This window comes from Martes martes (assembly GCF_963455335.1).
Source record: "Martes martes genome assembly, chromosome: 2".
NCBI classification, from domain to species: Eukaryota; Metazoa; Chordata; class Mammalia; order Carnivora; family Mustelidae; genus Martes; species Martes martes.
Window position 1 is genome coordinate 145,240,730 of NC_137889.1, and position 141,778 is coordinate 145,382,507.

At 48.1% G+C, this 141,778-nt stretch overlaps 5 protein-coding genes across 7 annotated transcripts; 4 read left to right on the top strand and 1 right to left on the bottom strand.

Annotated features, from left to right (window-relative positions):
- Window positions 1-15,719: 15,719 nt before the first annotated feature.
- On the bottom strand, window positions 15,720-42,331 carry ZBTB49 (zinc finger and BTB domain containing 49). The gene is made up of 8 exons (XM_080830828.1): window positions 42,244-42,331; window positions 34,099-34,269; window positions 30,788-31,890; window positions 28,260-28,306; window positions 22,098-22,171; window positions 20,736-20,818; window positions 20,484-20,645; window positions 15,720-16,852 (listed from the first exon to the last, which is right to left on the bottom strand). The coding sequence occupies exons 2-8, from the start codon at window positions 34,248-34,250 to the stop codon at window positions 16,179-16,181; spliced, it is 2,295 nt and encodes a 764-aa protein (XP_080686954.1). The 5' UTR covers window positions 34,251-34,269; window positions 42,244-42,331; the 3' UTR covers window positions 15,720-16,178.
- A 44-nt stretch (window positions 42,332-42,375) lies between these two features.
- Window positions 42,376-62,990, top strand: LYAR (Ly1 antibody reactive). 2 transcript variants are annotated; one of them, XM_080796243.1, is made up of 10 exons: window positions 42,379-42,519; window positions 45,245-45,288; window positions 47,942-48,116; window positions 49,341-49,455; window positions 52,626-52,733; window positions 52,842-52,925; window positions 56,099-56,525; window positions 56,838-56,924; window positions 59,378-59,463; window positions 59,944-62,990. In XM_080796243.1, the coding sequence occupies exons 3-10, from the start codon at window positions 47,995-47,997 to the stop codon at window positions 60,076-60,078; spliced, it is 1,164 nt and encodes a 387-aa protein (XP_080652369.1). In that variant the 5' UTR covers window positions 42,379-42,519; window positions 45,245-45,288; window positions 47,942-47,994; the 3' UTR covers window positions 60,079-62,990. The 2 variants fall into 2 exon arrangements, with proteins under 2 accessions (XP_080652368.1, XP_080652369.1); XM_080796242.1 differs by lacking the exon at window positions 45,245-45,288 and having other exon boundaries at window positions 42,376-42,519.
- An 8,793-nt stretch (window positions 62,991-71,783) lies between these two features.
- On the top strand, window positions 71,784-89,550 carry TMEM128 (transmembrane protein 128). Of its 2 annotated transcripts, XR_013966391.1 has the most exons (6): window positions 71,953-72,067; window positions 73,604-73,745; window positions 77,329-77,487; window positions 79,696-79,804; window positions 86,362-86,419; window positions 88,727-89,550. XR_013966391.1 is itself a non-coding variant. In XM_080796244.1 (5 exons), exons 1-4 carry the CDS (start codon window positions 71,971-71,973, stop codon window positions 79,793-79,795), a joined length of 498 nt encoding a protein of 165 aa, XP_080652370.1. In that variant the 5' UTR covers window positions 71,784-71,970; the 3' UTR covers window positions 79,796-79,804; window positions 82,253-82,870. The 2 variants fall into 2 exon arrangements, 1 of the variants encoding a protein (XP_080652370.1); XM_080796244.1 differs by lacking the exons at window positions 86,362-86,419; window positions 88,727-89,550 and adding an exon at window positions 82,253-82,870 and having other exon boundaries at window positions 71,784-72,067.
- A 5,211-nt stretch (window positions 89,551-94,761) lies between these two features.
- OTOP1 (otopetrin 1) lies at window positions 94,762-124,374 on the top strand (the record flags this gene model as incomplete). Its single annotated transcript, XM_080796352.1, has 6 exons — window positions 94,762-95,185; window positions 109,475-109,611; window positions 113,533-113,591; window positions 117,486-117,616; window positions 120,776-121,704; window positions 124,204-124,374. The coding sequence occupies 6 exons, from the start codon at window positions 94,762-94,764 to the stop codon at window positions 124,372-124,374; spliced, it is 1,851 nt and encodes a 616-aa protein (XP_080652478.1).
- A 13,108-nt stretch (window positions 124,375-137,482) lies between these two features.
- DRD5 (dopamine receptor D5) lies at window positions 137,483-138,916 on the top strand (the record flags this gene model as incomplete). The annotated part of the gene is made up of 1 exon (XM_080797089.1): window positions 137,483-138,916. The coding sequence occupies one exon, from the start codon at window positions 137,483-137,485 to the stop codon at window positions 138,914-138,916; it is 1,434 nt and encodes a 477-aa protein (XP_080653215.1).
- Between the last annotated feature and the right edge of the window lie 2,862 nt (window positions 138,917-141,778).

The window sequence follows — 141,778 nt, forward strand, 5'->3', positions numbered from 1 at the left end:
AGGCCCGAGCACAGGGGCCATGCGGAGCACACCACTGGGGCTGGAGATATCACTGCAGCTTCGGGAATGAATGGGATATGGAAGCCTGAGGCTGGGGTCAGCATGGAGGGACAGAGGAAAGCGAGTGTGCAGGGAGATGTGGTTCCACCTTCCAGCAACTCACAGTGGGGCTGCCTGGGATTTAGAATCTGGACCCCAGGAGCTCAGGGTGGAGGGGCTGGGAGAGGGGGTCCCAGTGAACTCGGTGCTCTTGGAAAAAGCCACAGGAACTCTCACACTCTGAGGGATGGGCAGGGAGATCTGTATGCGTTCACCCTTCATCATCTCATCGGACTGTCTTTCCGGATCACAATGGCTCTGGTGGGGGCCGGCACGTGGAGAGAGCAGGAAGAACGGAGAAAGCCTTTCAACTAGCTCATGTGCTAACGTGCTAACGGAGGCCAGTGGGAGCAGGTGTGGAGCACCGCTGCGGGCTGGGTGGCCCTTTTCCTTCATTGTAAAGAGAGCCCGGTGTCATAGCCCCGGGGTGGTCCCAAGGACACCATCAGGCAGCCACAGCCCAAGGGCTTCTGTTAGGACGAGAGAAAGGGAAGCCGGCCTACAGACACTGGGTCCTGGGGAGCCTGTGCTGGGTGAGGGTGGGGAGGGCCGAGGGCTCTCTGAGACCCTGGGGGTACTCGGTCCACTTCACAGAGCCCAGCTGCCAGCACCCCGGGGGGCCCTCCGTGACAGAGGCATCGGCCGCCTCCTCGAGCAGCTTGCACTGGAGGCTGGCCGGACTCCGCCAGGACCCGCCACCCAGGGCCTTCACGACATTGCGCCAGGGACTTTCTGGTCCCTTGGCTCTTCCTCCTCAGCCACCCGACGGGGCTCAAGAGTCACCTTTTCCGGCAATCCCACCCCTGTTGCAGGCCCACAGCTGCCCGCTCCTGCAAGCTCCCCTCGTCAGAGTGGGGACCCTTTCTGGGGAAGGGCCCACATGGCTCATGTCTGGAACTCGGTCAGGCCTGGTCCGTGGCAGGTGTCTAATCAACACTGATGGAACTGAATTGGGTTCAAACGAAATCTACTCCATAGAAACGAGACGAATTCCATCAGAAATTTGGGAGCTAGAGGTATATGTCACGAGTTGAAAGTTGACTCCCCAAAAGAGCCGTCCACACCCTAACCTCTGTGGACACGGAAATGTGACCTTATTCGGAAAAAGGAGCTTTGCCGCCACAATTACCTGGATGGGCTCTAAGTTCAGGGGCAGAGTCCTTATAAGACACTCGCAGGAAGGACAGATGAGGCTGTGCGAAGTGGAGGTGGAGATGGGAGTGACGTGGCCACGAGGCAAGGAACACCGGGAGGCACCAGGCGCTGGAGGAGACCAAGAAGGACTGTCACCTAGGGCCTTTGGAGAAAGCTCGGCCCTGCAGGACACCTGGTTTTCAGGCCTGTGGCTCTGGGACTGTGAGACACATTTCTGTTGGTTTGAGTCCCCCGGTTTGTGACACTTTGTTCCGGCAGCCCCAGGAAGCAGATCCGGGTGTCGGACAAAGAACATGAGCTATTTGGATTCAGACAACACCAGCTCTGCCTCTTGCTGTCTTCGTCGGAGTCTTAAACAGGTTACAGAAGCAGGGGAGGGAAACTCCAAGTCCCTTGGGGATAGTCAGAGACAGGTTCACAGAGGAGACAGGAACCAATCTGGGTTTTGAAGGATGCATAGGAGTTTTCTAGGCGTAAATAAACAAGCAGTGGATTTGGGACAGAGGGAAGAGCATGCAAAGGTGCAGAGCAATGGAAGAGCATGGCCTGTGGCTGGCAGGGAAGGGCGAGGTTGGGAAGACAGGGAAGCTCACTACAAAGCACCTGGACTTCCCATCCAGGTTTGGATTTACCCTGTGAGTTGCTACAGAAGGGTTTGGAGGCATGGCAGAGCGATGACTAGATTGCGTTTTGGAAGGATGACTCTGCCTACAGTGTGGAGGATGGAGGAAAGGAGGGGGACAGAACCCGAGGGGAGTAGGCATGGGGACCGGGGTGGCTGTGATCCCCAGTGCTCCAGAACCACCCATCCTTGAGTGCCCCTGGTCCTTGGGGACAATGGCTAGGCTGCCACTGCCCACCCTGCTGGGGTCCACCTCTGTCCCAGAGATGGTCCCCCTGTTCTACAGAGAGATGGGGATGCCTGACAAGGCTCATTATCGCCAGCTCCCCAAGTCCTCGATTTGCACCCAGTCTTACACACCACCGCAGTCCTGCTGATGTGCGCTCGGGTCCCATGTTTCACCAAACATGGCATTCTTCTCCATTAGTCCAGGCTCTCTGGAAACACCTTCCATCAGGCTGATAGGCCATTGTTTACTTGGTCAGTCCCTTCTGATTAGACACTGAAACTCCTTCCAATTTGTTTTTTACCATGAGCTTTTAAACGGCTGTAATAACATCTTTGTATGGAAAATGTGACCACATCTCTGATATGTCCCAAGGAGAGATTTAAAAGTGGAGTCACTGAAGGGAATGGTAGGACTCCTCCGGCAGTTCTTGGGAAACATTATCAAATTACTTTCTAAAAGAGGCCACGAGCATTGCGTGAACATCACGGTTTCAACACATCCCTGCTGGCATTGGCGATTACGGTAAGAAAAAAACCAAAAACATCCACTAATTAGAAAGACAAGAAATGGTATCTAGGATCAAATTGTATTTGTTCGGCCAACAGGGTGAAGGACAGATTTCCAGCCTTGGTAACTCACAACATCTCCCTGAGCCACCCTTTGCTCCCTTCCTAGGAGCACAGCAACAGCCCGGGAGCTCCCAACCACAGATGACGGGCAGGTAGCACAGGGCTGGCTCGTGGCTGGGCAGGGGTGAGGGAGCAGGTGGAGGAGCAGGTCGCCGAGGGGCCCCAGCCCGGGCTCTGCTCAGGGGCTGTGCACGTGTGGAGGCCAGAGACCCCATGATGACGCGGACCCCAGCCCTGGCTTCTCAGGGCCCACTGATGACTTGGGGCCAGTTTGTGAGCTCCTGTGCCTCAGTTTCCTCTAGCAAATGCACCATGGCACTGCTCTGAGGACAGCAGGACAGGACATCCCTCTGGCACACGGCCATCGCCCAGAAAATCTCAGTCCTTTCCTGTTCTGTTCTGAGTGCAGTCTACCCCTTGGTGAGTCCCTAACTTCCCCATGCCTCAGTGTCCCCATTTGTAAAAGGCGCCTATTACTCATCAACAAGACACTGTGCACAAAGCCCTTAGGATGTTCCACTCCCAGGAAGGGCTCAGCAGGAAGCAGTTGCTGGGGGGCAAAGGGAGTGTCAGAGATGGTGAGGGAGGATGGTCCTTGGGCATGCCCCGATCCCTGCCCTGGGAAGCTGGCTGGGAGTGCAGACTCTGCACCGCCCCCCCCCCCCCCACAGGCTGCTTCATTCCACTCTGCATCTAACCCGCCCCAGGTAGTTGTGTGCACACATGGAAATGCGGTGTCTCCTAAACTCAGAATCCCCAGGGACAGGCTGGGACCACATGCTCCCAGGCCCCCCACCTGGACCAGAGGGTTCCACCACAAGGGGTGCGGGGCCTGCCAACTCCCAGGTGCTCCTTCTCCTCTGGGGCGGCTGGGAAACACCTCTGGAGGAGCATTCTCTCCTCCAGGTGAGAAGCAGCCAGGGCTGCCCTGCAGCGGGGAGTCCTGCCATTCGCTGGGCATCATGGTCTGGGGGAGGGTTACAGAGCTCAAAGGAGGGGATGACGGCAAACCAAGGTAAGGAGAGTTGCAGAGATGTTTGTTGACTGACCGACTGAGGGAATAAATGAATGAAGGGCAACAGTGCCGTGTGGAAGGAGGGAAAACCCCCGGATGCTGGCAAGAGTGTTCTGGGCCCTTGTGGGAAGAGTATCCGGGCAGCCAAAGCCTGCATGTGATCCCACCTGTGTGTCATGCCTGAATTTAGCTAATGCGTACGTGAATACCTTACACACGTGTGTACGCACACAGGCTTGCGTGCAGGACTCAGGACCCGGCACCCTGCCCTCCTACCTCAGCCCCACACCGGCTTTCTGATGCCGACCATGTGCCTCCCACCCCAGCCTTAGTCATTCTCTGAAAATACGTTGCTCGTTCTTTGCTGCTTGGCTCCTCCCACTGAACAGAGCCTCCCTAGGATCAGAGTCTCTCTGCTCCCCACATCGCACAGCCTTTGTCCCCTGCCCCCTCTTGTAAAGACCCCTGTGATAACACAGAGGGCCCAGCCACATAATCCTGGAGAGCCACACCACCCCAAGATCCTTCCTGTCATGACACCTGCAGAGTGCCTTCCGCTCTCTCTGGTGGCGGTGGGGGTTGGGGGAGGATCTGGACCATGCGGCTGGCCGAGGGGCTCGCAGGCAGCGTCTGGGTGGGCTGGCCCGCTGGGGGCCCAAACAGGTATTGCCCGCAGCCGTGGGCTCTGGTTTGGACGGGGTGGGGAGCGGTGGGGATGAGGCCAGGGCCTGGAGGGACAGCAGGTGGGACATGGGGCATTTCTCAGCTGAGAGTGAACGTGAGCTCTGGCAGACTGTCCTGCTGTTGCCCCATGCTGGGGGAGCACGGCCTGCCCGGGGCTTGGGAGACCCATGCCAGACGAGACGGGGCAGTGGAGACTCGGGGCACACCCTCCACCCCCGAGAGCCAGGCCGGAGAGCTCTGATCCCAGGATAATGGTGAGAGAAGTTACAGACCCATCCGGAGTGCACCGGGCAGATGGAAGGAAGCAGGCACTTGGTTCCACTGTCCCTCACTGTGGGACTGTGCTGTGTGCCCGTGGGGCTTGCACCCCCTCCTGGGGGGCTGGGGAGGCCTCACTTTATGAGCACCTGGTACCAGTCCCCCGGTCCCCCTGGGGGAGAGGAAGCTGGCCGAGGCGTCTTCCTTGACAGGGGATCCTCCCTGGGCTCCTACCATGAGCAAGCCGGACCCTGAAGATTAGGTTTAATGAACAACGGCAGCGAGTCCACTTTATCCTGATGAATCTTTTATACAAGAGCATCTGCCTGTCCCACCGGCCGTGAACCTGTTTCCCAACATGCAGGAGCTCACTTCCAGCCCCCCTGCCCCACCCCTGCTGTCCTTCTCACTCTGCTTCAACAACTCACTCGAGTGTTCAACACGGATGTGGATGTTGGTGAAGCCGAGACTGGCTCCCTTGGGAACCTCTGGGCACCACGGCCTGACTGGTTCCCCAGCCTTTTGTTCCAGCACATTCATATCAGGACCAACAGGCGCCACGCAGAAACCAGGGAGTGCGGGGGCCCTGGCCGGGGAGGCAGGTGGTGCAGGGAGGGGTGAGGGATGACAGCACCCAGCAGGTGTCCCAGACCAGGTCCTAGGGTGACTGTCCCAGATGCCTCGCCCATCACCTTGGCCAAGTGAGAGGCCCTGGTGCCGTTCTGAGGCCGTCCCAGGCTCCAGGAAGGGTGGGCATCTGTCGCCATGCCCCAGGTCTCCTCCTGCTCCTCTACCCGAGCCCAAGAGGAGCCAGGCTGGTGAGTAGAGCCAGTCTCCCATCAGAGCAGCTGGATGGGAGCCCAGCCTCCCTGGATCTGGTCTGCACGGGTGGGAAATCTGTTTGAAAAGCTTGGATGCCATCCTCACGGCCTGTGGGGGATCTCCAGGAAATGCCAGACGGCTTGCTGGGGTGCAAGCCTGCGGCTGTGGGAAGCTGGCACTGGTGGGAAGGTGGGGAACAAAGCTGCAGGGGTCTCAGGAAAGGGGACACTGGGCCCAACATCCAATCTTCCCCACCTTTCAACAGCTTTGAGATGAGTTAGGTCCTGCTTGGAGTAACTAGAGAACACTCCGTCTTCCCTATGGATCTGTCTAGCATGTGCACCTGGCAAACACTGGTTCTCTTGCCCTCCCATCCCTCGTAAATGTTTTGCTGGGAGGTGTGAGAGGACCAGCTGCTCCCTGGGGCCCCGCACAACGCTTGGGTTGCCACCTCCTCAGACCTCTCCAGGGCTCGGTGGTTGCTCCCTGCCATGGACTCACACATGCACCAGTCCCCTGAGTGTTACTTAGGGTCTACTCTGTGCCAGGAAAAACCACATAGGACAACACATCTGGAGTCCAGCCTATTCAAGTTGACGATGCTGAATTTTACCTGAGCCCCGCGCTCCTGGAAAACAGCAAGGATTTAGAAATCCTCCCACCCTTTGGTGTTCTGGAAAAAAACAGCTTACTGCAAAGCACCAGACTTCCCATGTGACTTCGATCTGACTCACAGATGTCCCCTTGTTTACCTGTGACAAGGCCAGAGACAAACCATCCAATTCCCATTCTCTGCGCATGAAAGGTTAGCTGACCTGTTTGTCCCTACTGTCCAGTCTGTCCCTTAAGGTCCAAACGTGCCCCACCCCCTCACCCCGTGAAGCTTCTCTCCTCCCAGCAGCCTGGCTCCCAGCCTGGCCCAGCGTGCGGTGCCCCGTGGTCTCCCGAGAACGCCTAGTTGATGACAGGCACCAGGAATGATGCCTTCCGAGATACTGTCCCCTCCCCCATCAATATGACCCTCTCGCCACCCCCCCCCCCCGGTTCTTTCCAGCCAGGACAAGAAAGTCCTTCTCTGCTTGGCCTCAGGGTGTTTGCCAGGCTGGGGGTCTGAGCCCTCTCCCCAAATCAATCACCCCATTCCACAAAGTCCTTGTCTTAAGTCCAGAACTGGTCATTTTTCATATGTGTTTATCTGTTCTTTTAGAGTGGGAGGGGCAGAGGGAGAGAGAGAGAGAGAGAGAGAGAGAGAATCCCAGCACACTCCATGCTGAATACAGAATCTGACCGGGGTGCGATCCTACGACCCTGAGACCATGACCCGAGTTAAAATCAAGAGTCAGGTGCTCAACTGCCTGAGCCTCAAGGTTCATCTATGTGGCAGCACGTGATGAGATTTCCTTCCTTTCTGGGGCCCAACAGCATTGCAGGGAAGGTGCACACCAAGGTTCCTTCCGTCGGTGGACAGAAACCTGACCTGTCTCCACCTCGGGGCCCACAGGACCAACGCTCCTCTGGACATGGGTGTGCAAACCTCTCTTTGAGCCCAGCCTTCTGTTCTTTTGGATATATGCCCGGGAGTGGGTTTGCTGGACCCCTCTGGTCCATCCACCCATGCCGTGTGCGCCCATTGGGGCTGGTGGTGTGCTAAGATCCCAGAAATATACATGGCTGTTTCCTCATGAGCACAAACCATCTGAGTCTGGGGGCCATGGCTCCTGAGCGAGCTGCAGGGGTGTGAAGGAAGGTGGCAGGGGCTGTGAGGCGCCCCCACATGTGTCCACTGGGGGGAGGCACAACCTAGCGAGAGATGGTCAGACCCCCAAACACAAAGACTGCCTCAAAGGCCCACCAGACTGTGAGAACAAAAACACATGATAAGAAAAGCCATGGTCGGGGCCCCATCCCAGAAATGAACATGCACTCCTGATGGGGCTTTACGGATCATGTCCTCTGGGGGCATCAAAGACCTTCCCCTTTGGTACAACCGGTCTGGCTGGCAGTGTTTGGAGCACGGTGTTGAGAAGGATCCCAAAACCCACGTGAACTCAGGGGTCAATCGACCAGCAGGTCTGCCCGACACATGGGGCTGGGTGAGCCCAACACGTGCTGGAAACTCCTGATGGTCTACCCCAATCACTTCACCAAGGAAGAAACAAGGCCCAGAGAGAGTGCATGCTTGTCCCAGTGCAGCACAGCAGGAAGAAGCAGAATTCAAATTGTCTGAGGACACTTCCCTCAGCCACGTGGGAAGACGACCAAAAGCACATATGTGATTCCGATGCTCTCCCCATCGCTGACCTCGGGCCACAACCTCAGACACCGGGACATTCACCTCACACACGCCTGGGGGACAGGACCCCTCTCTCTGCACCGGAGCCTGGCTGTGTCCAGCCCCGTGGCTTGGCCCGAGCTCACAGCTCACACGGATCCCTTATCAGTGACTTCTCTGGACTGAAAACCAACATTAGCCACTAGAAGAGGATTATAAAATCTAAAACTGCAGAGCTAGAGGGAAATTTAGGCAGCTTCTAGTCTACTGTTTTCCAAAGGGATGATATTTGGGGGGAAAAAATTCATTGACTAGAAAATTAAAAATAAGAAAAACTTAGAAAAATAAAAACTCCAGGTAACACTTATTTTTCAGCACTACCTGGGTGCTAGACGCTGCTCAGAGCACCCTGGACCTAGCAGTTCTCTTAAATGGCTAGCTTAGCACACAAGAGCTATTCCAATTCCAGTAAGAGAGTTCTTCTTTTCTTTGGCCACCAGGAAGCTCCTGGCTAAAGGTGAAGCTCATGGTTGATTGGCAGGACCGCATGTACATTCCTCAGCCTGCCAGAATAAAGTCCCACAAACTGAGAGGCTTAAATAATGGAAATTTATGGTCTCACAGTTTGGGAGGCCAGACACCAGAAGACCTAGATCAAGATGATGGCAGGGCCGTACCCTCTCTGAAGGTGTAGAGAAGGGTGTGTTCCAGGCTTCTCTTCCACCTTCTGGTATTTCCTTGGTTTGGGGCAGCAGAACTCCCGTTTCCACATGGAATCCTCTCCGTGCGTGTCTGTGTCCAAATTTCTCCATTTCATAAGGATACCCGGCATCCCGGGTTGGGCCCACTCTACTCCAGTATGGCCTCATCAAAATGACTTGACTTGGCTCATTATATCTGAACAGCCCTATTTCCAAAGAAGATCAGAGTCTGAGGCTCTGAGCCTTAGGACTTCAGCATAACTTCGTGTGGGACAAGCCTCCTTCCTGCTCGCCATGTCCTCACGCAGACTTTCACGGTGTGTGTGGGGGCAGGGAGGGGGCTCTCTGGAGTTTCAGGGCCCCCCCCCAAGAACTTTTTAATCTTAATCATGTCATTAGAGGTCCCATCTCCAATACAGCCACAGTGGGTGGCAGGGCTTGACCAGGTGACTTAGGGTGGGGGGTTGGACAGAAATACAGAATGCATCACCACCCATCACCATATGTTAAACATTCCCATGTAACAACCACGCTCCTGGATTCCCCTGATCCCCTGCCTCCATTTCTCCTCGTATACTTTAGAAATACAAACATTTATTTGTATTTCTAGGTTTTTTGGGGGGCAAAGCAGGTCTTGACCACAAATGACGAAATAATGGAACTATTGTGTGTTGATGTACGGGAGCCCAAATGGCAGGAAATGCAGTGTCATGCTGGTCTGGTAGTTCCCAGCTGTCCCTTCGGTCCCTGAGGCCAGCGGTCTTCCCCTGTTCTCTTTGGAGTCCCCAAGGGTCTCGGCAAGCCCCCTCAGGGTCTGTGGCAGTGAGGACAGGGATGAGGGGTCTAGCACACAGGGCTCGGGGCCCCCCTGCTCCCTAAGTCAGAGCGTCTCGATTCTTCTCTGTGCACTGGGCTCCCATGTAGCCTGTTACGCCTGAGCCCATGGCCTAGACTGCTGGGAAAACCCTGAGGCCAGAGCAGCACTGGCAGGTCAGCCAGCAGGAGGAAATGTCTCTCCTCAGAGCCTGCGGTCCATTCTCTCTGCCCGCCTGCCTATGCCCGAAGGGTCGGGCAGACCAAAGCAAACGCACTGAGAACATCTGGTCGTCTGAGACTCTGAGAGACCAAAAGTAAAAGGACCAGGTCTTTTAGCAATTGGACTTGTGTGTCCGCAGCCTTGCTGCTGATTCCCTCTCAGGTCTGGGAGACACAGGCGGACTGATGAACTGGGTCACCCGGCGTGGTATCCAGGCCAGGCCCTTCGGGGTGTTCCAGTGGCCACCTCTCTGTGTCATGGACTGGAGCCCACCCTGTCTCTTGCACTATGTCACGGGCTGACTTGTGTCCCCGCTGAATTCAGACCTGAGTCCAAATCCCCAGTGCCTCTGAACGTGACCGTAGGTGAAGACAAGGCCTTGAAAGAGATGATTCGGGAAAAACGAGGTCATCTGATCCAATATAACCCATGTCCTTATTAAAGAGGAGGTCAGGACATGGACACAGGGAGAAGACGTCTGTCTTCAAGGCAAGGCCAGAATGATCCATCCCTGTCCACACCTTGATCTCCGACTTCTGGCCTCCAGAATGCTGGAAGAGTCAATGTCTGTTGTGTAAACCCCTAGCCTGTGGTATTTTGGGATGGCAGCCCTAGCAAGCGAGTACTTTCCGTGCTTGGAAACCTACCAAATTCAGGCATCGACAGTAAACAAGAGAAAATTTTTGTCTACATCCGGACCCTTCTGGAAGTCTGTTAAAAATAATTTTCAGAGAAAGGTAAAATCCTGCTTCTCATACAGATATGACGATGCATATGTATTGAAGGTTTTATTTAACTCCTTAATCAGGGAGAGAACTGGGCAGATATTCTAACTGGTTCAAAAGAGAATCCAAAGAACAGACACATCTTCAGATGGGGAACATTGACGTGAATATGAAGTGGAGAGAGGACTGGCTCCTCGCTGCGGAGAGCGGCCCATCGAGACTCGGCTGGACAGGACGGAGTCTGCCTGTCCGCAGACAAGAATTATTTTGTACTCCTGCGGCCCCAGGCTGAGTCAGGTTTATGCTTTAACTGGAAAGGTGCTCTTTTGAAAATTATTAACTTTATTCTCTTTCACTTCCGAGAACACGACAGTCCTCCTTGATAGCCAGAAGCATCCATCTGCCTTGGGTGGGGATGGGACTGAGGTTAGGAATATTATGGAAGAAGCAAAGAGAAAGACCAAGGGATTGAAGAAGATCTGTTCTAAGAGGCAGGGTTTGGGTAGAGAGACAGGATTTTCAGAACTCCTGTCTCTTGTCCGTTGGCTCGTCACAGGCCAGGCCCAGCTGGAATGTTCTCAGGAGGTAGTGAGGCCAGCAGGATGTTTTTGTCCCAAAGGTAGAGGAAGGAGAGAAGGCGGTTTGATGTAGGGAGATCAGACAGGTGCCCCATTCTCCTTCTCCGGGAAGCAGAGGGGAGCCCCACTTCCTGATTAGCTCTGGCATCTCTTCGTCTTCTCCAAAGTTCCGTGGGATAGGACCCCAGCCTTATGACCTCATTTTGGGGGAAGGGGAGTAGACACAATTCAGTCCACAACAAGCACTTTCTTTCATCCCAGAATGTCTTTACCCCAGGTGGAAACCCCAAGCTCGTATTTACCCCAGGTGGAAACCCCAAGCTCGTGAGCAATCACTTCCAATTACCCCTCCCCCAGCCCCTGGCATCTGCTTTCTTTCTCCATGGCTTTGCCTGTTCTAGACATTCCATGTGAATGGAATCACACCACGCAGGCCCTTCGGGTCTGGCCTCCTTCACTTCGCATCATGTTTGCGAGGATTACCCATGTGTTAGATCTATCATGTAAGCTCATTTGTACAGAGACACGGAGAAGCCAGGGAACTGGGCTGAGCTCACAAGGCTGTTGAGTGGGGGCTCCTCTTAGAGCTTCTGGGCGGTGGGGAGGGCCCAGGCTGTGGGGCTCCCGGGGCGTCTCCTGCGTGAAAACTGGAGTCTGGGACACGGAAGGACACTCAACAAGGACAAGTGATCCATGACCAGGCAACTTCCCTTCTTAGGACGCATCCCTCCAGACTGGGTCTCCAGCAGGTCGCTTGGGGGGCTTGAGGGGGTTCAGGAGGGTGAATGCACTTCCTGCAGGGCGATGTGGGAATGCCCAGCAAGGAGTCTCCCAGCCGGAAAGCTGAGGACTGCACCCCCCACTCCCACCCCGCCCTCCTCCGGCGCATTGTGAGGAGCTATGGCGCCATCTGGTGGCTGGAAGAAAAGCCGCCACGAAGCCGCCCAGGGCGCCCAGCAGATCAACTTGCAAATTCAAGGGCAGGGAGCTTGTTTGTGGAGCACCAGCTACCTGCCCAAGAGCCCAGGACCCTGCAGGGCCCTTCGCAAACATCCTCAAGCTGAGGGCAAGCGCGATGGGAATATCAGACGCGAGTTCAGGGTGCGCACGGCAATGCACATTTCTGGGACAAGGGAAGAGGTTTCTCACAATGTGCGGCAGGAAAAGGCAGAGGATTAGGCATGGTACGAGCTGATGAAAAACAGGTCTAAGTGGCGAGATTGATTTGTACCTGAGCGCACAGGAAAACTGCTGCAGGGAAACAAGCCAGGGCATACACGCGGAACGTGGAAGGGGTACCGAGCCGGTGCGCGTGGAAGGGCCGAGGCCAGGCTTGGGCGGAGTCTCAGCAGGTGTTGGCCCCTGTTGTCAGGACAGGGTCAGTCTTCATCAGCCTCATCATCATCCCTGGCTGATGAAATCATTTCTCCCTTTTACTTGTATGTATTTTCTGATTTTTCTCTGTTGTCTAAGGACTCGGAAAAAAGAAGAAAATAAAACAGAGGACAGGTGCCATTCACCCCCACGGAGAGATGGGCTGTGAGTCTCATGAATATTGTGGCAGCAGGTGGTTCTGTCCACCGCCCATCAACACCAGGCAGGCAAGTCCTGCAGGCTGGGCTGGGTCTGGTGCTGGCTCTAGGCTCTGCCACCCAGATGTCCTGGGACACGGGGACCCCAGCCCTCAGGGGGGTCACCTTCCTCATCTGTAAATGGAGGGATCTCAGGACCAACCTCACAGGTTAGTGAGTTCGCATGTGCTGACTCCGGTAAAGCCAAGTTCCCTTGAGCCTGGCACACGGTAAACACGATGCGTCTTTGCTGCTGTAACGGGGCAAACTGCCTCCCATCTCAGAGCATCAGTCCAGTGAGGGATCTAGACAAGACCCAGGTTTCTGCGGGACCGGTCCTTGCACCTCACACCTAACACCTGCCTCAGAGTCATCTGGGAAACTCGTTGAAAGGCAGACTCCTCAGGCCTTGCCTAAAATGTCCAAATCTCTACTATTCGCAGAGTCCACAGGGGAAACCTTGCAGCTGAGCTCACAGGAAGTTGAGACCCATGGAAACAGGGTATCATTTCTAAGGTCCCTTCCAGCTCAGACATTCTAAGATGCTGGGTTCTTCTGGAGACCTGCCCAGTCTCTTGACCTCTGCACCCCAATTTTGTAATAGGAAAGGCAGTTCCTGGCCCCAGCAGGCTGTTTTCGGAGATTCAGAAAGAACTAAGGCTGGAGGGGCTCATGCCGTAACAGTTAGGACACTGACGTTGAGAGGGGAGGGCACGCTTGGCCCAGGCTCTGTGCATGCCACAAAATCCAGGCCTGTCCCTGTCAGATAATTTGCTGTCCTAGCTCATTCACACTCATTCCAAGCCTTTTCACCACTTGTAAGTTTTTCTTTATTACAGTTCAGGCTATGGGGCAGAGTGATAAGGGGAGAAAGGGAAGAGACTGGAAGTATGAATAAAAAGAGATTTGAAATTAATGGCTCCCTGGAATTTTATTCTACAGGAACAAACTCCTGTCTTCATGTAGCAGATTTATTCAAGGGAAGCCCCTCAGCTTGGGCAGGTCTTTCTCTTCGAGCCTCAGGCAAACCCAGCATCTGCAGAGGCCCCAGTGCCATACAGGAGGCGCTCCATAAGTGTTTATGAACGAGGGGCGACTCTGAGGGCTTTTAGCCTGAGCAGCAGGAAGAATGAAGCTGCTGTTTCACGAGGTCAGTTAGGAGGAGAGGGGAGAATGAGGGCCTAGGTTTGGAAAGTTTTCAGACTGGGGGGCCTACTGGACATTCAGATGAGGATGATGGGGAGATAGCCAGGTGTCAGATTCTAGAGGCCAGGGGAGGCCCTGGAGGACACAAGTTTGGGATTCGTGAGAAAACAGCCCTTAAGCACTCATTAGATGTGAGGAGATGGCCCAGGGCAGCAGCAAGGACAGGGAAGGGTCCAGGCCTGGGCTCAGAGACACCCCAGCTGTCAAGTGTGGACTGATGAGAATGGAGAAAGAGACTGAGACTGAGCAGCCGGTGAGTTGATGGGAATCTAGAGGAACAGACCACTCAGGATATCCTGAGGCTTGTCTCATGGAGGAAGGAGGCATCGACTCACTGCTGGACTGCCAGTACTGCCCAGGAGTCAGCTACAATGGGGACCCCTGGGCGAGCAGTGGGGACCTGGATACGACTTGGCTCAGTGGGAGTCGTGGGGACAAAAGGTGTCTGACTGAACAGGCTTCTAGAGAGAAAAGAAAATTAGAGGATCTATCCAGAAGGCCCAATATTTTGACGAAAAGGTATTCCAAGAACATTCTTTTGACAATTATTTGCTGAGCCTCACCAAGTGCCAGGCACTGTCCTGGGCTCAGGGGAGATAGCCATGAACAGGAGACAAAAGTCCAGGGAACTCACATCTGGATGAGGAAACCAATACAATCGAGAGTAGGTCAGGCAGTGGTTAAGTCCTGAGGATGGAAACAGAGCTGCCGGGGAAGACAGGGGTGTGTGTGGAGAGCTGTAGTTTTACTCGGGGAGCAACCTACAGGCACAAACCTGAAAGGCTAGTAGGGGTGGGGGAGGTTCCTCTTTGCTTCTACCTTCTCAGAGGAAAAGGAATCAAGATCATGAGCAAGACAATGGGGCAAGAGGGTGTGGAGGCTGGAGAGGACTATGAAGACGATGGAGCAGAGTCACCGAGGGCAGCATGGGGTCTCGACCAGCGAGGAAGGCTGTGAAGGGGCTGAGGTCACCGGAAGTGAGCTGGAAAGCAGAGAATGGCCACTTTGCACCGGCTGGGTTCAGACACCCACCTGTGGGAGGAGGGCAGGGTTGGAGGCTGTCCAGACAGCTTTGGGAAGGAGGCTGGGGGGTGGATCCTGGTGTGAGGGGCCTAGGTTTAGATTGGGAAGGAGGTGGAAGGGACATGAAGGGTGGGAGGGGCAGTGGATGGATTGAGTGGATCGCTGGACAAGAGGTCCTAAGGGATGAGGGCTGCTGGACCCAGGATACCAGAGGGAGATGTGGAGGACAAGCAGAGGAAGGAGGAAAACCCCGCTCACGGGTGGCTACCACGGTTCAAGCTGACTCCCAGGCATACCTGTGAGCCGGTTCTCAGCCTGACCAGCTGCGTGTCCCTGTGCAGGCTGTTGTGCCCACGTGAATCTCAGGTTCTCCCATCTGTTAAGGGGGGTAACTACATACTTGCTGCTCCAGACCTACAGGGCTGCAGGGCCGGTGATGGCTAGGAAAACCTGGAAGCGAACCCGAGCCTGACTTCAAAGCAGGCATTCCAGTCTGGAACCATGCTACTTTCCCCTGAAAACGCTTACCTACCTGCTTCTCTCCTTGGTGGTACTGTTTTGGGGACCCAGTGGACACAGACGCTATCCATGATCTTTTGTGCAAGCATTTCATGGGCAAGTGACTCGTTTTGTGCCCCATGGGGACCTGCATTTACATCACAGTGCTTGAGCTTACTTTGACAGTCTGGGGACAGCCCCACACACACCCCTCGTTCTGTTGCACGGAAGCCAGCTGGTCAGCGGGGTTAGGAGGTACACATTCAGGAAGTCCTGCCAAGCCACTGGACCTTGGGCAGGAATCTGCAAATGGGGGATGGGGTCACTTGCACCTGGTACGGGTGCTACAAGATTTCTATTGCAGAGTGTAGAAAAGAAAACCCAGAGAAGATTCTGAGACGTTGAGAAGCTTGCCCGGGACCTGATCAGTAAGTTAGCAGTCAGGACGCAGGCCCTGTTCCAGTGGTCTCTGAAGCCCACCGTCCTGGATCGTGGACCTGAAGCTGGGACTCAAGCTGGCTGGGTGAGCCCTTGCTGATAGTTATTTTTATACCACGACGTTCTTTAAATTAATGAAAATGCTGAAGGACACACATTATATAGAAAGTCAAGTTTCACTTATTCAAATTAAATTATAGCATGGGTTTCATATACAAATAAACTTTCTGTGCAAATAAAAATACAAAACAGTACAAATTTCAATCATGTAAAAATGCAAACATATTTGTGTTTCCACATATAGATTTTCCCCTTTAACATGACTAAGACGTACAGTAGTTGATCCCTTTGCACCGGTGGAGGTCAGTGGGATGGTTTCCCAGGCTGTCCACTCCTCCACTCCCAAGTCCACGTGCACAGGGAGCCACCAGGCCTTCTTCCCCAGTTGTGGGCTCTAGAAGCTTCCAGTTGTCAGTCACCATCAGCACGAAATGGTCCAACTATTCTTGGGCTGGTGAGAAAGGGCCACCACAGGGACAATGCTCTTTACCAAAGCACGGACACTGGTCCACTGGGCTCAGAAAAAGCTCCGAGGCTAGGAATGCTGCCTCTGGACATCACTGGTCTAGCTCATTTTCATTCTGCAGCGTCTTCATGGCCAACCCCCAGAGTGTCATGCTGGAGAAGAACTGCCCCTCAGAGTTCCTGTATGGTGTGGCGGCCCCACGGCTGCCCAGCGCATCACCGCAGTGGTTGTCCAGCGCGGCCAGGGACGAGCGGCCCAGGGACAGGCCGTCGGGCTGCAGTGAAGGCTCGTTGGCCGTGGCAGCCACATCCGGGTAGGCGTAGGCTGGAGGCTGTGTGGGCTGCCGCAGAGGCTTGGCGAGCTGGCCAGGGTCCAGCCCCAGCTTCTCCGGCTCTCCCGCTCCGGGTGGCTGCCCCACTGGCCGGAACTTGCAGAAGGAGCCGGCGGTGTGGCTGTCGTACTCTGTCACTGAATCCTCCGCTGGGTGCCCAGAGAGCTTGACCGCCACGGGCATCAGAGTCACAGACACGTCCTGGGAAAAGGAGTCCGAGCTCTGCGATCTGTCCAGGTCAGAGACCTCAACGGCGTGAGCGAGCCCATCGAGCGTGTCCTGGGCCCCATCGGGCCGGCAGTGCATCTTTTTGTGCCGCCGGAGTACTGCAGAGCGTGTGAAGCACTTGCCGCAGATGTCACACGCATATGGCTTCTCCCCGGTGTGCGTGCGCACGTGCCGGCGCAGGTCCCCGGAGCCCCCAAAACACTTGCCTGCAAAACGAGCAAGGGACCCTTTTAGAGAACGTTCTGGAAGGGCATTCCCACGCCCCTTGTCAAAACACAGAATGTCCCTGCTTTAGCATACACGAGCTCCAGCCCTCCTGTCACCTGCTCACCCTGGAAGGATCCTCTGTTCTCCAGTGGCAATCCTCTGACCTACAGCCTTTGGGTTGTGGGTACCTCAGGGCGTGCCTTCAAGAGCCCTCGTCTCCCCACATGGGAGCACCTGGCTGGTAAGCCCAGGTGCTTGCTCCCACTGGCCCGAGCCGGCAGACCTCGTCAGTTTTGCTTCAATTTCCTTAAGTCTACCACGGCCAATCTATAACTTAAAAACAGCTTTTTGCCTCTGATGTCATTTTACACACACTTCTCCCGGTTCTATCTCTTTTCTGTGCATGGGACAGAGGGAGGGGATCTACTTCCGTGAGTAGAGTAGGTAAGAAGGTCAGAAGAGAACCAGCACCAAATAACCTTACAGAAGATATCACCTGTTTATAGAGGACTGAGAACGCACCACACGGTTATGCAGACACACATTTAGAACTTCTTCCTTAACCGTGTGAGCGCTCAGCCGGCCTGCCCTTGTCAGGCAGCATGGGGGGCATTCAACACACCTCTGAACAATCAAACTAGGTGTCCACGCGCGGGCCTCACGTCTTGGCACTTCTTCCCCACACAGGCTACCGAGGCACACTGCGGTGACTGTGTCTTCGCGTCTATATCTCATCTGCAGCGCCAGGCTCTGTCGCCTTTGCGGATGCCCCAGCAACAGCCTTCTCACCGTTTGCTGTGCTGTCCACACAACACATGCTATCTCACACAGGCGCGATTTCTTGGACTTGAAGCGGCGGAACCATTCCTTCACCTGTTGCATGTTCGTGTTGTTTCCACCTGTTGCTACTCTACTCCATCTTCAATTAACATCTTTCTTTTCCCTGTTTCCTTAAGCTAAGTTTTCAATAACGGAATTACTGGGCAAACGGGAATGATCTTTTCTAGGGTCCTTAAGGCATGTGAATTTTAGCCACAGCAGAGTTCTCACCAGGAGAGGACCAGGGCCAGCATCTCTCTTTGATCCCATCAGTCAAGGCAGGGGAGCCAGACAGCCGAGCCATCCCCATGGAAGGTGTGGCACCTGCCTCCTGCCTGGGAAATCTGGTGAGGGACAACTGACCAGCTGCGCTGGTGGCAGACAGGAGGGTCCCTGTGCGCAGCTATGGCCTGAAGCCCCCGGCAGCACAGGACGCAGGGTTTCCAGGGACTGGACAAGGGTTGTGCTTGCAAGAGAGCTGCCTGGAGCCGTGCTCAATCCAGCCTAGGAGGACTGCCCAGAGGGGCGAGGAGACCCCAACAAAGTCTCCAGGAAAACCTGCTAGGACCCAGGGCTGGAAGAAAATGCACATCTCTACCTTGGAAAGTGCAGAGAAATGCTGGGAAAGGAAGAGAGGGGAGGGAAGGAGAGAGAGTCTTTGGAAGCAGCATGAGATGGGGGGGACAGGAGGAAGGATGGAAGGATGGAAGGATGGAGGGATGGAGGGATGGAGGGATGGAGGGAGGGGCCACGGAAGAGGCGGAGCTCTACTCCCCAAAAAGCCCAGGATGTGAAGCTACCTTAAAACTGAACCCGTCTTCTGAACTCAAGAAAATGAAAACACAACCACACAAACTATACATGAATGTCCACAGATTTGTTAAGTGAAAGAAGTCAGTTACAAAAGACCACATGTAGGATGCCGCTTACACAAAATGCCCAGAACATGCAAATCCGGAGGGAGAAGGCAGACTAATGGCTGCCTGGGCTGCAACAGGGAGTGACTGCTAGTGGGCATGGAGTTTCTTTCTCGGGCGGTGAAAATGTTCTAAAATAGACCATGGTGAGTGAGGGTTGCACAACTCTATGAACCAAAACCGCTGAATTGGTCACTTTAAATGGGTAAACTTTTTTTTTTTTTTTTTTTTAAAGATTTTATTTATTTATTTATTCGACAGAGACAGAGATCACAAGTAGGCAGAGAGGCAGACAGAGAGAGAGGAGGAAGCAGGCTCCCTGCTGAGCAGAGAGCCCGATGCGGGACTCGATCCCAGGACCCTGGGATCATGACCTGAGCCGAAGGCAGAGGCTTTAACCCACTGAGCCACCCAGGCGCCCCTAAATGGGTAAACTTTATGGAATGGGAAATTCACCTCAATAAAGCGGTTATAAAATTTTGACCCTGTGCTATAAGAATGAACACTCTTGCTCTCTTCTTCTCTTCCCCTGGCCCCAGGCTGTCCTCGACAGGGTCAGAAACCATGGTTAGTGAGGTGAAGGAAAGGCCCAGAAGCATAAGGTGAGGACGGCAGGGCCCCCTCTGCTCCCTCCTCTCCTGAGGTCATAACCAGCAACAAGTCCTAGCCAAGGAGGAGAGAGAATGTCTAACCTCAAATCAAGTTGACAGCTATAATAGTAATTTGGAACCGACATTTACAATAGTCACGACATTGCATTTGTGATTTAAAGTAATACTACTTTATTTTAGAGAGAGTGCGAGCGAGCAGGGAGGAGCAGCAGTGGGAGAGGGGAAGCAGATTCTGTGCTGCGCGCGGAGCCTGACACGGGGCTCGATCTCACCACCCCAAAATCATGACCTGAGCCGAAATCCAGAGTCATACGCTTAACCAACTGCATTACACGTGCCCCAACACAATTTTCTCTTAATCAAGAATAAGGACAATAGTCACGGAGTTGCCTAAATCAGTATCCAGGAGATCCTGTACACAATTTCAGCAGGAGAAAAATGAAGCTACCTTGTGGTTACACCCTGGAAGGCCCGCCTGAGATGCCAGCTCCCAGCAGAATGAGCTGCTGCTGGTGCTCGGCTCCGGCCCTCCCACAGCTGGGCCGGAACAGTCTCCCCATGTGCTCTAACTGGGAGACTGTACAGGCGGCCACTCATCCCTCCATGACTTGGTTCGTACTGTCAAGCACTTGTCACAGGCACACGGCACCTGCATGTGCACACACCCCCAGTGCTTCCGAGGCTCCAACACCGCAATCGCATGTGACAGAGGATGTTAACTCCAAGTCCTCATTCCTCACGTGTGCAGTGATGCACGCTGATGGTGAGGGCCCCCGCTTTCCCTCTGCTCCCCCCGAGACTCCATTGCTGCACTGGATGCCCACAGATGAGACCTTTGCTTCATAGCACCAGCTCCCGAGAAGCCCTCCCTCTTGGCCCCACTGTGTATTCTCAGGCTCCTGCGGGTCAGCCCAGTGCAGCCCCCACGCCCAGCTCTGCGGGCGGCACACCACGGTCTCCCTCACTTTCCCCACTGTCTACACCCTGCTGACCTGGGCTGGGAGCACATGGCACCAGGGACTCTGTCTCAGTCATCTCTGTCTGCGGAGCATCTCAGGACAGCTCTGGACGCCTCCCAGAGACTCACTGAATGTCTGATACGTGAACTCAGGACTAACCAAGAGAACACCAAGGGAGGCAGTAAGGAAATCACACTGCCTCCATTTTACCTACAAGAATAGGGATGATTTACCCACGACACCAAAACGACCAATGAGACTGGCACCCCGCCCCCACTGGGGACGGCAGGGTGTCCATGCGGCCTGGGCCCAGCGGAAACCCACCGCAGGCGGGACAGCTGTAGGGCCGCTCCCCTGTGTGCCGAATCCGGTGCTTTACCAGCTTCCTCTGCATGTTGAAGGACTTGCCGCACTCATCACAGGTGAAGACTTTATCGGCCGTGTGCGTCTTCTTGTGCTCCTTCAAGTTACTGAAGTTACTGAACCCTGGGGAGACCAGAACAGGTGCTCAGCGGAAGGCCAAACACTGCAATCGGCAGTCTTCAGGACAAAAAAGAGGAAAACATGCAGCAGTACCTCGCCCACAGATATCACACAAGTGTGGCTTCTCTCCCGAGTGGATAATGATGTGACGCTGGACATCACCAGACGCTGCAAACCTGTAATGTAATTTGTAAATTCAATTACAATTAAATTCAAGTCTTTGTGACTGCAAGTCACTGAGGGAGGAGATGAAGTGCTCCCTACGTTCCTTCAGAATGGAATGAGAAGTGGCCTGATTCGTTTGAATGTGCATTTTTAAGTATCTTTGCTTTTACTTTTTTTTATATTACTTTTTTTTTAAAGATTTACTTGAGATACAGAGACAGAGACAGCTACAGAGATAGCGAGAGAGAGGATGAGCAGGGAGGAGAGTGAGACGCAGGCTTCCCACTGAGCAGTGAGCCTGATGAGGGGCTCGATCCCAGGACCCTGGGATCACAACCCAAGCCAAAGGCAGACCCTTCACCAACTGAGCCACCCAGGTGCCCCATCTCTTTTTCAAAAGTAGAAGATGATGCAAGTGTTCTGTTTTTATTTTATTTCTCTACCTAGTTTCATCTTTCTCTTCAGAGAAGGCCAGCAGCTTGGCCCTGGGAACAACTCCAAGCCAGGCTCTCCAATACAGACATCTGCGCTTCCCTGTACCACACCTGATTGTAGAACTGGTTCCATGTGGGAGAAGATGTTGCCTACAGACATGATTTTAAGTATATGCCTTACTTTTCAATGGAGTTCAGAAGGTTCCCATTTAAGACATGGCGTATAACGAAGCCAATGGTGAAGTGACAGGACCCCTGAAACAGCTGGGGGTCCATGCTACAAGGCGCTGAGGTAAGTGGTTGGCACTACCCCGGCACACAACGGGGCTGTCAGTGCTCAGGTGGCCATGGCAGAAAGGGACACATGTCTGGCTAGGCAGCTCTTCTCTGCTTCCTCTCACCTGCAGACACAGCGGTTTTCCTGGACCTGACCAAGAGCTGCCGCTTGCTCTGGCGTCCCCACAGCACGTGCTGCACTGCAGCATAGGACTCGGACTCTTATTTGTCTGTCTCTGCCCACCATTCCTGAGGATGACCTTATCAGAGGCAGAACTTGTACTGTTTATTTCTCTGTGTTCCCCTCACAGCACTCAGCACACAGTAGGTGCCAAATAAATGCTGAATGGTGAAATATATGAACAACTGAATTGCTGTGACTGGGGGCTGCTGCCTGAGCATGCCCGCTTGATGAGAGCATCTCATCAATTTCTTTTTCTTATCATGTAACCCATGGAAAGCCAGAAGGTTTACCTGTGTTCCTCAGCAACAGAGGGAACCCACAGGTGGCTCCGAAAACACTGAGTTCAAAGACAGACTATGAGCTGTTCCTTACAAATGAACTAAGCCCAGCACTGACCTCTTTCCACAGATCTCGCAGATGTATGGTTTTTCACCAGAATGCCGACGTAAGTGAGTCTGCAAGTTACCTGCCTGCAAGAAAGCAGGGGGAGAAAAAGCATACCAGTCATGAAAAATTTTCTTACAGACTCTAATTTAAAAGGAAAATGGACAGCTTGAGCCAGGTCCTGATCCCACATTCTCAGTGAAGATTACATAAGCATGACTCAAAAGCAGCCATGTGCAAGGAGACCTGGGACCAGCCCGAGTCTAACTCTGGGGAGGGGATCTGCCCAGCAGCCTGCCGAACACGGACGTGTTTCCATTCTGTGTCTGCCCCACATGGGCCCCTGGCTTGTCCCATCTCAGGTGTGCACTGTGCTGCTTCCCTCAGAAATGGGCCCAGCACACCGTGGAGGCTGCTTTGGGGGCTGCCGAGCTTGTATTTTAAATAGACCTTGATGTGCTTTATTTGGGTTTTTAAACTTGGACCATCTATATTCAAGTGTCCCTTGAAAAGAAAAGGAGCCCCTGTACTTTGTTATTTCAGGATTTCTGATTTTTCAAAAACCTGCTTTTGCTTCTAGAGAAGGTGAGACATGTGCAAACAGGCCTTCCTATGGCAGCATGGCTGTTCTCCTGGCCAGGCTGTCGTTTTTTTTACCTTTGTGCAAAAATGCATATCTGGGGTTTCAGGGCAGCCAGCTCACTGCAGGGCCTTTAATGTTCCTAATTTTTGAAGCTAGCAGGGCTTCACAAAGAATAACTTATTTAAGTAGAGATCACAAAATTGATTTCCAAGTAATAATCAATAGGAAGTCCATAGGAAATTGCCTAAAGTACACTGAAATTAAAATTGTAATTGCCTCGTATTAAAAAAGCTCCTGGCTAATGTTTCAAATTAGGATTTGAAAACAAAATCCTCCATTGCTGGAACTTAACTTAATAGACTCAATCTGTCATGTCCCCTTCCTAATTTTTTATAGTGTTCTGTTACAAAAACACTGAAATGAATGAATACACCCAAGGGTAATATGTGCAGGCATTATGCACAAAATAAGCCAAAAAGGGAGAATGAGCAGTAACACCCCACTAACAAATCTGGCTTTGGAAATCTACAAACTTGATTTTAAACAAAATGCATAGACAGCTCACAGCTATGGGTCTGAAAATGGTCTGAAGTCCACATGTGCATGGAAACTTACAAGCAGAGAAAAGCGTGGTCTAGGGGTTTTACATCACAGAATGTGGAGATTCTCTCTGTCAAGCTCTGGGGAATCACCGAGTCAGATGTTATCTTTCAGAATATGATAAATATGGCTTAAGAAAAAACCCAGGTTTATTTCAGTTAACTAAAGGGAAAGAATTGGGCAAAACACTAGGAAATCCGCAGCTTTTAATAGAACAGCTACTAATCACAATAAAACAACAGCTGTCAACTGCCGTCTACATTTGGGCTGCCGGCCCTTACACACATCACAGAACCACGCTGAGCCACTGCTATATCATTTCTTTTCCAGACGAAAGACTCCGATTCAGATAACTAAAACAGCTGCTCCTGTTACGCGGTTGGGCCAAAAATGAGCACTGGTTCGTCTGAGTCTACACCCTCACGAGTCTCTGAGAATAAACTAGCTTGTGCTGACAATTCAGCACAACAGTCACTTGGCCGTGAGGGAAACAGCTCGCTGGAGGTAAGCTAAGGCACCACTGACTGTTTCAAGTCAGTCAATTCCAAATTCCAGAAAAGCTCATCAATTGTGTAACAATTTGAATTGCACCATCTGCTCATCTGTTAAATTCAGTCCTTCTTGTTTTAAGCTATTTCGTACATGATGCATTATGACTGAAGCATTCTCTGAGTCAATTCTGAGTAGTGCCGTATCCTTTCTTGGTAAGTAAAGCCTAACAATTACTTGTTTTCAAAGCAAGTAACGGTGGCCTTCCACTTAAAATAGTGTAATAAGCGACAGTAAAACAAACCCTTGAAAGTTTTTTGTAGCTATTTAATATCAGAAAAGTATAAGGAAAGTCTTCCAACAGCTAAAAGGAGCACATATTGATCTGACCACTGGTATAAAAGTAGATTAAATACTTAAAGATTCAGGCAAAAAAGTCCAATAATGCTGTCAATGATTTATGCCAAATTACACAGCAAACGGGGAGCCAGATTATTTGGTCTTTGGTCAAGTATCTGTATTTTTGGTAAACTGACTTCCTCTAGTACTAACTACACGCTAAGTACCTAGTCCACATCTTGGAGATTATCTACAGCTGGGTATGTGGCTGCTCTCGCCCAGTCATGACAGGAACTGCTATTCATTAGTAAGAGATCACCAGGAATGAAGCATTCTGCTCGGCAGCTGCAGATACCCGTCTCCATGTCGCCACAATTCCCTTACAAAGTCGTAGTGTCACAGTCTACGGAAAAGTGAACAGATGCTCTGGGAAGGAAGTAATCAGCTTTGGCTCCTACGGGAGGGATCAAATATCCCGACCCAGGCCGGACTGTGGTCTTGAAGGCTGGCGGCGCTGCCGTGCTGTCTAGCTGTGTTCCAGAATATTAGCACAGAAGGGGGCTCTGCTCCTTCTAAGCAAATATTTTAAATTAGGAGGGAACTGTCAGGGTTTTTCAGAGAAAAACTTTGCTGTAGAAAAGAACTAACATCTGAGTTGTTGAATAATTAAAAAAATAACTTCTAATAGGTACGTGAGCATCTGTATTTAAACACGGACAAACCAAGCATATATTCTCTATCAGAGCATTCTTCTAAAGGCAACAGATTATTTACAGGAAAAACAGCCAAGGAATCACACCATTTTAGACACAAAAGGGATCTCAGATCCTAAAAGTCATCTAGAGTTTGGGGGCTTCAGGATTTCACAAAATAAAATTAACAGGGGAGAAGAAATCTGGAGATGAACACAGAGCTGTCACCTAAATGGCAGTGATCATTCTCCTGACAGTAGGGCCTTCAATACTGGGAATGCACGGATACCAGCTCAGGGCCGGAAGTCTCATGACTCACGAGAAGCTCCCTGAAACCCTCTTACTTCTGCATGTTGCCTGTGGCACCAGGCCGTGCCAGTGCCCTAGGGGGCACATCGGTCTCCAGGCAGGGCTCCTCCATACAGCTATGTCCTTCCCACTGTGCCCTGGACCTGGGGCACCCGTCTCCAGACAGCACTGCCAGAAGGCACTGCACCAGCTGCTCAAAGCGTCCATTTCTGCTTCTTTGGAGAGACCAAACCGCTCTCCTCTCCCAAAGCCAGCTCAGCGCACCCAGGTTTCCTCCTCCTGTTGCTCACATCACAGATACGCAGACCTGCCCCTCCCTACCATCTCCTCTGGGGGTACCCACCGGTCCAGGTTCTACTCCACATAGGGGCCCTGGCACTGTGGACGGAGCCTGACCCACACTTAAAGTATGCAGGGCTCCCAAGGGCTGAGATTCACGCGAAGACCGTATCCAGAATGATGTTAACAGACGAACAGTCTATTGTCACTATCTTGGATTACGGTAGCTTCTCAAAGCTCATGTACAATACTGCTTACAACTCATCATCAAGGTTGTGGTAAACTTTTTTTTTCTTCCAAGACTGATCCTACTAAATATAAATTGAGTAAACAGCATAAAAAATTGATTCTCGCTGGTAAATCTGTTTTCTCACTTTCGAGTCTTCCAAAAGGGAAAATATTCACAAGCTCCCTTCTACCGAAGCAAATACGCCAGCGACAGCATGGGAGCATTCCAATCCAGCGTAACCACAAACATTGACTCCAGTTCATTCTAAGAAAGGAACACTTGGCTTAAGCTGAAGAACAGTTAGTGGGCACTACTCGCAAAGTATCCCTGTATAGAGCAGCCAACAAGCTCTCTTGGCCCAGAATGCCAGAGACCCCGAGGCTTATCACATGCCTTCTCATCCTTGGGGCTGTGTCCTCTTAACACGTTTCACGCCCTCACACACCCCAAACACCAATTCTTCCAGGCAGAAATGACCACTCTTTTCTCTGCCCATCTTGCTCCTACATAGATTTCTCCAGCTCACGACAGAGCTCCTTGGACACGGGAAGCTCGCAACAAACGCTTGCTGCATGAAGTTTTTTCAAAGAAGTCCTTGTCCATAAAAAATTTTAGAACTTGGCTTTGAAATAAAACAGCAATATATATCTGAAAACTGCAACTATACATAATCCTGCATTCATAAAAATGGGACAGAAATACAGACGCCAGTGCAGAGGAGATTTCGGTGGCATCTGTTAGCTGGACTGCCCCTGACAAGACCCAAGAGGGCAAGTGCAGGACAAGAGCTGAGCCGTGGTCCCCCACCTCAGCGGCACACTTTGGAATCGCTGTAATACAACTCGCCAACACACGAGTCCCACCCCAGAGCATTGGAATCGGAGTCTCGGAAGGGGGGTCCTGGCCTGGCCTTGGGGCCGGGAGGAGGCTGAAGGCTGACTCCAGATGCCTGAATGGCCGGCTTCCTCTGATTAGCCATGAAGAGTCACAGAGGGCTCTCAAGCAAGGAGGACAGAACCTACACTGTCACCACATTTTAGAGGATGAAGGGCTTTTGTGTCTATTGTCCCAGTCACCGTTCCTAACACTCCCATGGGGCAGTATATCCCTGTTTTAAGAATTAGAAAAATAAGGCCTAGAGAGTTATGGTTGCTAATTATGAACAGTCATTAGTCCAGGCCTTCATCTCTCTCCCCACCCCCCACCCAAGAGCTGTAAGGTCAGGATGGTGGCAGAAGACTGGTCTGCAAGAACAGAGGGGCCAGCACCGGGACAGGAAAGTGATGTCCCCTGAGCACTATTTACGTGCCAGGCAGCAGTTCGTACTCCCCACCAACTCAGGTACTCTCCCCCTCCACATACACACCTGATGGGCTCAGCCATCTCATTTCCCTGGCTTTACACACAAGGAAGCTGAGGTACCAAAAGGGGAGGTTGCTTGCCTGAGCTGACTTGAGCAGTAAGCCAGGGGCAGGATCCAAATGCAGACTGCCCGGCCCCACAGCCCCAGCTCGGAAGCCCCGGGCGTGGCTGCAATGAAGACACAAGGCCTCTAGTGCCCGGTGGCTGGAGGGGTGAGGACTCCCCTCGGCTCTGCAAAAACTCACTTCACGTTTAGCGGGTGCCTGGCGTTCTCCTGGATGGCAAGTGCAGACTAAAGACGCAAAGGCAGAGCTTCGGACTTGGTCACTGCACACGGGGAGCCACAGGCGTGAGAAGTCACTGAGAGCACAGGTCTGCGTGCGTGGGAGGATGAAGGGGACCCTAGGAGAGCTGGCTCTGTGGGGAATGTGTCAGAACACAGCGCTGCCACTGAGTTTCTGGGCTCTAGGGAGGGTCTGCCGCCCAGCCCTCACCAGCCTCCAGGGCTCTGCTCTTGGATCAAGGCCCGGCCCGGAGTCCATGGCCGGGGAACAGCATCTGCAGCAGCTGCTACTGCAGGATCCACCAAGCCCGCGGCCAGCCGGGTGTACGAACAGCTGTGCGGTGGCAGCTTCTCATGCACCTCTGGAATGCCCTGGAATGCCAGGGCCTGGCGCGGGGCAGAGCAGGTCGCTTCCTCCTACTTCAGAAGTAGGTTCCCTCAACATTTTCTCCAAAACATGAAATCTCTAGATTCCTTTCTGTCCAGTGCCAGATCAGCATATGGCCCAAAGAAGGGTGCGGCACACGTGGGCCGGACGACAGAACTGACATGTGTCGAGATGAGCTGTTAGAAGTCAGCTAAAAGGCAGTCCGAGCAGGAATGAGAAGTGCTCGCTCTGTTCCCCACCTCCTACAAACTTGGGCCTCCAAAGACTGAGATGCCACGCGTCCCGGATCTAGCCCAGCTGCATGCAGCCCCCAGCTGTGTGCTCACTGTGGTTCACTGGAAACATCACTCATGAAAGAAAAGAGGATACTAGGACTGGACCCATCCTTAAGGAGGGCTGGGGGGGAGTTCACACACTTACCAAAAAAATGCTACTTTTCCCCTAATGAATTAAAAATTTGCTTTCTTTATTTTTTCCTGATTTAGTGTGAAATCGAAGTTACAGATACCATCAGAGGCTTCTCTCGTAAGTCCAAACGTAGGTCTTATTTGTAATAATAATAGTAAGAAAACACTAGGTTTCAGGTTTCCAATTATTAACAATAAATAAGAGTATTCCCACCTGAGAGAAATGTTTCCCACAAATGTTACATTCAAAAGGTTTCTCACCTAAAACAAAACAAAATAACAACTTGTAAAATCATTAGTCATATTTGCACAGTAATTTACAATGTTTAAAACTATTGCCCATGTCCTTTCAAAAGGGAGCGTCCTGTTCTTTATCAAAGTATGAAAATGGGTGGTCGGTACATCCTTAGAATTCTCTCTGGCCCTGAGATGGCGAGCAGAGACCATCTGCCCGACAGCAACAACGTGTCCCCCGCCCTACAGCCTGACTCCTCCATCAGCAATTGCTGATGCCACAAAGGTGACTCGTTCATACCACGTAAGGCATACACACAGAGGAGTCCAAGACAGAGAGTGCCGGGGAGACGTCCCTCTCCACCGCCCTTCGGCTTCGGCTAACACATGCTGATGGGGAAAACAAGATTTCAGCATGGGAGATGAGCCTCCCTGCCCACTTCTCACCTCTGATTCTAGGAACTCTGCATAACTGTATTCTGGAATACAACAGATGCAGAGCGGACTCCACTACAAAGAGGCCACAGCAGTTCTGAAGAGTCTCTAGAATGTGATCTTTAAAAGTATACTTCAAGGTATCACCTTTCACCTGTAAAAACCCTCTTAGGTCTTGAAGATCAAGAACCTTCCTTTTACCCCATTCCCCTCAAATCAAGTGGTTTAATTAAGATTCTTTTTAAAAATTAGCGTTTCCTTTCTTACTGTGTTGCTCAGGTTTGCTACCCCACTAGCTTTCTGAGCTCCTGCCAGGACATTATCGTGTTGATCTTTTCTAAAACTGTTTAATGGCTTCCTCGAGGCCAAGGTGGAGGTTTTGACCCTGAGTAATTATAATCACATGAATCCTGTATTTGGTGACGATATTTAGGTCTGAAATTATGGGGAGGTTAAAGTGAAAGCCCCCAGTATGAGTTAACAGTTTGAAAAAAAAAAAAAAAAGAGGCCACCGGTCACTGAGACTCACAAGTGACCAAAGGTCGGTAACCCTACTGTTGTGGTTCTCAACCTTTTTATTCTGAGGATCCTTCACACCCATAAGGAGCTATTGTTTACATAGGCTGTATCTGTTGGTATAGCCCATATCAGAAACAAAAGCAGTGATTTTTAAAACACACGACCAAACATTTCATTGGCCACCAGAGTGGCTGTGGCCTTTAGCTGACTCCCCTGCACACTCATGGGAGAAGGAAAAGAAAGCGAGTAATGTCACAAACTATGATGGAAATGGTCTGGGCCTCACAGGGCCCCTGAAGGGGCTCTCCAGACCATAACCTGGGAAGTGCTGCCCTCCTCAGTTTTTGCCCCAGGAAACATCTGTGCCAGGACTGTATGATTACGGGCATCCAAAGATGTTCCTTCAGAACAAACAATATCATTTCTGTTTCCTTTAAAGCTAACCAGTATGCTTCTCAAATACAAACCCAAATGATCACTAGGCTCTAGGAAATTTATGCAAACAGAATGACCTAAATCAAGTTCTTCTAGGGCAAGACGGAGTCAATAAAAATATTGCCTTCTTATAAACTAATTCTGAACTCCTCCTCCTCCTCCTTATGTTCAAGCACCTTATGTTCAAATACATTAAAACTTGTGAAGAGCTTCCAGCTGTTATTAATTCTCTCAATAATACAACGAGGGAGCAAACACCTGCGCAAACGGGGAATCCAAAGTGGTAACAGAATGTCAGATCAGCAATCACAATTAAATAAGCACCTTAAAGCGGTTACACTAGCGGCATCCCTTAGTATATTATTTCTCATGCTTTTGTCATTAATTTATAACAGTGTATTAGAGTCATCAAGTTTAACTACAGGAAGGAAAGTAAAACGTAATTGCATCATGTGATGTATATGTAATATGTCACACCTCAAATGAGCACCTGGAAAAAATAAACTTTTTGGAAAGGGGACAAGGTATGAATTAAGGTAGTAGGACTTTGAAAATTCAGTGCTCCAAGTGGAATAATCGACATTTGAAAATATCAAATAGTTAGAGCGGACCCTTATTAAAAAGTTTACCTCTTCTTTCCAAACCACAATTTTAAAAAATCTGATATGAAAATTACTTCCCAGAGAAGTCTTACTATTACTCTAAGTTAGTTCAGTCTGAATGAACATCATGCTTTCAAAAAGATAAACCTACTCTAATCTAAAGGGCAAATACAGTTTATCTGCTTTAGAATATATTTGAAATTTTCAGTGCATCAAAACAATTCACTACACTTCTTTAGAAATGGAAACTTTATCATATAAAACCATAACTAAAAACGAAAAGGGCACCATCTTTTCAAACCGGTTCTATGAAAGCATCTATAGATCTTGGAGATTATTCTATAAAAGTAACCACCAAAAACATAAAAAGCAGCTAAGGCTCCTTGACTGTGGGGGGCATTATCAATGAGGTCATCAAGCAACAGCAAAACTTCTTACAAAAGCAGGAGCAGGCAGTGGTGTCTGATCGTCTGCATCATTTCCTTTCCTTTTGCCTGTGGGTACTGAATCAGTGTACCTGTATGTGACCGTTTGTGAAGCTCCAAATTGCTTGGGTGTTTAAAAGGTTTCCCACATAATTCACACGTGTACTGTCTCTGTGACGGAAGCATCTGGGCCTGGTCCTCCAGCGCGGCAGCCTCTTCGGGCCTCTCCGTTTCGTTAATGCAGTTAAAATGCTCAGCATGGACGAGGTCTTCGCCTTCGTTTTCTTCAGTACCGTGGCTGCTGGCTTTCTCTGTAGTATCTGTACCAGCACATTCTACCCTCTTCGTTAAGCTGTCGTCCGGCTTGGCTTCGGAGGGCCGCTCTGCCGATTTCTGGGACTTAAGGAAATTTAGCTTCTTAAGGTGAATGGCCTTTTTGAGCCTCAGCTGTCTGGTGGGTGGCTGGCACGGGCTGTCCGACTCGGGGTCTGGGGCCGAGTCGCTCAAGGGTGGGGCCAAGAAGTGGGGAGGCAAGTGCTCTGAAGACTCCAGGACGCATTCGGGGTGACTGCCAGGGCAAGGCTGGCTGTCGCTGGCCCCGAGGTCTGCGGCTGTGCGGAAAGCGCGGGGCTGCTCAGCCGTCCTGTCATGGCCAGGACCCACAGCCTGTTTGTAGTAGTGCTTGCTGTAGAAGTTTCTGAGCTTGTAGTAGTAACTCGGCTGTCTGAAAGGCAACTCAGGGCAGGGGCCATCTAGCGCGTCAGGCGCTTGTTTGGACGCCTCGCCTGCACAGTGAGGGAGAGTCACGGATGGCGGAGGGGGTGCATGGGAGTCGGCCAGAACCTGACTCTGCTGGACGTCGGCGGGACACTCCTGCAGCAAATGAGGAGGGTAGCTTTCGCTCCCAGCACAGTGCGCTTCTGCAGGCAGAGCACCCTGCAGGGAGAACGTGCTGTCACAAGCCATGCCTGGGAGCTGCTCCACAGTGGCTGATTTTAAAAATGTGTGACACAGATTCAGAACATTCTGAACTTGCAAACACTGAGCTGTGTCCAACATTACTTGTATATTGTCCTGGTTAAGATCTAGGTGAGAGGTGTACATGAAGTCCAGGATCTGCCCAATGCCACTCACATTTTTAATATCCAAGTGAAAAACATCACTTTTTTGGCCTGAAGAGTTCTGAAAGAGGCTCCTGATAAAAGAAAGGATATCTGTTTACAGTATGATAATTTTTCTCCTATAAATAATGCTAGGAATACTCTTAAAAAATACCTTCATTCCATAAATGCCAAGATTTTAAAATTAAGTATATTTTAATCCTTTAAAAAGTTTTGATAAGCCATTCAACACAGCAACTCAGATGATTTAAATTACTGTGCTGGATATCCAACCTTCCAAACAGATCTCAAAGTAAAATTCTGAAATACACTCATTGTTCCTTTCAAAATGTAGTTATCCATATGTATTATTAATTGCATTTAGATAGAGTATAGTAAACTAAAGGACACATATTTTTCATTATTTCATGTCTAGCCTGACAAATTATATTTCAGGCCACAAAACACGTAACAAAAATATTTCCATATCTAAGTGCCTTAAAAACGTCTAAAGAAAGAAATAGCGGGTGCCTGGGTGGCACAGTTGGTTAAGTGTCTGCCTTCAGCTCAGGTCATGATCCTGGGGTCCTGGGATCAAGCCCTGCATCAGGCTCCCTGCTCAGTGGGAAGCCTGCTTCTCCCTCTCCCACTTCCCCTGCTTTGTGCTCCCTCTCTTGCTGTGTCCCTATCAAATAAACATTATCTTTTAAAAAAAATAGTGTAATAAACCAATATTTGATATTCACTTTTCTATTTTATTTTTTTGATTGTGACAAAACATACATATTTACCACTTGATCCATTTTTTTTTTTTTTTTTAAAAAGTGGAGCCCAATGCGGGGCTTAGACTCACAACCCTCAAATCAAGACCTGAGCTGAGATCAAGAGTCGGGATGCTTAACCAACTCAGCCACCCAGGCACCCTACATTTGATCCACTCTGAAGTGTTGAGAAACTTTATACTTAAATAGAGTTCAAACTGTAAATTCAGTGGCATTAAGTACATTCACATTGTTGTGTAACAATGACCACCAGCCATTTCCAGAATCTTTCATCTTCCCTAAAAGAAACTCTGTACCCATTAAACAATCAATCCCATTCCCCACCCCCATCCCCTTGCAACCACCATTCTTTTTGTCTCTATGAATCTGACAGCTCTAGGGACTTACATATACTCATTTTGTAATCAGATCAGTTAGAAGCTTCTCAGCAACCCAATGGTGCACAAACAAGCAGTGAGAAAAAGAAAAGGCCTGTGAGTTAATGAGGGAAAAGGGGGAACATAAAGCCCAGGCATTTTATTCTGGCTACACATCGAGTTCCAGGTGAACAAATCTATACTGCATATAAACCAGCAAGCTGACTTAGGTAACTGGTCTTGCAAGTTTGCTGAAGACATTTTATCTAATCGGATCACCTGCTTCCCTCAAACAGCCTTACCTAAAGGGAAGAACAAATTAAAAAGGGGTAGGGAAAGCCAAGTCTGGGACTAGGCTGCATGGGGACAAATAGCGCTGCCCACCTCAGTGAGCTGACCTATCCTACCATCTGTACTTAGAGCATATATGAGAGCTGAGGTTTAACTGGATGATTCAAGATTATCAAGGAGAGATGGAATCACGTTCCATATATTGTTTACTAGAGCAGTAAAATGGTATGCAGTTTAAGGAAAAGAAAGGTATTTAAAAAAGAAGCTTTAGTGCTTAGGCAAATCTCAGTTGATCAGAAAATGTATATAAAATATACATAACTCTAATAATAATAATAATATATAATTATATAATATATAATAAATAATAATAATAATATATTTTATAATAATAATAATAATATAAATAACTCTAATAATTGAAAAATGATTATATTAATAAGTAAACTAAATTCAAACTTATTTTCTTCAAATATTCAAATGCAAAATGAACATTAAAATATTTTAATAAAAAAATAGAATATAGGATGTTTCCCCTCTCTAATTTCTTATCACAAGGAAGTTCCTACCAGGAATTCTACTCCTCAATCTTTTTAACCTGGAAGAATAAGAAATATATAGAGAAGACTGACATTAGTTTGAACTATTAAAATCAAAGACAGAGTGCCAAAATACGTTCAATCAGCCCAAATGTATTTTAGTTAAAAGGTTCTTTGCCTCACAGGTTATTCTAAATACAAAAAGCAAAAAATCCACAATGTGCTACAAAGATAGGGACAGTGAAACCCAAGGAGAAGATAAAATTTAGTCAAAATATATCCATGGTAGAAGAGCTTTTCCTCTGTGCAGTTAGAAGAAGAGTCTAAATACATACCTAAAATACTGACTGAACGCTGCTAGAACATTCTTATGTGCTTTAAAGCACACTCCTTTCACGACCAACATACAGTCACAAAGCAGGCCTTGAATGCGCTGCTCATGCAGCTGCTGGAGGAGATGGCAGCTGTGAGTAGCCACTGAGTCCATGCTCAACCACCCGGGAGACCTGCAACAAAGAACGTGAATGAGATTGAGATTCAGCGATACGACTAGGAACTGACCGCCCCGGAACCCACTGACTGACGGGCAGCTCATGGTCATGATTCCCGGTTGGTCACACTTCCAATGAACCAATAAAGAACCACAAAGCTTGTGTCTTAGGCATTAGGCCAGTGCAGCTCAACAGAAATCTCTGCACTGATGAAAATGCTCCGCATCTGCACTGCTCACTACAGTAGCCACTGGCCACGTGTGGCCACCGAGCACTTGATATGTGGCTAGAGTGACTGAGGAACAGAACCTTTAATTTATCTAAACAGCCACCATACTTGACAGGGTCCATGTAGAATATGACCCCGATAACGTTATGTGCACTTCTGTCCTTTCTACTTAGGAACAGTTCAGTGAGAACATACAGACACTCGTAAGTTAGGCAAAAGTCAACTGGATGAGATCAGTCAATATTTACTAAGCATCCATACAAGGGGCACTGAATTGAAAGGTGGGAAAATCAGAAGCTTATTTGGGGAGATACAGAAGAAGTTAAAATAAACTAGCACCACTAGACAATAATAAAAGATGTATCACAAAGTGGCATGTCTGCCCATTTGTTCCTTTTTCCCAAGGATTTTATTTATTTGAGAGAGAGAGAGAATGTGCGGGTGCATGCACATGAGCAGGAGGGGGAGAGGGAGAGAGAATCTCAAGCAGACTCCCCCTTGAGCGTGGAGCCTGACATGGGGCTCAACATGGGGCTCAATCTCACGACCCTAAGATCATGACCTGAGTTGAAATCAAGAGTCAGACGCTTAACCAACTGAGCCCCCTGGGCGCCCCAGCCTCATCTGTTCCTTCCTGCATTTCTGCTAGGGCACCACTATAGCAGACACCTGTCTTGCAGGTAGCCCAGGGAGGGAATACTAGAATGCGTAAGGTGCCTGCTAATCAGCTTGAGAGTGCTGAAGCCGAGTCAGTAGTAGGACACGCTGTACGTGTGTCTGTGTGAGAGAGAGAGAGATGAGAGGGTCAATACAGAAGGTATCACATCTCTTCAACATCTATTTACTGACTACCAGGCACCAGGTACTAAAGGTACAACAACAAACAAGACAAAACATGCCAGGTACCCCACACACACAAGTACATGATACACAACTGAACAAATACAGCAGTGAGAGCTAGACACTTGAATGCACAGATAAGGCAGGCATGGGATCATGCCCAGGAGCACAATCCAGTGAGACATAATCATGGGAAGAAATGTAGTGGGGAGAAAGGAAGTCAGACTGGGACAAGCCTATGGAGGCTAACATGGCAGTTTGGTACAATAAAACCTGAAAAGCCGTTATTTGCTTTATTTGCTTTCATCCTCAGTGCATAAGCATTACTGAAAGTCACTAAACCATGAAGCCAAAACCCAAGCCTTTTAACACAGCTCCTTCTTCCATCACCATCACTATTATCACCACCATGACCATGACAATGAAAATGATCATCATCACCTTATCCCCATTGTACCCACTATGCGTCAGCCAAAATAAACTACCTGCGCCTCCCTAAATGAGCTGTGCTGGGGACAGTTTGAAGCCCTAGCCCACTGCTCATTACCTGCATGACTTTGGGCAATGACTTCTCCATGTCCACTTTGCTCATCTTATCTCATGGGTTACTGAGACAACCGTGAGAGCCCACGTGAACAGCTAGTATAGCAACTGACACGTTAAGTATTCAGTGAATGTCATCTATAAGGAACACTTGGAAAGCCTGTTAAAAATGCAGATTCCTGGATACCGTTGAGAGTTCTGCTCAGTCTAGGGTGGGACGTAGACATGTGCGCTGGAAGCATCCAGGTGATTCTGAAGCAGGCAGATTACAGATCTCTCTCTGCCTTGCTCTCTCCCCAAGAGCCTTTTGTTCCGATACTTTTTGTTCTGGGAATACTTTATTCACACTGGACTCTCCCACCTTTCAGATAAGGCCCACTCCCCTAAGAGGGCTCAGCTGAGCGGTCACCAACTCCTAGAAGCCTTTCTGCCATTTTAAAACTTGTTCCTTCCTCCCCATTGTTCCTTCCAGAAGTGTGACTCTGGGGTCCCTCCTCTGTGATCTCATCCATAAGATAACTTCTTATTATGCCCCACCATTTTTATCTCCAACTCTGCTGTGAGCTCTGAGGGTACCATCTTATCCATCCTTGCCTGGCACAGAGCAGATACTCAACTATTAAAATCCATGCTAGTTAGCATTTATTGCTAATTGGCAACAGTTAGTAATGTTTATTTATTTACGTCTTTTTGACTCCCTCTACACTCTCAAATCAGCTCTTCTGAGTCCTTTCTGTTCTCTTCAATCCCACCATGTCTGTGTCCCTCATCCATAAAGGTGACTGCGACCCTGACTTCACTTAGATGGTTGAGCCCACAGGTAAGCTGATGTAATGTGAGTGTCTTTAAATTCTTTTCTCAATTCCAAATTTCTCCCTTACCATTCACGCGATCCCTTTGGCTTTACAGGATGAAGCAGCAGTGCCTTCTCTTACAGAAAGTCAGCTTCCTGTCTTCCCTTGACCCCACCCAGCCTGCCTCCCCCCGGATCTGGCTGCATGTTCAGCTCTTCCGCTGCTTCTTTCTGTCCCCAGCTGACTGGCTCACCAGCTCCTGCAAACACCAAGACTGTCCCACGGGGAGAAAAAGCAAAACAAAACAGGACAACAAAACCCTCCTGCTAGGTACATCTACTCATCACAGGCCTCTCTTTTACACCTCTCAAAACAGCAACTTTTTTATACTTTAAATTCAGTTGGCCAGCATACAGTACATCATTAGTTTCAGATGTAGAACCCAGTAATTCATCAGTTGTGTATAACATCCAGGGCTCATCACATAAGGTGCCCTCCTTAAAGCCCATCACCCAGTGATCCTGTCCCCCCACCCCCCTTTTTACTTTCTTATGAGTCTTCTTCCCCCTTGCAGCCTTGCTGCCATTCTCACTGTGCTGAAACAGACTTGCCCACAGCGGCCTTTCCTCAGTCCATTCTCCCCAGCTGGTCTGCCCGTGTCCTTCTCAACATCCTCCCTTCCCCAGGACCCTTTGGGCCCTCTTACTGTGCCCCTGACCTATTCCATCTCTACGCTGTACTTCTTCCTCTATGAGCCCCCAAACGTTAATGTCCTTTCAGATTCAGCCCCTAAGCCTTTTCTTCCCCTTGACGATCACATAAACTCTTAGCCTTCGTCTGTTCTAAGCAGACAACTCCTAAATGTGAAACTTCAGCTTTGACCATCACTTTCGAATGCCCAACTTTCTGCTAAATGTCTCCAAATACATGACCCCTCAACTTTGAATCTCTAAAACTCACCCCTACCATCTCACCCCCAGCTCTATACCTTGTTCTGAGTCCCCTATTTCTTTGTGGAAAGTTTAGTTTCTGATGTGAGTTTGGCGCATTGGCTTGATATCCTGGTTTGAGATCAGGGCAGGATGCGATGAAAACTGGTGACGTCACCTATAAAGAGCAACACCACTGGCACTGGGAGAGCATGGTATCGCCTAACATAAGACTACGGACCAGGAGAAACGAGGTCAGCTGGTGGGGCACTGTCCTGTGCTGAATCCTCAGGGGACCTGAACAGACAAAAGATGGAGCGATCAGTCACCTACCCTCACCCCATTGGTGGCTTGAAAAGAAAAGGATAATATTGGCTTATTCTTATGACCTCTCATTTACGGACTATTTACCATGGGCCAGGAAGCGTGCTATGCACATTCTATACACTAACTCAAATAATACCACCATAACCCTATTATCATCATTTTATAAGGGAGGAAATTAAGAAATGAGGAGTTAAGTAACTAGCCCAAGATCATAAAACTGTTGTGTTCCAAAGCCAGGGTTAGTTCCTGACCCTGGAGCCCACGAGGCTATGCTATGGCTCATGAGAAAAAGGACATTAAAAATATAACACAAAACCTTCCTCTATAGACTTAAATGTTATACTGCAGCAAATATTCTGAATCTGCTTTAGACATTTTCCAGCTATAGAAATAACATGCACAGTTATAAACTCTCCCACAACTTACACTGACCGTAAAAATCGTAACTCTACCATACTAGTCAGTATAGTTCTCTAATGGCTTCATGACGTCAATCCTGTACTTCCCCAATAGGATTATAGAGAGCTGTGGAAAAACAATTTACTTAAATTCCTAGTGTGTCCTAGGAATAACAACTATAAATAACAACTTATCATAGACCTAAGGTCAGTAATAATAAATGGCACATACTTGTAAAATGCTTCTAACATGCCAGCTGCTATGCTAAGCCCTTTACCCATACCCTTTTAATTATCACATTCATTTCATACTTAATTCACACTCATTTAATTCTCATGATAAATGTAGGATAAGTGTGACTGTTATCCTCATTTTATACATGAGGGCAATGAAGTACCTGGAGGATTAAAGACAGCTACAACTTTGACCTTCCTCCCAAGGGGAGGTGGGATCTAGGTCTCTCCTGTCTTGAATCTAACCCTAACCTATTAATCAATGGAACAGGCAAAAGGAAGGATGTAAAGCTGTGCTCCTTTCTGAGCTGAGGCCCTATGAGCTGACCACTACCACTGTCTTTCTTCTGGAAAAGTGACTCTGGAGGCCCAAGTCGGCTGTAAGGCACCCAACTCGAGAGAGTATGTGGAGCCCAAGAACTCGGCTGAGCTCAGCCTTCCAGGCCCCCCTACCCAGGTACCAGATATGGGAACACAGCCCCCTCTAACTCCCCAGAGCAACCCCCGCCTCCAGCTGAATATCACGTGGAACTGAAGAACTGCCCAGTGGAGCCCTGCTGGAATTCCTGGCCCACGAAACTGTGAGATAAAAGTATTTGAGTCACTAAGTTTTGGGGTAGTTTGTTGCAATGCAAGTGATAACCTGACCAGGTACAGAAAAGACAGACACAGCTAATAAGTAACAGACAGTAGAGACAGAGTTAGGATTTAAAGCCAGGGAATGGCTCCAAAGCCCACATGCTTAACCACTACTCTGGGTTACACATGACAGACAAAAGGTGTTCCTTGGACCAAATCAGCTGCCCCTTCAGTCTACCACCCACACCTCACCGCCCAGGTACAGCATATGTGAGGATGAAAGTGCGCTTGGTGTGACGCGAAGAGCACAGACCTATCTCCACCTCCGCAGCTACTCACGCTGTGTCACAAGGAACAAAAATCTGTGGTAAAGACACTGACTACATCTGTCTTATTGATTAGTGTATCCCTGGATCGTGTATCCCTAGGAGAGCGCCCTGGACACAGCAGGTGCTCAATACTTCGCTTCTGGATGGGTGGAGACTCTGTTTTGTGGGCCTCAGTTTTGGGATATGTAAAAACGGAGGGGTCCCCCACTGGGTTAGATCATTTTCTAAAGTATCTTCCTGTTTCATTTTTTTTAAAGCATTTTTTTCATTTATTTTTAGAGAGAAAGAGACAACAAGCATGCGAGTGGGGCATGCAGGAACAGAGTGAGAGGGAGGGAATCTTAAGCAGGCTCCACACTTAGTGCGGAGCCTTACATGGGGCTTGATCTCCCCACCGTGGGATCATGACCCAAGCGGAAATCAATCGTGAGACACTCAGCCAATGGAGCCAGCGAGGGCTCCAGTATCTTCCTATTTTAAATGCTATAAATCTATACCAAAAATGTGATGGTGGAAAGAGGGACTGAATGGCATCAAAAGGAACGAAAATATGGGAAAAGAGAAAAACACAAGGAAAGGCTTAAATGTGAATGGAGAGGTGCTTCTAAATGGAAAAAGAGTCAGAACGGAATTTTATCCTGTAGAGAGGCTCCTAGAGCAAAGACCTTTCTGTTCTGTTTACCAACTGGTCAAAACAATAAGAATTTATAGAAGTTTGTTCTCTGGGGCCATTAATGGATTACTTCTTAAGGGTCCACAGTTCACACACAGCACCCAGCCTGCCTTAAAGTGGGCCTACCTTTGTCTTTGGCCATCCATGATGGTTTTCAAATGGCTTATTCCTAATCCACCTCCCACCCCGACCCCAAACCCCATGACAAAAGCAATGGCTTCAAGCAAGCAAGTCTGGTTCTTGTCCTAGCTCAACGCGGACCCTACAATGCTATGCAGGCCAACGAGGCTGAACTGCTAATGTGTGCCTGACACATGCGAGTCATTGTTGTAAGGCGGAAATGCTGATAAACTGAGACCTGTTCCCTGCCCTCCACAGACTGTTTCAGTTTTCACATCATTCACCTAACTTTATAGAGCGTCACTCCATGCCAGACACTGAGGGTATGAGAGTGAAAAACTCACACGTGGTCACCTACACCTTCAGGAAGCGTCAGTCCACCAGAGTGAACGAGCAATTCAACTCCCTCCATTCTAACCTCAGTCTGCACTTTCCGATTATGTTCTTCTTCCCGGTTCATCTCTTAATTCAGGCAAAAGACCCCATGGGCAATGCATCCCCTGACTGACCAAAACTACCCCCTCAAGCCATAAGCACTGCCCTGAACCAGGAAGACTCCATGTGACTGACTCCAAGACAACAATGGGCTTCCTTCACCGCCCACCTGCACTTATCCACCAACGTTTGTCCCAGATTTTCCTTAACATAAACCTGAAAGCACTTCCACGACTTTGGAGACGGTCTTTGCCTTCCCCATGTTGGCCTCCTTGAAATAAATCCTTTTCCTGTTTCACCACCACCCATTTCTCTGCCTGTGGATTTTGTCAGCAGTCTCTTTGGGACTCCCTGAGCCAGGTGCTCTTGTACCCCGATGCCCCAGACACAGGAAAAACAATAGCACTGTCCTGGAGATACTGAATGAGGGAAGTAGAAATTAATCTGAAGGAGGAGGGTCAGGGGAAAAAACCTCAAGGAAGAGATACGTGTGCTGAAAGCTGAAAAAATGGGTTACGGAGAGAGACTGAAGAGAGCCCCTCGCCCCAGGGGGAACAAATGAAAAAAAAAAAAAACAACAAACAAATGCAGGAGAGAGCAAGAATGAGGCATACAAAATACTCAAGCACCTGCTTTTTAAACGGGGAGGCCATGCTGTCACTTCTGTTGGAAAATGTTTTCTTCCTCGTCCATTCTGGTGAATGCCTTCTCTGATGGGCTGAATCCTTTCCCTCCAAGATCCCTATGTTGAAACCCTAACCCTCAGTACCTCAGAGTATTTCAGGGCTGGAGATTCGGTATTCAGAGAGGTAATTAAGTTAAAATGAGGCCGTTAGGGTGGACCCTAATCCCATCTGACTGATGTCCCCGTAAGATATCTGGACACAGAGACACCAGGGATGCACCTGCACAGAAGGAAGGCCATGTGAAAACGCGGCACAAACGTGGGTGTCTGGGAGCCCAGCACAGCAGCCTCAGGAGAAACCCGTCCGCTGCTACCTTCATCTTGGACTTCCAGCCTCCAGAGCGGCGAAAGGATACACTCCCTGCTCCAGGAGCCCTCTCGCCCCTGGGGTGAAACCTCCGCACCGCCCCCGCCGCCCCCGGTTCCTGCAGCTCCCAAGCCTCGGTCAGGCAGCTCAGGGACCACCCTCGAGTGCCAGCCTCGTCTGGGGGTCGCAGGAGCAGCTAAACCACCACGCGGCAGGCGCTGTGCCCAAGGCCCCACGTTCACCGCCTTCGGAACCGGACCTGGACGGCGTCCCTGCGCCCGCTGCACGCGCGCTCGGCTCGCACGGAAATGAGGCTGCGCGGGGCCAGGGACTCCCCGGTGCCCAGCACCGTCCCGACTACAGGGTGACGGGAGGGGACCGGGAGCGCGCCCGGGGGCCGCAGCCAAGTCCCGCGCGACCCTCTCGCGACCCGGGGGCGGCGGCGGCTCCGGGGCCTGCCCGCTCCCACTGCACCGCGCCAGCCCCCGCGCCCTCGGGAGGCAGGCCTCCGGCCCCGCGGCCACCTGCCCTCGGAGGCCGCTCCCTGCCCCGCCGCCGCCTCCTTACCTGCCGCCGCCGACACCCTCACCACCGCTCGCCGTGCCCCGGCGGCCGCTGAACCATCCCGACTACGCCCCCTCGCCAGGCCGGATCCGCCTCCGGCTTCCGGGGCCGTCACTTCCGCCGGGAGTTGGCCGCGGCGCGCAGGCGCGGGGGGCGGCCCCGAAGCGGGTTCTGCGCCCGGGAGCTCTAGAGGGAGGTGGCTGCGGCACTGCACGGGCGGCGGCGTTTCCACGTGCTCTTCGCGGCCGGTTGAAACCGTTGGCGGGCGCTGGCTGAGAGGTGAGGGGCGGCTGCCCAGAGGTCCGACCCAGGACGTTGGCCCTCCGGGGCGGGCGGTGTGGCCGCTGCCTACGTTTCCCCCATTAGAGCCCCTCCTCGGACTTCCCCACGGAAAGAGGAGGCAACGCATTCAGATCCCGCTAGTGCTCTGGGGCAGTGGAGGGACCCCTGGATTTAGGATGACTGATTCGTCCCGGTTTTCAGGCGGAAAGGCCCTCGTGTCGGGAACCCCTTCTGTCCAGGGCGACCGCGGGTCGGCGGCAAGGCTCTTGTCTCCCCTGAGGCCCGGGGAGCTCTGTCCCTAAGGAGGAGGCTTTAGGGCACAGTGCTGGAGACCACCGACTTAGGGCCGCTGTATATAACTTCCTGGAAGGCCAGGTTTGCCACTAACTAGCTGTGTGACTTTATGCTAGTTACTTACTCGTTTTTGTGCCTCTGTGCCTTGGTCTCTCAAAAGGGAATCCTATAGAACCTAACTCAGAGTAGTGCTGCAAGGAGTACATGAGCAGAAATGTATTAATCACCTAGGACAGGGCTTGTCACCTGGACCGGTGAAAGTCTGGATTTTCTGCAGCACCTACTTCTGGGGAGACGGGGTGTACTTGCAAGGCTGACCTCCCTGCAGAGAGCTCGCTTGGGACTCACACAGCAACCCCCAGGCCCTCAGTGCCTAGCATTGTGTCTGACACGTGGCAGACTTCCACAGCTGTTAACACCAGCGAAGGGTTGCTGGTGATGCAGTGCATGGGGAGGTGGAGAGACAAGGCTCAACTTTGCCCCGCCTTCCTGTGCTTATGTGTTAAGTGGAGTTAGAGGTGCCAGCCTCACAGGGTGAGCACACATGGAGAACATCCTCACCCCCACACAGGGGCTTAGGCAAGATGGTGGACAGTGTGTACTCTTCTGTCCTTCCTTTGTACCATGCTCTTGGTTTCTTGGAATTCTACCCCTGGAAGGGGCTCCTGACCCCTTGTTTCACAGATGGGAGAACCTGAGTTTCAGAGGGGACAGTGGCTTGTTGGAGGTCACAGGGCTCACTGGGGATTGTGCTGACGTTGCCAGCCTGGTCCCCGAGGTGAGCTGTTTTGGCAGTGGTCGTGGGGTCTGGGTCTCTGCATACATGTCTGTGAGAGAATGTTTTAAGAGTAGTGACTGTAGTTTTTTGTAAAAATAAACAATATAAAAATGTAGAGGCAGGAAGGTTTAAAGAGAACTTGAAATCCCAATTCTAGAACTAAATGTGAAGTCTTTGTATCAGGGAACAGGAGGGCAGAGTAGGTCCCCATGGGACAGGGACCCAGAGGAGATGAGTGATTTTATGAAGCTAGTCATGTTTAAAGAGACATGGGTTTAGCAGGGAATCAAGTGCAATAGCATTGATAGAGAAATTAATAGGTCATAAGAAATTCTTTCTATCATTGGGTAAGGATGAATCTTTCCTATCTCTTATTTTCCACACAGTGCTCTAAGATAGGTATTAGACCCATTTTATAGGTGAACAGAATCAGGAAAGTTAAGGTAGCTTGAGGTCATTTTTCATTGGCAGATGCAGGCTCCCTCTCAGATCTCTGGCCCTGAGTCGCCAGAACATTCAACAGAACTGGGCCACCACCCTGATAAGAGGAGCCTGAGGTGCCCCACGTCCCTCACAAGTTCCCAGCCCCTGTTGTTGCCATCTGCTCCCCTCAACTCAGCCTCATTTTCCATCACCCGATATCTTCAGCTATGACATGGGTGGTATCCTTGCTCAGTGTGTGGGGACCTTCAGAATCCTTACAGTGTAAAATGGAAGGTCACTGTAGAGCCTTGTTGTTGTTGTTGTTCTTATTCTTGTTTTTCTTTTGGGGTGAGGGTCTCAGGGTCCCACATGCTGAATAATGGCCAAGCAAATGGCCACAAACATGACAAGTCAAGATGGCAGGGCAGAAGCTTGGGCTTGTCACAGGCCACCTGTGCCATTCTCTGTGTCTCCAGCCTAATCACTTAACCTCTCTGAGCCTCCGTTTTTTCTTACAGATGCCGGGGTGGTGGCATGATCACACCTGTTCTGGAGGTGTTGGGTGCAGTTGTGATTGTTAGTGTGAAATGGCTTTATGGAGAGCTGATGATTGTATTCTGTAATTCATCTTCTTTTTCTTGGGTTATGGCCTCTGCTGAGAGCTCAGTAAGTTGACCAAACAGATGACTGGAAACCCGGAAGCTCACACAGTGACTGGTCCTTTGGGGAAGGCTCCCAGGTGTATCTGGATCCCATTGCACCCTGGGCATTGACCAAAGGTCTGCCGAAATGAATTACAGTGACTTACTGGGGGTGAGAACCCGAGTATGCTCTTGACCGGTCCACAAACACTTGCTCTCTCTTTTCATGTGTCCACATCTCTAGAAGGAAGAGCACATAGAATCTCTTTGGCTCTATTAGGACCTGGCTCTGTGCTCAGAGAGTTGGGGAGCCAGGGAAGGAAAATGGGGATCCTTATTCAGGCTCAACCCCATAAAAAATGCCATTGTGTCTTTACACTTGGGGCTACAGGTTGAAATACATAATATCTGAGCCCTATGGAGAGAGTGTCCTCGAAGTCTTAATGCAGCTTGTTTCCAGCTTTCCAAACGTCTGAAGTGTAAATGTCACAAATTTACCAAAAATATCCATTTGAAAGTTTATTTGAAGTTCTTTCACATTTACTTATTTTTGTGAAATCTGAGTAAGCTTCTTTTTTTGTTCTAGGCAGTGCTTGCTATCTTCCATTAGAGGGACTGACTTTTCAGAAGGTGCCTTTTTGTAAGCTTGTAGCATTTATGCTTCTGCCTTTGTTAAGCCTGCTTGAAAACTTGGGCCACTTGGCCCACTGCATGGTTGGGATGGTTTGGAGCTTGCTGTCCTCGCCACCCCCCAACCCCCACCCCCACCGCACAGGTGTTTACTGTATACAGGCAATGTGTTCAGTCAGATCTGAGGCTTGATCAAGGTGACTCTCGTCTAGTGCTGGGGTGTCCTCAGAGCTCTAAAAGGGAGGGGTAAGCTCCTTACAAACCTTATCTCATTAACAAGTGGGTGGCCACACTGTCCCCGTGTGAGAGCAAGTGTAAAAATGCAGCGGTGGCTCTGGAGATCTGAGGTGCTGAGAGACTGAGCTGTGCCTTTCCCTGCAAGCTACCCATTCTGTTTGACAAACCCCGCCCCCCCAAATTTCTAGATGTGAACATTTGCCACAAAAGACCAAATGAAAAGGGTCGAAGGAGTAGTTTTTCAATGGGACACGTGACCAAATTCTAATCCTCCTCTGAACCGATGTTTACTCGGTGTGTGGCTAATCCCCAGAGAAATAACGTGTTTTGCACAGATATTCCGAGCATCTTTTTTGTCAACATCATTGGCTTCTTTCAGTTGATATGTTTTGTTTCCAGCTGACCTCCCCGGGCCTTTAATTCCTGACCTTCAGTGACAGGCTGAGTCTCCCAGTTGGATCTCAAAGTTTGCTGAAACTTTTCCCCTCCCCTCGTCCCCTCTATTGAGAAACAGAACAGACCTCTGCAATGAAAGTCAGAAAGCTCTAGGCCATAGCTTAAGTTTGAGGGGGTATTTTTCATTGTTGGATTTCATAGCGAAAGTATTTTTTACATTTTCAGCAGATAATTTGGCTGGACGCAGCTGCTTGTACCATGTGGTCACAAAGGCCATCCATTTCTTGGTGACTAACGATTTGCACTGGTCCTTACATGAAAGTGCCTCCATGGACTATTGAATAACGTGTTGGTTCTTGTTCTGGCCTTTGTTTTCCCCTTGTGAGGCCAGGCGGCCGATGATCTCATTGCCTGCCATTGAGCATCCATCTGCTACCTACAGAATGCCAGGGTTGGGGGGAGCAGGGTCCCAGTCCACTTGATGGCAGCTCCCTAGGACATGTGACTGGTTGGCGGGTCTTTACGATAACCAGATGAGAAGATGGTCATGGTTGCCTCACATCCGAGAACAATCAGGTTTGCTTCTGTCTGGATTGGGTGCAAGGCTGTGGCTGACCACAGGCCCTCCCTTGCCAGGCCACACTGATGGCAAGCTGCTCAGGGGAACCCAGAGCCGGGGACCTGCCTTTGCGTGTAGCGTATTAGGCAAGCTGATGTCCAATGGGCAAGAGGCTTCCATGGGCATCGGCTGGGCCTTCGTAAACCCTGGGGTTGCAGCCAGGATGTACATTTCCATTCAAGGCTGAATGGAAAGGAACAGCCCTGAAACTTCCTTATATGTGACCTGACAGTGACCGAGAACATGGGAGTGGAAGAGAGGGTGATTTCGTGCATGGAAATTCTCTTGTGAACCCCGCTGCTCATCTGTGAAGGATTTCTGTGTGACTCAGAGTACACCAGTTTACTTGACCCTTACCGTTGCCTTTACAAAGAGAAGGAATATGCTGGGTCAAACAGTTGTCAGTATTTTTGCTGTGAAATTTATAATGCAAAATAACAATATTCTTGAAGGATGTAGTGATTAAAAAACTATGTAGCCATGGAAAGTTACTGTGACTCCTATAACACTTTTGGATGAATTTGTTTTGTTGAGCATGGTAGTGTCTGCGTGAAACCTGTAAATGGTAGTTATATATTTGCAACAGACATACTAAATCTTGGGGCAGTGCTTGGGACCCCTGGGTCTGTGAATGCCCTCCAGTAATTCAGTGCCCAGCAGCTGGGACACCTTGATACATGGTTCCACTTCTTTATTGATCCAGTAAGAAGCCACATGAAGGAGGCCCCTCCCTCACCTACTCCCTGTGCACTAAAACTGAGGGCACATCCTCAGAGCTAACACCTATGGATATGTAGTCATGCCTATATGAATATTTTCTGTGTTTTAAGAAATGTTTACACCTCTTCATTTTATAATCCCTCCTGAATTCCCCCCTCACTATGTTCTGAAATAATTTGGCAATTCACATCTAAAGGCATGGGGGGGGGGGGGCAAGCGAGCTTTCCATTAGAAAATGTAAGACATTTTGCTTAATGTCCCTAAAACTTCTTACCTGGAGCCAGCCTACCAAAATTAAATCCTGGGTCTGCTACTTTGTGACCTTGGAGAAGTAACTTAATCTCTGTTTCCATTTGCCATGTAAATTGTACACAGTAACAGTCCTTCCCTCTAGGGCTGCTGTGAGGATTAAATAGGTTAATACGCATAAAACTCTTAGAACAGGCCCTCACTTGGTGATTGGGTGCTTAACAAATGTCAGCCACTGTTACTGTTAGTTGTAACTTTACTTACATGCTGGTAGAGTTTTATGTAGTTCGCTAATCAACTTCGATTCTGTTCTTTGTAGCTATTTTCATGTGAAAGTATGGTTGAAAAGTGAGTTGTATGATTCTTTATTGGGAACAGAAGTTTCAGATTACAGTGATATTTATTTTTTCGTTTCTTTTAATTTTCTTTTAGGACTAGACTTCAAACCTAGCTTGTATAGAGAATACATAACCATTTAGCTAAAAATGGTATTTTTTACGTGCAATGCATGTGGTGAATCAGTGAAGAAAGTACAAGTAGAAAAGCATGTGGCTATTTGCAGAAACTGTGAATGCCTGTCTTGCATTGACTGCGGTAAAGATTTCTGGTAAGTTCTACACAATTCTTGAAGATCATATTAAAGGTCCAGACCAGTTTTAGAAGCCCTGGCCCCATGAAGCCTTAAGAAAAAAAAATAGAGGTCAGTTTGAGGAAAGAAATTAAGGAAAAAAAAGTGCTTTATGGCTTGTTTTCTAAGGACAGTCCAAAGAGAAGACGGGGGGGGAGGGGAGATGAGGATGTTTGGAGCATTTGGTCCGTCGGTGGCACTCAGCGACACCTCCTTGCCACTGTTAGGAGACCCTGAGAGGTGAAGAGTAAGGCTTCAGGAGCACAGTGCGCTGGTCATGCTGAGGAGTGGGACTTATAAACCAGAAAAAGTTGAGTCATTCACAGTGCGGGCCGGGGGAAGACTGGGTTCCCCCAGAAGTTCACGGGTGATGGTAGAGGTGAGCTCTTGGCCCCCTAATGTGTCAGGTACTTCCACTGTGAGGGGTCTTGGGAAAGGTGAGGACTGGGGGTGGGCACAGGACAGATCTCTGACTTGCTTACCTACTCTTTCCTGAGGTGGGTCATTATTTGCAGACGGCTCAACTCAGTCTTCTGCTGAGTCCCCTTCAGCTTCACACAGTTTAAGTGCAAAGGCGGCTTTTGGTACGTCGGCCTCAGTGTCCTCTGTGGCGTTTGGAAGCCATTTGCTAAAAATCCATTTTAATTTCATTTTAGAGCAGTGATTTTTTTAAAAGTAGTTTTTTGGAAACTGCTAAAGACTTTGTTCATAACTAATGCTGGGAGGAAGCCTGATCTATAAAGCAGGTGAAAATTGGGTTGTTTCTCATTGGCGGACCTTGACCCCAACCTGGTCCCAGACATTTCCCCAAGGATCCCTCAGAGCTTCAAAATGATTGTAGGAGACAGAATCAAGTCTCTTTGTTTGCCAAGACTCGCAGATCTAGAACTTTTTAGTGACAAGATTCCACTATTTTACGCCCAACTTTTAACTTAATCTATAATGAATTAGTGCTGACCTACTATATACATACTTATGACCAAAAACAAAACAAAACAAAAAAAACCTCCCTGTCAGTGGGGGGCATCTGTATAAAAATGGGTAGGAAGTTTGGGGGTGGGCTTTATACTGAACAATCTGGAGGAAGGAGGTGATAAGCATAGGAGAACTGTGGAGTGCAGGAGGTCTGAGCAGCTGCGAGCATCAGTTAGAGCCTCCAGTTGGAGAATCAATCTGAAGGCAGAACTTTCTATCACTTTGAAGGGGCGATGACTACAAAAACCATGTGAAGTGCATCAGTGAAGAACAGAAGTATGGTGGCAAAGGTTATGAAGGTAAAACCCATAAAGGCGATATTAAACAGCAGGCATGGATTCAGGTAAGGTCTTTCTAATTCATCAGGTAGCTTCTTCTGACATCTTCCATTTTCTCTGGAAGCCTAAGAACAAGTGCATCATATATGCAGGCAAGACGCAGAAACACTGCTTGGGACAGATTGAGGTTGAACAACTAAATCATGACAAGGAGTTCTTATTTCTCTGATAATACAGCTGCAATGTAATTTGTCTTTAATCCCATGTTTTGCAGACTTCTTGCAAAAAAGGGTTTTAGAATTCTATTTTTCCCTTGGCTATGAGACTGAATGGATGCTTTCTAATCTTTATCTGCTTCTGGTGATAATTCAGCTCTTATCACTCAAACCATGTTGTAATCTGCCATATCTATCAGTCACCAGAATTGAGCAAAATAAAGATATTTTCATAAATACAAGGAATTTTCCATTTAAATAAAATGGAAACATGCACAGTAAAAATGGCAAATGCAGCAAAATCCCAATTCACGGAGAGGTACAGCTTCCAGAATGGTACCCCCTGTTTACAGAATGGATAGCAGGAAGGATTCAGAATAGAAGGTAGGAGAAAGAAAAGATAAATGCCGTCCTTATGGAAATTCTCTGTTCTCCTAGAAACCAAACAAATAATAGTTAACTCCCTTTGGTGTTAGAGTTTAAATGTGAGTTTTCAGACTTCTGGGAGGGAAAATCATCCATTCACAAAGGACTAACTCGGTGCCCAGTACAGACTGAGAAGCCAGTGAAACTCCTTTTTTTTAACAAAGATATTTAGGCCAGAGACCATCAGGCTCACTTTTGGGCTCATACTGAATCTTGATTCCCCCTCAAGAAACAAAAAAGACATTCTAGGCCCCGAGCTTGTGGTACCTGGGTGGAGGAGTTCCTTTGTGTCTTGAAGGAAATCTTCTGAAGGCAGGGTCTGCAGACTGCAGCCCGCTGGTTTACATGTTGTCTGTTGTTACCTAGAGCTACCAGGGCAGCACTGAGTAGTTGGGACAGAAACCGGGTCGTCCGCAAAGCCTAAAATCTTGACTACCTGGCCCTTCACAGAAAAGGTTTGCTGGGCCTGCTGTAAACTGTCAGACTTTAGTAGCACTGTCACTGGATTCTAGATCAAGAGTTGTCCTCCAACTTCCGTCCTGGTCCACCTGCCCACCAGTCATTGGATTCCTCCCTGAGCCCCTAGCTGGCTGTGCGAACAGATGGATGAGTGTACTGGGAGAATGAATGAGCTGGCTGTGACCTCTCTGACAGCTGGACTCGGGGCTGGGGGGTTGGGGAGGTTGTACTTTAAAAAAATCCTTAAACCCTTCAGTTTTAAAGACAGAATTTTGGAATCCTGTCAGTATTAACGTTCTTGGAGCATCCTTCTAGAGGTCTCTGTGCTCACACACACAGTGGATAGATGGCTCAGGGAGAGAGCACCTGCTTGCTGGGGTCACAGTGTTTTCCTCTGAGCTTTGTAAACCCAGTGCCCTGTTCTCTTGTGACACTACGTGGCCAGTGCCCAGCCAGCTTGCCTTCTTCCTATTCCACCTTGTGTCATTGTCTTGATTGGTTTTCCTGCCTGAGGGCTTAGAAAATCTTTGTCTCATCCTCCTCTTAGTCTCCTGTACCCATTTTTTCTGGTGTGTTTATATGTAGCTTTCTTTCCTAATGCAAGGACATTATCCTGCGTTATGCTGTGTTGATTTGTCCTGTTGGCTCATGAGTGACCATCTTTCTTGTGTGCTATCATTGCTCCCATTTGAATAGCTATCTTTTTCCTCTGCCTTCACTGAGATTGCTATAAGCATTTTCCTAGGTCACTAATTTAATTTTCATCCCTGTTCTTTTCTTGCCATTTCAGGTGTATTTATTAGATCTAGACAATCGCTTGTTGTCTTGGTCCTCAGGTAATTTCCTAGTCTGTAATAGCCATTTTTGTCTCAATCTTTGGATCACTTTTGGCTTTTTTTTTTCAAGTTTCTAAAAAATTATAAGTTACATAAGACCTAGCATTGACCACTTTAGCCATTTTTAAGTACACAATTAAGTACATTTCACACTGCTGTGCAACCAGCACCACCGTCCATCTCTCGAATGTTTTCATCTTCCCAAACTGAAACTCTGCTCCTGTCAAACACTAACTCTTCATGTTCCCTCCTCCCCCAGCCCCTGACACCTACCATTCTGCTTTCTCTCTCTCTGAATCTGACTACTCTAGGGACTTTGTACACTATTTGCCCTTTGGCTCTTGTTGACGTGTCCATCCTTATGCCAGTGCCATGCATTTGTGATTACTCCAGCTTTATGATGGGCTTTGAAATCAGAAAGCATGAGACCTCCAGCTTTTTCTTTCTCAAGACTATTATAGCTATTTGGTGTCCCTTCAGATTCCATGTGAATTTTAGGATGGAGTTTTCTATTTCCGCAAAAAAAACCCCCACAAATGTCAATTGGATTTTCATAGGCTTGCATCTGAACCTATACCTCACTTTGGTTGGTAATGCCATTTTCATATTAAGTCTTTCAACCCGCAACACAATATCTTTCCATTTATTTGTGACTTTTTTTTCTTTTTTAAATCATTTTTTAAAGTTTCATTTTTTAAGAAATCTGTACATCCAGCATGGGGCTTGAACTCACAACCCTGAGATCAAGAGTCACACGTTCCTCCTACTGAGCCAGCCAGGAACTCCTGTTTGTGTCTTGTTTAGATTCTTTCAATGATGTTCATAGTTTTCAGCATATAAGTCTTCCCCCTTCTTAATGATTAAGTTTATTTCATTCTTTTTGTTGCTGTTGTAAATGGACTTAATTTCTTGATTTCATTCTCAGAGTGTCTGTTAGTATATAGAAATCTAGAACTTAATTTTCAAGTGTAGATGTTGCATCCTGTGACTGCTGAATTTATTGGTTCTAATGGGATTCTTTTTTTATAGAATCTTTAGGGTATTCTGCATGTAAGACAAATAATATATGAAGAATTGATTTTACTTCTTTCTAATTTGGATGCTTTTATTTCTTTTTCTTGCCTAATTGCTCTGGTTAGAACTTTTAGTACTGTGGTGAATTTATAAGCATAGACATGAATATAAAATCTAGCCTTGGGATGAGAAACCTCTAGCCATGGGAAAGGATACTTAATTTGGCTTCCATGAAACTCCTGAGCCAGTTGTGTATTACTTTTGCTTTATCTTCCTTTTTTGTAGAAAATTAATGAATTAATAAAAAGACCCAATGTCAGCCCCAAAGTGAGAGAACTTTTAGAGCAAATTAGTGGTTTTGACAACGTTCCCAGGAAAAAGACAAAATTTCAGGTATGGATTTGCTGTGTCTTCCCTGAGTGGAGGGGATGTGTGGCCCACTGGTAACTGAGCATGCATGTACCTGTCTTTTCTTCTTCTTCTTCTTTTTGTTCCTTATAGAATTGGATGAAGAACAGTTTAAAAGTTCATAATGAATCTATTCTGGAACAGGTGTGGAATATCTTTTCTGAAGCTTCCAGCAATGTAAGTCAGATCTAATTTTAGATTTGCAGTGTGGCAAAAGTGATTAGTAATAATGAAATGGGAATGTCTTATTTTTGGAGGTCAAGACAGCCTTCTTTTTCAGAGAGCCTCTTTGTGCCTTCATTTATGGGAAAGAATAAACTGAATGCACTGCAGAGAAGATTTCCCTATTGTGCAGAGAAAGGTATTTAATCCCGATGTTCGATAATGGTAGCAGCTAACATTTCCTTAGAAATCAGGCAGTGGGATGTACTAGAAAGAGCAGGAGCTTTGGGTGTCTGACAGACCTGGTTTGAATCCCTGCCGTGCTGTTGGCCAAATGTTTGATCTTGGGCACTTTATTTAACCTCTCTAAACCTCAGTTTCCTTGTCTTAAAGAAAAGTGGATAGTTCTGTTCATGTCTTTATTCAGTACTTGGTGAGCGCCTAATCTGTGGCAGGCCCTGAACAAAAATGTGTAATATGTCAGGTGGCAACAGTGCCATGAAGAGAATAAACAGTGAGGACATGGGCGTGACCAGGGGTTCTTGTAGGGGAGGGGTTCCCAGAAGGCCCCGTACATGGATTAAAGCAGCTGAGGCCATGGAAGCACCCCTTTCTGCAGGTACTGGTGTGGAGTGGGCATCTGCTGAGCCTCTGTCTACTTTCCCTGTGGAGTGGGCACCCGCCTGCAGTAACTCAGTTAGCCTCCTAGCAGGTTCGATCTGAGAGACCCCTAGATGTGGACTCCATGCAGAGTCTTGTTTTGATATCATGTGGCCATCTTACTGGTGACATTGTTCATTTAAAATTTTTTCCCCATTAATTCACCTGCACTTTGTTCCGACTTGGAGCTTATATCCCATTTGGAGACTTACATCATTAGTAGTTTGAAAAACAGCAGTGAGCTTTTCTGACCGTGTTTTATTCTATTCATGTTGCCAGGAGTTGATGGACTTATGTAGAGTAGTTTGGGCAGTACCTTGGGATATCGATGAAACTGTCCTGGCATTTGACTCTTTCAGAACATACAAATTGGGGCTTTGGAATCTTAGAACCAGTCACATGCGTGCCATCCTTGCACGGGGCTGTGCTAATCTCTGCATTATCCCGGTTGTGGTATGTGTGCTGCTGAAGTGGGCACTGTCACCAGTCATTTAATTGGCCTTTCTGAGGCACCTTCTTTGTAAAGGTTATTTCCATGATTTTTAAGTAAGAATCAAAGATTTGGAATTACTTAGGTCACTGCAAAATTTAGGAAAAATGTCTTTTCTGATTGCCCTTTTGAAACTGAACATATTAAGAAGTAAATGAATAATCAGTACGCAGCTCATGGAAACTGAGCTCTGTAAGACATGGCTTGTTGCTGCTTTGCCTGTGCTTTGCCATCAGAGGCCCTATGTCCTCGTCTGCTGGGATGCTTCCTCTGCCCTAGCAGAGTGGGCCTGGTCCCTGTGCAAGCAGCTGTAATCAGGACAATGTCCTGCCCTCAGAGAGCTGTGTTCCAGTGTGGGACAGATAACTATGTACAGGGGTCTAGGCCAGAACACCACGACGGGGCATGGGAAGTACAAGGAAGAAATGGAAGGCAGGAGGAGGGGTGCAGAGTGGGAGGAGCTCTGTTCGGAAAAAGGGTCAACGAAGGTGTCACTGAAGAAACCGCATTTAGAGAGAGTCTGGAATGAAGTAGAAAGAAGATGGGGAATGACTTTGTCCACCCATTACCAAGTGGCTGCAAGGTGGGGTGACTGTCTCCCCCTCTGGGTGCAGAGGGGAGGCAGCAGCTGGAGACATGGTCTGCACTGGGCAGAAGGCAGGCTCAGGTTTGTGGCTTTCAGTGGTCATACAGTGCCTGACTAAGATAGAAAATGAAACTGTAGGCCAGGAGTGAAGCGACTTTGTCCCCTTCTTCCTCCTGAGTCTGCTTCTGAGCTCATTTCCTGCCCTTCTGCCATGTGCCTGGTCTGGCTGATTTCCCTGAGCTGCTGGGGAAATGGCAGCTGGTCAGTTTACCATTCCTCTCCCAGGGGCTGTGCTCTCAGCCAGGGCTGAGCACTGGATAAGGCGCGAGGCAAAGCCAGTCCTTTTTTTTTTTCGGCTCATTTTGGGGGGTAGGAGCTCCCTCCTTGAGACCCAGGCTCCCAAAGGAGGAAGACTGGAGGTGACTTGGCCTGTCACCTGGCTGGTACCTAATGAAGATGGGGCCCCTGTTGGGTGAGGAGTCCAGGGTTCCCAGAGCAGTTCAGGACGTTTCTGGGGCCATCTCCTGCGAAGGGGGCTATCGTGGAGACCAGCAGATGTTCAGGGGTGGGGCAGCCGACAGTGGGACTCGTTCCGCTGGAGTCTGTTCTCAGTTGGATCTGCGTGCTGGCTTGAATGAGGCAGTGCAGCAGCCGGACGTTTATCATCCTCCAAGGCGTGTAACTCCTTAGCTTCCTCTGCTTCCCTGCTCCCCGGGCTTCACCCTCCAGCCATGTGTCCCGGAGGCCCGTCCTCCATGGGTTGTCCTCTGATCTGAATAACAAGTACATGAGACGTGTCTAGTACTGCAGAGCTCACAGAGCCTGTCCTGTATGCTCAGTGGCTCCTTTGAGCATCCTCAGTCTGCTCCTCCTTACTGAGTGCCGTGAGCTCTAAGCCCAGGACATCACTTCCCATTTATTCGTACATTAGCTGTACAAGGTACATCTTACTCCCTTTCATTCTGTCAGTGAGGAAATCGGTTTGGAGCAGATAAATAACTTGCCGAGTCACCCGGCTAGTAATTAACTGAGCTGGTGCTTGAACCCAGGTCTGCAGATGCGTAAATCCTGTGGTTTCTGCCATACCCAAGTGCTCACCTTTTATCAGAAAGAAAGGTGAAGAGTGCACTAAAATTAAAGGTCTAGCTTATGTGACATAAGGATTCATCAGTTTTCCAGTGGAACGAAAATGTTTGTTAAATTCAGGGTGGAGTGTGGGCTGAGGGAAGTTTTTTTTTTTTCCCCATTGGATAATATTTAGTTATTTCCCCATTGGATAATATTTAGCTAAAATTATGCTATATTTTAGCTCTTGGTTGGTGGGGGTTCAGAGTTATAAAATGGTAAGTAGTAGACATTTTTCCTGGAACAGTTTGCTTAGTAGCCATGTGCAGTGACGTGAATGGTCTGGAATGAGTATTTATGCGTCTCTTGGTTTTGCCTCGTAATAAGGAAGCAGTCGGTAAGGGTCAAGACCGGCAGCCCCTCACCCAGGCAGTCAGCCCACCCCGTGCAGAGCTCTCTGCTAAGGTGCCAGCCTCTGGAACAAGTGACAGCACAGAAAAGCAAGCAGAGGTGAAGAAGAATAAGAGAGAAAGGAAGGAAGAAAGGCAGAAGAATAGGAAAAAAGAGAAGAAAGAACTAAAATTAGAAAACCACCAAGAGAACTCGAAGAATCAAAAGCCTAAGAAGCACAAAACAGCCCAGGCGGCTGGAGGGGAAGCCCTGAGGTCCGCAGGGAAGAAAAGCCAGAGAAAGGCGAGCGAGGCGGAGGAGGCTGCTGACAGGGCAGAGGATGGAGCTGGGGCCTGTGCAGGAGACGCCGAGGAGGAGCCCACAAAAGCTCGGCCTGGGAAGAGAAAGCAGAAGAACTTGGAAGGTGTGTGGCAAGTGTATGCTCTGGGCTTTGTGAAGTGGATTGTAAAGCAGTGAATTGGGGCTGGGTCAACTCTGTTAGACCTCACATTTGAACCAAGTAAGGCCAAGTGCTTAAGCTTTGGGCTCTGGCCAGGCAAGTGAGCACCTCTCAACTTGCCATGTGCTCCTATGATGCGGAGGAAAAGCCCACAGGTGCTGGGTTGCTTGGGCAGTGGGCAAGATGACGGATGTAAGCAGCCTGGCCTTTCGTTAAATGGTAGCTGCTATTATAAATGCAAACCTTTTTTTTTTTTTTCCCAATCTTGCTACTTAGATGACACAGATTATAAGAAGAAAAAGAGAAAGTTCTCAGGACCTCCTGAGGACGGAGATCCAGAAAACCATGAGGCTTCTACAAAAGGTATGACTGCCATCATTTGGAGAGGTCTGCCCTCCAGGGTGGGGAAGGACCTGGGACCTTCAGGCAGGTCATCCTCTCCAGAGGCACATGGAAGACTGAAAGCAGATTCAGGTAGGGTGTGAGAGCTCTGTGGATCACTGTCCAGTGTCTTTCTAGCTTTAAGGGTAAAACTGTCTGGACTTGAAATACATGATCTTTGGAACTGAAGGTAAAGCCAGCGTGGCCTTCTGAGGCAGTGTTTCCTTTCCCTTCTCCCTGCTTCCCTTGACCCTGCCCCTCTCACTCTCCTGGTCATGCCCACCAGCCTCCCATCTCTGGCTGCTCCCCACGTCTCCTTGCTTGGAACTCCCTTAGCCAGAATGTATACTTGTCAGAACCCAGTCCCTGGCCTTCACTGTTCCTCTAAAACGCTGCCTCCTCCAGTGAGATCCAAGGCTTTATTAGTGGAGGTTCAATAACTGCCTAAGCTGGGTTAGACCTCTTAGTTTGGAACCCACCTGCACCTGACTTGGAACCTGTAAGGCTTTTTTAAATTCCTTTTTTGTTTTGTTTTAAGACGATAGTAGATTCACATGCAGTTGTAAGAAGTAAAAGAGACCTAGGTATCCTTTTCCCAGTTTCCTCCAAGGGTCACAACTGAGTGTCTCCATCGATGCTGACATCGGTACAGTCAAGAGAGGAAGGTTTCCAGCGCCCCAGGGAGCCCCACTGTGGGCCCATGTCACGTCTGTTTCTCCCCTGCCCCACTTGCCCCCAGCAATCACCGATCTGTTCACTGTTTTTGTAAGTTCATACTTTCAGAACATTACCCAAATGACATGATTTAGTATGTGAATTTTTGAGATTAACTCTTTTTGCTCGGCCTTATTATCTGGAGATATATCCAGGTTGCACAAATTGGTACCTTTGATTAAGTCCCAGTCCATGGCATGGGTGGACAAGTTTGCTTGACTGTTCATCTCCTGAAGGACACGTGGGTTGTTTCTAGGCTTTGGTTGCTTTGAGTGACTTCTCGGAGGTTAACAAAGCTGTGTCAGCATTTATGCACTGGTTTGTGTGGAGCACACATCACTTTTTCCGGAAGAAATGTCCAGGAGTGCAGTTGCTGTGTGGTGTGGGGCCTGCGTATTGTTTTTAAAGAAACTGCCTGCATTTTTAGGGTGGCCGCACTGCTCTGTATTACCCAGCAACGTGAGACTCTCCCAGGTCTCCCAGGTCCCAGCCAGAGTTTGATGGCGATACTAGTTCTTTTTCCATTCTGATTAGTGTGTAGTAAGAGCTCGGGGTGATTTCAACTTGTTCATCCCTCATGATGTTGAACGTCTTTTTGTGTACTTGTTTGCCATCTGTTATCTCTTCATTATAACATCTGGTCCTGTCTTCTGCCCCTTGTGAAGTTGGTTTTCTTTCTTACTATTAAGAGTTGAGAGTTCTTTACATATTCAGTCCCAAATAATAATTCTTGTTGGCTATGTGGTTTGTAAGGGTTATTTTTTTCCTTCAGTTTGTAGTTTATCTTTATTCTCTTAAGAGAATTTTTTCTAAACTTTTTTTCCTTTTTTTTTTTTTAAAAAAGAGAGCAAGAACACGAGTGGAGGGGGAGGGGCAAAGGGCAAGGAAGAGAGAGAATCCCAAGCAGGCTCCACAGTCCATGCAGAGCCCAGCAATGGGTTCGATCTCACAACCCGGAGCCAAAATCAAGAGTCAGACATTCAACTGACAGAGCCACCCAAGCGCCCCATTAACGGAATCTTTTATAGAGCAAACTTTTTAGTTTTGATGAAGCCTAATTTGTAATTTCCCCTTTAACAGGTCATGTTTTGGTCCCATGGCTGAGAACTCTTTGCTTATTAACCCGGGATCCCAAAGGTTTTCTCCCACGTTTTTCCTAAATGTTATAGTTTTATATTTTATTCTTCAGCCCACGATCCAGCTGGAGTTGATTTTCAAGAAAAAGATGAGACTGAGTGCAAGGTTCATTTTTTTTGCGGGTCCCTGTGTAATCGCTCCAGCGATTTGTTAAGAAGGCTCCTGTCACCTCACTGAATTACTTTTGTACCTTCTCAAAAGTCAGTTTGGCGTATTGGTGTAGTTCTCTTCTGGTTCTTAATTCTGTTTCATTGATCTGTGTGTCTGCCCTCTCCAAATACTACACAGTCTTGGTGTCTTTAAGTGTATCAGAGGTCTCAAAACCGGGGACCACTCGTCCTGCTTCATCCTCGCAGTGACGATGGCACTCAGGGTGCCCACATGACCTGTTCACTCTGGGTGCGTGCTGGGAGGTAAGTCGGGCTTGTCGGCCCCTGTGCTCAGACAGGTCAGGCACCTCCTACTTGGTACTGTCAGGTGCGTTAGTTTCCTGGGTGGCAAACAGATGTCACACAGATAGTTTCTTTATCTCTCTGGTAGTACACCAAAACAAAATGTTTTATGTATTATTCTTTATATTGTAGGTAAATTCAACTGGAAGGGAACCATTAAAGCAGTTCTGAAACAGGCCCCAGACAATGAAGTAGCCATCAAAAAGCTAAGGAAAAAGGTATGGCTCCTGAACCCAGGCATACAAGTTGGGGAGAGTCCCTTCTTAAAGCTGTACAGGTTTTGTGTTTTTCCCCCATCTAAAATACTACACATTTGTTTGTATCTCGGTGATTTTCAAGCTGCTCACTAGCTCCTCAGGGCTGATGGGAGGGAATTGGGCCAAATCCCATCGTACTTTGTTAGCCAGAACAGTGCCCACATTAAACTTGAAAATGACAGTTTTTGGTGTTTTGCTCTCTTTTGCTTATTCCAGAGCAGTCGTTCCTTCTGTTTTTGCATCTAATTCTGCATTTCTGTGTGATACCCATCCAGCTCCTGTGTGTACAGGTGTCTGAATTTCCACAGAACACACCTGTGCTACCAATGCCTGTTCCTTTTGTTTTTTACTGTTGTCCTACTTCTGGGTTAAAGAAAGAACATTCTAGGCAAATTTTCAGGAAAAGGATCACCAATTTGATAATTGTTTTTCCTTGTGAAGGTTTTAGCTCAGTATTACGCAGTGACGAATGAGCATCACAAGTCTGAAGAGGAGCTCCTGACCATCTTTAACAAGAAAATCAGCAAGAACCCCACCTTTAAGTTACTAAAGGACAAAGTCAAGCTTTTGAAATGAACATTTTTATATTTAAAAATGGAATCTGTTCTGTTGATGTCTTTCACTGCTGTTTATAAAACGTAATGAATTATAACAACTCCTAATTTTGCTTTCCAAAGCTGTATTTTTAAGTTAAGGATAAAGTCTATTTTTGGTAGAACTTTTATGAGAAAATATATTCTTATCCAAGATTCTAAATCTGGTGGTGAAAATTGTTGTATTTGACAGAATACTTTTATGGTGAAAAACTTTTTAAATTTTACAAGTAAAAAAAAAATTCCTCCTTTGGAGCAGACAAAAAAAGTGTTTTAACTGCATCACTTCTATACAGTTTTGATTAGAGGTTTTGGTGGGTTTGTTGTATTGTCAGAACATGTGAAATGGTCACGAGAGTTCTCAGTCTGTGGCAGTCCGTGACTCTCTGGAAGGCCCCCTCTTCAGACGTGGTTTGTTTGTAACAGTCTCGCCTGTCCGCACTGTGGTCCTGCTTCGGCCTAAGACAGACTGTGACCACCTAGTGGAAATCACTTGACTGAAACAGAGCCCATCACTTAGCTGTGTTGATGTCCCAGGGTTCTGAGTGGATGGAAATGCTCTCAGACGAGGTATTCTGAGTCCCAGTGTGTGGTGCCGGAGGAGAGCTGTGTCTGGCCACTTGCTGAGATTGGAGTAGGCTCTGCCCATAAGTCCCTTACTTGCCCCCGAATTCAGCAGCAACGTGTCCCATTCCGATCTGGGGACGTGCCGCTGTGATGATGGGATTCAGGATGAAGACTTTGGAATCTGGCCCAGAGTCTGGTCCTGGCTTAGTCCTTTAATAGTTAACCTCTGTGAACATTCCCTTCTTCCATCTGAACAGTGGGGATGCCGAAGACTCCTCTTGGGCTGTGAGTGAATGGACTCGCATGTAAAGCACACAGCACTGTGCCTGAAGCCTAGCAGATGCTCACCCACTGCTATTAGCATTCTCAGTAATGAGTTTCCAGCCACGAGAAGGCTTAGACATTTTGGAGAGCAAAGGGGAAAGTGAGGCTTGACCCAGACCACATACTTTAGGGATCGAGCAGAGCCCAGCTATGACTCCTGAGTGCAGTCCAGTGCCTTCCTGCTCCCCTGTCCTCCCTGTGCACAGTGGGAGCTGAGAACCTACTTGCCACCCCTCCATTCTCATGTTCCAAGAGAAGCTCCACAGCATTTCAAGATCTATGCTGGTTTTTATTTTTTGTCAGTTTTACCAGGATGCATTTTTTAGAAATTTATTCTTTAGAGAGAGAGTGCGAGTGTGGGGTGGGGGTAGAGTGGTGGGAGGGGCAGAGGAGGATGGGGAGAGAATCTCCAGCAGACTCCCTGCTGAGCAGAGTCTGAGATGCCAGGCTCCATCTCACAACCCTGGGATCACGACCTGAGCAAAAACCAAGAGTTGGACGCTCAACCAACTGAGCCACCCCGGTACTCCTGTACTAGGATGCATTTAAGGCAGAGTTGGGCAAATGGGGCAGAATTAAGTACAACCTAGACTTAGACCCTGGCAGAGTCCTCAGTTCTGTCATCCTGTTAACCCAAGGTTCTTGAGCTAGAACTTGCTGGCAGCACCCAGCAGCCATGGGGCCGACAGCTGCTCGGGAACGCTAGCATAGTGCCTGGGCGCTGGGGCTGGAGGCGGCGGCCTCTCTGTTCCCTTGAGCCCCATGAGGATTAAGAAGCAAGCTCTGCAGGTTCTGATAGTCAGTGTCACGGATAGGGGTCTTCAGTGCTGCGGCTGGTGGTGGGAAGGGCTCCCTAGGTGTGTAGTCATGCCTCTGGGTCTGGCGACGAGCACGATCCACAAACCATTCCTGAGGGCCCTGCACACAGACCACCCTTTGGTTTTGGCAGCTGCCTGCCTGACTTAGACTCGAACACAATACTGGAGCCCCAGGGACTGTAGAAACCGATCTAATGGTATTTGTGACTGACTTTGTAGCTTCGTGTCTGAGTTGAGTGTAACATTGAATTCTGCCATATTCTGCCTATTCCCACACTGGTCTGCTGGGTCTGGCCCTCGCGTATCTCTGAACCTGCCAGTATGCATTTGGACACCGTGGTTTTTGTATGGGACACCTTACTTTCTGGTGCTGCCTGGATTTGTCAGCTGTGCCCACTGCTGTTTTCCATGACGCCACTGACAAGCTGGATTTGGGAGAAGATGGGCTCTATCTTCTGCTCCAAAACATGAAGATGTGGGACTGTCCTGGGCTGGGACCTCCTTAATGTCAGGCACACTAGGCATGTTGCAGTCCAATGAGGAAGCCACGGCTCAGCACAAAGAGGGAGGCCAAGCAGGACTGAACCCAGGGCTGCCTTTCCCTCTGCACTGACTAGTGAGCATAGCTGGACGTGGGCCGATGAAGAAGCCAAAGAATGCGGCAGCTGTGGGTACAGGGACATTTACGTGGATAAAGTTTGAAAACAGCAAAATTAATGTGGAGAACCCTGCGTGCTTTTGCAAGATTTTGCTTCAGGCAAGGACAAGCAGCTTGCTCCTGGGGTGCAGGAAGATGACCCCTCTGAGGAAAGTGTCTTTCAAGGACCCTGGTTCCCAGGGGTCCTTGTGAGAATAAGCTCATAGAAGTCAAGGTCAATAGCATTTTTATAGGCTTGCAGACTTCCATGAATATCTTTGAAAAGTTCTCATCTTTCTAAACATACCATTTCTCTTTCAGAGTTAAAACTTGAGCTGCCCAGGTCCTATTAAAACATTTACTTTGAGGGGCACCTGGGTGGCTCAGTCGGTTAAGCGTCTGCCTTCAGCTCAGGTTGTGATCCCAGGGTCCTGGGATCTGGTGGGCATCAGGCTCCCTGCTCAGTGGGAAGTCTGCCTCTCCCTCCATCTGCCTCTCTACCGCCCTGATCATGTTCTCTCTCTCAAATAAGTAAATAAAATCTTTTTTAAAAAATTTACTTTGAAAATCTCACTAGCCTGTAATTACCTCTTTTTTTCCAAAATAGATTTCTCAGAATTGGGGAGGGGAAAAAGCAACAGTTTTTGATATAGATTGTTTTTTAGATAATGCTTTTGCAGTTGGAGGAGGCAAGTTCGCAGATATCAGAGGTTTTATCCAACTCATTTCCATTAGTGAAAGCTACGGACAGCTTGTCTTACTTCGTTATTCCACCACTGAAAACGGATCCTCCTGGCTGATGTTACTCTTTTTTGTCTCAGTGATGAAGGTGGACTCCAGCACAAAGTAGATAACCAAACACTGTTGACTTATACCTAGATACAGAACCATCATCGCACTCTTAAAACGATTCTAACTCCCTGTGTTACGGAAGTAAACTGGGGATCAATTATTCATCCAAAGAAAAGGCATATTCTATATATTTCCCCATACTTTGTGGTTACTAGAGCTTAGTATATTTTCAGCTTTCAAGAAATGGCTAACATAGGCCTTCTAAGTTCCTTTTCTATTCAGTGAGTGGATGCTGTCTTTATGGATGCCCAACATTGATCCCTTCTTTTGCTGAGGACACGCTCGGCTAGCCCCAGTGTGACAGGATTGATTTCTAAGGACGTCGGTGTCCTCTGCGAGGCTCCTGGTGCAGGTACAGGGCTTCTCCCTTTCTGCTGGGTGTCTACTGAGGACCAGAATCACGGAGTCATCGCCTGCATTTCAGCTGTGAGAGATTAGGTCCAAAGGTTTTCCAGAGCCTTCTTACCAGTTTACAGGGCACCCCTCAGTGCATGAGGGCAGGTGAGTTTTTTTGCCCAGAAGTGCACTGAAATTTAGTGCTGCTCAAATTTCCATTTCTGGGTCTCTCTTCTCACGCTAGCTCTGCTAGTCAATGCTATCAAGTCACTGGGGGTTACCAGCAGCTTCATAGCTGCAGAAAACTACATCTACGTTTTCACAGATTTGAGTGATGTTGAATCAGCACAGCAAGACCTTCCCCTGCAAAGAATGACATACTAGTAGATAAATCTACCACTGTCTTTTCAGCATTTAAAGAAACTCAGGATCCTGCTCAGTTCACTTACTAGATTTCCAGACTCCTGCAATTTGGGCTCAGACCTCCCTTCTAATTCCCTGTCTTGGGTACAAAGCAGTCGTATGCACTGGGGGGAAAGAGAAGCCCTTTGTTTTGAGCATGAAGCCTCATCCAGATTTTCTTAGGGTGGGATCCAGGGATGCTCTAATTTAGTCCCTTTGATTTAAATGATTAAACTGTCCCTTTGGTAGTTTAAGCTATAATTGCTGAGTAAACACAGATGTCAGATTTGAAAGGTCAGACGTGGCTTGGAAGGTCAGGCCTTTGTTTGGCCACAGAGCAGTTATTGTGAGCTGCTGAAACATGACCTTTGCTGCTCTGCCTTCCCTGGTGACCTTAGGCTGACTTGTGCTGGAGGCCCGCGGTGGTCCGTATATTAGATTTCCCCCCCTGTAGATCAAAGGTGGGTACAGCTTCAGTTCTACTGGGTAGTTGCCAACAGCTCTGCTCTTGGGACCTGGCATCAGGTTTACATTGGGATGCTAATGGTAATGTTATAGGATTGCCCTGCTCTGACCAAGCTGATCCTGAACAGAGAGCTATTTTATAGTTAAAATTGAAATGGCAGTCCCTATTCCAGGTTTCAGGGGAAAAAAAAAAAGTCCAGGCAACAGAAGTTTCTCCTTGATAAGGAGTCCCTGCCTAAAAAAATCACCACATCTGTCACCATGCATGCGATTCTAGCTCAGGTACAATGGAAGTGGCTGTGAACTTTTATAGCACTGGGTCAGTTTTCACCTAATTTATCCATATTTCATGATATTCCACAAAAGTGCCTGGTACTCTACAGCCTGGGAGTGATTCTACTCAGTGGCTGAAGAGTTAAGTAGTATTTGAACGAGTTTGAGAACCATGGGTTAAAGGGAGCCGGTGGTTCCAAATCATTGTCCTGATGGCAGGCAGTGACCTCGAGGGCTCTCTGTGCCTGACCGTGTTAGTCCCTGAAACCAGGTCTCCATCCAGCCTCGTCAAGAGCCTGGTGCTGTGATTCGTGATGTGGCCTTGCGAACAGGGACTCTGCTCTCCACCACCAATCTCAGAAGGCTGGGATTTTCTTCCCCTTATTTTGTCTTTTTAATGTGAGGTTTCCTCGGGAGTTGTGGCCATGGCCTTGGGGTGGTGCCCAAGAAGGGTGTAGAGTCCAAAAGACCCTCCTCAAGCAAGGATTCACCCTCCAGTACAACCTGGTAATACCTTCATTTTCCTGAGCTTGGCAGGACGATTTCCCTGTGTGACTTTTGTGACTTTCGGGGCATTGGTCCTATGTTGGGTGTCTTAAGGAAATGACAGGCAGACTCTTACTGGCATAAAAGCAGCCCCCGGTTTGCACTTCTGTACTATTGTCTGGCATGCCTTAGGACTTCATGCAAGGTACAGCCACTAGATTTTATTTGATCTGTTAACGCTAGTCAACTGGTGGTGATTTTCTGGTGTCCTTCAGGATTTGGAGGCCCTACCCCAGTGCTTAGGAAGGGTAAGAAATGCCAGGATTGATTAGCCATGCCTGCCACAGGTCTGGGTGGGAAAAGGGCAATCAGGTCACATATACTGTCTTCCTAGTGTCTAGCTGAATGAATGAAGTGGCCCAGCATCTCGGAGCCAGCACTTGGCAAGAATGAGCTCTGGGCTGTCTGACTTTTCTATAGCTTATGTCCTGAAATGCTCTGAGTCATCAGAGCCTGCTTAGCCTAGTAGCTCAGAGCTTAGGCTCTGAGGCCAAACCTGCCTGGGTTCACATCTATGTTCCAGTTCACAAGCTGTGAGGCGACAGGCCAAGACCCGGGCAATGAGGGGCCTTTCGGCTCTGGTAAATAATTACTCAGCAATTACAATGAATCTCCCAAAAAGATCATTGAATCCTTCTATCAAGGGACTAATGTAACGCTTCGTCAGATCCCAGTCATGCTGGTGACTACCTCACATGGTTGCTGTGAAAATTAGTCCTTCCAGGTAAGATGCTGGTCAAAGATGGCTACTGTTTCCATCAGCATCTGTTCTCCTGCTGCTCCACAGCCTGACCTCTTCCTAAGGGAAGGCCACCAGGCTCACCCTTCGAGGCTGCACTGCTGGGACCTGCCGCTGCTTTACTGGTATTGACCATGTGCCACTCCTGGGCTCCTCTCCCCACTGCCTAGACTTCACTTCCCCGATGACACTGGGTCCCTCATGTGGAGTGCTAAGCCCTTTACGTCTGCATCTGTCCATCTCACAAATCTTTCACCTAGTCCGGGAGGGGGCTGTAAGACGCCCATTCTGTGGAGGAGGAGATGTGAGAGTTTAAGTGACTTGCCTCAGGTCACATTAGGAGTAGCAGGATCAGGATATGAACTCTGCTCTCTCCTTGATATCGTAGTTTTTTTTCCTCCTGATCAAATATTCCTTGGGCCAGGACCCCCTTCTTGTTTCCACCTGCCTTTTCTTAGAAATGAGCTTGTTTTATTTGATGACATGCACACCATCAACAGGCCAAATTCTGGGTACCGAATGATTTAGATCTTGTCAAGGACAACACCGGTGTTAAAAGCCTGGAGGACTCTGGGCATCTGGGAGGCCAGTCAGCCGGGACACACCTCTACTCTCTAGGTTTGCAAGCCTGATGGTGGCTCTCAACTTCAGTGTGAGCAATTAAAACAAGAGATTGTCCTTCCACAGAACACAATGGACCCAAACGTAGCTCCCAAATTGGCCCCAGAGCCAGAAATTTCAGGAGTGCTTGGGGATACCTTTGTAGGTCCTGCCCACCTGGCCTCTCATTCTAGGCCAGTCCCCACCCCTACCCCCTCTTTCTCCATCTAGCTTTAGGAACGGTCATTTTCTTGTCCTGTTCTTGTGGCTGAGCTGAGCACCTCCCTGCCGCCTGACCCACTAGCCCCCGCAGGAAGCTTCTCCATTCTTCTCCCTAACACCCTATCCCAGAACACAGCACACTGTGTGTCTTCAAAGGTTCACCGGGGGCTGCTCTGGTGCTGAGCTGCAGGGCTCCGGACTCACACTGATGTCCCTTATCTGACAATTCCATCTCTCACTGCTACAGGATAATGTGACCAGAGAAAACCCCAAAGTGACACAGATGCTGAGGGTCAGAAGCTGGCATGAGAGGAGTGGCAATGGGCAGAGGGTGCGAGCCAGCTCTCACACTCTGCCACAGATACACAGTGTCCTCAAAGCCAAGTCACGTGGATGCTCCCGGAGCTAGCCTCACTCAGACTTGATTGAAATCCTAGTTTCTTCAATCCTGTAAAATTCTTCAGTGGAATTCCAATGGACTTCTTTAAAAAAAAAATTTGCATGTATATTTTATGATTATAATGGTTATTGCTGTGGTTATCATTGTTTTTCTTGGGCTGGTTAGGGTTGGTTTTAGTTGTGGTTAACTAAAAAAAAGTCTCTCTGGGGATAACCAGGTGCCTAACAGGCAGGCCACGACTAGGTCCATCTGAAGAGGGTTCAGGTGGAGTCATCATGTAATTCATCCCCTAAGTGACTGAGCACTTCCCAACTGCCAGGATTTTCCAAATGTACCCCACCTGGTCCCAACTCTGCCTTCACCACAAGCTACAAGAGAAGAAACCCAAAATTAAACATAGGTATGAAAGTGATCAAACTTAAAAGATAAACAGGAAAGTGACAAAAGCATAATGAACACAGATCTGATATTCAAAGGCATCTCTGACCTGTAAAAACAAGCAAAGAATGAAAATCCTCAAAGGAAAATGACATGCAAATATGCAACAGGTGAAAAAAACCCGTTAATAATAAAGAAAATTAAAATGGCAGAAACAGGGTGTTTGGGTGGCTCAGTCGATTAAGCACCCGACTCTTGACTTGGCTCAGGTTGTGATCTCAGATGTCGTGAGGTCCAGCTCCGAGTTAGGCTCTGTGTTCAGCACGGAGTCTGAATGAGATTTTTTTCTCCCTCTCCTGCCCATTTGCTTTCTCTCTCTCAAATAAATCTTTAAAAAATAAAAAATAAATAAAATGGTAGAAACACCCCTCTCCCATTATCACTTAGGAAAAATTTACCAGAATGATCAAGTCAGCTGTGGGTGCAAAGTTGAAGAAGGTTTCTCCTGCCTGCTGCTGGTGGAAGTGTGAAGTGACTGCCCATTTGGGAGCTGTTTTCAAAGTACTGATCCAAAGCCTCCAAAATGTTGTCTTTTTAGGTAGCAATCCCAATGCCACAGTTTTCATCAGGGAAATGGAGTTGTGCAGAAAGAGAAACCTGTACTTCATTGCATTGCTTATATAATTAAAAGACTTTTTTTTTTTTTTTAAACTGGCTTTCCTTTCGGAATGAAGGGCAGTATCCCAAGTGACACAAATGAACATTTACTGAGCACTTCCCACGGGCCAAGCGCTTTCTTCAGAGCTCTGCATGTCTGACCTCATTCCTGGAGATGCTCACCATCCAGTTGGGCCCAATGCAACAGCTACATGACCCAGTGGGAGGACAAAGCCGCACTGGTCTGGACTTCGGGTGGCACATAATACAAAACCTCTTAAGTGGCATTAGTTTTTTTAAAAAGTGATTTTTTGGGCGCCTGGGTGGCTCAGTGGGTTAAAGCCTCTGTTTTCGGCTTGGGTCATGATCCCGGGGTCCTGGGATCGAGCCCCGCATCGGGCTCTCTGCTCAGCAGGGAGCGGGCTCCCTCCTCTCTCTCTCTGTGTGCTTCTCTGCCTACTTGTGATCTCTGCCTGTTGAATAAAAAATAAATAAAATCTTTTTTTTTAAAAAAAAGTGATTTTTTTTCTTTTTTTTTTTTTTTGCCTCAGAAATCAGGGACGTCTCAGCAATGGATTAATGACAACAGGTAAGACTTATTGAGAGCTTTCTCTGGGTCAGACGCTGTTCTAAGCACTTTGCATGTATTAATACTTTTGATCTTTACCCAATCCTGTGAGGGTATCCTTAATCCATTTTGCAAATGAGGAAACTAAGGAAACTAAGGCAGAAGAGCAGATACATGGCTTGCCCAACACTGCAACAGCAAGTTGTGGCAGAATCAGTGATGCCAGTCAGCCAGGCAGCTGGCTCCAGAGCTCATGTTCCTACCTAGGTTAACCAGGGCTTGGCGGGAGTCAAGATTGAAATGATGTTACCAACAATGCTTGGCTTGCATCTCAGAGCTTCCTTCCTAGGTAGGCCTTCTCCATGGGTGTCCACGGTGGCAGCCCCAAGACCATACTGGCCTCACAGCTTATCATACCATCAAAGGAGGTCTTCCCAACAGCCCCAGCTCAAGTCCCAGGGACTGCCAGGTCTGGTGTGGGTCCGGTGTCCTCCCCTAGGACAGGCTGGGTCTCATGGGAACTCTGCACGACTACTACAGAGAGGAGGGAAAGTAGCTTCTCAGAGGAAGGGATATGTGTCCACACTGAAGACCAGTTAACTGTGACCAACGGTCAAGGTGAAAACCGGGTAATGAAATTCCTGCTACGTGTCAGGTGTTTGCAAGGTACTGGGGAGCTGCTAAGATATGGTTGTTGCCCACAGTCAGGTGGGAGAGCACAAGTGGAAGTAAAATCACAAGAAGCCTTTCTGAAGCCCAAGGAGAAGGGAATAACTGATTAGGAGGTGAGCAAGATCTGGAAGGCTAAGTAAGTAGTACGGAATAGTAACTACCTTCTTGAACACATATCATTTTCCAGGAAATAGGCTAAGTGATTGGTACACATTTATCATCACTCTGGTACCTACTGTGTCAAGATGAGGAAACTGATACTTAGAACAATGAAATACCTTGTCCAAAGACCCATCATGATGGAGACAGGATTCAAAATTTTATAAACACATTCGATGTAACCAAGTTGCTAAGGACAGCCAGCAAAGGTCATAGTCAATTTCATTTTTCCCCATAAGTAATTGACATTGAAAATAAAATCCCTTGGTTGGTAGCAATCTGATATCAGGTTATCTATTAAGGTACACAGAACACACAGTTAAGAATTTATTTAACTGGCCCCAGCAAAGAAGATGCGGTCATTAAATACTGAACTTTTTCCAACCTGCTTTTAAGTATCATCAATATGGTGTGCGAGTAATGCCATTAAAAATATCAGGGGAAAAAGGCTAAAAGGGCTTCAGATCCAAATACAAAGACCCTGAAACCATCAAAGGGGAAACCGGATCTGACCTGAACATACTACATACGGAAACCCTGGAGTCACTGTGATGCTCTGGGGAATATTCAGTTACAAAGGAGACCCAGCACTGACCTTCTTGCAAGGAGACAATCAACAGAAGACTGTATGTGATAGGAGGAATTCACTTCCTGTTGACAAGGCTTCTAACCCTGTAAAAGAGAGAAAAGAGGGGAGGGCAAAGACCTCAGTTGGCTTTGAACTGATGAATCCTGGTTCTTGAGGAATCTGAAAAGAAAAAGAAAAAAACAAAACCAAACAAAAAAGGAGGCATTGTGTAGAAAGGCCATATGATCTGCCCAGCTGTTACATCCTTTGCTCCTACAAGTTTGCTAGAAAGGCTGAAGGAATGACAGAAGCCAACCAGCAGAAACTTGGCATTCTTCTCTTGAATACTTATTACATGTCTTCTGCAAATACTCATGACATATAGAAGATATCAGAGTGCTTATTAATGCAAACTTTACTTTCTGGGCTGCTTCCTAGGCTATCCACCCATGTATTCAATCCACCTCAAGCCACTCCCCCTGCTGCCTACACACCCAGCAGAGCACACAGCCCTTTATTTGTGCCCCCATAACCCACATATGGTATTTCTACTAGGGCCCTGTATTGAAATCGACTATTCCACTAGATTCTAACTCACCTCTGTCCCCAGCACTTTAGTGGATATGGCTGCTCAGAAAATGCTGACTGAATTAACAAAAAAGCTTCTGTACATTTATAAACACTGCACTACACTGTAGTAGTTCTCTGTGGTCATCTTCCGTCCAGGAGTGCCTCAAGGGCAACGTGATCTCTTACTCATCTTTATCTCCATTGCCAAGCATAGTGTCTAACAGTTCCCAGCAAACAGCAGGTGCTCAGTAATCATATTGCAATAGTTAAGCACAAAAGTTCTCAACACATGATGCATAGGGCCGGGTAGGAGAGTAATAAACAGGTCTACTGCTGGAAAAAGCTTGTGAATTCGTGACACAGTCTATCTTGGTTGATGTACGTGATGGGAAGCGGCAGTTCTCCGGGCAAGTACAAATTCGGCTCCCACGTTCCTGGCGGAGCCAATTTCTCAGAAGTCGGGAGGGGGCTAACATGAACCACACACGGGTGCTCCCCCACTTAAACCCCACAACAGGTCCAAGGTATAGACAGGTTATCCCCCGTGGTGCCGAAGAGGATACAGGCCCAGAGAGGTTTATCTCTTGCCCAAGCCCATCCGAGGCAGGGGTGAGGATCGAGGCTGGGCAGCGGGCACTGGGGCCGGGCGGCTGGCCTTTCCTCCTCGCGGGGCTGCCTTCGGCCCTTTCAAGTCTAGCTGGACGACTCCTGAAGAGGAAAAGCAGGGAAGAAGCCAGGGTGCTAAGATGCTCTGGGCACTGGGGAGTCAGAGGAGACTCGGTCAGTAAAGAGCCGAAGGAAACAGGCTGCACCGCTTAGCCGCGCACCTTCGCCTGGCACGCATTTGGCGGCGCTGGTAAGCCTGGTCCTTCTGGGTTTCCGTAGGTCGGAATCCCCTTGGGATCTCTTCCGCGGGGGCAGGGTCAGTATTTTTTGAAATTCAGATCCTGTCTGCGTCGAACCCGGAGGTTGCGAACCCAACCCCACCCTAGAGTCTCACCAGCTAAAACCGCTAAGACTACATAATCCCCACTCTTCACAGCCTCACACACCCGTCGGAGAGCCAATGGCGGAAGTTCCTTTTGTTGCGTCACTTCCGTCGCGCTTCTGGGCGGCGCCAAGATGGACGCTCCGCGGGCCCGGGAGCAGCTCCGGCGTCGATACCTATTCCCACCGGACACCGAGGCGTCGCTGGACAGCGAGGGCTACGCCGGGCCGGGTGAGGGGCTCCCCCGGGCGCGCCCCGAGCCGCGCCGACGTGGCCGGGGCCAAGGCGCCCGGAAACGGCCGGCTCCGCCGGTCTCCCGCAGCCCTGCCCTTGGCAGGAGGGACCGGGTTTCGCTTTTCAAGGTTTGGTAGTTTTGTAAGTTGGGTATGTACCTTCATAAAAGATTACTGGTGATTGCGTAGCCCCGTGCATCTTCATCCCAGCTGCGCTTCAGGATTCCCGGGAGACCTGGTTAACACCTGTTTGGTAATAGCCATTAAAATAAAAAATATCATCCGGTTGTATTTCTAAGAATCTACCAAAGAATCATACTCGTACCACAGCCCGAGGACGTATGTACGAAGTGTTTAACCTCAGCATTGCTTGTGATAGCGAACGGCTGAAAACATATAATTGCCCATCAGCAGAGCGCTGGTTAAATACATTTGGATGTATTCATACATGACACAGCAGGCAGACTTTTTTTTTTTTTTTTTTTTTTTTTTACAAGGGTGGATAATTTTCAAAGGCAAGGCAGAACAAAGTATGGTATGCCACCATTTGGGTACGAACCTGGTGACGTGTGATGTGTGTTCACCTGTAAATACATAGAATATAGAAGAATTCATAGTTAATACTGGTAATTGCTTTCGGGTTGGAAAACTAGGGTTAAGGGTAGGAGAAAGAGATTTCATTTTAGATTTATCTGTCCTGCATGTTGTTAGTCAGGTGCATTCATTACCCTTTTAAAAATAAATAGAAAACGTCATGCCCAGGCATGCTTATTTGTAAGTTTTGAGGCTATCTCCCAGAATTTGCATTATGACCACGCCTCCTGGGGATTCTGATGGTTTGCTAAAGGTTGGGGACCTCAGATGTATGCCAGTGGTTCTCACAAGAACTGAGAGGGCATGTTACTCATCTGGGGAACTTGTTAGAAATAAGTCATCAGACCCAACCCCAGCCACCTTTTCTTTTAGATTGGGTCTCAAATGGAAGAAATTTGATTTGTCCATCACCTGTCTAGACAGTACTGTGCCAAGACTAGACCTCCAGTGTGCCCTTGCCACTTTTGAGCTGCCTCAAAAGGTTGTTTTTGTTTGCGATAATTAAAATAATGTAGTTAAAAGTAGTATTTTGCGGGAAATTACAAGTCCGTTTTGTGCTATACGTCTGCTGTCTGCATTTTTCTTAATTAACAAGACTAACTGCTTTCCTAGGCAATATATGAAACATAATACTAAATTCTACACTACCAGAAGGTGTCATTCTTTCCAAAAGACGATAATAACTGTAAATTTGATTTTAAAATTTGTTTAAAGGGAAAAAGCTGACTATATTGAACATGTTTTATAACAGGTTCCTATTAATTATTTCTGCATATATAAACCTACTTGCATGGTTGTACAGAAGAAACCGGTACTCTGATTGGAGAGAATCTGGGTTTTGGAAAGCTCCAGGAAATTATTTTATCTGGCTTAAAATAGCTGTTCTTTTTCTTTATAAACTTATGTTAAGCTGATAAGTTAAAATCTTCCTTATTTGCAGAAACCTCTACAGCTGTTGAAAAAAAGGAGAAACCTCTTCCAAGACTTAATATCCATTCCGGATTCTGGATTTTGGCATCCATTGTTGTGACCTACTACGTTGATTTCTTTAAAACTGTTAAAGAAAACTTTCACACTAGTAGGTGAGAAAACTTCATTGCTTCCTAAGTTAAGCACCGTCATCTTATTTTTCAAGTTCTTTTTTTTCGGTTGAATTTTGCAAATGTTTGGTAAGCTCTTACTTTCTGCCGGGCGCCATGTTAGAGGTGCTGGTAATAACAAAGGTGAATAAGAGCGTGTGTGGTTTGGACATGTGCAGCAGAGTGTATGAGCCTGGAAAGTATTTCATTACGCCTTTCAGTGCAAGTGTGTTGCGGGATGGCAAAGGTAGTGAATTTAAGAAAAAGCTAATCCATTTGTAAAAGATGGAAGAAGATGATTCTGCCTGATGGTCTTGCTGAAGATAAAGTGCAGGAGCACTGGGAGGAGGCAGTAAGGATCGTGGTGGGTAAGAACTGGGTGTCAGAGCTTGTTTTCAGAGAGTAATTATAGCTAACAAGGTAGCTATAGGGAGGGATGAATTAGAGTTGACATCACTCGAGGGAGGAGTTGGGACTGTCAGACATTCAGGAGGATTGAGATTTCTTTCATATAATCTCAGGAGCTAACATGGGGGACAAGGTGGTGAATCAGACCTTAGTCCTCACTGAACATTGGAGAGTGTTCTGGAGGCTCCCCTCCCCCATAACAGAACAGAGAGGGGGAGATGTTGATGAGCATTGGAGCTGGCATTGGTGGGAGGTGGTTTACATAGGATGCAAGCACAATTATTGAGAAGGAGCAGCAGTGTTAGAAAGGTGTGGATATGACTGTTTGATCCCATGTGGTGTTCTCTTCAAAGAAAGGTTGGTGATCACTGGAGGGAGAACCAGGAGATGCAAGCAGTCAGGAAAAAAAGAAGCATGTGGGACTTTAAACTGTGGAGGGAAAAAGCTTGTTCTCTCCTCATTCCCATGAGCTGGAGCTTTCCTTAAACACTCCCATCTTCTTGCCCATTGCCCGCCTTGTTCCCTCCTTGACTGAGTTTGGGGTGAAGAATGAGACATGTGTCACTCAGCACCTTCTTTCTCTTGGGAGCCATCTGCCCGTGGGAAGCACAGATTCTGGTCTGCTGCTCTCTGCCATCATTTACGGGGGCAGCACCGACATGTGAGGGTCTCTAGGTTTTCACATCATCTTAGAGCCTGGCAGGTACATCTGGTCACCAAAGCCATCTTCCTGTAGCTCCATCAGTTAAAAAAAAAAAAAAAAGCTGACAGTTGACCTCATCAGCTTAACTCCTTCATGTCTCTCAGTTGGTTTAGAACCTGGGCTGGGAAAAGAGAAAATGGTTACTTTGTACACTACTCGTGGCAGCTGTCTCTTTGTTATTCAAAGGTGTCATGAGAACTTGAGGTGTGTTCGGCTAGGGTGACCGTGATGAATAAGGCATATTTCTAGACCCCACCAGTCCTTTCTGGGCCAGGACAGATAACTCGATCACGCAGTGGGTGCTGTTTAAGTTTATGCACAGGATTTACCTCTTTGTCTCGTTATAGGAAGTATTCTCCCCAGTTTAAGGAATTGGTGTGGTAAGGGGTAATTAGTTACACATGAAAGGTGCTGGGGGCAAGCAGGAGTAAGTGGAATGCCTTGGAGCACATAACAGAGTCTGGAGCCAGGCCTTGGAACAGGAGAAGGAAATAGAAGTCCCAGGCCTGGCCTCAGAAAAGACAGGAATGGATACTCAAAGGCTGAGGACTTTGAGTAGCACTAGATTCTTGCTGAGGGCCTCCATAAGCGGTAAGGGGGAAGCGGGGGGCGGGCATGGGGTTGGAGTAGCCATGGGATGAGAGCGGTACCTGAGAGGGAGTATGGGCTGCGATCTGCTTTCCTGCATACGGTTCATTCTTCCCATACTTGAGGTCATTGCTTATTCCTTGCCCTGTTATTAGCCCAAGTTCAGAAGCTCGAGGCCTTAGGGTTCTTTAAATCTGTGCAAGGTGAGGGGCACCTGGGTGGCTCAGTGGGTTGAGTGTCTGATTCTTTCGGCTCCGGTTATGGTTTCAGGGTCATTAAGATTGAGTCCTGCATTGGGGTCTGTGCTGAACATGGCGCCTGCTTAAGATTCACTCTGCTTTCCCTTCCCCTCACACCACTGCCGCAGCTCGCATATGCTCTCCCTCTTTAAAAAAAAAAAAAATCTATACAAGGTTGTAACACTGTGTTCAAAGACAGGAGAGAGGTCAGTGTTAAAATGAACACCATGATGCTTTGAAAATTTCAATTTTTAGGAAACTGCTGGTTGTGCTCATGTGCACTGAGGCACTGATTAACACTACAACGGAAATTACAATCCCGGATGCCCAGGCTCCTCTTCGACCCACCCAGCCAGAATTTGGGAGGCTGGGGCAAGTTAGCTTCCTTTGGGAATGTTGCAGTGACTCTAATAGACACCCGGGGTGGAGGGCCACTGGTTCTTCAACTGTTTCTCTCCTCCACCGTATTGCGACTCCGTGGCCGTGCTAGGATCTCTATGAAGTTAAGAACAGACAAGCAGAAGGATCCTGACCAAGCAAGGAGGTCACCGTAACAGTGTTCCTCAGCCTTTCTCAGTACCCTTAAGGAGCCTTGGCAAGACATTCCTAATTGCCCCTTACGTCCTGCATGAATATCTGTGCTTTGTACATGCAGGAAGAGTAAGATTATTTCTTCACTTTGGGGGCCCCCCTGTTGTGAATGCACACTCGAGTGGAAGAGAGGTCTGTGAAGACCACTTTGAAGAGGAACATGAAACTATTTTTCTCAAGATCACCTTGGTGGAATAGGGATGATTGCTGTTAACTGTGTGGGAAGCACTTTTCTGAGCAACTATTCTCTGAGCAACTATATTCTCACAGCTGTTCTATGAGTCCTGGCAATGTTTCCAAAGCCAGTGAGGCTAAGTAATTTGCCCAGAGCCACAAAGCTAGTCCTACTGGAGCTGAGATCCAGACCCAGACCCGCAGATAGGACAGGCTGTGCTCTCCCGCCTCTCATCATTAATCCCAGAACCCAGCATCATAAAATGCCCGTCTGGAACCTTGCCACCGTGGGAAGTGCACTTACTCCCTGCCTGTGCGACTTGACTGTTCCAGGTCCCCCATGACCCCTCTGGTCCACGCGGAACACTGGTCTTCTCCCCTCAGAGAAGTAGAGAATAATGGGGACATGGGGAGACAGGAGCAGGACTTCGGTCCCCAGATCTGGCCTCCTCTCCTGACCAGCAGGGGCGAGGAGGCTGCCTTCATATGCAGAGCTGGCTCTTGGGTAGAATGAGAAGTGAGAAAAAGCCAGCCCCTCAGAGGGTTGGCACTCTTCTCAAAGTTGGTACATCTCCCCGAAAAACCTGTTGCAAGAGGCAGTTTGAAGAAACCATCGTCCAGATTGATCATCAGTATCCCCAGAAACCCTCCTTTACTTGGAGGCATTAACAGGCCCAGTTTCTGACTCTCACACTCCAGTCTTCAGAAGGACATAGAAAGCCGCCATCTCCCCTGGATCATGAAAGGGACGCATGGCCGGGAGCTCCCTCATGCTTTGTGCAGTGGTTTCCGGGTGTGCGCTGCGTGTATGTGTTTATAACCTCCCTGTCTTACATGTTGCTAAGTGCTGTTGTCAACCCTCCTGTCGCTCTCGTCTCTGCAGCTGGTTTGTCGTTGGCAGTGCCCTGCTGCTCCTCAGCCTGTCGATCGCGTGTTACTGCATCCTCTACCTGGAGTGGTGTCAGGGAATTGAAGATTACGACGTCCGGTATCCCACCTTGATCCCCGTCACCACCGCTGCTTTTCTTGCGGCTGGAATTTGGTAAGTTAACTTTGAAATGACAACTGGGAATAAAACGGTTTTTGATCAGTGCTGTGGTACGTGGTATAAAACTTGGAGGAAAGAAGTAACGGGAAAATGGCCTCCTGTCACTGCTGGTCTCCAAGTCCCTTTCTGGTAGGATCTTTATGTGTTTAGCTATTTAATACACAAATGGTGACATGCTATTTATATTCTGCATTTTGCTTTTTCAGTCATTTTCATTGTGAAATACAATGTACACGGAAAGTAGAAAAACAGAAATTGCCTGGTTGAACCAGTTAAGAGATGCATTGGCGAAAGCCACCCAGGTCAAGGAGGAGAACCATGCCAGCCCCAGAATCCCTTTCTGTATCCCCACCCCCTCCCTGGGCACCATCCTTCCTGCCCAGGGACAGACACTGCCCCGACCTGTGTGGGACTTGTTTTCTTTTGCATCTCTTCCATACCCGGTTTTATCTCTCTTTGAACTTGATAGAAATGCATTCATATATTGTGTATTATTTCACATTTGGCTGTTTACGTGCAATATTATCTATGCTGTTTATTACTCTCATGCTCAAAACTTCAGAGACAAATGGAAAGCTGCTGTCTTTCCTGTATCGTGAGAGAAAATGCAGCTCCATGAGCGGAGTTGTGGTCTGGACGGTGTGTGCAAAGCCAGACTTTTGTTCCTGCCTCGTGTCTCAGTCTCATGCTGTCCCACCCCAGCTCCTGTTAGATCTGCCTTGTGTATCACGGGTGCTCGTTGCTGGGTGGCAGTCTGGCCTGTAGCTGAAGCCCAGTTTATTGGCTCTAGTGTCACTAGCATGTAGATTATTTCCAGTTTGGTGGTGTTACTAAGGATGCTGTTAACATTGTGGACTAGGACTCTCGTGTGTGTGTGCACACATGTCTGTTGGATGTGCATACACTCACACACGTGTATGTACTTAGCTCTAAAAGTGAAATTGCTGGCTTACCGGTTGTTCATACCTCCAATTTCAGTAAATAGCGGCCCTTTTTTCCAAAGTGACCATTTTTTTTTAATGGAGCCTTATTGTTAATAATTTTTCCATATTTGTACCTATAGATGTGCCTTATTGTTTTGAATTATTCCACAGTTATCAGTACATAGATGTAACCAGGATTTACTTAACCTATTCTCTTGTTGGATTTAGAGTTGTTCTTACTGTTTTACTGCTATAAAAACAGAACAGTGTTTTTCTTCTTAATAGTTATTCAGTGAAAAACACTGATTTTTTTTCATGTGTATAAAAGTATACTTGCTCACCAAAGAGAAATGTATTATAGAAAAACACAAAGGAAATAAATCACCATGGTCCTGCAATGCAGAAAGAAAAACTACTCTTATATGTTGTGTATATGCCTGTAGCTTTTTTCCTTTTTCTGTGTTAGTTGAATTTTGATTTTGGAAAAACCTATACACTTTTGTACATGTTCCATTTTAATGCCTGTTTTTTATGATGAATTTTCTGTAGTTGAAGTTTAAGGGTATTGACACTTGTTATCTTGTGATGTGGCCATTACTAGCCCTTCAGTGATGTGGGTGGATAGGTGCGCTCTTTTATATTAGAAGAGTAAGATTACCCCAGAAAGTCAGTGTTTAGAGCGGTGGGATTGTAGCTGTTTAAAGTTCTGTTTATCAAACTGTTACATGTTAAAGTCTTGATTTAATTGACTATAGCTTTTGCTACTTGACTTCTGCTCTTTCAAATTTAGTCCAAAAAAATCATTTGCACTTAGCAGCTGTCTTATTCTCACCTTGGTAACAAGAATAGTGTTTTCTCAATAGGACATTTAATAGCAACTTTTAAGTGGTTACTTTTTTCATTCTGTTTCTGATAAAAAAAGTATTTGGAACTGTTTTGACTGTAACTGTTGGATGGCATGAGCATCGTAAAAGGCTGTAGCCATTGTCATTCCTGTTGCATCGCAGACACTGACTCTTAGACCCTCAGGTTCCCCTTGGGCAACTCTGCGGGAGAACCTTTAGCAGTTCCATTTCCAGGTGCTTTTGGGAGAGTCTTTGCTATTTCCAGTATGGGCTAAATCACATCTCAGAGGATAGGAAATGCATATAAAGTTGCTGGCTAAGCGAACTTTCCCAAACTGAGGAAACAGCAAGTTCTCTAAATCTGGATTCCATTGTGGGACGTGTGTGTGGACTTTGGCCGGAGTCGCTAACTGTGTGTCCTTTGTCCTTTTCAGCTTCAACGTTGCTCTGTGGCATGTGTGGTCCTTCCTCACTCCACTGGTGTTGTTCACTCAGTTTATGGGGGTTGTGATGCTCATCTCACTGCTTGGCTGATTTCTAAAGGTAGGCATTCGGGAACAGTATTTCTGGTATTGAACTCGTTAGAACCGTGTCTTCAATGACAGTTTTCAGGTGGCGGCCCAGAAACAGCAGACTACTTATCAGCCATTCATTCACTGAACTCTGAGGTCAAAGGGACTGAGACCCCTTCCCTTTGGCATAATTTAGTGCTTCTTTGATAAGGCACCCGCCCTTCAGAGATGTCACCAAGACTGTCCCACACCCTCCAGTATAGAGAAGTTGACACTGTTGATTATGTTCTCGTTGATTATGCTTCCTCCAGTTGTTACACATGTGATGTCTGGCCAGATTGCTCGGACGTAGGAAGAATGGGCATTCTAACCCGCTCTGACTGTTCTGGCTGCTTCCTAACGGATGACACGTCAACCTCTTCCTTCCATGTTCCTTATAGAATTTCTTCCTCCCCACAGACAATGGCCCCCCTGGACCCTGCTGCCTTACACAGTGGGTTCTGTCTTGAATTTCAGATGAGCCATTTATCATACAAATACATATCAAGAGCACTCCCTCTGCCTCCTGAGGGACATGGTGAAAGATCAAGGCACCCCCTCCCTTCATGTCACTTACTTAAGAGCTTGGAGGAAATCAATTTGGTGCATCCGTTTGTAGGGATGAAAACAGGCCCAGAGAAGTAAAAATTAATATATACTAAGCAAATGCTTGGGGTGCTACAGAAAACATGTGCTCCCTTGGGAGTTCTATTTTTTCTTTTTCAAGATTTTATTGATTTATTTGAGAATGAGAGACACACAGAGAGAGGGAGTACACACAAGCAGGGGGAAGGGCAGAGGGAGAGGGAGAAGCAGGCTCCCTGCGGAGCACAGAGCCTGACTTGGGGCCCAATCCCAGGACCCCAGGATCATGACGTGAAGCAAAGGCACGTGCTTTACAGGCTGAGCCACCCAGGTGCCCTCAACTTTGGCGTTTTATTTTTATTTATTTTATTTTTTTAAAGATTTTATTTATTTGACAGACAGATCACAGGTAGGCAGAGGGGCAGGCAGAGAGAGAGAGGGGGAAGCAGGCTCTCTGCTCTCTCCCCCGCTGAGCAGAGAGCCTGATGTGGGGCTCGATCCCAGGACCCTGAGATTATGACCTGAGCTGAAGGCAGAGGCTTTAACCCACTGAGCCACCCAGGTGCCCCAACTTTGGCATTTTAAAGGAGAGTCACTGTACCCATATAAAGGAGAAACAGACATAATGCCATCGCTGTCAGGCTGCAGGTCGTTGCTGGCATGGCCCTGACCGCCCTGAGGTGGAGAGTCCCTTCCACTCACTGTGCTGTGTCTGGGGCCACCTGGCCCCTCTCAGTGGCCCTTTGTCCTGGTTGAGGTGTGTGGCCACAAGACGTCACCTCACCTGATCGCATGTCCTGCCTCTCCCCTTCCCCCTGATGTCGTTACTTGTTTGGCTGTTCAGTTTTTGTTTTTTTAAAATTTTTTATTTTTTAAATTTCAAGGTACCAGAATTCATTTTTTATGCACCACACCCAGTGCTCCATGCAATACATGCCCTCCATAATACCCACCACCAGGCTCACCCAACCTCCCACCTCCGCCCCTTCAAAACCCTCAGATTGTTTTTCAGAGTCCATAGTCTCTCATGGTTTGTCTCCCCCTCCAGTTTCCCCCAAACTCCCTTCTCCTCTCCATCTCCCTGTGTCCTCTGTGTTATTTCTTATGCTCCACAAATAAGTGAAACCATATGATAATTGACTCTCTCTACTTGACTTATTTCACTCAGCATAATCTCTTCCAGTTCTGTCCATGTTGATGCAAAAGTTGGGTATTCATCCTTTCTGATGGAGGCATGATACTCCATTGTATATATGGACCACATCTTCCTTATCCATTCGTCTGTTGAAGGGCATCTTGGCTCTTTCCACAGTTTGGCGACTGTGGCCATTGCTGCTATGAACATTGGGGTACAGATGGCCCTTCTTTTCACTACATCTGTATCTTTGGGGTAAATACCCAGTAGTGCAATTGCAGGGTCATAGGGAAGCTCTATTTTTAATTTCTTAAGGAATCTCCACACTGTTCTCCAAAGTGGCTGCACCAGCTTGTATTCCCACCAGCAGTGTAAGAGGGTTCCCCTTTCTCTACATCCTCTCCAACACATGTTGTTTACTATCTTGTTAATGTTGGCCATTCTAACTGGTGTAAGGTGGTATCTCAATGTGGTTTTGATTTGAATCTCCCTGATGGCTAGTGATGATGAACATTTTTTCATGTGTCTGATTGGCTGTTCAGTTTTGACTTTTTACATGCGTTCAGGAACTTTTGACTTCCTGCTGATGTGAATTTATATTTAGTGAGGGAGAGCCAGAGATGTTGTAGGGCATGTGGACTGCACTGTGCTTCTAACAACAGATCCTGCAGCTGCAGATAGAATGCCTCATGGAGGATATCCATGCTTATTGCCTTGCAGGTTTTAGAGCATGTCAGTGTGAATGCTTCCATGTCCAGCCGGAAGAAGGCACCGCAGACAGAATGCAAAGGCTACAATGTGTTTTTGCTTCTAGGAAGTGAGTGGTTTCCTGGAAAAAATGATAACTTTGCAGTCTGGTTGAAATCAGAATAAATTCAAGCTCATTTGCCTATTCTTAAACTCAACAGTTATTGAATTTTTCAAATCCAAAACAGAAATCTTCTGTTCAAAATAGAAGTAATTAGTTTGCAGTGTTAATCTGTTTGAATCATTGGAGCAAGTATTGGTGTAAATATTGAAGCAGCGTTTCATTGTAGGTACATGATGTCCTCCCAAAATGGCAGATAAATCGTTGACTCCTTGGTTGTATATGATCACTGGGTGTATATAAAGGAATGATCGTGTCCTGTACCTTTAACCCAGCTTCAGTAATTACTGTATTTCTCGTTTTTATAATAGTCTTGTTAGGTGAGAGGACCAACTGGAAGCATTTTATGTGTTCCTATCACTTTAGATGTTATCATGTGTACATTACCGGGTTTCTAGCATTTATTTAACATAGATTTAAGTATGTGTAATTATTTCCTTAACGTTTAAATAAAATATTTTTATAACTTTCTTATGGGTTTTCTTACTACAGATTTTGGAAAGTGTTTTCAGCTATTAGCACTTGGAGTTAACTAAAGGAATAGGGCTTCTTAAGAAGTCTGCACTTCAAAGACCTCAAGAAGACACTGTTCACACTGTCAGATGCAAATATGTTTATGTTAAACTCAAATGTCATACAAGTTGTGGTGTTGATCCTCACCCCACCCCCTTATAGGACTTCTGCCAATGGTGGGATTCAGCCACCCACCAGCTGTGTCTGCCTTGGACACCCCCCCTGCCCCCCCCCCCACACCTACCATTACTGGGCCTGTGGTAGTAATCTTTCTCCAGCTGGGAAGTGGGAACAATATCTATTTTGTAGGGCTGTGGATAATAGGAATAATGTTAACAAAACACCCGTTACAGTGCCTGGTACACAGTAGGCACTCACTCCATTAATGGTAATGGAAAGAGAATGAAAGACCAAGTAGATCAGGATCAGGAGTGGGAAAAGGTGGGCATGATCAGTGAGCAGACTCGAGCCCAGTCTGGGTACACACACGTGAGAATTTCATTACAAGTCAGGAGCAAGGTCAGACAGAGGTCAGAGTCAGGTAACCACGTCGGTTAGGGAGGTGGGGGTTTCAGTGCAGGGTTGAGGGTGCAAACCCTGGGTGTTAGGATGAGAGTGAGTAAGGGACAGGTGGGGCAAGGTAGGGAGAGAGAGGTAGGGGGCTACCTGATCAGGCTCAGCAGAAATCCCCAAAATGCTGAGGTGTAAGGAAACGAGAGATAAGGGAACATCATTTGTCTTAAACCTCAGAGGCGAGATACTCAAAGGAACAGTAATCATGGTGCTCTCAGTGGTGACATCAAGAAGATTGAAGTTCCCTGATCAATTTTCTATAAAAGACTGACCATAAAAGCCCTCAGTGGCAACCCATTCGGGACCCCTCTCACCCGAGAGCTTTTTCTTTCCTTTCTGTTCCACCTTCGCTGAATAAACTTCCACTCCACTTCACCCTTTTGTGTCCTCGAGATTCATTCTTCAGCCCCGTGAGACAAGAACCCTGTAACAAGAGCATTGGTTCTGACCCTCCAGAGGGGCCTGGGGCAGGGGACAAAGGACAGTGCCTTAGTGACAGCACCCACAAGTTCTATGTCTGGAGAGAGACTGCAAAAAAATACCTATCCTTCTCCCTCGTGCTCCCCGCCCCCATCTCTTATCACAGAGTGTAGTTCTATTTGGATAGAAATCTAAGGCTGGGATTTTCTGTAGGTAGCTCATTAAAACCCAGTTAGCAAAATGCTGATGTTGTGGCCAACGAAGAGGGTAAGATGACCCTGTTAGTTGCAAAGAGACATTTTAATAAGTTTTTTTATGTCTGGATCATGCCTGGGCCCTGTTTCTGTTACATAGCTGCCATGCATGTTATTTATGGGTGTTTCCCTGTTACTATAACTACTAAATAAATGAAAATGGTATCAGGCCATCCTGTCAGTGCTTCTAAACGAGCCTGTGGGAGGAGTACTGCTCTTTAGAGTAAAGAGTATGAACACTTGCCAATCTCTGCCATGAAGGCCAGGGATATGGTCATGAGATGGAGCCCCACATCGGGCTGTGTGCTCTGCATGGATTCTGCCTGCCCCTCCCCCCCATAATACATAAGATCTTTTAAAAAATTAAAGGAAAAAAAATCCCTGACTCTGACTATCCAAGTGTCAAGTCCGAGTTTTCTACCCGGCCTGTGCACACGTTGCCCAGGCCTACCGCTCAGGTTGTGGTTCAGTTGGTGAGCAGGGCTGTTTGGTGTGAAGCCTTCTCCAGGCGATTCTAATGTCAGGCCAAGTCAAGAACTCTCCTGGTCCATTCTTTCTGGGGAGAGACCTCTCAACAGAAGCTAGAACCTTCAAATTGGCAGGGAACGTAGAGATAAGGGGATCTAATTTCGCTCACTAGCGTCAAAACCAGACTGAGACTTCCCCGCCCCTTCTCAAACCCACAGTTTGTCTGGGACCCAGCTTGGGAGACGGTAGCTTTTCTAGGAGACTAACAGGATTTAAGACCCTGGCTCTGGCTCCCACGCTTGAGTTTTATGCACCATAAAAAGATCTCTTAAGGCAGAGAGGCCCTGGAGGGGCCTGGGGGAAGCTGAAGAGCGTGTCTCTGCAGGTGGGTTCCCTTGGGGGAGGGGCTGGGCTAGGACTGCAGTTACTCCCTGGCGCTGTCTGCAGCTGTCCCACTCCGGATAAATGCCCTCACTTAAAGAGGTGTGTGGTTTTGTTTTTTAAGATATTATCTATTTGACAGAGCACAAGGGTGGGGGAGGAGCAGAGGGAGAGGGAGAAGCCCAATGTGGGACTTGATCCCAGGACCTTGAGATCAGGACCTGAGCAGAAGGCAGACACTTAACAGACGGAGCCACCCACGTGTCCCAAATGCCCTGGACTTAAAAATATATTTATATATTTTTTGAAAGACTGATTCAGCTCAGTATTCCTTGAGGTGGAAAAGAGTGTGGTGGCTTCTAGGAACATGGAATTCATAAAAATAACTCAATGCCACAGCGACAGGACTGTTTTGCACACTCCAAGGATGGATCCCAAAGGAGCAGCGTTGCAGGTTTTGGGCCGAGTATGGTGGGGAGTTGAAGAGGAGAGTTGACCGGCTGCAAAGCCCTCCTCACCTGAGTCTCAGACTCAAGTCTCCAAGTTGAGGACCACGATTTACCCATTTGGGCAGAAGGGGGAGGGGTAGCTGCTCTATTTGTAAAGCAGCGTGAGCAGCTAGCTTTTGCAAACCTTGTAATAGCTCACTTGGGGCATATTTTTTGTGCCTTTTTGAGATGCATCATTCTGACACGCACACAGATCTGTTGTCCTGTTTCCCTTCTCTGAACACACACCCGGAGTTGGGTTCCCTCATGCTTCTGCAGTTACTGACCATTTTCTCCCGTCCCCCTTATGGCACAACACCACCAAAGGGCACCCTGAACTCATGATCTCCAGCCGTGCTCCTTATTTTACAAGTGTGTTACAACATACGTTTGCAAAAGAGTGTTTCCTTATGTTTTCAATATAAAAGAGTCCAAAGGGACCTCAGGAACTGGGTGCCACCTGGCCCACAGGCCTCAAGTGGCAGGAGTGACCCCCTAGTTCAGCCACTGCTCCCCCACGGCCCTCCACCATTCACCTGAGCACCACATCTCTCTTGGGGCCATCCAGACTCTTCTCATGATCCCTTTATTCCTGTCATGGTGACCAGCACGAAAGGCCTGGGACTCCCAGCACACGTCTCCTCTCCATACACGTCTGTGTTCTGGTTGTCTGTTGCTGCGTGACAAGCCACACGACACGCTTGGGCTTAAAACCACCACCACTGTGGTTTTGTTCACGAATCTGAAGTCTGAACAGGAATTTGCAGGAACAGCTTGTTTGCACTCGACTTGGGGGGTACACGACCGGCTGGAGGGTCACTCGGCATTGGCGAGGTCGTGCTCCCTGCCCATTTCTCTCCCCAGGGCCCTCCCCGATGGAGCAGCCGGGGTTTCCTCCCCGCAGAGGAGCTCCGATCCAAAGGTGAGCTTGTGTATTCAGTTTTCGGTTGCTGCTGTAACAAATGGCCACACACAGCAGCTAAAAACAACAGAAATTGATTATTTCACAGCCCTGTCCTTTGCAGTCTGGTATAGGTCTCAGGTGCGGGCAGGGCTGTGGTCCTCTCTGGAGGCTCCAGGGGGGAACCCATTACCTGTACTTCCAGGTGGTTAGCAGAGTTCAATTCCTTGCAGTCCTGGGACTGAGCTCCCCATTCTGAGCTGGCTGTCAGCGAGGCCGTTCCCAGCTCCTAGGGGCACTTGCGTTTCTGGCCTCATGTCGCTCTCCCTCCATCTCCAAGCTTCACATCTCTCCTGCCTCCCCTTCCTCATCCTATTGCCCTGACCCCCTCTTCTGCCTATCCCTCCTGCTGAAGGGCCCGTGTGATTACACCAGGCTCACCTGGGTAACCCCAAATCTACTCCTATTTTAAAGCCCTTAATTCATCTTCAGTGTTCCTTTGGGCACGTAAAGCAACAGCGTCAATAGCTTCCAGGGAGCAGGGCGGGGACCTGTTTGGGGACATCGTTCTGCTTATCCCTGTGTCCCAGAGATAGGAGATGGGAGCTCCCACTTAAAGCCTGAGCTCAGGAACTGTTCAAGTAGCCACAGATCCCAGATTCAAGGGGGCATAGCTTCCCCCATCCTAAAGGTTAAGGAATGTGTGGGTCATGTTTTAAAATTGCCCCTGTCTCTGGTCACACATAGTCTGTATTCCGCCCCCATGCAAAAGCCAGAAATCCCAGGGAGCCTCGTCCTGTGTCAGCCGCAGACACAGGCTTGCGCTCCAGGATCTCATCATCTAAATCAACACAGGTGCTGGCATGTTGCTCAAGTGCAGGGGCCTTGACCCGAACACCTTCACAGGCAAGCTACCGGTCATTTACACACAGAAACTACAGTGGCCAGGCAGGCATGGGCTACCTGCGGTAACGTGCCTATTCAGAAAGGGGTGAGCAAGGCACGCTGTCACGGGTCCATAGATGTTCTGAAGTTCAGCGGGGAGAATGTACCCCCCTCTTGATTAGGGACAGGGGCCACTTGCAAGGACCCTGTCAAAGCTTTAAGCACTACCCTCTGGGCCCTATCCCACCCTCTGTGTCATCCTTTTCTGTAAAAGAACAGTTTGGAATTCAGCAACATTTTCAGCCTGCTTCCTGTCCAGAAAACTTTTGAGGTCCTGAGGGTTCTTTATTTTGTGCTGTCTGTCCTTTTCTGTCTCAGCTGGAGCTCTTTTCACTAGAACAATTTGCAGACAATGAGAGCTAGGGGGTCTTCTCATGGCATTTAAAGAAATCTTTACTTCCTGGAGCTAGAGGGTAGATATCATCGCTAAGGATCAGGCTCAGGACCTCATTGTGGGAGAGTATCTAAGGCGGCTGACTTCTCAGTCTGGGAAATCTCATCCACCAGAGTCAGGGCCTGAAGGGGAAGGACCTGGTCTTGGGAAATGGACAACTACCTATGGCATGAACTGGGTGTCCTCTGAACCACCCAACATAAGGTTGGGCAGGCACAGCGGTAATACACTGCTGAGTAGAAATAGTATGTAAAACTTGAACTTGAGCGGGGCTGGAGACCGTGAGTGCGTTGCTTATACAGTCGCTCAGGGGCCTGTGAGATCCATTCCTGCTGTGTTGTCTCCTTTAAACTACACCTGTAGTTCCCTGGGGAGTTTCTCATGATGTATGAGAAGCAGCTTGGGCTGAGTTTACAGGTGGTTCTGATAGGATGTCTGACCACGTAGACAGCTGCAACGCCACTGCCCTGCCCAGAGGGGCCCTTGGAGGGAAGGTGGTGAAGGAAAATCCTCCCAGTGGGCTGAACACAAGTGCTACATTTGGTTGGCTGCCTTGCCTGGACTGGGAGATGTCCAGAGTGCAAATCTCCATGAATTCAGGGATGGTTGGTCAACAGGCTACCAGTTTGGCTAGATGGTCCGTGATGTGGAAAGAACTGGAAACTGAGTGACCAAGAAGTTTGGGGAGGAATACATGGAGGGGCCTGTCAGCATGGATTCAGAGTGAAGCAGGAGTCACACAGATGTGCACCCACAGCATCCCCTACAGAGGAGGGGGTCGGCCAGCCTCTGTCTACCCACGTTGCTCAACGGCCCGTGTACGAGGATTGTGGTGGCAGAAGGGGCAGGGGTTGGGCCGGTGCTCAGCAACACAGAAGCCCCTCCCTGAGGCTGACCTGGGGGACACCAGCACTCAGTGCAGACCCTGCTGTGATGATCTGAAAAGAGCATTCTGAATTTTGGTCATTTCTTCCTTCCCTTGAATCCAGATGGCCTTGGGACTACCTTCACCGAGAGAGTATGCCAGAAACAACGCTGTGTGGCTTCTAAGGCTGGGTCGTAAAGGCCATTCGACTTCTGCTGGGTCTCTTGGAGCGCTTGCCATCCAGGTGTTCCCTCCTGGGATGCTCCCTCTCAAAGCCCAGCTGTAAAGCCATGGCAGGTTCAAGCCACATGCAGAGGGCATGTGGGGCAACCCAGCTGAGCCCAACCTTTGGTTCATTCAGGCACCAAAATGTGAATGAAACCTTCAGGGGTTCCAGCCCTGGCCATCAAGCCATCCGCAGCTGCTCTCGTCTTCCCCACTAAGGGCCTGAACACCGTAGAGCAAAGGAAAAAGCAGCCCACTTCCCCCATGTCCCCTGCAAATTCTGATCCCAGATCCATGGGCACAACAAAATGGTCACTATGTGCCCCTAAGTTGGGTGGGTGATTGGGTTGTGGTAGAACTTGCTGCTGACAGCAGACGCCATCACTGAGCTGCCTTTCCCTCGGAAAGGACCTGCCTGGTGGACGTTTGATCACATCAGAGCCCTTCCATCGTGGAGGGAACAGAGATTTGTCCTCCCTAGAAGAGACATGGACGCCGAAGGTGAGTTTGCCTTTCCTTCCCGTGCCGCTTCTGCTGGCTTGTACACGATCAGTCTTCCACACCACACTGCTGCTGACCCCCGATGATGGACTTCACCCAGTGCCCAGGACTTCCCATCCAGCCAGAGCCCATTCTAGTGCTTCCCAAAGGATCTGCATAGAAAAGAATGACAGTAGCGGAAAAAGAAGTTAAATCCTAATAAAGACTGTAGCTTAGCTAGTACTTTGGTATCAACATTAATTTCTCAGTTTAGACAAAGGTCCCAGGGTGTATGATATTAGCAGGAAGTGCGGGGAGCTGGGCGAAGGGAACACCGAAACACCAATACTATCTTTGCAACTCTTCTGTAAATCTAACATTATTTCAAGAGGAAAAGTCAAGAAAATAGACCCAGTTAGTGACCTCTCCCGAGTGAATGGCCACGGCGCCATCATGCTGCATGTCCTTTTGGGGAAGGCTCGGAGGAAGAGTCACAGGGTATCCGTGGTGATGTGCCAAGGGCTTTCCTCAAGGGGACCCAACCCCCTTTTCATTTGAGGATCCCAGGTCTGTGAACGGGCTCAGGTTTGGGACACTGAGTGAGAAGTTTTGACTCTTTCTTGTAATGAGTCGAGATAGATCTCTGTTTCCCTTACCTGGAGATTTTCCAGAGATACAGATCAAATAACGCATGGCTTGAATTATGCCCTCCACCCCCCTACCCAAAGTTATGCTACGGTCCTAACCCATGGTACCTGTGAATGTGACCCTCTTTGCAGATGTGACAACAACGTAAGTTAAGCCGAGGTCATGCTAGAGTAGGGTGTACCCTTAATTCAGTATGACTGGCGTCCTTACACAAAGAGGAGAGAGACAGATGCAGAGGGAAGATGGCCATGTGACAATGACAGGAACAGGGTTATGCAGCTGGAGGCTAAAGGGGCACTAAGGATTAGGAACAGGCACCGGAAGCTAGAAAAGACAAGGAAGGAGCCCTCTGCCCCTTAGGGGGATCGGGTCTCTGCTGACACCTGGATTGCCAACCTTGGGGCCCCAGAACTGTGAGATAATGAATTTGTTGTTTTAAGCACCTCGTAATAGTCACCCTAGAAAACTGATTAACATTGCTCCCCTCTTTTATTCTTAGAAACTGGGATTCTGTAGCCACCATTCAAGGTGACTGGGGGTGACGCCTTCTACTGGGTGCTGGGTCCTGTGGCTCGTGTTGTCTGTGGCAGTTAATTAGCACTCTGCCAGCTGGCTCTGTCCCTCTGGAAGCCCAGCATCCTCGCTGAAACCAGGGAGTCCCTGTCTCAGGGGCAGCGTGTCTCACCGCCCTCCATGTGGCACTGAACTGTCCCCGGAAAGCAGCTGCCTGGTCCTTTACGGAGAGGAGCGTGCAATCAGTGGAACGTGGGTGGGAATAACACGTGGTTAGGAGGCCAAAGCCAGGGGCCTGGATGCCATTGGGGCTCATGGTTTCTCACCACCGCGCTGGGGGCAGCCGTGAATGATGGAGGGTCCTATAGGGCTCAGACCTTTGAAAGCTTTACATCAGTGGAAGGCAGGAAGATGGGTAGTCTCTGAACATTGAGTATTTTCTTGAGTACAGAGTTAAGGGCACAGACTTCAGTGTCTCTCTTCTGGGTCCAGAAACTTACATTTTGTTCCTTCTTTTTAAAAAAAATTTTAAAGATTTTTATCTTATTTAAGTGACAGAGAGTGGGGGGGCACAGGTAGGCAGAGCTATAGGCAGAGGGAGAGGGAGAAGCAGACTCCCCAGCAAGCAGGGAGCCCAATATGGGACTCGATCCCAGGACCCTGGGATCATGACCTGACTTGAAGGCAGACTCTTAACTGACTGAGCCACCCAAGTGCCCCATTTCATTGCTTAATAAAGGGGGTTGAGTTAGCCCAGAAAAGGGAGCCCCAGTTGCTCATCAGATGGGGACTGCATGTTATCTTTCTCTGTGTTCTATAGGAGTAAATGTAGGGCTAGCTGCTCTAACAGTGAACGGAGTAATCATAGTGGCTTGGCACAACAGAAGTTGACTTCTCACAGGGAGGCCCCAACTCAGCAGCAAGAATCCACTTTGCCCCTCCCTGGGGGGCCCAGCCTGATGGACACCGCCATTTTGAGCCCTGAGTTCCCAAGGGGGCTCTGGGGTGGGGGTGTCATCACTTCTGCCTGCTCCCCACAGACCAGAACTTAGTTCCCTGGGTCCACCTAGGTACAAGGGGCCCTGGGAATTAGAGGCCCTGGCTTGACAGCCACTTCCCAGTGACAATCCCACACTGTGGCAGGGGTATGATGGCCAGCTGGCCACCTGTCCTACACAGCCTCGGCTCAGTGTCCTGCACATAGTAGGTACTCAGTAAATACCAAATCTCTGAGGTACACTGTTTGGCAGGCACGTTCCAAAATACTTTATGTGTATCAGTCTATTTTGTCCTCCTAGAACCTGGACAATGATTACTGTGAAGAGCTTCATTTTACAAATGAGGAAATTGAGGCACAGTGAGGGTTAGTAACCAGCCCAAGGTCACAAGCAGGAAATGATGGAGCTGGGGATCAAACCTTGCATTCTGGCATTAGAACTCACCCACCTACCCACTGCTTGAGACTGCTTTCCCTACAAATCCATGCTGACTTGAACTGATTTATAAAAAAGAAGAATGAATTGATATGCCTTATAAAATTGAAAGGAAAGCAAAGGTGGATTTTATGGGAGCCTGGGGCGTTCATGAGTCTCTGCCATCTGCCAGGGACTAAGCCCTCCCTCCCTCACTTCTCCCTCTCTTTCTTTCCCTCCCAGGGTCCCATGGCATTTGGCACAAACTACAGGCTTCGCCTTGTTGTCCCCAGGCCCAGCCTCGTACCCAGCACTTGGGAGGTACTCAACACACATTTTCCAATGCATGATAAAAACGCAGGCTGGGTGCTAGACAGCAGAGTGGATCAGTTCTAGTTCTTGCCTTCAGGAAGCTCAGCAATGGAAAGACAGTTAACCATAGTCTACAGCGTGGGGAGTAGAGGGATGGAATGCTGGATAAGCCCACAGGGGGCCCCAGAAGGAATAAGTCTGGTGTTTTAGTTTCCTGGGGCTGCCATAAAAAAAAGACCACCAACCGGATGGTTTAAACAACATAGATGTTATCTCAAAATTCCCCAGACTAGAAGTTTGAGCTCGGGATGTCCATTCCAGACCTCTCTCCTAGTTTCTGGCGGTCTCTGGTGTTCTTTGGCTTGTAGATGGCATTCTTTCTGTGTCTTCACATCATCTCCCCTCTATAGGTGTCTGTCTTCAATTTCCCCTTTTTGTAAGGCCAACCTCATATTGGATTAGGGCTCACCCTAATGGCCTCAACTCAATCTTTTCCAAATAAGGTCACATTCACAGGTATTGAGGGCTAGGACTTCAACATCTTTTGGGGGACACATTCAACACATATTTATTGAGCACCTATGATGTGCTGGTTCCCACAGTTGTACATGCTAGAGATAAAGCTGTGGACAAGATGGGTAATGTCCTTCTCATGGAGCTTTCGTTACAGGGAGAGAGACAGGTTACAGATGTACACACATTCTAGGTAACTTCGTGAGCTAAGGAGGAAAATGAAACAAGGCAAGGGGATAGAGCCCAGTGGGGCAGTTGCAGGGCTGAGGCCCATAACCTACTGGTTGGGTGAGACCCACACCTGGCTTGCTTCTTCACGTACCATCCATTCATTTGCACATTCATTAACTCCTTGCTTTAGTTACGAGCATCCGCCTGGCTTTGGTCTGGGGAAACCCAGCTGCAAGGCAGAGTCTTAAGCTTCCGGGCTGTTCACACCCATTTCTGTACACAAGCTCCACCCTCTTTCTGGACCACCTCCCTGCCCTGGCCTGTGTGGCCTGGTGAGTTGCTGAGTTGCTACTCCTAGGTAGAAAGACTGGGCTTGTGCTGCCACCTCTGGAAACTTCTCGCCTTTCCTGGCAGAATCCAGGCTCATCCACCCTCCCCTCCAGACACCCCTGCTCCCAGGGGCTGCTTGCTGTCACCCCTGTGGTGCCATGTTTCCTAGAAGGCAGAGCTGAATCTCACATTCGATGCTCCTCAGCTTCCCAGGGCATTCGTGATAAACACTTAAATATTCAGCACATCTCCGCTAGAATGTTGGATCCTTGAGGACCATCCCAGCACCTAGAACAGAGCCTGCCAAAGCATTAGCATTGGATAAATAAGTGTGGACCCCATAAATGAATGAATGAATTTGCTCTCAGCAGTCAGCCACATCTGCCCTTTTGCAGAAAGCTGGGGGGCGGTGGGAATCTCCTCTTCAGCAACCTCTGAGTGGGACACCCTGGCTGATGGGTTCGCTTCAGCTTCAGACCTCCCACCGGCTTGAGGGAGGGGGTGCCTGCTGAGGGAGACGCCACAGTTCCAGGGGCGCCGACAGCTCCCACTCCCAGTGCTGCTTGATGCAAAAGCAGTTTCCCGCTCTCTCGGAAGAGGGACAGAGGTGATCTCTTTTCTTGGAAGTAACCTCTGCCTTGTCCCCATCTGGGCATCTCCTGGAAGACACACAGGTACACCAGACGGGCAAACATAGACACAAACAAAAAGACACCCCGTACCCCTATTCATAGATCTAGGAACGAGTCCTGTGACACCTTTCCTCCCCGCCCCAAGCAGACACACCCCAAAGACAGACAGCCAGACACAGAGAAAACATACTGCAGAACGACGCAGGGTGGAGGCCCGACAGACAGACAAGACTCAGGCACAGGGACACTTTGAGGCTCACCTAGACCTCTACGGTCAGCGACTCAGCGACTCAGCCACTCCGGGACAGCCTGAGCAGTGCTCCCACCTGCGGACCGCCAGGCGCCCAGCTGGACCGCAGCCACGCCCCCCTCCCCCCACCCCCCCGCCCGCCGGCCTACTGGCAGCGGAGGGCTCAGGGTGACCCCTCACCTTCACTGCCACCCCGGGAGGCGGCAGGAGGCACCTGTCGCTAACCAGCTTTCTCGAAGCCGGGGCAGGGCTGGGTGGGTGGGCGTCCGCGCAGCTGGCAGCGGAGCAGGAGGACTCACGGACATCGCGGAAGGGCTGGCCCGGGTTCCAGGCGTGGGGGTGGGGTGGCGGAGCGGTCTGAGTGGGTCGCGGAGTGGGCTGGAGGGCTGCCCTGGACTTGACGAAGTCGGGGACAGTGGGCAGTGCGCACTCAGGAGCGCAAGGAAGAAGCTGGGGTGAGCGCGGGTCTGCGGGTGGGGGACGGTGGTAAGCGGACCCGCGTGCACCTTGGCCGAAGGCAGAGGGGCAGCAGCCGGAAGGGCAGGCGTCGGAGGGGATCGGGAGAGGGGTGCTGCTCGGCAGAGAGCGTCAGGGCAAGGGCAGGGGTCGGGGCAGCGGGTAGACTCCAGGCTGCAGCCACTCCGGGAATCAGACTCGTGAGGGTCTCTCCAGGATGCCCGAGGGCCAGCGGGTGCTCGCCTCTCCCCCGGCGGCGGCTCGGGGCGCCCCGGGCTGGGTGTCTTCGGGGCCCTCGGCCTGCGCATCGCCTCTCCTCCCGGCCCCGCGGTCCCCGGGGCCCGCGGGGTCGCCGGCGTCCCCGGCCCCTCCGCGGGGCGCCGTCCGCTCCAGCGTCCCGCAGAAGCTGGCCGAAGCGCTGAGCAGCCAGTACGGGCTGATAGTGTTCGTGGCGGGGCTGCTGCTCCTACTGGCCTGGGCCGTGCACGCCTCGGGGGTGGGCAAGAGCGACCTGCTCTGCTTCCTCACGGCGCTCATGCTGCTGCAGCTGGTCTGGATGCTGTGGTACGTGGGTCGCAGCTCCGCGCACCGCCGCCTCATCCGGCTCAAGGACACGCACGCCGGCGCGCGCTGGCTCCGCGGTGAGTCTCTGGGCGACCGCCAAAGTGACTTCTCCCCCGACAGCGTTTCTGGCTCTCCCCTCCTCCTTCCCTTCTCTCTCTCTCTCTCTCTCTCTTTTTTGGTAAGCCTGGTTTGTCCAGGAGCTTCCTCTCTCTGCCCTCAGGCTCTTGTCACACATTCCGTCTTAAGACCTACAGCTACACAAACCTGTTCACATCTCTTCTTGGCTGAAATGCCCGCCCCGGGTCCACAGAACCCAGGAGGGAGGCCAGGTTCCCTATCCTATCCGTTCCTGAAGTTCTAAGATCAGTCCCCAGAGGGCCTCTCGTTTTATCCCCTCCTTTGCCCTCATTCTGGGCTCCAGTCTGAAAGGCTTAGTTTCCACCACCAGGTTTCCTTCCTGTCTCCATGACTTTGCATATTCTGTTCCCTCCTTCTCCAGTGCCTTCCCTTTGCCCTGCTTTCCAAGACAGGGCTCGGGGCTCACACGGTCCCCCCACCCCCACCCCGCCCCAGTGATGCTTTTCTGATTCCCCCTGCTCTCTGAGGTGCTGACCACACTCCTCCTCCCCTCATTGTGCCCTACATAGACAGCATTCTTGTTGATGATTTTCCCCCTTCCCCCACCACCCAGGGTAGCTCTGGGATGCTCCTTTCTTATTGCTAGAGCCACCTGGGGTCTGGTGTAGAGTAGATGCTAAAAGCATGCAAAAGCGTGCAGTTCGGAGGAACGGGGTCATGGGTAAGTGGATCAACACTGGGGCAGTGGAGGGTGCCCTTGCTCTTGCTTGCTCATTCCTACTGGCAACAGACTGAAACGTCAAGATGGAAGGTTCCCCTCCCGCCAGGAGCTTCCGCTTTTGATAGACCTGGTGGAGTCTAGGGGAGGAGGGAGTCGGGAGTGTGCCCTGGAGAAAGCTGCTGTCTGAAAGAGGGCCAGTACATCTCCCTCTGTGTGGACCAAATACATCACACATCTCTACCTGACTTCTCTTGAGTTCTGAATTTAAATTTCCCTTGGAGTGTGACTTTCCTTATCCTTGCTTGACCTTGGGCATGTGACTTAATCTGCCCATCCTCTGAGTTTCAGCTGAGGGAGAGTGACTGGTGGCTGGGTGCAGGCTGGGTGCCCAGCACACATCCCTTCCCCACCCCACCCACACCTCTTCAAAGGTCTGGCACAGGGCCATCTTCCCCACCCTACCTGCCATGAACTACTTCTCACTCCCACTGGATACAGTGTCTCTCCCTGGGCAGAGTGCTTCACTCCTTGTCAATTTCCACCTTGTATCAGGAGCCCGGTATCCAGATAAGATTTTAGGCTTCTTAGGCTCAGGGACTGTGTCTAGTTCATCTTGCCTTTGGAAAAACTGGACACAACTCCAGGCTGCCCCCAAATTCCTGTTCTGAAAATGGTTGTTTCAGGGAGGGTCATGGATGGCAGGGAATCCAGCACCATATCAAACACCCACACAAACAAACAAATGGGCATGAAATATTTTGAGACTATTGATTTACACAGGCTAAAAACTATTACACACGGATTTTGACCTATGCTTTCCTATAGTGGAAGGATCTGTTCTTTGTCCCCCTGTCACTTCTTTCTCCTCCATCCTTCTTCCCTTCCACCCTCCTCCTCCCTTTATTCCTTTCTTCCTCACTCCTCTCCATGCCCTTCTCTTTCTATCTTTGCCCCCTTCTCTTCTCCACCCCTCCTTCCCCTGCTCTTCCTCTCTCTCTGCCTCCTCTCTCTTCTTCTTTCCAGAAAGACTCCAAGCATTGGGATCTGAGTCAGTAGGTGAATGGTAGTGCCAGTTCCCAAAATTAGGAAGACAGAGAGAGGACCAGGCATGGGTATGCAGAATCAAGTTTCCTCTCCTGGGCTTGTTACATTTGAGATGTCTATGGGATGCTAAGTAATGATAGAATAAATGTGGCAATATAGAGAGAGCACATAGTAGGTGTTCAATAAATGGTGGCTTTTTAAACAATCGTGATAACATAACCATTCAAATGAGGTATGTAGATAATGGAAATGGTGCTGGCCCTGGAAGGTTTGGCTCCATGTTCCAGGTCGGGGACTTTCACCTTCTGCATCCCTGCTTCCTTGTCAGTAAAATGAGAACCCCAGTTGCCTTTCAGGGAAGATCTGGGAGAGCCATGTCAAGTTTGCAAAGCACTCTGATCCTTGCAAATGAGCTTCAGTTCATCAAACAATCCAAAGACTAATTGTCCCAAGAGGAAAGACCATTGGGGTGCCAAGAAGAAATGCCTCAGCCAAGGCTGAGGTTTTCCTTGTAAGCATAGCTGGAAAGACAGGTTTGACTTAGCTCTGCCTCGGCTTCTGTGACAGCCTTCGAAGTCTGGGGTGCTGAGAAAGGGCCAGACTGTGGAATTCAGGGCACTAACATTTTCCAGAGAAAGTTTTGTGGTCTTGGTATGGGCTGTGAGGCATTTCTTTGAGCAGAAGACATTCTGTTCTACCTAATGGGTGTGAGAAAGTGAAAATTTCCTTTGGGACACAAACTATTGACCTACTAAAAATTTTAGAAGAAATGATGGATTATTAATCCAACTCCTCTGATTGCCAAGTAAAGAGATTCATTTTTTTCTGAAAGGAACAGCAGCCTCCATGTCTCGAGTCAGCCCAGTGGGCGCGGTGACATGCACGCCCATTGAAAAGCTTGTTCATCTAGTGAATTACCAGGGTCCTATTTCTTGTCTGTTTCTAGCCCCTTAAAAGACTACAGTGGCTTACCTACCAGTGGTAGGATTTTGTTGTTGTTTTTACTGCCCTGTCTCAAGCCCAGGGAAGTGTTATTAATGCAAACTTATGGGAACAACGCCAATAAGAATAGTAGCTTGTTTTATTTATTTATTTTTTATTGAGTGTTTTTTGAGTGTTTATTGAGTGATTGGAATGTGGGTACGTTCAAAGTGTTGTCTCAATTATTGTCATAGCGATCCTTTTTTTTTTTTTAATGCTTGTGAATAATACACCCAGATTCACTCCTTCTATAAGATCAGATTTTTGTATAATTTTTTTCTTAGACTGAGACACACCCATGTATATGATACATTGCATCTCTGTCTAGCATCCTACTGGTGGAAATGGGCTGCTCACAGCACCATGCTCATTGTCCCTTAAGGGACTGGAAGCAAAGGGGCAGAGGTGAGCTGCTTATGTAAGACCAACCTAGTGGTGGTGGTTATACAGGCTGTAGACGTCAAGGTCGGGAATGTGATGATGGGTTTGGGAAAGAAGCTGTCCCCACCCGTGAGTAAGTGAAGGTCAGTTAAAGAGATGGGTCCGTGTGTGTGTGTGTGTGTGTGTGTGTGTGTGAAGAGGGCAGAGAGCAGCAGAGGGGGACGATGGGAGGGACAAAGGCTACAGGATACAAGGATGCAACAGTTTGGACACTCAGGGGGCCCACAGTCTGGAAGTGTGGTTGGAACTCCTGAGAAACCACCAGGGATAATGCCAGGATCACAGAACCCTGGACGAGCTATCATGGGGCTGAGCTGTCGGGTGGGTCCCGGGGGGATCCCAGCCCACCCTGCTGACTTTGCGGCAGGTGCAAGCTCATGAACATTGGTCTGGGCTTCACTTTGCTCTCCCTCCTCAGAATGCATGTTTACCTTAATTTCACAGCCTCATTCTTCTGCAGACATAGTGTCTCCCATACACTCCTTGTTTCTCAAGGCTTCTGTTTCCGCCACAGGGATAGCAAGCCCCACATCAGCGTGTCCCAGACTTTGTTGAGATAAAGTCCAGAAGCTCTACATTTCTCCCAAGTGAAGTGCGGGAGTCAATGGTTTTTAGTATATTCACGGATACGTGCAACCACGCCCCAGTCAGTTGGAGACTGACTTTTCTCGAAAAGAAACTCTGTCCGCTTTAGCTGTCATCCTCTATACCTCTAACTCCCTGTCCCCCACTACCCCAGCCTTGGCAATCACTTGGCAATCACTCGTCCATTTCCTGTCTCTGGATTTGCACATCAGGATGTTTCCTCTGGATGGAATCGTGTGATCCATCATGGGCGTGACTAGCTTCTTTCACTCAGCAGGTTTCAATATCACATGTTTTCAAGGTCACAGTGACTCTTGAGGTGGTGTCATCACCCCCATTTACCAGACCGGGAAGCTGGGTTTCAAGAGGAGTGCTGAGCTCCCCAATCACCAGAAATGTTTGAACAGAGAGAGAAAGAGAAGCCGCTGAGCTCCTCACTTAGGGGCAGATGGCATGGTATCAACAGTTGTCAGCGAAGGCAAAAGTCTCCTTCCTTCTTGCTTTCTGTCTTCCTCGTCAAGCAGGAGGATCTTGGGAACTAGCAGAGAGCAACAGAGAAGGGAGCCAGGCGCACAGGGTGGAAACTTGTGGTGATTGGGCTGGACTGTTGATTGGGTTTTGTTTGACAGCATGGCCTGAGCTCCCAGGACTCTCTGGGCTCTGGGGATGTTAGCATGGTCAGGCACGGCCCTGCACGGAGGGATGCAGGAGAGGGTGAGCACCATGGAGATGGCAAGGGGCAGCAGAGTATCCTGGCTGAGGGCTTGCCTCCACCCCTGGCATGGAGCTCTACTTCTGCCTCTGTTTTCTTGTCTGTAAAATGGGGATGATGATACCACCACTCACATGGGGTTGTGATGAGACTCAGTGAGTAAGTACACAATAAAATGCTTAGAAGCCTCTGGCACATAGTAATAGATGTGCCTTATTATGAAATAAATGATTCAGCATGATGATAGGCAAATGTAGGAGATGGGTGGAGGGCCGAAGAATAGCCCGAGGGTGCAGGCTTGAGGATTCAGGCAGGGATCCCCAGAGGAAGGTCTTCTGTTTTTGCTGGAGTCTGGAAAAAAAAAAAAAAAACAAAAAACCTTAAAAATCATTAAAAAATGCAAAAAGAATACACAAAATACAGGAACTACACACTCCCAAGACACAGCCTGGGATCACCATGAGGGACTTTCGCCTACAGGCATCCTTTTCCTTACATACTTTTTTTTTTTGGATGAGATTTTTTTGTCTGATAGAAAATATAAAACACAACGCCAGAATTCCAGCATCAGTAAGATGATGGTGCTGCCCAAAAAGCTGATGCTGGTTTGACATCCATGGAAAGGAAGTCACACCGCATGTGGGGAGTACCTTTTCCCCCTTGGAGCATCGCACAGGCACCTGCAGAAGGGAAGGCCCTAGGAGGAATGCAAGGGTATTGAGGACACTAGAGGACAGAGGATGTAGCAGGGTAGAAAATGATGCAGCTTCACTCCAGTTAGCTCAAGGCTATCCTCTGGTTTCCAGAAAACAGGGTCACTTCTTTAGGGAAGCCTTTCCTGATCCCTTCAGACCAGGTGTGCTCCCAGGCTGTATGTTCTCCGAGCGTCCTACTTTTTTTTCTTAACCCTAATCAAGCAGGATATTTTGCTGTTCATTTTGTCAGTAACCAGACTGTGGGATCTCACAGGCAGAGCCCTTGTCTGAATGTGCCCCTCAATATATCCTGAGTCCCTGGCACAGTGCCTGACACATAACAAGTGGCATCTGGTATTTACTGAATCAAGGAAATGGATGGATGGAAGGATGGATGGATGGATGGATGGACGGACGGATGGATGAGTGAATGATGACAGACTCTCCAGAAGAGAATGGCAGTTCTAGGAGGCTGACTGCAGCTCAGTGTAAGGAAGAACATTCTAAAATAAGCTCCAGCTGGTGACGGAAGAGTGTGCTTTGAGAGATAGTGAGCCTCCCAGCCCTGGGCATGTCCAGATGGAGACCCACTGGTTGCTAATCATGATGCACTGGGAAGCATTCTTGTGTGAGGTGAGGGATTATAGATTGACTTTGTGGGACCTTCTTCCCCTAAGAGCCTGCAGTTCAAGATTTCAGACTCCTAGGGGGGATTTGGCTGTTTAAGAGGGGGGGGGTCTCCCTCTGCCAACACTAGACCTAATAGGATTAGTCTCAAGTGATGTGGTTGGGAAACTTTCTACTTGGTTCTACTTTGTTAAATTTTTCTTTGTGGTTGCATGTGATGACAATGAGGATAGCATCTGTTTATAGGATTTCCTACATGTGAGGCACTCTTCTGGTGCTTTTCATAAAGCGACACATTTAACCTCCTCTACAGCCCTACGAGGGTGGCAAGCAGCTTACTTCATTGTTGTTGATACTCCACTGATATCCAAAATCATATTCTCTTTTTGAGGTGTGCAAAGGGATATTATAAAACCAAGTTTATGGGTTATAATGTGATTTAATTCTTCTGTGCCTTATGTTCTATCCTACTAGATCTTTCATTTTATCTCTTTAAAGTAGCAGGTTGTGGGGAGGGCACCTGGATGGCTCAGTCAGCTGAGCATTGGACTACTGATTTCCGCTCAGGTCATGATCTCAGAGTTGTGGAATCGAGCCCCACATTAGGCTTCACGTTCAGCCAGGGAGTCTACTTGACATTCTTTCCTTCCCTCCCCCCCCAATCACACTCACACGCACGTGCACTCTCTCTCAAATAAATAAATAAATCTTAAAAGATTTAAATTTAATTTTTAAATTAGTGAAATTAAGTTAAATTAATTAATTATATAATTATTATATATATATATCATTATATATTATATAATGTATAATAGCATTATATATTATGTATTATATATTTATAAGTTAATTAAACTTATTTTAATTTATATAATTAAATTATATTTAATTAAACAATTAATCTATATTTATATAAATATATTTACTTATATAATTAATATATAATTTAATTATAATTTTATTGTAATTAAATCTGATTAAATTTAATTAATTAAATTAAAATTAAATTAAAAAATTAAAGTAGCAGGTAAATATACAAGGCAAAAACTGTTTTATTTGGCAGACAAAGGACTATTATATCTTCCTCATACATTATGTTTTCTTTTTCATGTGTGATGATACCAGTGAAGGGATTCTTTATCCTATTTATTCCTTTTAACTTAAATTCCATACGGTCTGACATCAGACCTGTTTCTGCTTTCCCTTCAGTTGCAGCATCTCTCTGTGCACACTTTCATTTTCTTCCATTGCCACTAAGTGAAAAGTGATTCATAAAAGATATACAGTTAGGTTTTGTTTTTATGTTCAATATTCCCATCTTTATTGTCTAATTAATGGGAGATTTAGATCATTCTCACTTACTGTAAGGATTTGCATACTTGACCTTTTTCCCATTTTTCTTTATGATGATTATAATTATTTCTTTTACATATTGTTTCCTTCATTTTCCTTTTTTTCCACTGTAGTGGAATTTAATTTAATTTAATTTAATTTTATTGTGTTCTGTTAGTCACCTTACAGTACATAATTATTTTCTTATTAACATATAATGTATTATTTGCCCCAGGGGTACAGGTCTGTGAATCATCAGGCTTACACATTTCACAGCACTCACCATAGCACATACCCTCCCCAATGTCCATAACCCAACCACCCTATCCCTCCTATCCCTATCCCCTCCACCCCCTAGAAACTCTCAGTTTGTTTTGTGAGATTAAGAGTCTCTTATGTTTTGTCTCCCTCCCTCCTTCCATCTTGTTTCATTTTTTTCCCTCACTACCCCCCACAACCCCCACCTTGCCTCTCAAATTCCTCATATCAGAGATCATATGATAATTGTCTTTCTCTGATTGACTTATTTTGCTTAGCATAATACCCTCTAGTTCCATCCATGTTGTTGCAAATGGCAAGATTTCAGGTTTTTGATGGCTGCATAGTATTCCATTGTATATATATACCACTTCTTCTTTATCCAGTCATCTGTTGATGGACATCTAGGTTTTTTCCATAGTTTGGCTATTATGGACATGGCTGCTATAAATATTTGGGTGCACATGCCCCTTCGGATCACTACATTTTTATTTTTAGGATAAATACCCAGTACTGCGATTGCTGGGTTGTAGGGTAGTTCTATTTTCAACTTTTTGAAGAACATCCATACTGTTTTCCAGAGTAGCTGCACCAGCTTGCATTCCCACCAGTGTAGGAGGGTTCCCCTTTCTTCCACATCCCTGTCAACATCTGTTATTTCCTAACTTGTTAATTTTAGCCATTCTGACTGGTGTGAGGTGTTTTCTCACTGTGGTTTTGATTTGTACTTCCCTGATGTCGAGTGATGTTGAGCATTATTTCATGTGTCTGTTGGCCATCTGGATGTCTTCTTTGCAGAAATGTCTATTCATGTCTTCTGCCCATTTCTTTTTCTTTTTTCTTTTTTTTTTCTGCCCATTTCTTGATTGAATTCTTTGTTCTTTGGGTGTTGAGTTTAATATGTTCTTTATAGGTTTTGGATACTAGCCCTTTATCTGATATGTCATTTGTGAATATCTTCTCCCATTCTGTCAGTTGTCTTTTGGTTGTTGACTGTTTCCTTTGCTGTGCAAAAGCTTTTGATCGTGATGAAGTCCCAATAGTTCATTTTTCCCTTACCTCCCTTGTCTTTGGCGATGGTTCTAGAAAGAAGTTGCTGCAGCTGATGTTGAAGAGGTTTCTGCCTGTGTTCTCCTCAATGATTTTGATGGATTCCTATCTCACATTAAGGTCCTTCACCCATTTTGAGTCTAATTTGGTGTGTGGTGTAAGGAAATGGTCCAGTTTCATTCTTCTGCATGTGGCTGTCCAATTTTCCCAGCACCATTTGTTGAAGAGATTGTCTTTTTTCCATAGGACATTCTTTCCTGCTTTGTCGAAGATCAGTTGACCATAGAGTTGAGGGTCCATTTCTGGAGTCTCTGTTCTCTTCCATTGATCTATGTGTCTGTTTTTGTGCCAGTATCATAATGCCTTGATGATTACAGCTTTGTAATAGAGCTTGAAGTCTGGAATTGTGATGCCACCAACTCTGGCTTTCTTTATCAACATTCCTATTTGGGGTCTTTTCAGGTTCCATTTAAATTTTAGGATTATTTGTTCCATTTCTTTGAAAAAAAAAAGATGGTATTTTGATAGGGATTGCATTAAATGTCTAGATTGCTTTAGGTAGCATAGACATTTTCACAATATTTGTTCTTCCAATCCATGCGCATGGAATGTTTTTCCATTTCTTTGTGTCCTCCTCAATTTCTTTCATGAGTACTTTATAGTTTTCTGAGTACAGATTATTTGCCTCTTTGGTTAGATTTATTCCTGGGTATCATTAGTTTTTGATGTAGTGCTCCATGATTCAATGTTCGCGTATAACAACCAATGTGCCATGCAATCTGTGCCCTCCTTAATACTCATTGCGGGTCTCCACATTTGCTTTTTGGAGCACTTGAACATTTTACTGTGCCTTTCTATTAAATTAATGACTGTCTTTCCTTTCTTCCTTCTCACAGTCAGATGCATATAACTCCATTCTTATCCACCCCCCAAAAGAAACACCAAACATTTCCCCGAGCAAGGCACATTGCTGCTGGCTCCAAGGTCCCCCCACTTACTATCTGCTCCACTGAGATGAGTTCTGTGAAATACATTTGATTCTCTCTCTCTCTTTGTAATTTTTTTTATTAAAGATTTTTATTTATTATGTATTTGAGAGAGAGAGAGAGCGTGCGTACCAGCACTGGGGACAGGTAGAGGGTGAGGGAGAAGTAGACTCCCAGGTGAGCAGGGAGCCCGACATGGGGCTCTATCCCAGACCACTGAGATCATGACCTGAGCCAAAGGCAGATGCTTAATTGACTGAGCCACCTAGGTGCCCCTGCTTCTCTCTTTTGCCCCTCTTTTTACCTACTGCTTATCTCTTTATCATGAGACCTTTGAAATGTTTTCTATGCCTGCTTCCCACAAGTCAGTCTCAACTTAATTCTGTATCACAAAGTTTTTAATAGAATATGTAAATTATGCATTTCCAGTGGTTTTTAAAAAAAATTTTATATATTTATTTGAGAGAGAAAGAGAGAACAAGTGGAGGGGTGGAGGGAGAGAGAGAGGGAGAAGCAGACATCCCACTAAGCCCCACTAAGCACAGAGCCCAATGAGGGGCTCGATTCCAGGACCCTGAGATCATGCCCTAAAATCAGACACTTAACCAACAGAGCCACCCAGGTGCCCCTCCAGTGGGTTTATCTTCATCAATTTGAATTTAATTTCTCTTATCCTGTTTTTCTTTCCTATTAATTTATTTATGTATCTACTGGACTATTCACCCTCTGACCCATCCACCCAACCATCCTGCCATTTTACACCCTCTGTGCCTCCCTCCTTCCATTATACATCCATCCTCTCCAATCTTTTGCTAACTTTATTTCTCACCATTGTTCCCTCTCCTTTTCATCTTCCCAATGATGAGGACTTTCCCTCAGTTCACTGGCTGTTTGGTTAAGCCCTTTGTCAGATGAGTCATGTGGATGACATTCCCCCCTCCTCTACTCTCTGTCTTCCCCAGTAGAATGTGAAACTCACCAAGGGCAGACACTTTATTTTATTACCCTTTTTATGTCTCCAGTTCCTGGGACAGTGGCTGGACCGTAGTTGGTGCTCAACAAATAGTTGTTGAATGAATTACATCTAGCCGTTCTTCAAATTGCTTTCTGTCTTCTGCCCTGACAAGCAGGTGACATGTTGGCTGGAACGCAGTCGTTTCCTTTTTTTTTTTTTTTAAGATTTTATTTATTGATTTGACAGAGAGATAGAGAGAGAGTACAAGTAGGCAGAGCAGCAGGCAGAGGGAGAGGGAGAAGCAAGCTTTCTGCTGAGCAGGGAGCCCGATGTGGGGCTTGATCCCAGGACCCTGGGATCATGACCTGAGCTGAAGGCAGCCACTTAACTGACTGAGCCATCCAGGCACCCCTGCAGTCCTTTCCTTGAAGCGAACTCTAGCTGCTTCTTCCACTGGCTTCTGGTTTCCCATATTGCTGTTAAGAAGTCTGGTGCCAGCTTGCACCTCTACATTTTTGTGCACACCCCAGTTTTATGCAATATTACACATGTGTATTTTTGTTTCTCCAGCAATCTTGTTTGTTTACCTTTGAGCCCCTGGCAAAATGCCACACGCATAGTAGGAGTCCCCAGAATATTTATTGTATACATAAATGGATGGATAAAGGAAGGAAGAACTTCAAGACTATGAGAAGTTATATGATGTATTTATCATACCTCTTGAAATGTCAGTGACTGGGACATTCTAGATCAGTGGTTCTCAAGGCGGGGTCCCAGATCAACAGTGTCAGCCCCACCTGGGAACTTGTTAGAGATACAAATTTTGGGGCTCCACCCAAACCTATGGAATCAGAAACTCTGGGTGTGGAGCCCCACCATCTGTGTTTCAACTAGCCCTCCAGGTGATTCAGATGTGTGTTCAAGTTTGAGAACCAGTCCCATCTTCTAGATGGGGAAACTGAGGCTAGGAGCAGGGAAGTGACTTGCCTGAACTCACACATGCCATCGGTGGCACAGCCTGGACCTGTGCCCTGGTCCCCAGAGCTACAGCCATGCTGCCTTACCTCATCTTGCTATTTCCTTTGTAACCAAAACGAACTGTGCATTTGTCAACCATTTCAAAGCCCTGGGACTGAATCTCCACTCTTACTAAGTCTTTGATTTCACTGGGGGCTTTCCAAGATGAAAAAAAAAATGTGACTTAGAGTTGTTTCTATAAGGCTTTGAGCAATGGAAAGGAGCCAGGTGATTGCATTACTTTCCACGGGGGCTTCTCGGGCTGGAGCTGTAATGTTATAGCTCAGTGTTATCAGTCTGTCCTCTCTCTCTCACCGCAATACATGTCACACACGATCCAGTTTCCTCCCATTCGTGGGAGAGAACGTATGAATGGCGGTCAATGTTGGCCCAGGAGAAGGATTAGGAAATTTGACGTTGATCAAGGCTCCAGGATCACTGTGTTTTTCTTGCTAATATTTTTGTTTGTTACATGTTTCTTTTTAACATATTTTGTATATTCCTTTCCAGTCTTTTTTTTTCATAGGAATCTTTTTTGTTTGTTTTTATTGTTTGGCCAAAACCATGCCGGATGTACTGTCAAAGGATGCTTCCTTTGTTCACCCTACCTAGTGTGGGTCCTTTCCAGACCACTGTTATGGATTCCCACTTCCTATCAGTTTTAAAAAGATTCTTTCTATTTCAGAAATTTTTAGATTTACTGAAGAGTTGCAAGGGTAGTACAGAGAGGTCCTGGATACCCGTATGCCCTCCCCTTTATTCTCTTGAGAGTAGGATTTTCAGATTGGAGAACTGAGATTTTTTTTTTTTTTAAGATTTTATTTATTTATTCGACAGACAGAGATCACAAGCAGGCAGAGAAATAGGCAGAGAGAGAGAGAGGAGGAAGCAGGCTCCCTGCTGAGCAGAGAGCCTGATGCAGGGCTCGATCCCAGGACCCTGGGACCATGACCTGAGCCGAAGGCAGAGGCTTTAACCCACTGAGCCACCCAGTCACCCCCTGAGATTTTTTTTAAAAGATTTTATTTATTTATTTGACAGAGATCACAAGTAGGCAGAGAGACAGGCAGAGAGAGAGGGGGAAGCAGGCTCCCCGCTGAACAGAGAGCCCGATGCAGGGCTCGATCCCAGAACCCTAGGATCATGACCTGAGCTGAAGGCAGAGGCTTTAACCCACTAAGCCACCCAGGTGCCCCAAGAACTGAGATTTTTGAGCATAGCAGTGACACTCTTAGATTAATCATTTTTTGGGAGAAGCTTCTAGAGGCCTTCTGTTAATTTGGGCAATCTTTATTGAATGTATATCATTTGTCAGACCCCAGGATCTGCATTGGGTGGGAACAATGATGAACAGGACACAAAACTGTGTTATTAATTAATTATGTATATTAATTAATTGTGTATATCTAATTAATTGTGTATGCATACACATATATACATAACATAAAGTTTACTGACTTGTTTACTGACTTAATTGGAAGTGTACTGTTCAGCAGCATTAAGTACAATGACATTATGACAGTTCACATCCGGAAGTCTTCCCTCCTGCAGAACTCAAACTCTGTACCCACAACTGACTTTTCTCCTCTCTCCCAGCCCCTGGCACCCAGCACTCTCCTTTCTGTCTCTATGAATTTAACTATTCTGAGGAATCTCAGGTAAGTGGAATCATATGGTATTTGTCTTTTTGTGACTGGCTTATGTCACTAGGTATAATGTCCTCCAGCTTCCCCTGTGTTGGGGCCTGTGTCAGAATGGCGTCCCTTCCTGAGGCTGAATCATTTCCCATTGTCTGGATGGACCTCACTTTTTTGATCCCTTCATCTGTCAACGGACACTCGGTTGGCTTCCACCTCTTGGCTGTTATAAATAATGTTACCACAAACATGGATGTACAAATAGCCTTTTGTGTCTCTGGTTTTGATCTTCTTGGGGATATATTCAAAAGTGGGATTTCTGGACCAGGTGGAAATACTCTTTTAATTCTTTGAGAAACAGAAGTTCTGTTTTCCAGTGACTGCACCATTTTACCTTCCCATCAGCAGGGTACACAGGTTCCCATTTCTTCACATCCTTGCTAACATTTGTTATTTTTTTCTTCTTTCCTTTCTTTCTCTCTCCTATATTTTTTTTTATTTGTTTGTTTGTTTTTGTTTTTTGTTTTTTGTTTTTTGTTTTGCTAGCAGCCATCCTAATAGCTATGAGGTGCTATCTCATTGTGGTTTGGATTTGCATTTCCTTGATGATGAATTATGCTGGGCATCTTTTCATGCATTAATTAGCCATTTATAAGTCTTTCTTGGAGAAATAATCTATTCAAGTCTTTTGCTCATTTTTAATTGGTGTCTTTATTGGTTGTTGTTGAATTATAGCTGTTTATGGATTCTGGATACTAACCCCTTATCAGATAAACGGTTTGCAAATATTTTCTTACCTTCTGGGGGTTGCTAGTGTCCTCCGATAGCCAAAGCCTTTTTCATTCTGATGTAGTCCAATGTACCCATCTTAATTTTGGCTGCTTGTTCTTTTGGTGTCCTACCCAATAAATCACTGTCCAGTCCAACACTGTAAACATTTTCCTCTATGTTTTCTTCTAAGAGTTTTATAATGTTAGGTTTTACATTCAAAGTGTTGATTTATTTGGAGTTAATTTTTGTATGGACTGGAAGGTGAGGTAAACTTCATTCTTCTGCGATTGGATATCTGCGCTCCCAGCGCCATTTGTGGAATTGACTGTCCCTTCCTCCCTGAATGGTCTTGGCAGCCTCGTCAAAGTCATTTGACTGTATCAGTGAGGGTTTAATGTGGTTTGTTTGGAAATAACTTCCGTGAATATCAGCACTTATAGGTGTGTGTTTCTCTGCTCTCCCCCCACCCAATTTAGGTAGTATCACACTGTTTGCGGCCATTACCATCATCCTGGGATGCCTTAAAGTTGGGTACTTCATTGGATTTTCTGAATGTCTATCGGCCACCGAAGGAGTCTTCCCCGTCACACATGCAGCACATACTCTGTTGCAGGTAACCTGACAATGTTGCCTTGGCTCCCATTACGTGCATCCCAGGGTGTGTATGAAAGGGATGCATTGGGGGGGACAGCATAAGGTAGGTTTGACTCCTTCCCTGAGGCTCAGTCTTTCAGCTGCCTCCTCAGAAAAATGGGTCTCTGTGTTTCCTTGGCCATCTTTGTGAGAATCCTATGAGGTAGAACTTGTAACGGAGAGTCAGGAAATCTTGCCAAGCTTGAGTCTACCAGCAAAGGCTTGGGGAAGGGGTGGAATTTGAATACAGTTCATTAAGCTTTATGAAGCTGTAACTCACACACCATATGATTTAGCCCTTTAAGTTGTACAAATCAGTGGTTTGGTATATTCATGGAGTTGTGCAACCGTCACCACAATCCATCTTAGAACATTCTTGTCACCTCCGAAAGAGACCCTGTGCCATTACGGTCTCTCCTCTGGGTCACTGAAAGATTGTATTTGGAGATAGGGTCATTTTGGAGATAATTCAGGTTAAATGAGGTCATAGGGGTGGCCCTATTCCAATAGAGTTGGTGTCTTTATAAGAACGGGGGGATTAGGACACAGACTCACGGAGAAGGAAGAACATGTGAGGAGGCTGGAGAAAGACGGCCATTCACAAGTCAGGGTGGGGGGTAGGTCCCAGGAGAAACCAACCTTGCCCACACCTTGATCTTGGGCTTCTGGCCTCTCAGACTGTGAGCAAACACATTTTTGTTGTTTTAAGCCACCCAATCTAAGGCATATTGTCTTGGAAGCACTGACAATTCATTTGTTGGTTATTTATTTCAGGGGAGTCAAATCCATGGTGACAGAGACATATAGTGATTCCAGTGACAATGTGGAGAACCTTAGTGAGACCAGAAAGAACTAGTTTTCCTTCCTCCCTCCCATCTCTCCTTCTTGCCTTCCTGCCTTCACTCTGGACCCAGCAAATACTGTTCCCAGGACTAAGAGCGCAAGGGTGAAGGGCAGTGTCAATCAGATGGGGAGAAGTTCATAAACACAGACAGTGACAACACAGAGGCTTGATGCTTTGACCAAAGTCACCCAGTGATGAAGGAGTACCAGGGAGGACTCTCGCCAGCTTTGGCGTGAGGGATGGTTTTTGCCAGGAAGAGCCCCAGAGTTGTCAAGGAAAGAGGGGTGTGGTGTGTTAGAGATATTAAAAGAGGACATTGGGGGATGCATGGTCTTCCCACATGACAGGGAGAAGATGTCTGGGTCTGTGGGGGGAGGTGGGCTGGGGCAATGGGCACAGACAGAGCCATGGTTTGGTGCAGGGCTTATGAGCGTGGACTCTGGTCTGAAGACCTGGCTCTGGCTTGTACCAGCAATGTGAGCTCTGGCAAATTACTTAATCTCTCTGGGCATCACGGGTCTCGTCTCTAAAGGGCTTACTTCTTGAGGTTATTGTGAGGATTAAAGGTGCTACTGTGTATAAAGCACTTTACCAAGGCTGACAGCCACTCAGGAGTTTGAACTTTATCTTGAGGGCAAGGGGGAGCCATTGAAGGCTTTAAGGAGAGGCATGACCTGGACAGATGTGACTTTTCAAAATATCACTCTGCTACTTAGTGGGTGGTAGATCTCTACCTTCCTAATTTAGGCATTTTATCAGCCAACTAATCAAGCATTCTGTACCTAGTTGTCACTTACTACATGCCTTTGCTACACTAGATGACTGAGGAATGAAAGACATTCTTTTTTTTTTTTTTTTTTTATAGAATTTTACATGTTTGGATTAGTGGTCAGTCTGCTGGTTGGCCCTGAAGCAGTCTTTTTTTTTTTTTTTTTAAGATTTATTTATTTATTTGACAGACAGAGATCACAAGTAGGCAGAGAGGCAGGCAGAGAGAGGAGGAGGAAGCAGGCTCCCTGCCGAGCAGAGAGCCCGATGCGGGGCTCGATGCGGGGCTCGATCCCAGGACCCTGAGATCATGACCAGAGCCGAAGGCAGAGGCTTTAACCCACTGAGCCACCCAGGCGCCCCTGAAAGACATTCTTTTAAAACAATATGGTATTTATTTTAAAATTGTGCTAATATATATATTATATTATATGTGTGTGTATATATATATCATAAAATTTGCTGTCTTAGCTGCAGTTCGATAGTGTTAAGTGTATCCACACTCCTGTGGATAACAGAACTCTTTCATCTTGCAAAATTAAAACTCCATCCCCATTAAATACTAACTGCTGATTCCCTCCTCCCCCAGCCCCTGGCACTCACTATTCTACTTCCTGTCTCTACGAATACAAATTCGACTACTCTAGGTGCCCCAGATAAGGAGAATCATACAGTGTTTGTCCTTTTGTGACGGGCTTTGTTTCACTGACCTAATTGTCTTCAAGGTTTATCCATATTGTAGCAGGTGTCAGGATTTCCCTCCTGTTTAAGGCTGAGCAATATTCCATTGTATGGATGGACCACATTCTGTTTACTCCTCCACTGACAGACACCTGGGTTGCTTTTACCTGTTGGCTATTGTGATTAATGCTACCATAAACAAGGGTGTACAAATATCTTTTTGAGACCCTGCTTTCAATTCCTTTGCATATATACCCAGAAATGGGATTGTTGGAGTCCACGGTAATTAAAAGATATTTATTTGAAAAATAAAATTTAACAGAAAAAATTGGAAAAGAGAACAATGATGTATCTCTAAGCCCATTAACAGAAACATTTGTTGCTGTTTTTGTGTTCTCTTCCTTCTTTATACTCCAGTGTATGTTCTTGTGGAAGTTTTAAAGAGAAGGGGCAGAATTTTCTCTTCTGAAGTTTCACCTAAAAAATTGTAAACTTTTTTTGGGGTGCTATGAAGTCCTTATGAATGTTATCAGTGAAGTGGCTGTCTAATTTGGAAATCATTGATAAATGCTTTACCAAACTGCTTCCCTATTGTTGGGCTGAAAGTTGTCTCCACCAGGAGCCACTGCTGTCGGACTTTTAAGTTGCTGGATGTTTCAGGAACTGTGCCCTGAATGTGTTTTCAGAGCAGGCCAGTAAGTCTTAGGTAAAACAATGTGGAAGAGAGATGATGTGTTCATGAATTTTTTTCTTTTGTGCTCTCTGATTTTCTTTTGGTAGCACTTAATTGCACAATGAAGATTAAGTGAGACAAATTAATAAAGTGCCCAAAAGTGTATGGTATGTGATGGGTGCTCAGTGTGTGTTTGTGTGTGTGAAATAAAGCCCAAAATATTTTAGGAGTGCAAATAAAGCAGATAGGCAGGAGGATTTCAGCTAACAGGGAGTAAGTTGCCGGTAGAGAGCGTTCACTGAAAACACGAGTACTCCACGGGCTGTTCTAAGTACTTGGCCTGGGTAATCTCATTTGACAGATCATAATACCCTCCAAGGTAAGTAACGTTACCATCCCTGTTTCATGGAAGGGAAAAGACCTGGAGAAAGGTACACTGACTTAGCCCAGGGATCTGTACACAGGTTCCACACTAGCCTCCCCCATGGGTTCCTGCCCGGTGCTGGGTGGTGCATGGCACACAGGGAAATGAAGGACCAGCCTGAATCAATCTTCTCTTCATTTGAAGCACTTAAAATATGGTGTCAAGCCACTGGCACAGGAACTGTTTGGTGGATAGTTCTTGGAGGAAGCCTAACACAGGTGACAGACTCGGGCTGCCATCCCCAAGCCCCATCCCCGCCAATATCTTCAATCTGTCCCGGAAGCTCTTTCTCACAAACCTGGAAGCCTCACTCGGTTCTCACCCTGGGCTCCAGGAGGAGCGTGGTCCCCACCAAGGAATGGCACTGACACCTGAGATGAATCTGGGATGGGAGGTCACTGAGGTCCTCAACATCTTCCCATTCTGTTCCGCAAGTTTCATAGCTTCTCAGCGTGCAAATACAATGACAGTTTTCACTGAAGCATCTTTCTTTTTTTCCTTTATTTCCTAGGTGTATTTTCTTTGGGGGCACGCAAAGGATGTCATCCAGTCTTTCAAAACCCTGGAAAGGTAAACATCATGGGACTTGCTTTACTATTGAATTTGGTGTACATGTAGAACAAACAAAGTCATGGCAGCCATGGATCTTGGATTGTAAATATGAGGCCAACTCTCCCTTCCATCCCAACAAGCAAAGCCCTCCCTTGTGGCAGAGGGAGGAGACCCTGTACCATCTGCCTTTTTCTGGGGACGGCCGGGAAGTAGGATGACGTAGGATGATGTGGGTTTCAATTCCCACGCTGCCATCTGAGACACTTTCCCTTATGATCCTCAGTTTTCCTCATCTGTAAAATGGAGATAATAGTAGAGCCAAACTCTGAGGACTGAATGACGTAATAGATCTAAAGTGTGTGCCTAACGCATGGCAAGTGCTCAGTGAGCATGGGATCAATGACTATATTTGTCCCCTTTCTCTCAGCGATTGTGAGGATCAAGGGAATGAATCAATAGGATAATAGGGTGAATTAACAAGATGGGAAGTACTGTTCTCATGCAAGAAAGCCCTGGGTACATACATACCCGTGAATCAAAGGATCAGCATTTGCTTCCTAGAAAGATCTCTCCTATCAGTGAGGAACAGACAATCCCCTAGTAGCACTGGAAATGACAACAGATATTCAAAAGACTGATTTATGGATGACCACTGGATAGAACTATTTTGATAGACTATTGATACAGAAATAACTTCCACCAATCTCCTTATGTGGGAAGGATCAGCCTCGGCAAGCAGTTAAGCATCTACCACGTGGCTAGTGTGCGCAGAGCCGGCCTAGGCAGGGGTGATGGGCCAACGTTATCCCAGGAACGTGGGGGCATTTCCTGGGAGCTGTGCCCTGGCAGCCTGTGCTAGCCCCAGACAGCTCCCTGTCGCCACTGGGAGTGATTTCCATGTGTTGCTGTGACCGCAGTGGCCCCCTGGCTTTGCTGGTGGGGTCTCTCTCTTTGCTTTTGTCACTTGCGTAATAACAGCCTTAGGACATTGGGTCTGTTTTCTCGCAGGCAGAAAATGGGTTTGCTTTCCACATCCTTGCTGCCCAGTACAGCCGCCACCAGACACAGGTGGCTACAGAGCCCTTGAGCTGGGGTTACTTCCAATGGAGATGTGCAAGAAGTACACAAATACCAGATTTCGGAGACTAGGTTGACAGACAGAACATAAAATATCTCACAAATAATTTTTTTTGTTCGTATTGATTATATGTTGACATCATAGTGTATTTGAGAGACTGGGTTTCAGAGAAAATTATTCCAACCGATTTTCACCTGTTTCTTGTCTTACCATGTTTTAAAAATGTGGAGATAAGAAAATCTGAAATCACATGTGTGGCTCCGATCTGTGTCTTGCACTGTCAGTGTTTGGATAACAGTGCCCTGGGCCACATACCCAGACATTTGCCACCTGGATCTGTCATCTGAGGGAACTCTTGAGGGATGGGACACAACACTGTGTGGGCCCTGCTTCCTGAGTGACTGGACACAAACCTCTCTCTGTCTTGGGGCCCCTTTGCTAACCTTGGCAGAGAGAGGCTTGAACAAGATAGGCATAGAGCTTGATTTAATCTGTTCTATTTGTAGGGTGAAGTGTTAAAATATTTTTGGGTTACTCGCCACCTTCAGGCTTTAGATTCAGACTTCTCTAGAAAAATTGGAAGATTTGGCAATCCCAAAAGTGCATACAACAAAGGGCTAGAGTTGAGTGGGGGTTGTTCTCTCAGTTTGCTTCAAACCCCACCACTCCCTAATGTGCCCCAGACCTGCTTTCTTCTTTCATATTTCCTGCCAGGCCCTGAAGGCTTCAGAACTTACCACTCCTGGACTTGGTTTTTTTTTTTTTTTTTCTGGTCTTTTGAGCTAATAGTCCACTGTCCTATGCTTTTAGTATGTCCTGGGACTTTTCTCCTGATCTAAGAATTCTCCTTAACTTGCTTGAGTCCTTTTCTCTTCCCCAGGGTGAGGTTTGGAGGAACAGGAGTTCTGCAAGCAGAGCTGAGAACATAAACTGAGATTAGAAGTGGCTCATGGAAGACTTGTCTTTGTTGTGGTCTGGGGCTATCAGCCCCAAGTATGAGAAAGGTGGCCTGGCACGAGGAAGTCCTTTAGGTTATAGGACAATTTCCCGGTCAGACCAGCAGGAGGCTGCCAGCTCTCAGGGAGCTCGCATGGCACGCCAGGCTCTGGTTGCAGGTGGCATGGGCATTATCTCATCGGCTTCCGTGGGCCTGGGATTGGACAGTGCCATTTGGCTCAGGAAAGAGGAGAAGAAAAGGGAGATGTGTGCATTATAAGTAAAAGAAAAGGCAACCAGCCCGAGGTAAACAGCATTGTCTACGTTTGTCCAAGGATCTACCTTGTGCCTCCCAGATGCCCTGGGGCAGGCTGGCCACAGTCTATAGAGCTGGGCAAGCACAGGGGCGAGCAGGTGGGCAAACACCTGTTTCCTTCTCCACGTGTGCCTGGGCATTCTGCAGCTGCCCAAGGAAGCCAGGGTTCAGACGAGGGAAGTTTGGCTTGCAGTCACTTGTGGGAGCCCCAAAGGGGTTGGCTGGGGTTAAAACTCAGAGGAGAGGAAGGGTCAGGGTTGAGGACCCAGTTGTAGCAGTTTTCCTGTGGGCAGATCATGGACAAGCGTGCTCTTGGTTAGGTGGGTCGGGGTATGCTTCCTCTGGTGGTGTGCTCTCCATCCAAGGAACCATCAGCTCTGCATGCTTCAAGGATGCCTCTCCCAAATCAGCAGGTTTCATTGCTTCTGCTACCCGCAAGGCCCATTGTTAAGTGCCTGGGAACTACCAATGTGCATACATCTTAAACTGCAGGCACGGGGGACTGGAGGTTTTGAGACAGGCTCTGATCCCTTTGGAACACTATTCCCCACAGACCTCTCTTCTGTGCCAGAGTCTAACATCCACCTTTCTCTTCACCTTCTTCTTCCCAGGAGCCAGGTGGCATTGAGGCAAGGGCAGGCCCTGGGATCAGACTAGGACAGCTCTGCTGCTTCCTACTTCTTCAAACCCCAAGGCAGCTACTGTCTTTATTTGTGACCTCAACCTAATTCCTGAGCCTGTCTGAGACTCCAGCGACTCAGCATGTTGCCACAGAACAGACTCTATGCTTTTGCTCTACCATTCTCAGTGGGTTAGCATTTCATTCTATGCTGCTTGCTTCATGGTCACAAGATAGCTGCCAGAACACCAGCCTTCGTGTCTATATTCAAGGCTGGAAATAAAGAGGAGAGGGACAGTGAGTAGGCTTTTCTTATTCTCATCTCTTTCATCATGAAGGCAGAAACTTTTGGTAGTGCCCAGTAGTCTTGACCCCACATCCCACTGGCCAGGGTGGCCATGCCTAGCTTCAAGGGAGACCAGAGAGCAAGTCTCTGACTTGCTTCAATTTCCCTAAAGGTAAGTTGCAAGACAGAGGGAGTGGATGATGATCACTGGGTTGGCCAACCAACAGTAAGGGCATGCCCAACTCTCTAGATTTCCAGTGTAGCCCTTCCTCTTTCCCTCATAGTTCTCTCCTCTTCCCTTCTGGAAGAAAGGGTTTGGGGTATGGTGGGGATGGTGCATGCTTTCAGTAATTTTCCATCCCTGGACCCCTGCTTCTAAGACCTAGTTTCTTTTTGTCCCATTGACAGTGAGTTGAGAAGTGGCAGGTTCAAGATTATGACAGAATGCCAGGACTGTGGCTTTGGAAACTCCCATGGAACTGCCTCTCCCCAGACAGGGACCCACCCAGAGTCTGAGCTGCCTGATGAAACCAGAATCATGGCTAAGAAGGAAACATGCATGTGCATGCATGTGGGCGTGTGTGTGCGTGCGTGCGCACGTGCCATGTCTCCATCTCACCCCATGGGACTTGGAGTCTCCTAGGGCTGTTCAGTAACTGAGTCCTTGTGTTCTTCAGATTTGGGGTGATCCACTCGGTGTTCACCAATCTGCTTCTGTGGACCAATGGTGTCCTGAATGAATCAAAGCACCAACTTAATGAGCACAAGGAACGGCTCATCACTCTGGGCTTTGGGAACATCACCATAGGTGAGTGCTAAGAGTTGCCCCACCTCCATGTTGGGACCTCTTGGAACCCCACAGAGATAGAATGCTCAGAGATGGAGGGGAACCGGGTCCACCCAGCTCAATGCTGCCCAGACAATCATCTGTTGTTGAAAATCTTTCAAAACCTCCCAAGTCCCTCATCCTGGTTCCATAAGTAGGACATGCTAAGTGTAATTAATGGTTTCTTCGGTGACTCAGGGACTTGTCAGACCCAAGGGTGATCATTTAGGGTACCATTTCTCACGGTACAGTTTGGAATGGAAGTGAATGTCTTTGTTTACAACTATGGAAAATTGGCAGTCATTGTGTTTTTAATTAAGCCTCTATTACCAGTTCATTTGACTAAAAGTATAGCTTTTTGAAAATACCCAGAGAAGTCTAAGGGTTGCCGTTAATTGGTTTCAGTTTGTTTGAAGTTGTTATTGAACTCTACCGGGCTTGTACTTTCGACCCATCTTTATTCCCTCTCGCTCCTCTTTGAGAGTCTGTGGTGCCACTTGAACTCCTTCCAAAGTTCTTTAGCATTTATAACCTGTTGCTTTTCTCTTAGAGCAGTGGGATGGGGCTGACAGGAATGTGGGGAGAGGAAATGTACAGGAACCACATATCCCAGATTTGGGTCTTATTCTCATTGCATACTGGCTGTGTGACTTTTGGAAGCCATTCAACCTCTCTGTTTCTCGCTTTTCTCATTCATGAAGTGAAGGAACACACAACAGACACTTTCAGGGAATCCTTTCAAGCTTTGACGTATTACACATCGACACTCCCTGTATGACCCCAGGGCCGTCACTGAAGGCAACTTTATTTATTTTTTAATTTATTTATGTATTTGAGAGAGAGAGAAAGAGAGAGAGAAGGGAAGAGGAAGGGGGAGAGAGAGGATCTCAAGCAGACTCATTACCCAGCTTGGAGCCAGATGCTAGGCTTGAACTCATGACCTTGAGATCATGACCTGAGCTGAAACCGAGAGTCGGATGCCTAACTGACTGAGCCATGCATGTTTCTTGAGGGCAACCTTAAAACTGTTTCCTCACCAGTTGGGTGGGGATGGTGAAATCAGGAGTACACACTATTCCTTTATCCCCAACCCTGCTCCATGCTGGCTGCCAACTCTTGGAGAAGTTTTTCTTTTTTCCTTGTCAGTGCCCGTAACAGTAATAGCAGTGAGAACAATGACAAAAACAAACTTTTATGAAGTGTCTGCTGAGTGTCTGGCATGCTGCTCTAGTACTTATATGTGGCACACTTAATTTTGGACCCCAAACACCGTGGAGAAGTCAGTGTTGACCTTATCATATGGATGAAGCCATCAAGCCACATGAAAGTTAAGTAACTAGCCCAGGTTCACAGAACCAGGATTTGATCTGGCTCCAGGAACCCCTGTGGGAATGCAGACATGGATACATTTACAAAGGAAGGACTCCATCAACTCTAACATTCTGTTCATCTGAGCCTTTCTCCTCGATTTCTTCCCCTGACTTTTGTGGAGTAGTATACTGGGTTCACGTGGTGGGAAACTCCTTATGAATTCAAAATTGTGGTGTTCTGCTAAGGTGAGGTGATTTCTGCTACCACAGAGCTTTCCATCTGATTTTATGCCTGGCATATGCAAATTATAAGCTAAAACAATGACAAAGTTTAAAGGAAAAAATCTACAATAGCACCTGCCCAGAAATGTAGTTCCATGCTGTTAATATTGGTTTATTTTTTGTAGTGTTCTATTTATTTATTTATAGTTAAGATCATGCTATAGCTGTTCAATCTTTTTTTTTTTGACTGAAGCCTGTAATAAGAAATAGAACTTACATTGCAACCCAAATGCACACAGACCTGTGTGTGCACAGATATGTCATGAAATAGTAACCTTACCGTATCAGAGATGCTCACATTTCTATTGTTACTGATGTCATTCCATCCCATTCTGTTCTATTCTGTGACAAATCCATTCTGTTGAAAAAATATATTGGCAGCTACCCACTAAATTGATTTCAAAACTGAGTACTGAGCTGTGATATGCATTTAGAAGATACTGTATACAGAATTTATTCTTACTTGTTTCCATTGTCATGTAACATGATTATTTTTCTGTATCATTACAACACAACTTAATTATAATTTTTAAAAAGATTTCATTTATTTATTTGACAGACAGATCACAAGTAGGCAGAGAGGCAGACAGAGAGAGAGAGAGGAAGAGAAGCAGGCTCCCTGCCGAGCAGAGAGCCCGATGTGCGGCTCGATCCCAGGACCCTGAGATCATGATCTGAACCGAAGGCAGAGGCTTTAACCCACTGAGCCACCCAGGTGCCCCTAATTATAATTTTTTAATGGCCACCTACTATTCCATTGTATGGATGTACCAAAATTCACTTAACAGTTTCTAAATTGTCGGACACTGATGTGTTTATCTCTTTCTCTCTCTCATGTGCATGCACACATGCAAACACACATGCACACACACAATTTTACCTAATGCTTTAATTACATTTTTGACTTGTCCCTTAAAACAGATTGGAATTATAGGTCAGAGACAATAGCTATATCATCTTTAAGGCTTTTGTTACATATCTTATTATTTATTTATTTGTTAGGAAATCGTTCTTTTTTTAAAATTTAAATTCAATTAGCCTATCTATAGTACATCATTAGTTTTAGATATAGTATTGGATGATTTGTCAGTTGTGTATAACACCCAGTGCTCATCAGACCATTCCCCACCCCCACCCCTGGAGATAACCATCATTAACCTTTTAGCTTATATCTTTCCAGATTTTTTCTATGTCTGTCTGTCTATCTATCGTCTATATACCTATAGTTTATAAAAATGGAATTATACTCTATCCTCTTTAGCAAGCTTCTTTTGCTCAGCAACATCTTGCAAACATCTTTATATGTTAAGTAAGTTTCCACGATACCATTCACAGGGGCTGGTGTATGGATAAACTATGATTCATGCAGGTAGTACTCATGGCTGTCAATTTAGCCGTAATATTAAATGTGACAATAAGCCACCAAACAAAGCTTGAATTCAATGGGAAAACCCATGTGTGAATCCTCAGTGGAAATATTTCTTTGTGTTTTTCCACTTGCCCATTGACCATGCTAACCACCCCCTAATGCGTGTCCTCTGACCCCCAGTCTTGGATGACCACACGCCTCCGTGTAACTGCTCACCCCCGACGTTCTGCTCTGCCATCTCCCAGGGGATCTACTACCTCTACCCGTTCAACATAGAGTATCAGATCCTGGCTTCCACAATGCTCTATGTCCTGTGGAAGAATGTCGGACGCAAAGTGGACAGTCAGCAGCATCAGAACATGCAGTTCAAGTTTCCCGGGGTCATGGCAGGCTCAGTCCTGGGCCTGACCGTGCTGGCCGCCACGATTGGGGTTGTGGTAGTGTATCTGGTTCAGATCGGGCACTCCAAAACCAGGAGCGAGTTGGCACTCATCATGTTCTACCTGTACGCCATCACCTTGCTGATGCTCATGGGGGCCGCGGGGCTGCTTGGAATTCGGATCTATAGGATAGATGAGAAGTCGCTAGATGAGTCCCGAAACCCCGCCCGCAAACTGGACGTGGACCTCTTGGTGGGCACTGCCTCCGGCTCCTGGCTCATCTCCTGGGGCTCCATCTTGGCCATCCTCTGTGCTGAAGCCCGCCCCCCATACACCTGGTTCAACCTGCCCTACTCCATCCTGGTGATCGCCGAGAAATACATCCAGAACCTCTTCATCATCGAGTCCATTCACCGGGAGCCAGAGAAGCTCTCTGAGGACATCAGGACCCTGCGGGTAGTCACAGTCTGCAACGGCGATACCATATCCCTCGCCTCGTCCCACCTCAAGAGCGGAGCCCTGGCCATGGACATGGCTTCCCTGGGCAGGGAGATGCCCCACACGGCCAACAGAAATACGCATCCAAGAGAAGGCTCTGGCAGAGAGGCAGAGGAGAGGAGCCAGGAAGGGACCCCGGGCCCAGCCGGCCAGCCCCGTTTCCTGCAAGGCGATGCCAAGAGAAGAGTCTTGAGGAATATTGCAGCCTTTTTGTTCCTCTGCAATATCTCGGTAATCTGCATTGAGTTCTTCATCTTAAAAATAATCAAACTTTTCCCCTTGCTTTTCTCAAGTGGAGGCAGCTTATTAGCAAAATGATTCAAGGGTCAGGTTAAAGAATGATGCTGGAATGAAAGCCACTTCCTTGCCTACAGCTGGATGCTGGTGGCTGGGATTGGGACTAAAGACAGCAGTTGAGACAACTCAAGGTCTGTCAGTTACACCCTCTCGGGTGTGATCTGAAACAGAATCCCCCATGCAGAGGGCAAGGAGAGGTGGCAGAGAGAGCAGATCACTCCAGCTTTGTAGGTGACGGTTTTCATAAGCCAAGGGAACTTCTATACAGGACCTGTCTGGGGAAGTAGCAAGACTAGTGGATCTCTGCCCCTGCCTGCCAAATTCTAAAAGCTTGTAGATACACAGACAGAGAAGCCTCAGCCAGGCTCCGTCCCGTGCTGTGCAGGTGTTCTCAACACCACATCCTTATTTCAGGGCTGTGTCTTTGGAGCAGCTTCTGGAAGCAAAAAAGGCCAGCAGAGCCCATATTCCAAGGACAAGGCCTGCTCAGCCGGTGCTCTGCTAGGGTCCCCTACTAGGAGCACACGGCACACTGGGGGCAGCTGCCACTTCGGAATGGACTCTTGGGGGCTCTTTCCCAACCCGCTCCTGAGGGGCTGCTGGGCCTAGGGTGTGAATTCCTTGAGGGCTGCTGGGCTGGGAGCTCCCTCGGCGCCTGGTCACAAGGCAGCATGCAAAGGTGGGGGGGGGGCAGCTCCCTCTCCTGCACGAGGGCGTGAGCAAGAGGGACTCTGCAGGCCTTTCGGCACCCAATCTCAGAAGTGACACCTCAGGAATTTTGTCATATTCCGATGGGAGAGGCAAACCATTAGGCTGAGCCGGACTGAAGGGGAGGGGGCTTCAGAAGAACGTGACTCCCAGGAGGTGGGATGGGAGGGGGAGGTCATCCAAGAGGCTGCCTGCCATCATGCAGGGGTGGAGGAGAAGGACTCAGGGCAGGGAGACCAAGGGGGGACCAGTATGTGGCTTCCATGAGCAGCAGTGACAACAGGTTATGGCTTTTGGTTTTGCAAATGTAGTTGGGATTTTATTCTCTTCTGAGCTGTGGGAGATGGGTGTCCGTGTTTGCATCTTACAGGTGAGGAGCCTCTGAGTACCCCTGTCCAGCTCAGGGGTTAATTACCAGCCGTGTCTTTTGGATGACCTTTCCCAACAACCTCTTCTTCAGAGGGGTCACAGTCTAGGGAGGAGGGACACAAGGGAAAAATGTGCAGTGAATAGGACAATCATTGAGACAGGTGTGTGCAAGGTGTCATGGGAACGTGGATCCAGGGAGGGGCTTCAGTGAGTCAGGAAGGATTGAAGGGAGGCCTAGGCTTAGTTAAGAGTGCTTTTGGCTATAAAGAATAGAAAGCTGGGCCAGTGGTATCTTCAGCCTTAAATATAAGAATTCTGAAGGTTGGCTACTTGGGGTTGACCTGGCAGCTGAACTCTATTATCAAGGATCTAGGTACATTCATCTCTCCACTTCACCATCTTACAGGTGAGGACACTGAGGGCTTGGAGGGGTTAAATGAGAGTCTGTAAGAGCCACAAACCCAGATATGGCTCCAAAGCATGTGCTCCTCTCCCCTGGTGGGGGGGATGTGGGCAGGGCCTGGGCTGTCTCTCTAGGTCAAGCCAGAGAGGAGACACCGGAACTCAGTGGCCCAGGCCCATGTGGCTGGATCTCTGAGCACCAGTGTCAGTGTGTGAAAGCGGGTGTGATAAACAGGTGACCTCTGCTGTCGGTAAACCCTGGGGGCAGTGGGAACACAGGGCATTCCTGACCAGACTGGTTAGATCAAGGAGGACTTCCTGGAAGGAGTGGTAATCTCAGGACTTGGAATAAAGTAGGATTCAGTCAAAAAAGGCAGACAGGGAGCCCGTGACAAAGGAAGAAGCACGAGCAAAGCTGAAGACTTGAGGGAGAAAGGCGTGTCTGGCCTTCAGAGGTTGGAGTGGAAGGCGCAGTGAGGGACATGGAGACATGGACAGGTGCCTGGTCATTGGGGGAAATTGGACTCTCTCCTGAAGGCTGTTGGGAGCCACTGGAGAGTGACAAGCAGAGGAATGTCAAGGTCAGATGTGTGCTTTACAAAGATGACTCCCACCGTCAAGTCTGCGGTGGATGGAAGGTGTCCACTAGAGTGGGGGAGGATGTGTGTGTGTGACCATTTGGAGGCATTGTGGCCGTTCCGGTGGGGGATCCTGAGGGCCCGTCCAAGGTGATGGCTGTGGGAGAGTCAGGTGGGTGTGAACAGCGTTCACTCAGGATGGGACCAAGGAACAGGGAAGGGTCAGGTGGGCTGTGTGGATTTGACGAGCTCTGTGGAGATGCGCAATGTGGTGCAGAGACAGGTGTGGCTCCGTGTCCCCGAGTCCAGGCCAGAGCCTGGGGGTCACGTGGGGCTTACGAGGCGGCTGCTAACACGAGCTCCTCTTCTCTTCCAGCTCTGGATCCCTCCCGCCTTCGGCTGCCGCCCTGAGTACGACAACGGATTGGAGGAGATTGTCTTTGGCTTTGAACCTTGGATAATTGTGGTCAACCTGGCCATGCCTTTTTCTATTTTCTACCGAATGCACGCAGCTGCCTCTCTCTTTGAGGTCTATTGTAAGATATAGTCTGTGTCCGCATCAAAGCCTGAGGAGTGACTTAACAAGAGAATTCACTGAAGCCACCTGGGAATGGCCAGGTTGGGCAAACATTGCCTGACGAATGCAGGAGGGCTGCCTTTGTTTGTACCAATTGTGTTTCCCGTGAGCCGGAATTGTCTGTCACCCCAGATGAATGTAATCAGGTTAGCTCAGCATCGATGAGGTGGCTGAAATCTGGCCTTGGATAGCTCATTCTAATTGAACCCAAATTATTTTATCTCCTTTTAAATGAGCTCCTTTGTTTTAAAAGAATGAGGTCCCAGGTTGGGGAAAGAAAAATGATCCAGTTCTTTTTTCATAAAAATTATTTTCTGTTATCATGTGACTCCCTACAACTTTTTCTGCCCATCTGAGTCATATTATCATCCTTACATTTTATCCTTCCCAGGGCTGATCAATACAGAGACAAGCATGTTTAGTTCATATTGTACTTTCTGAATATGTTTAAGTTTTTGAACAAAGTTATTTTTATCATCTGGATGGAAATTAGTGTATAGATCAGTATGGAGAAGTATTTCTTGCCTGAAATGTTGGCATATTTTTGTTTGTGATCATTTTGAAGTTTTTTTTTTAAATAAATTTTACTTTTTCTTCTCTCACTGTTAATACTTATATGCTTATTACAGAAAATGTGGACATTTTAGAAGACTAGAGAGGAAAAAACCACCTCGGATGCCACTGTTGTATTTTTCACACCTTGCTGTATTTCTCTTATCTGTGTTCCTGCCCAGGATTCTTTTTGTTGTTATCATTGTTTTGCTCACCAGTGATGATGTGACAGGTTCCATTTTGTACCTGCCTTTTTGTCACTTAACAAAAGAGCATAAACCCTTCCTTCACATTGTTCCAAACTCTTTGTAAATATCATTTTGATCCTGTATTGTAGTCCGTCAAGTGGATGGGCCATAGTCAGTTTCCTATTGTTGGTTTTGGTTTTAGAGTGTTTATACTTTTTGGTTTTTATAAGGGACTCTGCAAAAAAATCAACTACCTTTGTAAAGCATTTCCTATATAATAGTTTCTGTAAGACATATACTTAAAATCAGGATGCCTATTCAAAAGGTTATAAATATTTTAAAGCCTCTTAAGGAATAATGACATGGGGAAAGCCTTTGTATGTACTTTGCCATAATCATTTCAAGTTCAGAATAAAAGTAGTTTACTTAACCATCAACACTAATGTGAACATCTTCTCATCTCAGTGTATTTTAGGGGGGACAGCATGGACAAGGGCATATTAAGAAACACCAGATTTTTTACATGACTCAAATACTTGATGTTCATTCCAGAAAAAAAATAAAAAGTGGGCAGATGGGCCAAAAACAAAGTGAAAGGTTGTCCATCATACCTTCTATTTAGAGTGGTGGTTTTCAACCTGGGACCATCTTGTCCCCCTGGGGACATTTGGCAAAGTCTGGAGATACTTTTTATGGTGACCACTGTTGGGGGAGGAGGGCTGCGGGCATCTAGTGGGCAGCTAGCTGAGATGCTGTTAACTTCCCATGATGCACGGGATGGTACGCGCAGCAGAGAATTAGCTGGCCCCAAAGGCTTATAGTGTCCTGGTTGAGAAACCGTGATCTAGAGGTAACTGCTGTTCATTTTTGGTCCTCAGTACCTCTCAGGACACACACACATGCACATACACATATGTGTGTGCACATACACGTGAATGAGATTATTTTTATGTGAAATGAATTTGCATATAACTAGCTTCTCTTTCTTTTAATACACCAGTGTGTTTCTAACTATTTTGGTATCCCCATGGCATGGATTCTCACAGTTTAACATGTGTAAGAATCATCTGTGGGAGCCTATTAGGTTTCCTGCCTTTCCAGCCAGAAGTTCAAGTTCTGTTGGGCTGGAGGGGTGCTCAGGATGCTTAAGTAAGCATCTCAGGTGATGCCAACGCCCTTCTAGAAGCATCTCCTTGGGAGTCCTGGACCCCAACTCCGGACTCCTGAACAACATTCCTTGACATTGTGTCCTCTTCTGCAATATGACCTTGGCCAACTTCAAAGTACATTCCGCGGAGGGATGTAGCATTCCTTATTTAGTCAGACCCCGATGTTGGACACTTAGAGACATTTGATGGTCTCTTTCTTCTTCTTCTTCTTCTTTTCCTTCTTCTTCTTCTTCTTCTTCTTCTTCTTCTTCTTCTTCTTCTTCTTCTTCTTCTCCTTCTCCTTCTCCTTCTCCTTCTCCTTCTTCTTCTTTTCCAATTACAAGTGAGGCTGAGCGAGCATTTTCATGGCTAAGTCTTTTCATGTGTTGATAAACCACCCTGCATGAGATGACTGCATGTGAATGCCCATTTATCCAGAGGACCCCATTTTGGCTGGTGTTAATTTCCCCCTGTTTTGAGCACATTAGTACAGCCCTAGGGCCTCCACCTGTGGGGCGTGGGCTCTGCCAAAGAGATAAAGGGAATCACAGGAAGACTGGGAACGACTGAGACAGGTGTGAGGGTTTCAGTGAGGCCACGGGGTGCCATCAGAGCTGGGAAAAGTCAGCACAGTCTTTCTGGGCTCAGAACTTCTGAGCAGGGACCTTAAAGATGGATCCTCTCTTGGCCTTAAACGAGTAGAGCCCGCAGACTCAGGGATGGCTATCACAGCCAGGTGGCTTTGACCCACAGGGAGTCAAGCCTGACTCATCCGGCTTAGGCAGCAAGGAAAATCTGTTACCTTAATACCAAGGCAACTCACAGATGAGGAACCAGAGTGTGCAATCAATGAGAGTCACACCCTCAAGGCTAGAATAAGAGAAATGCCAATTAAAACAGTCATGAGATGCCATTTCCTATTTATCCGGGTGGCAAGGGTTGGCTAAATGTGAGGGAAAGGGAAGGCACACACACTGCTGGCAGGAGCGTAAATTGGTAAAAGCCAAATGGGAGATCAGCTGGCAACAAGTAGGGCTGAAGGCACACATTCCGTAAGACCTGGCAATTCTACCCCTCAGAGTGAGCTCCAAGGATATCCTCGAGTGTATGTGCAAGGAGACGTGTTCAGAAACATCCACTCCAGGAGTGTTTGTCGGAAAGAAATAAAAACAGCTGAAATGTCCATCAGAACGGATAAACATGGCCTATTCCCACCGGGGAATATTACACAGCAGTGAGAAATGAATGGGTCGGAACTCCATGCAATGATACAAGTCATCCCTCAAGGCAATGCTGTACAGATAATTAAGTATCAAGACGGTGTAATTGACGTGATATGTTAATATAACATTTAAAAACAGGCAAGACAATCTGATATTTCTGGGATATATATGCAGTAAAATTACAATCACATGTGAAGAAAGGGTGCACCCCGAGTTGGGTACAGTGGTCATCTGTGGGCTGGGGAGGAGGGAGGGTGCAGGACCGGGGTGGGGTCAGACAGCTGAGTGCATGTTGTGTCTGCAGTGTTTGATTTCTCTGGCAAAATGAGCTGTATAGAAGCATTTGTTATATTTTCTTCTGTGCTTTTTAATATGTCTGAGATAGTTCATAATAGCAACATGTGAAGGAAAGAGAAAAGAAAGTCAACGTAAGGAAGAGCAACTTAGAGTTATCAGAGAAGGTGAGTTTCCAACATTCATCCACTGTCGTTGGGAGGAGGGTATCAAAGCCACCTTGTCTGGTCTCCTCAGCAGTTAGATCCCCCAGGTGGGGTAGCTCGATGCCATGAGCTGTCAAGATCCCCCAACCCTCGCACCTTGGATGATTCTGGGCTCATCATGAAACTCAACATCAGTTTGCCTTCCCATATAGTTCTTTACTGAGGGGAGTGATGCCCCAAGCACTCAGGGTATCAGGAAAATCCGTTACTCACCCGTTGCAACCTAGTACAGGTGCATTTGCTAGCTCAGTCTCCTTCATTCCTGCCCCCCACCAAGCCAGCATTTCAACTCACATTCTAGGAGTACCCTGGCTCTTGGTGGGGCTGCATGGAAGGGGGAAGGGCAAGAATTTCGGAACTGGACACCCAGGCTCACACCCAGACCTGGGACGCCAGGCATGCCTTAGAAAAGACACCCCGTCCACAAGACATTTTGCAAACTCTGGAACTAAATGCCACCAGCACCTGCTGGGCACTTGTGCCTGGAGGTCAGATCAGATTCCTTTGTCTGTCCTCACAAACACCAGTCAGGAGCCTTCCGTGTAACCCCGGCAGCCCACAGGGCATCTCTGGTACCTCTCTATGAAGCCGCTGCCAGGTTGGGTGAGTGTTACTACTCTATTTGAGTGGAAGGAGCCTTTGGGCATACTAGGGAACATACATGGCTAGTAAATTGTAGTGATGGACTATTACACTTTAAAAAACCCTTTTCCTATTACATAGTCTAAAAAGAAAGTCAATTTGGTAAAAAAATAAAAAATCTGTCCAACAATTGCTTGAGGATATATGGACAGAATAATCCATCAGCTTGACAGGATATTTCCCTTTTTACTCAGTTATAAATTGCTACATGTGGCTTAAAAGGGTGAAGGACGAAGCTACTAGAAACAGGGTTCTCCACCCCCTCTGTGAGTTTGGCTGGGGAAGAGCACGAACAGCAGGGGGCACTGGTGCCTTTCTTAGGAGTCCTTGCCTGTGCTTTCAGGGCAACACTAGGGGAGATCTGGTCCACCCCCAGCAGCCTCAAGAATACCCATTGAGGGGATGGGGGATGGGTGCAAACTGCCCCGTCTGTTCCCCCTCCACAGCTCCGGGCTGCTGTAGTGTGTGTCGGGTGCTGTCCTCACTCCCAGGTGAGAGCTTGGGAGGATTCTGGGTTCTCCTGGGGATGATGAGAACTAGTTAAGAGTTTCAGCAAGGGTGTTCCTTCCCCTTGCCCCCACCACCTCCCATATCCTTGTTCCCATCAAGAGGCTTTGCGGAACATGGGGTGTTCCCATGTGAGAAGAGTCCCCCAGAAATTGGTCAGGGAGGAGGCTGGGGCAGTGGGCTGGGAGGACATTTTCACAAGGTCTGATGGGGAAGGGCAGCAACATTAGCTCCTCCTCAGAGAAGACCTTAGGGGACCATGGGGAGGGGATGGGGGAGGGATGAAGGCAGTGTTTTAATGCTCAAAAGGAGTGAGAATTGTGGTATGCTGTTTCAGCCACATTAAAAACCACAGTCTCAGATAGTTCACTATCTCAGAATAGTTCACTGTCTCAGAAATATAAATTAAATCAAGTCCCCTGCTTAAACCTTTCATTGGCTTCTCATTGCTTTTAGAAGAAAGTACAAACTCTTGACCACGGTCTGCCAGGATCTTCACTATCTGACCTCTGCTACTTCATCTTCGTCTTACGCCAGTTCCCCTGTCACCCTCTCCCAGGGACCCCCACTCGCAGCCACTGCTGCAGCCACATACAGCTCCCTTGACTGCCTTGGATCCCACAAACTCTATTCCTCAGGACCTTTGCACATGCTAATCTCTCTCTCTTTCAGGAGAATGCTTCTCTGGCTCCTTGAACTGGGTCAGCCTCTTTTCATCCCTCAGGCTGTGCAGAGAGGTCCCTCCATTGTGAGGGGTGCCCTGGTCATCTGTCTAAATAGATCTCCCCGTGACCCTTCACCTTGGCCCCTTTACCCTTAGTCATTTACTTATTCGTTTGTGCTTCTCTGTCTTGTGAGGGTAAAGGCTTAGCCTCCTTCTACCCCAGGCCTCACCACATGGGTTGCCGCCCTCACAACCCAGAGTATTCCAGGGTGTGCAGAAATGCCTGAAACACGGCAGAGGTCACGATTGGCATGTTTCCATGAATCATTTTTTTTTTCTTTTTAGAGAGAGAATCTTTTTTTTTTTTATTTAATTTTATTTTATTGTTTCAGTGTTCCAAGATTCATTTTTTAAGGGCTTGGCAGACTGCCCCCTCCTTCTAGCATAGGCCTCCAGCTCCCTCTTGGCCTCTAAGGCACAAGGTGGCGCCCAAGGCCTGGCCCAGAAGAGCCCTGGGTTAGGCTGCGCTCCCCTGGGCTTGTTCTGGCCCCCGGACAGAGCACAGGGACCACCCCTCTGGAAGCCTGCAGGTGCCTTCTGCCTTCCTCCTTGGGAGGGAGGAACCTCTGGGGCGGAAGAGGAGCGGGGACTGCCTTCCTGGCAGCACCGAGTGTTGCCTAGGTATCTCTGGCAGATGTTTCTGGAACACCAGTTGTGGATGACTGGTCTAAGCCAGACATAATGAGCCCCCCTCCCCTCGGCTGGAGGTTGGTTCGGAGCAGGGCGTGTGAGTACTTCCAGGCCAGCTGTCGGCAAACTACCCTCTGTGAGCTAAGAATGGCTTTTACGTTTTGCAAGGTGGTTAACAACAACAACACCTACACAAAAAGATTATGTGGCAGAGACGTGCCTCACACAGGAGCAGAAAATGGAGCAAATGCGAGCTGGGGATTGTCAGTGCAGTCTGCCCAGGGAAAGCTGGTGGCCCGGGCACTGATCAAGCCCCTCCCTGTTGGTTTCCCTCTCTGCAGAGGGAGGGGAGGAGAGGCGGGTGCGCAGGGTCCTGGCTTTGATGACTCGCTCCCCTGGGCTCCTCCCACTGCTCTGCCCACCCCGACCCCCACTCTCCGCCTGCAGGCTCCTCACCCTCTCCTTGGGCAGGTGGTGTTGCCGTCCTGCCTCCTCTTGGCTTCTCACTCAGCTCTCCTTGGTGCTCTAGTTCATGGCCACTGGCTTCCTTACTGTCTAGATGCTGCTGACTCCAAAATGTGCATTTGCAGCCCAACCTCTCAGTTCCCTGCTGGTCGTTTCCAGCAGCTTCGATGTCCCATAGGCACTTAAACTGAATGTGTCTGACCCCAAACTCAAGAGTTCTCAGTCCTCTGGCAGGTTCTCCCTCCTTGTCTTCATTCCCGTGGATGGCATGGGCCTGTCTGTCTTGCAAGCCCGACATCCAAGGCATGTCTTGGACGTGGCCCTTGTGCCTCATCTCCAAGCAAAAGCCACACCTGTCACATCTACTCCCACATCTCTTGGCATCATGTGCTTCTCCCCCCTTTCACCTCCTGCCCACTCCGACTTACGGTCATCTCCTCTGGATCTCCTGAAGGAGCCTCCTTGCTGCCTTCTCCAGTGCATCTCTGTCCCCTAGCTGTCTGTCCTCCTCATTGTGGTGAGAGTGGAGTTTGAGGAAGGCAGTTGGGCTCCTATCCCTCCCCCAAACAACATCCCCCAATGGCTTTTCATTGCTTGAGTTGAAAACCACAATCCTTACCTTGGCCTCCAGGGTCCAGTATGGTCCTAGCTCCCCACCGTCCGACCTTTCCTCGTGCTCCACTTTCCCTCTGTGCTCCCCCACACTGACCAGCGTCTTCCGTTCTTTGGACATGCCCTGTTCCTTTCTGCCTCAGGGCCTTAGCACTCACTGCTTCCTCTTCCTTCTACTTAGTTAATTCAGGTGCTCTCATAGATCTCCATCCAAGCAATAGCTTCTCAGGGAAATCTTCACTCACCCCTACACGGGGTCTGGGGCTCCTGTTATGAGCGTTCACAGCACCAACTAGCTTTCTTTCATTGTAACTATTGTATCTGTTAATCACACAGTTACGTGTGGGATTGTTTGACCACTTACTATAAGCTTTCTCTCTCTTTTTTTTTTTTTACATTTTTAAACGATTTTTAAAAATTTATTTGAGAGAGAGAGGGAAAGCCAAGCAAGTGAGAGAGTGCATGTAGTTGGGGGTGGGGAGCAGCAGAGGGAGAGCGAGAATCAGGCTCCCTGGGATCACGACCTGAGCCAAAGGCAGACGCTTAACTGACTGAGCCACCCAGGAGCCCATAAGCATTTTTTTTTTAAACCACTTAACTATAAGCCTTAAGAAGAAGGGATAATGTCTGTTTTGTTCCCCAGCTGTGTCCCCTCTACCAACAAAGGAGGAGCTTCCTAATAATTGTGGCTTTAAGAAACAAATGGGTGGATGCTTGATGATCTCTTAAAACAAAAATGGGAACTGGGAGATAGTTTCAATATGGCAGAAAACTCAGGAAAAAAACCCCATGTATTTATTTGGTATTTGCCTGGGCAGGTTAAAAAGCTATTTATGTATATCCTTTTGGAAAAACCCGAATCAACTCAGTGAGGTTGCCTTTTGCAGCATCCGTCCTAGCTGAGCTCTGAAGGGGCTTCCCTGCCCTGCACAGAGAGCTGTGGGGTGTGGGGGAGGGGTACGGGACTGCCCAGGAATACACACTGTGAGCTCTGGGGGTTGGGAACAGAGTCCTCCTCTGTCTTGTGTCGACCTGGGCAGGAGCTTCACAAATATTAATTATGGCACACACTGTTAACTGCCCTCTCAGTGACAATCCTTTGCTTGCTAAGAAAACCCTGATTTTGGCCGGGGAAGCAAAGTGCCCAGTCTTTGGGGATGAAGCCAAGCACTGGCATTCCGTTTCCCGTGGACTGAGGCTTGAAACTGTTTGCAGTCTGCCTTGTTGTTAGGGGCGGTTTTCTTCTGCTAACCAGAGCTAAGGGCCTCCTAAGATCTTCTTCACTGGTGATAGGTCAGAGACACATTAAGAAAACTCCCCCGAGATAGCTCCTCCTACCCCGTTTTGCTCCTGGAGGTTGAACTTGGTCATGGTGCCCACAGCTGTAATAGCCAGCCTGTGACCAGGAGGCTCCAAGGACACAAAAGCCACAACACTGAGAAAAGTGGCACATCAGATGAAAAGGACCTGGTTCCTTAGTTATGTCACTGAGTTTCCGCACCAGCCCCTTGCCTGTTCCTTAGGAAGTTCCCGTTATGTGAGAGGATTAAATGTCTTTATTGCATAAAGCCATGAGTAGGCAGACCTTCCATTACTCACAGCTGAACGCATTTCTAATCAATGTATTTATTTGAATTTTCTTTTATTTTGATATAATTTCAAGTGTGTAGGAGCGTTGTCAGAGGACGAACTTCCTGGTAGCCTCCACCAGATTCACCAAGTGTTCCTGACCACTTGGCTTTCTCTCTCCGGCGTGGACATGGTGGGATATGACATGACACCCTCATTTCTTCCTGAAGACCCGAAATGTGGTTAGGAAGGAGTGGGTATCCCACTCCTTCCACTCCAGACGTTTCAGCATGTACTCTCCAAGAACAAGCAGCGTCTAGCAACCAAATTCAGGAAATTTAGGATTGAGCCCATACAGTTATCTAATGGTCACTAACTGTCAATTGTCAGTGGTTTCATTGTCAAGAATTGTCTAATATACCGTCCACATGATCATTTTGCCAACCGTCCCAATAATATTCTTCAAAGGATCTCTCCCCTGATCCAGTCAGCATGCCTCTGTGTCTCCTTTGACCTGGGACAGCTCCTTGTCCTTTCTTTGCCTGTTGGGACATCAGTACTTTGAAGGGTTCAGGTCCATTGTCGACGGTCCCTCTGTCTGGGTTTGTCTGCTGTCTCCTTAGGGGGCACGGATACTGGATAAGGATGCTGTGTGGCCTCAGGATGTCCCACCACAGGGTCTTTGATGTCCGTCTGTCCTGGCCCGGTCGTGTTAACTCTGTTCACTAGTTAAGACAGGGCCTGCCAGGTTTCTCAACTATAAAGTTACCATCCTTCCTTTTTGTCAATATCCTGTTCTTCTCCAAATTTGTACTTGGTGATGACTCTTGTCTAAATCAGCTATTAGCATTATGGTTGCAAAACTGCGATTTTCTAATTCTGTTATTCCTTTGACATCAATTAGCATTCTCTTGCCTTTCTCCCTCCCTTCCTCTCTCTTTCCTTCCTTCCTTCCTTTTCTGGTTTATCACTATAGATTATCATTGTATCACATAGATTATAATCCATTAGTGTCATTATTAATTCTGATGCTCACGTTGTCACAGATTTGGTAAGTGAGAGCCCCTTCACATTGGTGGTGGGGTAATTCGACATGCCTTCATCTCCAGGACTCCTGTGTGTTTGAGCTGCGAGGGGGCAGAGACCTAGGGGCTGAACGCTGGGTTTGAAGAGGAGACCTTCAGGTCACTGTCAGGTCATGGGCTTGAGGCCACTTTTCCACCTGCAGGATGGGTGCGGATAGCTCATCGCTGCCTTTCTGCCTGGGCTCTGCTGAGCCAAGCTGAGCGCACGGACAGGGCTGGCACCTGGGGAGCTCAGGCGTGTTCCATAACCAAGGACCAAGCCTTTCTGGGTATAAAACAGAGTTCAGTCTTTTGATACCAGCTGTGGAGGAGCACCCAAATCCTGATGGTCGTTCCTTTTGATTTTGTCATTTGTCTCAGCGAAGTGAATCCGGTTGAAAATAATACCTTCAGAAGGAGAAGAATCAGGGAGTTCAGACAGAAGAATACTTCCGAGCTAGATTAGGGAAACCCCCTTTGTGCTAAAATGTTCTAGGCAAATCCTCTTTGGTACAATTTTGTAGGAGCCAAATGTAGGAGACGAAGCGTTTCTTGTTCCCATCCTCTGGGGCAGGGCTCCGGCTGGGATGACGAGACAGGGAGTTCATGGGCTGCCTACTTGCTTAGAGTCCTTGCTGACGAGTCTGGCTTCCCAGGTCGATGAGAGACTTCTGGGAAATGTGGCAAAGAGCTGGGGTGAGAGAGGGCAGCCACTGCTCACACGAAACCATTGTCCCCCAGCAGACAAAGGGCTTCAGGAGCCCTTCCCACGAAGACAAGATATTTAGGGGAGTCCTTCGTTGGGTTGAAATGTCAGTTACACAGACCAAAGGAAAGACAGAAAGAAAGAACGAGCAGGAAGAGCCGGAATTTGCTAGCCGTGGGATCTTGGTAAATTTACTTGCTCTCTCTGAGCCTCGTTTTCTTGTCGAGGTCACTCCCCACTGTTACACTTTTCCTTCATAGCACCCATCACAGTTGTAATTGTACATTTACTTGGATAATTCTTGTATTAAAGCCTATCTCTAATAACCTCGTGAAGGGAAGGGACAGTACATTTTTTTATACTCCCTTATATTCCCATGAACAAAACAGCATCTAAGAGGTAATAGGTGCTCAATAAGTACTTGCCAGATAAAAGTAAAAGGAATTGAAATTCAAATCTGTTTCCAAAATCCAAGTCCTTTCCTGACATCCTAAGCTGGTGTTCTCCAGGAAGACAAGATGGGATGGAGGTCATTCCAGGGTGAGGGATTGCCATAAGAAAATTGGGAAAATTTTCATTGGGAACATTATCACTGGTGTTTTTTTGTTGGCCGGCTTGCTTGTGTTTCATGGCGGTAGCGGCTTGAACCCAGGCTGTAGGTGGAAGAGGAAGGGCAGGAGAAGATTTGGAGCAAGGGGAAGACGATTGAAAGACTTCAAAATGCTCACCTGACAGTTAAGGATCAGGGATCCTGAGGAGATACTGAGCGTTTTCCATCTGGGGGAATGGCATGATCTGTTACATCTGAGAAAGATCACTCTGCCTGCCATGATGGGAGGGTGGACAGAGGATCAGGGCAGAACCTTCTTTACAGTGTAAAGAAGACACAGTCCTGGATGGGGTGTCAGTGGAGAGAGGAGTGGACTAGCTCCTAGGAGATGGGGAGAGAGAGGAAGTAAGGATGACTCCCCAGGTGTAGGTGCAGGCCCCTGGACAGATGGTCTCGCCACCTCCAGCAGCAGAAAGCACTGAAGGGAGAGAAGATTTGAGGGAGAAGAGCCTGGGGAAGGCTGGGCAGGCTGAGTGGGTCCGGCAGGCAGATGGGGGCGGGGTGAATGGGGCAGGGAGGTCTGAGTGGAGAGAGAGATTAAGGAAGGAATGAGAGAGTCCAGTCCCTGTTTCTAGACCTCAGTGCGGGGCGGCTATATGCCTCAGCTCGTTCTCTCCCCAGTTGTCTTCAGCTGAGCTTAACCCAGGCAGAAACTTGGCCCTTCAGAAGGGGAACTTGTCTGCTGGAGGGAGGAAGTATGCTATTCTTTTCAAAACTTTGGGCTTTGGATCATCGGTTCAAGCCTCAATTGCCACTTCAGTCAAGCACTGAAATATTAATCCATCTTTCTCAAGGTTATAAAAGAGAAAGACAGATTGTCCAGCAGGCAGGAGGCTCCCAGCCCACTGGAGGCAGCCTTCCTCCTCCTTGTCTTCTGGGCTCATCCAAAATTATTCCCCAAAGGAAAAATCGTTTAAAGACGGAGGTGGGGGGCGGGTGATGGTGGGCAAGAAGACTCTCCCAAGAGGTCAGGTTAAGCCTGAATTTTAGAATGGATGATGGGGATGGGGAGGGGTAGTTTAGAGGAGATGGTTTCTAGGAGACATGCTTCCTGCATGCTTTTTCTAGATGTCGATTTCATTGAACCTTACACCCCCGGGAAGAGTAGGAGTCATTAGCCCATTTTGTGGATGAGAAAACCAAGACCCAGTGAAGTTTAGGGCGCTCAAGGTCACACAGCCAGGAATGAAGTCCCAGTTGGGACTGGGGTCCCGGAGAAATCTAAAGCTGCCCCCTACCTTACAAACGCTCTTTCCCAGTGTAGAAGTCAGCGATTCCCCCATCCCTACCCCACCTCCGCGTTCCCCAAACGTGTCTGGGGCCAGAGCACCAGGGGTGGGTCAGGAACCCCTTGGTCTTCCCGGGGCGTGCTTTCCCTGGCACGCGGAGAGGGGTCTGGCACGCGAGCGCCTCTCGGACCTGAGGATTCGCCTCCAGTCTCCGGCGACGGAGCGCGGAGAGTGAGCGCGCCCCGGTACAGGTGGGGCGGCTGCGCGGGAGATTGGGGAACGCGGAGGCGCGGGGGCGCGGGCCCCGGGCGCAGACGGCGACAGAGGCAGCACAGCAACCCTCGCCCGCCGCCGGCCTCTCCCGACCCCCGCCCCCTCGGCGGTGCCGGTTGGTTCTTGGCTTCTCCGGCTGCGAACCAGACACAGCCACAGCCACCGCCACCCGGCGCGCATCGGCCGGCTTCCTGCCCCTGGCGCCGACCCTGGAAGGGCGCAACGCAGCCACCGACCCGGAGGCGCTCGAGGAAGCCAGAGGGGTCCCCGCGCACTCTGGGCCCTGGCGCAGCGCATGGTGAGCGGCCCCCCGGGCTCCGGGATCCCTTAACCGAGGGTCCCGGCGCGCTAGCCCCCGGGTGCCCGATGGGTCACCCGGGGGGCGCAAGGCCGAAGTTGGGACCTCACGCAGCCCGCCCCCGCGGCCGAGCCAGACATGCTGCCGCCGGGGCGCAACGGCACGGCGGAGCGGGCGCGGTTCCGGCAGCAGCAGCTGGCGCAGCCGGGCGCCGCAGGGGGCGCGGAGGGGGCGGCGCCGCTGGGGCCAGCGCAGGTGGTCACCGCCGGCCTCCTGACCCTGCTCATCGTCTGGACCCTGCTGGGCAACGTGCTGGTGTGTGCGGCCATCGTGCGCAGCCGCCACCTGCGCGCCAAGATGACCAACGTCTTCATCGTGTCCCTGGCTGTGTCCGACCTCTTCGTGGCGCTGCTGGTCATGCCCTGGAAGGCAGTCGCCGAAGTGGCCGGTTACTGGCCCTTTGGGGCCTTCTGCGACATTTGGGTGGCCTTTGACATCATGTGCTCCACCGCGTCCATCCTGAATCTGTGCGTCATCAGCGTGGATCGCTACTGGGCCATCTCCAGGCCCTTCCGCTACGAGCGCAAGATGACCCAGCGCGTGGCGTTGATCATGGTTGGCCTGGCCTGGTCCTTGTCCATTCTTATCTCCTTCATCCCAGTTCAACTCCACTGGCACAGGAACAAGGCAGGCTCCTGGGGCGGGGTGGAACCGCCATCCAGCCTGGCTAACGGGACACCCTGGGAGGAAGCGGGGGAGCCAGAGGTGAGGGCGGAAAACTGTGACTCCAGCCTGAACCGAACTTACGCCATCTCTTCGTCGCTCATCAGCTTCTATATCCCTGTGGCCATCATGATCGTGACCTACACGCGCATCTACCGCATCGCCCAGGTGCAGATCCGCCGGATTTCCTCTCTGGAGAGGGCGGCGGAGCACGCGCAGAGCTGCCGCAGCCGTGGGGCCTGTGCCCCGGACAGCAGCCTGCGGACATCCATCAAGAAGGAGACCAAGGTCCTCAAGACCCTGTCGGTGATCATGGGGGTCTTCGTGTGCTGCTGGCTGCCCTTCTTCGTCCTTAACTGCATGGTCCCCTTCTGCAGCGGACGCCCGGAGGGTCCTCGGGCTGGCTTTCCTTGTGTCAGCGAGACCACCTTCGACGTCTTTGTCTGGTTCGGCTGGGCCAACTCCTCCCTCAACCCGGTCATCTACGCCTTCAACGCTGACTTCCGGAAGGTGTTTGCGCAGCTGCTGGGGTGCAGCAACCTCTGCTCCCGCACCCCGGTGGAGACCGTGAACATCAGCAATGAACTCATCTCCTACAACCAGGACACCGTCTTCCACAAGGAGATCGCAGCTGCCTACATCCACATGATCCCCAATGCCGTGACCCCAGGGGATGGGGAGGCGGACAAGGAGCAGGAGAGCCCTTTTGATCATGTGTCCCAGATCTCTCAGACGTCCCGGGATGGTGACCCTGCCGCGGAGTCTGCTTGGGAGCTGGACTGCGAGGGGGAGATTTCGTTAGGCAAAATAACGCCTTTCACCCCGGATGGATTCCATTCAACAGCGTAAGGAGTGCCCCTCCCGGATCTACACGGCAGCACGGACATCAACAAGCACACATTTCCAGCGCTGCCCAGTGGATCACATTTTCTGTCTGTGTAGTAGTCCATGGGCTTAGAAACCTCACCAGACTGATTTGCTGTGGAAAGAATTGGCAGAAGCATTCGGCATCAACTCAGTCAAATATACCCCAGCCTAGCAGAAATGGACCAGTGTCCAGTTAAGAGAAGAGAAGGTGGTGTTTGGTTCTTTAAAAAAAAAAAAAAAAAGTAGTAGCTCGTCTTTAAAAAATACACTCTCTGCTCCCTTTTAAACCATTGAATTGATTAGTCACTTATTTTTGTTTGTTGACTTTTAGACAACAGGATCTATGTGGGTGTGTCATGCTGCTGGGATGTGTGTGGCTTTCGTGCATTTTGCTTCTTGTAGCCCTGTGTTATTGCAGTTTCTCCTGTCTCTGTGTCTTTACAACAGCTGAGGAACTCTTTCTGATTTGTTCTGGTGTCTAATAAACACAAATTTATGTGCATGATGGGGTGATTATCTTTGCTTTGCCAGATTGGTTTTCACGATAGTTCCTGGAGAAATCAAGAGAGTATCCTTAAAATCAGGGGAGATTTTGGCTTGGTCTGGAAGCACATCTTTATTTTATCTTTGCAGACAGGTTGGCCTTACAGGTACACACAGGAGCAAGGACTGTGAAGAGCTTCCAATTCCTCTGTTTTTTTTTTTTGTTTGTTTGTTTTGTTTTTTAGATACACCCATCTAAAGTCTGTGCTGAAAGCCGGCTTCAGTGATACAGCATCAGATAGGAACTCCTGTGCCCTGGAATTGTAGTATTTTTCTCATTTGGAATCTCCTGTTTAAATAACATAAAATAATTCTCCCAGTTCCTAGGCAGATCAGTTCATTGAAAAGATCATAGAGCATTAAGAGCTCAATCTTTCTCAATCTCAAATCTGTAGTGTTTTAGACTTACATGGCTTTTGATCCGCATTTCTGAAAGTCTCTGAAATGTGTGAGCTGATATGCTTTAAAAAAAACAAATCTCAGTTTTAAATAGACATTTTCATCTGTAGGCACCAGGAAATGAGAGAATGCACTTTAACAAAAAGGTAGGAGCCCGAGATGATATTTGAATGAACTTGAAATGGGAAAATCTATTGGTTGAGGTGCTCAACATGAAAAGAGCCCAAAGACTTTCAATCTTTTTGTTCTTCTCTGCAGCCTGCGCCGGGAAGAGAAGTGTTTTATGCCAGAGCCATTCCAACTGAGAGCATGTTATTACCACTGGATCTAAATGTGAGCATTGTTAATGGAAGCAAATGAATCTGAATATGTAATTTCTTACAAGTCCCTACTCTGAAGCAGGCTCATCAAGGACAGTTCAATCAATTTTGGTCTCTTTTGGGATAATTTTATTGTCAGTCTACTGAGCAACCACGTCTTGTTCACGGCAAGATGTACCATGCTTGACACATAATGCTTCATAAATATTTGGTGAATGAGTACTTCTGGAACACCGAAGTTGAAGCCAAGTCCCATTCGGTACCTCAATTTTCATACAGAATCTCGTCATACTGATATTGGAATCTGAGGTCTGTGTTCCATTATTGGCTACTGGTGACCTGATCACTTCTGTGGACCATTAGGGAAACATTGGGGGCCGTGAGACGTGGTCTTGCTTTAGGATTCAGGAGATGGCTGCGTGACCTTGAATGAGTCCAGTAACCTTTCCGGGCCATACTTTCTGTCCGTATCTGTAAGTTGAAACACTTATACTAGAGCAGTGTTTTCCAAATTGTTCTTCACTGTGCAGATGCTATGGTGGGGGTCTCAGGTGGGGTCTCAGGTTAGTGCAGCAAACCCGGGGAAAATAACTCTTTTCTCTACAGGGCTTCTTAGAGCTTTCTGTGTGGTGTGAATCCCCAAGCAGGAGAGAATTCTGCATTGCTTCCCGATGTCTTTGACCTTGTGAATCCTTGTTTGGCTCAATTCGTTACTCCCTTTTCTCTGGAGACCACAGCTGCAGGGAACAGGGTTTAAGAAACTGAATCAATCTGGAAGTCTTTTAAGTGTATCTAATCTATTCTAAAGGACCCATTGTCATAAGCAAGGTTTTTTTTTTGTTTGTTTGTTTTCGGTTTTTGTTTTGTTTTGTTTTTTGGCAAACCTGTTCTAGGCCCCAGTTTAAACAACTTCTGTGTTAGGAAAACGTATTGTGTGAGAACCTTGAAAATCCCTTCTGCAAAAGAGCTCCAATCAGTTCTTGTAATTATTTACACCCACTCTGTGCTGGGCATTGTTCTAGGAATGTGGTCACCAATCAGATACTCTGGGGTCTTGAGCTTCTGCTTCACCAGGAGGGAGACGAGTGAAGGATCACTACCACACTGCCCTGCGGTGTGCGGTGTGCGCGGGGCAGTGACAACTGATGGGACACAAATGGCAGAGTGGGGGAGCTGCTGTCTGACTTCGGGTGGTGCCTCTCAGAAGAGGCACGATGCAGAGAGACCCAGAAGAAAGAAGAGGGTCGGGCAATGCTAAGGTCTGGGAGGAGAACTGCTCCAGGCAGAGGGAATGGCAGGGTGAACCCCCAGAAATGGGACTGTGCTCGGCACAAGGGGGAAAGAGAAAGGTGGTGGGTGCGGCTGGAGGCCAGGACGGGAGAGCAGCAACGGGCTGGCATTCAGGGCTGGGCACCTCGCATGCACTAATCTATTCAATGTTCACAGCCCTGCGAGGCAGGCACCTCTTTTACTCCCATTTTACAGGTGAGAAAATGAAGGTGTTAGGAATCTAAATAACCAGCCCAGGGTCATATAGCTCATGAGTGGCTGAGCTGGACTTGAACTTGGGCAGTCTGGTCTT

Bases quoted from the DNA above. Each gene is read 5' to 3' on its own strand.
- TMEM128 (XM_080796244.1), top strand. From the start codon at position 71,971: ATGGACGCTCCGCGGGCCCGGGAGCAGCTCCGGCGTCGATACCTATTC. The intron at 73,746-77,328 runs GTGAGAAAACTT...TCGTCTCTGCAG, and splicing joins GAAAACTTTCACACTAGTAG to CTGGTTTGTCGTTGGCAGTG. The intron at 77,488-79,695 runs GTAAGTTAACTT...TGTCCTTTTCAG, and splicing joins TTTCTTGCGGCTGGAATTTG to CTTCAACGTTGCTCTGTGGC.
- ZBTB49 (XM_080830828.1), bottom strand. From the start codon at position 34,250: ATGGACTCAGTGGCTACTCACAGCTGCCATCTCCTCCAGCAGCTGCAT. The intron at 20,646-20,735 runs GTACTGCTGCAT...TGGTCTCCCCAG, and splicing joins GTGTGATATCTGTGGGCGAG to GGTTCAGTAACTTCAGTAAC. The intron at 16,853-20,483 runs GTGGGTTTCCGC...CTCGTTTTGCAG, and splicing joins CTACAGCTGTCCCGCCTGCG to GCAAGTGTTTTGGGGGCTCC.
- LYAR (XM_080796242.1), top strand. From the start codon at position 47,995: ATGGTATTTTTTACGTGCAATGCATGTGGTGAATCAGTGAAGAAAGTA. The intron at 49,456-52,625 runs GTAAGGTCTTTC...CCTTTTTTGTAG, and splicing joins AACAGCAGGCATGGATTCAG to AAAATTAATGAATTAATAAA. The intron at 52,926-56,098 runs GTAAGTCAGATC...CCTCGTAATAAG, and splicing joins TTTCTGAAGCTTCCAGCAAT to GAAGCAGTCGGTAAGGGTCA.